A 121896-nucleotide genomic window follows, 5' to 3' on the forward strand; every position below is an offset into this window, starting at 1 on the left:
TTCTTGTATAAATAAAAAATCTTTTAAAAAATGTGCACTTTATTGACCTGGTCTCAAGTCAGTGTACAGGTAAGGTGGGGCTGCCTCAGCACCTCAATCCTTCCTACATCTCAAGTTGGGAGCACAAAAGGGGCCAAGGTGGTTGACCATCCAAAATAAAACAAAGCAAGTTTTAAGGCAAAAGATTTTAAAAATTGTATTACATAATTTACACCAAAGCAGTGCTGTCACCCTCCCCTGTGTGGACTTGGGTGAGGACTGGCCCTTTTTAGGAGCAAGTGGGGAGGCTCTGGAGAATGCAAGGAACTTCCTGTAACAATGCATCAAGGATATTTGGAATGACTATTAGAAAAACACCACACAAAGTCCTCAGCCACATTATAGAACTTGGGGGATCCTCACTCCAACCGACTGCTGTCACCTTCACTGTTCGAGTCAATCCCAGAACAAAATCATTCCATTGATCAATACCCTCAAGCAAATAAAGCCATTCCAACTCCATTTCTTATTTTCTGTGCAAGTTTGGTTTTCTCAAGAAGAGGTATAACGCAACTAAGAAACAGTCTGTCTGGAAGCATTGCAAGGATGATGGGAGGGCGGGACTCATTGTACTCCTGCTTGCTGGTCTACAACTGTGGGAATGTGGACAGCGAGGCTAGGGTGGAGCCACCTATCCACACAGAATGTTTGCACTTAAGGGGTGATCAATGATCTTGCTCTTCATCATGCAGGATGTCAGGGAAGTGATCTACTGCACCTGACAGCACTGTGTTGGCATAGGGGTCCTTATGGATGCCAATATCACTCTTCATCATCAAGTTGAAGGTACTTTTGTGGATGCCACAGGATTCAAGCCCAGGAAGGAGCACTGGAAGAGGTGATGGTAATGACCTGCCCATTGGGCAGCTCATAGCTCTTTTCCAGGGAGGCACTAGAGGCCACAGTGGCTACCTTTTGCTGGAAGTCCAGGGCAATGTAACAGAGCTTCTCCTTGATGTCACGTACAATTTCCCACTCAGCTGTGGTGGTCAAGCTGTGGTCACACTCAGTGAGAATCTTCATGAGGTAGTCCTTCAGGACAAGGCCAGCCAGGTCTAGATGCAGGATGGCGTGAAGGAGGGCATGCCCCTCATAAATGAGCACAGTGTGGGTGACCCCATCACTCGAGTCCATCGCAATGCCAGTGGTACGGCCAGAAGCATAAAGGGACAGCACAACCTGGGTGGCCACACACGTGGCTGGGTGCTGAAGGTCTCGAACATGATCTGGGTCATCTTCTCACTGTTGGCCTTGGGATTCAGGGGGCCTCTGTCAGTGGCAAGAGGTGCTCATGTGAGGCTACACATAGCTCGTTGTAGAAGGTGTGGTGCCAGATCTACACATCATCCCAATTGGTGATAAAGCTGTGTTCAATGAGATACTTCTAGGTCATGACACCACTCATGCTCTGGGCCTCATTGCCCCTGTGGGCAACCTTCTAGTCCACGCCCACCATCATACCTTGGTGTTGGAGGTGCTCCATGATAGAAGGGAAGGGGCCAAAGGTGACTCATCCACCAAGAAGTGGGCCTTGCATGTGCCTGGACCCTTGTGGTCCACAGTGATATCATCACCTGTGGTGAGCTGGTGGTGGTGGTGGAGAGTGGTGGACATGTGAGAGTGAGGGCCCTGTGCTCATGGGGTGGACTCAATTTCAGCAAGTGACAAAATTTTAGTCAGATTCTTCTCAACTCTCTTCTCAACTAGGCCTTGATTTTTGAGTTTCTGTGTTCCCCTCTACCTCTGATGAGCTTCCTTATCCTCCACCATCTTCTAGGTGATGTCTGATCATGCTGGGCTGCCTTCAGCAAGATTCCTGTTAGATCAATTTAGCCAGAATCCCCTTTTATTCCTAATGCTTCCTCTTAGTAATTTTCCATCCTCTAATCCCCTGCTCCCAAACCTTTTCCTTATAAATCTCCAGTTTTCCTCGTTGTATTCCAAATGGAGCCAAATCTCTCTCCACTAGTACAAAATCCCATTGCAGTAGATAACTCCCCTCCAAAATTTATCTTATTATCCTTAACAAGTGTCATAAATGATTTTTTCTCTAATGCTGGCACAATTTTCTTTAATGCTGGCACATACAAGAGGAGGAACTGAGACTAACAAGCACAGAGTTGGGTTTATCTCAGAAAGAGCACCATTTAATAAAGTTTGTATATGGTTAAATCATTTTTAATAACTATTTGCAGTAGTATTGCTAGGCATCTAGCTAGATGCAGAGAGATCCTCTTGGCCTGGGAAGCCCACTAAGGACCACCAGACTTCTTGAAAATCCGGAAGCCAGCGTGGGTCCTTTCTCCACAGGCCTAACTCTTTTTATTGAGACTCTTTCTTACCATATCAGATATATACCTCAGCAAAGTAATTAAAAAAAAGAATATGGAAAAAAATCTTACAACTCAATAATAAAAAGATAAATTTCCCATTAAAACATGGGCAAAAATTTGATAAAGGAGATATACAAATGGCCAAAAAGTAAATAAAAGATGATCAGACATCATTAATTACCAAGGATATGTTGCAAACCAGAATCAGAATGACATGCCAATTCACATTTGCTGGAATGGTTAGTACCAAAATCAGATAACACATGTTGACATGGAGGATGTAGTGAAATTGAAACTCTCATACACTGCAGGTGGGAACATAAAATGGTGAAGGCACTTTGGAAAGTAGTCAGGTGCTCCTCAAACAATTAAACCTAAAGTTACCATATAACCTGACAGTTCCACTCCTGGGAATATTCCCAGAAGAAATGAAAGCATATGCTACACTGAAACTTATACATGAATATTTATAATAGTGTATTAACAGTAGCCAAAAGATGGAAACAACCAAATGCCCATCAACAGATGAATGGATAGCAAAAGTTGACACATTGCTACATCGGATAAAAAGGTCCAAAAAGGAATGAAGCACTGATACTTGGATGAACCTTGAAAACATTATGCTAAGTCAAGTAAGTTAGTCACAAAAGACCATATTATATGATACCATTCATATGAAAGTTCAGAATATGGAAAGACAGAAAGATAGAAAGTAGCTTAGTAGTTTCTTAGGGTTTAGAGGAGGGGATGAGGTAATAGAGGGGTGACAGCTCAATGGTTTCTTCATTGGTGATGAAAATGTTCTAAAATTGACTATGGTGATGATTACATAAATCTATGAATACACTGAAAACTGTTGCACTTCTACATGTACTCTTTAAATGGGCAAATGAAATTATGGTTGAATAGATTGCATCACAATCTATATTGAAATATGAACTACACTTTTGAAAAAAACCAATGTTCTTTTTCTCTTCCAGGATTCAATCCAGAATACACTTATTCATAGTGACTCCTTGGTCTCCTTTGATTGAGCCTCCTTAGTCTCCTCTGCTCTGTCTGTTTCTTAGCCTTTCCTTGCTTCTCACAACCTTGGCAGCTTTGTAAAGTACCAGCCAGCTGTTTGGTAGAAAGTGTCTCATTTTGGGTTTGTGTGATATTTTCCTCTTAACTAGGCTAGGTTTAAAAGTTTTGGGGAAGAATACCACAGAGGTGACGTGCCCTTCTCATCACATGGCATCAGGGAGCACATGACTGCCATGTGATGTCACTAGGATGTGATACTTCCTCATTTCCCTAAGGGAGTGTTTGACAGGTTTCCCCATCATAAAGTTTCCATCCATACACATATAGTTAGAAGTGAATTATTAAGTTGAACCATATTCGAGGTGGAGATTTTTTTTCATTTTTATTGATATTTTCAACATCATTGTTCATTTATGTACAATGTTTGATTTCTCTTTTAGCTCTTGCCCCCATAAAATGACCACCCCCAAGACACCCGTGAACCATCACCATAGAATTTTGTGCTCTTCCCTCACATTTTGATCCCTCTCTGTCCTCCTGAGTTGGAGGAGATTAAAGTACCACCTCCTGGAAGAAGGAAGTGTCTCTATATACTATTTGAAATCATTCTGTAAGGAAGATTCCCCCCCCTTCTACTTATTTGTTCATTTGTTTATTTAATATCAGTATGGGTCATATATTTTATACTTTGTGTTGTAAGCCAATATTAGTTTTTTATTATAGACAATTTTTTTTAAACCCATAACCTTCCTATACCTTTGAAAGGTTATTGGTTTATAAACCCAGAATCCCCTGTTGTGGGTTGCTTTAAAGTAGAGATTATCTGAATTTAGTTCTGGTAGAAAAGTTGAGAAAGATGGGTATGTTCATCCACTTTATAGTTGAGCAAACTGAAATTTAGTGATGCTAATTGAGTTGATCATTTTAATACAGTATATGAGAGAATTTTATACAGAAATGGTCTCTACAAAACACCAAGTGTAACTATTCATCCTCTGCTTACACATCTCTTAAGATATGAAGATCAATTTTACACTAGGGACCCTTTGCGTTCATCATCCAGAACATATCTAGACTGCATGGAGCTGGGAAAGTGCTGCCCCTACTGCCAGAGGTAAGCTGAAAATCCCCCACAAGCAAGGCCCCATGTAGCCGCCAGTCAAAGCCCAGAGGGGGATCCAGTGATTTGGAGCTCAGTGGGCAATCCTACCACCACAGGGCAGTCTGTAGGACCACAAGACCCACCTTGGAATTAAATACAGAAGGAGGAGATTCTCTGTGACAGTGACCACTAACATTTTCATAGTTCCACTGCCCTAAGGAATTCTGGCCTAACAGTTTTTGACTCGATTGGACTACCAGTTTCCAACATCCCAGAAAGAGCACACCAAAAAGATGCCAGCCAGTACCAGCGAAACAGTGTCCCAACACACAGGACAAATGAGAAAACAAGCTGCAGGGAGAGGAAAATCTACAAGCAACCAAGCAAATCCTCAGGGAAATGACACAACACAAAAAGAAAATCAACCACCAGAATGCAAAAACAGTGACTTGTGGGCCTCCCTGGTGGCACAGCGGTTGAGCGCTGGGTTGTGAAGCTGCCCGCAGCCTCTGCAGTACCAGTTTGATCCCCAGCTGCCGAGCAAGGGTCCCACATGGCACGCAGACCTCTCTTGCCACCTGCTGCTCCCCTCAGCAGTGTACTTCGGTCCTTCTGCCTGTTCTGCTCCCTGCTCTGGCTCTGGTGAATTCTCTCACCCTCCTGCGCTTCTGACTGTACCCAGTGCTTGTATAAACAAATAAATAAATAAATAAATAAATAAATAAATAAATAAATAAATAAATAAATAAAATAAATAAATCTTAAAAAAAATACAAAATATTGACTTGGAAGAACTTCTAAGCCTTCCAGAAAGAGAATTATAATTGCCATGATTAAAAAACTGAAAGAAGTCATAAAGGAAAACAATGATAAGGGGAAAATAATCAAGGACCAGAAGAATGAGATTGAGTCCCTAAACAGGGAAGTGAAAGAAATGCAGGAGATCAAAGGATTAATGGAGGAGCTAAAGAACTCTGGAAAAGCAGTGTAAGCACAATAGATGAAATGGAAGAACGAATAAGTACTCTTGAAGACACAGAAATAAAAAGAACCAAAATACAAAAAGAAAGAGAAGTATGAAGGAAAAAAAAATGAAGAAAGACTTTGGGAAATATCTGACTCCATGAGGAAAGCAAATATAAGAGTTACAGGTATCCCAGAAGGAGAGGAGAGAGACCTAGGAACAGAGAAAATATTCAAGGAAATAATTGAAGAGAACTTCCCAAAATGAAGAAGGAGCTGAAAATAGACATACAAGAAGCGAGAAGAACACCAAACTTCCATGATGAAAGGAAAAATACACCAAGACACATAATAGTAAAGCTCTCAAGAATGCAAGACAAGGAAAAAATAATGAAGCTGACAAGAGGGAAGAAACTGATAACATAAAAAGGAAAACCAATCAGGCTGACATAAGACTTCTCCAAAGAAATACTATGGGCAAGGAGAGAGTGGAGGGACATAGTCAACAGACTCCAAGACAACAAATGCCAACCAAGAATACTCTATCCCGCAAAGCTCTCCTTCCTCTATGAAGAAAGAATAAGGACCTTTCCAGACAAACAGAAACTCTGGGATTTCATTAGAACTAAACCCCCACTCCAAAAAATACTACAAGGAGTCCTAAAGCCAGAACCAACAGAGGGATGAATAACAACAAAACAAGGCCCCAAAAAATATGAAAAAAATAAACAAAACCAGAGAAAGACAAACAAAATAGCAAATACAGATGCTAACATATCAATATTAACTCTAAAGGTAAATGGACTAAACTCTTTAATACAAAGACACAGAGTTGCAGGCTGGATTAAGAAACAAAACCCAACCTTTTGCTGTCTCCAGGAAACACATTTAGCTACAAAAGATAAAAATAGACTCAAAGTAAAAGGATGGAAAACAACCCTACAAGAAAATAGACCAAAAAAGAAGGGAAGGCAGGAATGGGTATACTTATATCAGATAAAACAGATTTCAAACTCAAAAAGGTAGAAAGAGACCCCAACAGTCACTACATTATGATCAAAGGGACAATACTTCAAGAAGAAATAACACTCATTAACATATACTCACCAAATGAAGGAGCACCAAAATACATCAAACAACTATTATCATCTCTGAAAACAGACATCAGATAACACATATTTAGTAGGAGACTTCCAACACACCACTATCAACAATGGATAGATCAACGAGACAAAAATTAAGTAAGGACACTAAAGCTCTAAATAAGGATCTAGAGCTCGTGGGCTTAACAGACATCTATAGAACACTAAATCCAAAAAAAAAAAATCTGAGTACACATATTTCTCAAGTGCACATGGATTATTCTCCAGGATCAATCAAATACTGGGACACAAGACAAATGTCAACAGGTATACCAAGACTGAAATTATACCAACCATCTTCTCTGACCATGAAGGCATCAAACTAGAAATAAACCATAAAAAGAAGGCAAGGAGGGCCTCCCCTGGTGGCGCAGTGGTTGAGCGCTGGGCTGCAAGGCTGCCTGCAGCCTCTGCAGCGCCAGTTCATTCCCCGGCCGCCAGCGAGGGTACCACAAAAAAAAAAAAAAAAAAAAGAAGAAGGCAAGGAACTCTCCTACCTCATGGAGATTGAAACCCACACTACTGGAAGACCACTAGGCTAATGAGAAGATCAAAAAAGAAATTAAAAAAAAACACTTTGAGTTGAATGACAAGGAAGATACCAATTTCCTAAATGTATGGGATGTAGTAAAAGCAGTAATAAGAGGAAAATATATAGCAATACAGGCTCACATCAAGAAACAAGAAAAACTCAAAGAAACAACCTAATCTCACAGCTCAAAGCACTAGAAAAAGAAAAAGAAAAAGACCCCAAACCAGTAGAAGAAAAGAAATAATAAAAATCAAAGCAGAAAAAAATGAAATCAAAATTTAAAAAATCCAAAAGATCAACAAAACCAAAAGTTGGTTCTTCAAAAAAATAAATAAAATAGACAAACCCTTAGCCAGACTCACAAAGGAAAAATGGGAGAAAGCACAAAGCACAAATAAATAGGATCACAAATGAAAGAGGAGAAATCACAATGGATACAGCAGAAATCAAAAGAATAATCAAACTACTATGAACAGTTATATGCAAACAAGTTCAACAATCTAGAGGAGATGGACAAATTCCTAGAACTCTACAATCACCCAAAGCTAGATAAAGAAGAAATAGAACACCTAAACAGACCAATTACAAGCAGTGAAATTGAAAGGGTACTCAAAACCCTCCCCAAAAACAAAAGTCCAGGACCAGATGGATTTACAAATGAATTCTACCACACATTCAGAAACGAATTAGTGCCTATCCTTCACAAACTCTTCCAAAAAATTGAAAAGGAGGGACTAATACCAAACATGTTCTATGAAGCCAACATTACACTAATACCAAAACCGAACAAGGACAACACAAAAAAACGAAAACTAAAAGTCAATCTCTCTAATGAACACTGATGCAAAAATCATCAATAAAATTTTAGCTATCAGAATCCAACAATGTATCCATAAGATAATTCACCACGACCAAGTAGGATTTGTTCCAGGGACACAGGATGGTTCAACATCCGAAAATCAATCAACATTATCCAACACATCAACAAAAGGAAATATAAAAAACATATGAAAATAACAATAAATGCTAAGAAAGCTTTCGACAAAGTACAACACCCATTCATGATAAAGGCCCTTGAAATTCTAGGGATACAAGGAACATACCTCAACATGATAAAGGCCATATATGACAAGCCCATAGCCAGTATCATTGTCAATGGTGAAAAGCTGAAAGCATTTCCATTAAGATCTGGAACAAGACAAGGATGTCCACTCTCACCCACTGCTTTTCAACATAATACTGGAAGTCCTAGCCAGAGCAATAAGACAAGAGAAAGACATAGAAGGAATCCAAATAGGGAAGGAAGAAGTTAAACTCACTATTCGCAGATGATATGATAATATACATAGAGAACCCCAAAAACTCCTCAGAAAAATGAATCAAACTAATCAATCAGTTTAGTAAAGTGGTAGGCTACAAGATCAACATGCAAAAATCACTAGCCTTCCTATACACAAACAATAAATCTGAAGAAGAAGAAATAAAAAAAAAATCCCTTTTATTATCAAAACAAAAAAAAAATCAAATACTTAGGAATCAACCTAACAAAAGAGGTAAAGGACCTATACAAAGAAAACTGTTAAAAGAAATAGAAGAAGACACAAAGAAATGGAAATACATCCCCTGCTCATGGATTGGAAGAACTAACATTATCAAAATGGCCATCCTACCAAAAACAATTTACAAATTCAATGCTATTCCAATAAAAATTTCAATGACATTCTTCAAAGAAATAGAACAAAGATTGATGAAATTCATATGGAGCCACCAAAAACTCCAAATAGCCAAAGCTCTTCTGGAAAAAAAAGAAGGGAATGGAAGCATCATACTCCCAGATTTCAATCTATACTACAAAGCCATAATAATCAAAACTGCATGGTATTGGAACAAGAACAGACACATGGACCAATGGTATTGAATAGAAAATCCAGAAATAAACCCACAGATTTACAGTCAACTAATCTTTGACAAAGGAGCAAAGAATATGCACTGGAGCAAAGAAAGTTTGTTCAATAAATGGTGCTGGGAAAACTGGGTCGCTACTTGCAAAAGAATGAAGCTTGACTACCACCTCACACCATGCACAAAACCCAACTCAAAATGGATTAAAGAACTAGACATAAGACCTGGAACCACAAAATATATAGAAGGAAATATAGGCAAAACACTATGTGGCATGCACCTCAAAAACATCTTTACAGACACATCACCCAAAGCAGCGATAGTGAAAGCAAAGATAAACAGCTGGGACTACATCAAATTAAAGAGCATCTGTACAGCAAAAGAGACAATAACCAAAACAAAGAGACACCCCACCAACTGGGAGAAAATTTTTGCACACAATACTAATGATAAAGGACTGATCACAAAAATCTACTAAGAGTTGAAGAGACTCAACAAAAACAAAGTAAATAATCCAGTCAAAAAATGGGCAAAAGAATTAACATGAAACTTCTCCAAAGAGGAAATGCAAATGGCCAAGAGGCATATGAAAAAATGTTCAACATCTCTTGTAATCAGGGAAATGCAAATCAAAACTACCATGAGATACCATCTTACACCAGTGAGAATGGCACACATTCAAAAATCTAGCAACCAGATCAATAAAAATTTTTCCCTGATCTAGATCATAGCCTTTTGTCTTGGTGTAGCAAAGAAAGGGGACCTGCACGCCCAGATCCCATACCCCAGACAATCTTGGGAAAGCTGAACCCCAAGGCAAAGAGTGAAGGCTGACTGCCCTTGTTTGTTGAAGAATCCAAAGTAGGGAGCCTAGAAGGTTGGAGACATGACAGGGAATTGAAGGCAGTCAAGGGCCTTAACTGTTTGTCAGAAGGCTATCAGAGAGGTTATCTTGCTCAAAGTCACAGAACAAAGCCAGAAATGGAGCCTAGTTCTTGTAAATTCCATAGATTTTCTACTAAATCACCTAAGATATCACCCTTCCCTAATATTGCTGTCATGCTTTTAGAATGATTTTTAAAGATTTCTTTATTTATTTTATGCATAGAAGAACTGGAGTGCAGGCTAGAGTTGGGTGGGGGGAGGTGAGAGGACTCACCAGAGAGAGAGTGGGGAGCAGAACAGGTGGATCTACTGAAATACACTGCTGAGGGAAGCAGCAGGGGAGACAGGAGAGGTCTGCTGTGTCTTATGTGGGTTAGCTCTCTGGCCAGGGATCAAACTCAGGCCATAGTGGATAGTGCTGAAACTTAACCCCTAGGCCACCAGGGAGACCCCATTTTTAGAATGATTTTTAAAAAGTGTGAGTGTGTGTGAGAAGAGTGTGAGGGTACTGAGGAGAGACTTAATCATTCATGGATATGCTTCTGGTCTTTTATTTGCATATTTCCTCCATATTTACTGGTGGCTTAGTGGGATTATTAAACTAATGTATCTCTTGCTGGTGAGGCAACCTGATTATAGAAAATTCTGGCAAATCCATAAACCTGAGAAGGGTCTGAGGAAGAGTGAGGATCCCCTTCTGGCCAGGACCCTTTGAACGCTTGGGAGAGTTGAACAAGAGTGAAGAGGAAGTGTCTGGTGGTGTCCACAGGTGGCTGTCCAGAGCTGTAGTCTGAGCCTCCATGATTAAACTTTTATGGGAATATAAACATGGAAGGAAGCTCAGATGGAGACACCTGTCTGCCAGTGACAGGGAGAGGAAAGACAGCTGAATGTTAAAAGAGCAAGAACAGGATAAGAGGCCTGGGCAACTTGCCATCTTTTCCTGACTCATTGTGAGGATTCCTTCAACTTCTCAAACACTTTGTAGGATGTTAAGGGCAGGAATTCTGAAGTTTAGTAAACTTGGCAAATCACTTAACCTCTCTGATCCTGGGTTTCCCCTCTGTAAAACAGGGATAGTGATAGTATTTATTTCATAGGACTGTTAAGGTGATTAAGTGGTGTGGAAAACTATTGGAACAGAGCCCGACACACAGTATGCCACCAGTGTAGAGTATCTGTTATTCTTGTTATTTTTGCTGAATGCAAGTGAAGCTGACTAATGGATTATCAATGCCTCTGTATACTTCTCTGAGGTCAAATTATAGAACCACTGGCTCAAAGGGACTCCGGAGGTTATCTAATGCTGTTCTTAAGTTGACACATGAGGAATCTTACCCAAGGGAGACAAGAGCACTTCAGGAAAAGGAAAGAGCTTTGGGCAAAATCAAAAGATTTGAAAAAAATAATGATAAGGGATTTAAAATGCCTGCGATCCCAGATGAATGAGTGTGTGATGCATGTGCTGAAGGAGTGGAGGGAAAGGTGGAAGACTGGAGGGTGGAAGTGGTTATAGAAGAAGCAAAGACAAGAATACAATGTGTTTTTGCGTGAAAGTGTTACAGGCCAGGGAGAGGGGCACCCCAGACCCCACAAACCTGCCTGCTCTAAATAGGTTCTGCCAGCCACCACATCAACACAAAACATATGAGTCTTTTTTTTTTTTTGTGGGACCCTTGCCGGTGGCCTGGGACCAAACTGGCGCTGCAGAGGCTGCAGGCAGCCTCGCAACCCAGCGCTCAACCGCTGCGCCACCATGGGAGGCCCAAAACATATGAGTCTTTAATGAAAAGGAACTTTAATACAATTAGTAAACAATACAGGAAAGGCAAAGAAAATAGTTTCTAAACTCAGCACCCAAAGTTACCCATCCCCTTGTGGGTCGAAAGCCTGCTGCAAGCCTACAGCATCTTCCAGTGGAGACCCACAGAAAAAGATCAGAAACAGCCAGACAAGTCTGGGAGGAAAAGAGCAAAATCAAAATCAAGATAAAAGTTGCCATTGTCACCTCCCCATGGGTCTTTCACCCACATCTGTGTCAACCTGTCCACGACCAAAAAGCAAACGCAAGCGCAGTTTCTTCATGTGTCTCTCTGCTCCATGTGCCTCCTTCAGGTCTCCTTCTGGCTCTCCATCCTGCCTCCTCCCTTCTCAGTCTCCTCTGCAGCTGCTGAGCAACACCCTCCCTTGGGTGGGGTAGGGAACCTGGAACCTTCCCTTTTCCTGGAGACCACCCTGTTACAATAGGAGTTTAGATTTCACCTAGGCCAGCACTGACCACTAAAAATATGTGAACCATGCATGCATTTTTAAATTGTCTAGTAGCAACATTAAGAAAAGAAAAAATAGCGGTCAAATAAACTTTAATATTATAGTCTATTTAACACAATATGTAGAAAATATTATCATTATTTTAGCATACAATTGATATAAACAAGTACTAATGGTATTTTTTTTACATTCTTTCTTGAATATGAAGTCATTGAAATCTGGTCTTATTTTACATTTACAGTGCATCTCAGTTCAAACCAGTCACATTGTAGACTAAGTGTACAGTCTCTGTCAGTGCAGATCTAGGCAGTGGGGAGCCACAGAAGGATTTTAAACAGGGGAGCACCATAGTGTGATGTGTACTTCAGAGCAATAACTGTGGTGATGATGGGAAGGGTGGATGGGGACAGGGGCCACTTGGGGTTGCCACGCATAGTTGTGTAGGCTGTGAGGTAAAAGGAGCAACAGTGGGGGCTGGAGTCCAGTCCATATTCCACTTGTCAGGCCAAGCATCCTGACTCAACACTGCCAGTTCAGAGGAAAGTAAGCCTCTCCCTAATGGGTCAGCTCAGAGGCAACGCACAAAGATGTCAGATGTGCTAGCAGTAGCCCGGGGATACCAGACTAGTGTAAGAGGCAAGAACCTGAGTGCACAACTCAGATGGAGTAGAAATATCACATCTCTTTGTAAACCAGAGTTAATTCCACTTTGAGCTCCCAATTCCCTAAGTCTGGAGGGAAACTCAGCTATAGTTCTTCTTGGGATGCCTCTTTCAGAGTTGTTCTTGAGGTTCTGGACTTTTAGATGTATCAGGGCAGAGGGAGAGCCTCCCCTGGTGGCACAGGCAGTTGAGCGCAGCGCTGTGTAGCTGTCCGCAGCCTCTGCAGCATGGGTTCGATCCTGGGCAGCCAGCAAGAATCCCACGTGGTGCAACAGACCTCTCCTGTCTCACCCGCTGCTCCCCTCAGCAGTGTATTTCAGTCAGTCTGCCTGTTCTGCTCCCCACTCTGTTTCTGGTGAATCCTCTCACCCTCCCGCACATCTGACCTGTACCCTGGTTCTTGTATGTATGAATAAATAAATCTTTAAAAAAAAAAACAGGGCAGAGGGATAAGATTCCCTAGCCACAAAGTGACCTGCTCTTGCTAGTTAATGCTAAGATAGCCATTGGCCCCTGTGCCTGGCCCTCAGGCCCAGCAGCACTCTGATGCTTTCATGAAAAACTTTGGCTTGTGGTACCAACTTCCTAGAGTCCCCATTTCACCAATTATCTTGGGGCCTTCCTCACATCCTGCCTATAAGCCAGGACAGGCTCTACCTCTCTGGAATCCACAGAGCTCTTTCTCTCCTCCACATGTCAGGGACTCTCTTTTTTCCATCTGGGAAAATCCTTCTTCCTTTGTGTTTTTCCCAAGATATTTTCTCTTTAATGGCAACTGTTTCCCTCCCTCTGGGGTTCAAGGCTGTTGTGAACAAAAGTTAGGCAGTGTTGTGGAAATACCAGTCTTTTGCCCTGCTACAAATCATCTGGTGGCCAAGGGGGCCAGGACTAGTTACTTGCTTGAGAGAAGAAAAAGAGGATGTATAGGAAGAAAAATCTTATATTAATTTCTTAAAATATTTTTCAGCTAACACACAACAGGAACTCTCATGTATCATGGGTGGAAATACAAATTGGTCTACCCATTCTGGTAAAGAGTTTTTAGTAGGATCAAAGTCGAACACCCACTTGTCAGAAATATAACCTGTAGGTATAAATCTAGTATAAATGAGTGTTATGACCACCAAAAGAAATGTATAGAAGCATTCAGAGCAGCTCTCTTTTTAACAGACCCAAACAGGAAGTAACTTAATGTCCATCAACCATAAAATGAATGATTTCACATGTAACGGGATATTATACAGCAGAGAAAAAAACCACACACAACATGATTGAATCTCATGAGTGCAATGCTGAGCTACAGAAATGAAGCACAAAAAAACATACAGTATGATTCTATTTGTACATAAAGTGTTTCAAATGGCAGACCCAAGCTGTGGTATTGAAAGGCAGCATACTGGTCACCTATAGGGAGAAAAGCATGCTATTTGGGAAGAAGCATAAGAGGGGCTTTTAGATGCTGGAAGGTTTTGTTTCTTGACTGTAGGTAGGTTCAGTTTGTGATCATTTACTGATAGTATATCCAACTTATAACTTTTCATGCTTTTGTGTATGTCTCCATTAAGTTTAAAAAGTAGGCAGTTGAAAAAAGAAAATAAAAAAAAATATATTAGCCAGTCACACTACATAGCTGACTGTAACAGTAACCCAGGTGATTACTGCTGAATAAAAGACCAAATAATTCAAGATAGTAGAAATGAGGAGGGAGAAACAAGGATCAATGAAAGACTGGATGAGGGCCTTACAGAGAGGGAGGAGTCAAAGACAGCACCCAGGATTCAGGCCTGGATAACTGGATAAATGATGATGGGATTGGTTGAGGTAGAGATTGTTGGTAAGACTAGGTCAATGGGTAATGAAATCAGATCGGCCCATGGTAAGCTCATAGTGTCTTTGGGATATTTATGTGGAAAAGCACTATGGCATGGGGTTTTAAAGTGTGGGCTGATTTTTGATTCCAGATAAGACACTCTCCTGCCTCCCTTGGTCTCCAGCTGAGCTAACTATAGAGCCTGTACAAAATGCAGGAGCAACTATTTGAGAACTCTGACAAGAAAATATCAGCAGCCAGATCAGAGAAGAACACTAGAAATAAAAGTAGCAGCAAAATGGTGGTAAGTTTAACCACTTTTGTTGCTCTGGCATCCCCCAGCACAAGTAACCATATTCTGGAAACCAGAAGGGAGCTCTGTAGTCTGGAGGTCCAGAAGGAAGCGTTTGGTTCTAGAAATCTAGCAATAGAAAAGGGAAATCCTAATTTTCAGAGACAATGGAAGATATATGTTGGTGCTCCTCCCTTTTTTTCTGTTCCCTTAAACCCATCAACAGGTAGTCCCACAGGGGGGTGGAGGCTTAACAGCAGCCTGAAATGGGAAATGGGGGAAGCCAAAACTGAAGAACCTTCCTCTGTTCAAAGGTTGCGGTAGAGATTGTTAAGACAAGATCTGACAGGGAGGGGCCCAAACCCACAGAGTTCTTATATATCTCTGTCGCCAGCCTTGTCACCTCCCACTTGGCCTCTTTCGTAGCTCAATCCCAGCTGTGGGCCATTTCTAATCCATTTCTAAGTATGGTGGCCCACGGAGCCAGAAATATAACGGAAAATGAGCAGCTCAGGAAAGAGGTCCCGTAAACCAGTTTGTGAACGCCTGACTCCTGTGTGCAGTTAAAATGATATCAATTAGCATAAGACAGAGAACTGAGTTAACCTGTCTCCCGCTAGACCTGAAGACTGCTGGTTGGACTCCTGGTAGGAAAGACTCGTTAATGCTGCGAAAATTAAAAACAAACAAAGAAAAACCTGAAGTGACAAAGGAAATAGCCTGCTGAGGGAACAAAACAAAAATAACACACTATAAAAGAATAGCAGGAGGGAGATTTTTTAGGTGATGGGGCTGTTCTGTATGCTGATGGTTACACAAATCTATACCTGTGTTAAAATTAATATACTTGTTTACCTCCCTGTCAATTTTATTGAATAGTAATTAAAAAGTTACCCCACTTACTAGCTGTGTGACCCTGAACAAGTTCCCACTTCTCTGTGCTTCAGTTACCTCAGATTGTACCTCAAAACAGGGACAATCACATTCCTGAGGTAGTCCAGGTAAGGTGCTCAGGACAGTGCCTTCCACATGGCATATGCTGGGTAAATGCCTATGTCCAGGACGTGGTTCAATATAAGGGCCTGGGGCACAGGGGGCTGCTGAGAGGACTGAAGGAAATCACCCTGTGAACACTGCTGGGTCTCTTCGTATTTGCAACTAGAGGAAGAATAGCTGCCTTGACCTTATATTTTTAAGCAATCCAACCTGCCCAGCCCCACTCTTCCTCCTTTCACTCCTGACCTCCTTCCAGTTTTTACACGGTTCCTTCTTCTCCATCATGGCCTTGGCCTCCCTTTCAGTTCCTTGACTGGTTATAATTTCTCCAAGCTAAAGTGCTCTGTAAGCTGTTCTGAACCTTGGCCATGGATCAAAATCTCTGTCAGTCTGCAAAATTCCTGGCCTGGACTCTTTAAAAATGTCCATGTCAGGAAATACCACCAAAAAGAATGGGGCCTGTTTTAGATTAAAGGAGACTAAAAGATAACTAAATGCGATGTATGGATTTTGCATGGGGGAGAGGTGAGTGGCTGTAGAGGTCATTACTGAGATATTTAAGGAAATTGAATGTGAATTATAGGGGAAGAATATCCTTGTTCCCAGGAGATGTACACTGAAGTATTTAGGGCTGACTAGCATGATATCTGTAACTGATATTCAAATGGCTCAGGAAAAATAATTATCATTTTATAGTAGTTTTATATATATATATATGTATGTATGTATTTTTACTGAGTTCTTTGTTAGATCTTAGAGAAAGCAAATAGCAAAATATTAATAATTGATAAAACTTGATACAGGGCATATTGTCTGAATCTTTTTTTTTAAAGATTTATTTATTTGTACAAGCACTGGGTACAGTCAGAAGCACGGGAGGGTGAGAGAATTCACCAGAGCCAGAGCGGGGAGCAGAACAGGCAGACTGATGAAGTACACTGCTGAGGGGAGCAGCGGGTGGCAGGAGAGGTCTGCACGCCATGTTGGACACTCGCCGGTGGCCGGGGATTGAACCGGTGCTGCAGCAGCTGCGGGCAGCTTCTCAGCCCTGCGCTCAACTGTTGCGCCACTGGGAGGCCCTCATTGTTTGAATCTTATAAATTTCTGTGGGTTTTAATTTTTTCAGAATAAAAAGGGATAATAGAATGTCACTTGGAGAAGCATTTTTTTTTGAAACACAATTGCCTCTGTTATAGCCCAAAACTAAGGAATCAAGACTTTCCCAGGTTGGAACCTGGGAAATCAGCATTAAAAAGTTCTAGGATCTCAATAAGGAAACATCACAATGAAAACTTCCTCCTTGAGACACTTTTACCTTCTCTTGATCCCAGATGTGGGTGAGTTTCTTATCTGTCGGCCTTCATTTCTTGAAAAAATGGGCCCTGTTCTGTTCCCCGCTCTGTCTCTGGTGAATCCTCTCACCCTCCCGCACATCTGGCCTGTACCCTGGTTCTTGTATAAATAAATAAATCTTTAGAAAAAGAAAAATACCGATGGTCTCACTCATAGCAGGTATTTAGAAAACCTAAATAAGAGACCAGGAAAAAGACTAATGGGGAGGGGGTGGAGGGAGGGGCAGGGAGAGGAAGGACTAGAGTCAAAATAAGGGGGGTGCAATTGTATGGGGAATATAACCATAATGAAAATGCATACATTGTGCAAAGATGAAAATGATGTAAGAATTATATAAAATAAAATATTTTTTAAAAACATTGGCCTACAACAGATGTGTGGTGAGCACCAGAGGAGAGGCCTGGCACAAAGTCAGCACACTGTACATATCAGCTGTTACTCAACAAACCTTGATTGACTGGCTGGCCTTCAAGTTCGTTGTTGCATGCCACTCACAATCGAGAAGAAAGACAGACGTGTAAATGGGACATCAAAGCAAGCACAGAGCTGTGTAAGCCCGAAGGAGTAACTCGTGTGTTCCCTCCCTTCCACCTCTTTCTCAGCTGGACTTACCTCAGCTGTTACCTGGAGTTCAATTTTCTGCCAGGCCCTGAGGCCTGAGAAAGATAGAACAAGTAAGGTATTTCCAACCTAGGGCTGACATTCAGACTTTAGGCACCGCCTTAGCCCTATTGGTTGTTAAAATATCAAAATACTGTCCAAAAATTAACTATAATGTAAGAAAATGAATATAAAAATAAAAAATTAATTAAAAATTAAAATTAAAACTAAAAAATTAAAATACATTAACAATGAATATAAAATAAAATAGCAAAATATTTTTGTTCTGATTGGCAAACGCTTGCATTCCACAACTGCTCATAACTGCTCCTCTTCCTCTTCTTCTTTTTCCTCATGTACTCTGGCTCTCAGGGGCACCGATTGGATACCCTTGTTCCCCCAGGGTGCATAATGTCAGCTTGTCTAGCATCCCTTTCATGTTAGTGTTCTCCCCTTACCATCCCCCTTACAATGGGAGTGGCCTGGGCACTGTGTGCAAATGTGAATTGCCAGGTTGTTCTTAGAGGATGAACTTTGACATCCCCCCTGCATGTACTTAGAGAGATTTCCTGCTTCCCGAGTCCTGGGAACTCTTTCTGCTTGCTTGTGGAGATGCCTTGGGGGTAGCTTTCAGCCTCTTTCTGTGCCATGGCCTATGCCTGCAGTACCTTTTGGAAACTTGTGCTTATCTACCAGCTTGGATTCCTTCCAACCAAACATCTACCCCACTCCAGAGGTTCTGGTTATTTCCTAGATATACCTTCTCCATTCTGTCATTATTACCCACACTATGTCAAGACTTATCCTGACACGTGACATTGTGGACAAGGTCCTGCTATTCTATGATGCAGTATAAAGTGGGAGCTTTGGAGCCAGGAATACCAGCTGTACCTCTTCTTAACTACATGAACTTGGGCGAGTTACTCAGCCTCTCTGGGTCTCAGTTGCTTCATCTGCAAAATGAGATAATAGTACTTACCTCATAGGGTTGTTGGGAGGATTAAAGGACACACAGTGGAAAACACTTTAAAGAATGTTCGCATATAGTAAAGGGTCAGTAAATATTATTATTATTATTATATTATTAATTTAATGGACATATGTAGGCATATTTTTAAACAGGTCACCTTGCTTGCCTCTTTGACATGCATGATACCTCCAGAGAGGAAGATAAGAAAGGCATTGATTAGCATATTGATTTTTGATGTGAGGAAACTGACTCCTGGCTATGGTAAGTGACATCGAGTGAGTATGGTCAATGACCACTTTCCTGATTCCCCATTTAATGTTATTTTCCCCCCTCCAGGGAATATTGAAACATTAAATTATTCAAGAAACATTTATTGAATGACTACTATGCCTCAGGCACTGTTCTGGGCACATAGGATACAGCGGTGAGTGTGACAGATCCCCTGTGCTCCTGGAGTTACCATTCTGGTAGGAGGAGGAGGTCAATAAGCAAGAAAATAATAAGAAAACAAATATATCAACTAGTGTGGTGAAAATAGAAAACAGAGTGATGTAATAAAGAGCAACTGTGGGAGATAAAGTTTTACTGAGAAGACCTCCATGACAAGAAGGAGTAGAGCTGAAAACCTTCTCACCTCGGATATTTAACTGGGATCTTGCAGGGAAATTGTCAGAAAGGAGATGCTTCCAAGGTCCTGCTCTGGGCCACCACAAAAGGAAGGAGTAGGAGGGAGGGCTACTTCCTAGTTGAGGGTAGCTCAGAGCTCAATCAAAAAGACTTACTAAATTGGAAGCTTTCTGGAAAGAGGGAAAAGAGCAAAGAAACCTTTGGACAGTGGAAGGGGAATTTTTTCCTACAGATATTTCTTAAGCTTAGATGTATTTAAAAATCAATTTTATTGAGAACTAACTTAGGATAATGTTCAGTAATTTTCAGGACACTGTTTGAGGAGTCATGAGAAATGTATACACCTGTGTTAAATGCCTCCTCTGGGGTTGTGGGTTTTGGCAAGAATGCCACCAAGCTGATGTGAGCTTCTCGGACATCACACTAGGAGGTCCCTGATGTCACTGTGCCTTTACTAATGATGTTGTCCTTGTTTATCTAATTGAAGTGTGGCAAATGTGCTTCTCTCTTGGAAAGTTACTGCCTTTCCCTTTGCAATTAATACCTTGAGAAAGATACTTTGTCCCATAAAGATTCTAATTGGTATTTATGGAGCTTATATATTGAATTACAGGGTGTTGTTTATTCAGTTTTACTAGTTGGGAGCATAGCCTGTTGGTGAATGTATGTTTTTTCCCTGTTTTCCTTGTTCTTGTCTCACAGGTTAGAATTTAATGAACATTGGCTCTGAATAGGGCAGTGTGATAAGATGGAAAGAACACAGTATCTGTCATGAGGCCAACCTGGATTTGAATGCTAACTTTGCCAAGGTCATCTGATCTTGAAAAAGGCCTTTAAACCCATGCCACTAATTTCTTATCTGTAAACAACAGTTCCTAGCCATCTCACAAGGTTTTTCAAAGAATTAAACACTGGAGCCTGGCACTCAGTAAGTGTTCTGGAAACGTCTTTGCTTGTCTTCCTCAATACCCAAGTGCTTAATAACATTGTCTCCTTTTTCTGACTGTATGGCTCCAGGATATAGAAATTCAAAAGACTTTTTTTCTTGTTGTGACACCATACTTTAGTGTAGGGGGACTGCTGAAATTTCTTCATGTCTCTGAGTCTCTGGGGAGATAACTAGAATTTTAGTTGATGTTAAATTCTTACAGTCCACAAGCATGTTCTGTCTTAGACCTTTGAAACCTCAGGACCTCTGGTCCTGGGCATTTGATTTTCATGGATGTTCAAATATATTATTTGCAAAATTGGTATTTTAATCTCCACTTATCCTATACATCTATTTTCCACTTTTCTTCCTTCATTATAAGAACTATTTTAAAGTGGAATTTTAACAGGGGCAACCCTGTGGGGTTTCTATTTTAAAACCAGAATTAATCTGAGATTTTGTTTGGAAAGTTGTATGCCTAAGTTAAACAAAAGAAAAATACTACAACATCCCTCTTCTCACCCTTGATTTTTTTAAAGGTTTAAGTGGAATTACTTTCTCTTTATTTCCCTTGTTCCAATTTTTTTTCTTTTTTCCTAAACTTGTTTGATTTTTTATTTCTTCCCTTCCTAAGTTATTTAGGCAGGAACTTAATTCATTGCTGCTTTTTGGTATTGGTTCAGCCTTTCAGGGTAATAATATGTTTCCTAAATACTTTCTTGTCAATTTCTTATAAAGTGTTACTCCAATAAAATTCAGTGTTATCACTTTCCTTTTGCCTCATGTTCCATTATGGTTTGGCAAGGCACCATTACTGATGTTATATATTATAATTTTTTATTATCATGTATCTTTGGCATTCCTTTTTTTAATAGCATATTAAAATATGATTTATCTTGATTGATGCATTGTTTTGGTGACTTCTTTAGCTTTGCTTCTGAGGCTAGTGCCTCTGTTGTCTCAAATGGCCCTGCAGTAACCTCCCAGAGATCTTCTTACGAACTTCTTTTAAAATGGCAGCCTCATACTCAGACTAAAACTGTCAGAGATAGCCAACCAATTACCCCACCTGTCAGGACATGATCATATTTCCCTTCTCCTTCTGCTCCTGTTGCCCTTTCCTGTTATTAGCAGGGCTCTCAGCCCAACAGAAGTCCTTGCCCAATTGCTGGCACTGAACATGGTCACACCACTAATAGGATGCCTGGGATCACATCCCCTTCCATTTAGAGAGCTGAAAGGCCAAGGCCTCATCCTCCAGGGATAAACTGTAAGAACTGTTGAGCTCCTCCAGACTCCTGTCAGGGCCCTTTGTGGTCCAGAGCATTCCTTTCTCTGCTGGAATCTGTCAGTTAGCTCTGGCACCTTACCCCAATCTTACCTCACTCACACAAGTTTTCTTGAGAAATTATGAAAAAGAAACTTAGAATCATCAAATGTCAGAACTGGAAGGACGTTAGAGACCATTTTGCCCCCGCCTCCCCTAGTTTAACAGAACATATAACTTCCTTTGCTCCATTTCCACGTTCCAAGGAATTCCCAAGGACACCTCAAAATAAAAATCAGAGCAAATCAAGAGCGAAGTTAATCAAGGAAGTAAACTACTAGGGGACCCAGCTGTATTCAGGGAAGACTGAGTCATCAGAAATATAGCCTTATTCCTGGGGTTTGTTTATTAAGGCGCTTCAAGGACAAAGAGAAGGATTTGTGTTGGCTCAACTCCAAAGCTTCTCATGGGTGTGGTGTGACTGGAATAGGTTTGATTAGCTTTCATCTGGGATGGGGAGGATTACAGCTCCTGCTTGGAGGGCCCAAAGATGCCTCTGTGGGTCTGATAATCAAGGAATTTTGCTTTCAGTTTGTGGCGGGGGGGGGGGGTAGGGGGCAATATCAGCAGCACCCACAGCTACATTAGGATGGACTTTGAGAGTTATGGCTTCCTTCACGTGTCTACAAAAATATTCACCTGTGCAAAACATTTCCCATTCATTCCCCTAGCTTAACTTTTATAAATAGTGAGGGTAATTTTTAGCTACATTTTACTGATAAAGAAACAGTCTCAGAGTCCAGATGACTTAAAAGCTATGCAGTAGTAAGAGACAAAACCTTTGACTTTTGGGTCAAGGATGCCATACCTTGTATTTGTTCTACACTAAGCACAGGCACCTTAAAGTGTACTTCACATAGGGGGACTTTGAGGAATTTACCATCCCGTAGTATTGTTCTTGGAAAGTTTATCTCTCAGGCTGAGGAAACTAGGAAATCTCATTGTCTCAAGGGAAATCACTTAAAAGGAAACTATATTAACACCTGGGGGAATTATCAGTTTCCATTGTAGTTGTGGTTTAGTGGTTCTGATTCATAGTACGTAAGCTCTATGTAGGGAATACTGTGTGTGTATGTGTGTGTGTGTGTGTGTGTGTGGTGGGGGGTAATGTCTGTTCAGTGAACACTGGCTGTATGTGGTGGGGGACAATGTCTCTGAACACTGGGTTTGTGCATGTGGTGGGGGTAATGTCTATGCAGTGAAGACTGGATTTGTGTGAGGTGGGGGTAATGTCAGTGCACTGAATACTGGGACTGTGTGTGTGTTGGGGGATGTTGGTGCAGTGAACACTGGATATGTGTGTGTGGATGGGAAATATCTGTGCAGTAAACATTGGTTGTGTGTGTGGGTAGTAATGTCTGTGCAGGTAATACTGTGTGTGTGTGTGTGTGTGTGTGTGGTGGGGTAATTTCTGTGCAGTAAACAGTGGGAGTGTGTGGTATAGGGTAACGTCTATGAATACTGGGTTAAATGTGTGGTGGAAGGTAATGTCTGTGCAATGAAAACTGGGTGTGTGGGGTGGGGAGTATGTGCAGTGAACACTGGGAGTGTAAGTAGGGGGTAATGTCTGTAAACATTGGGTATGTGTGTGGGGGGCATGTTTGTGCAGTGAACACTGGGTGTGTAAGTGGGGGTTAATGTCTGTGAACATTGGGTATATGTGTGTGGTGGGGGTATTGTCTGTGTAATGAACACTGAGTGTGTTTGTATTGTGGGAATTAATGTCTGTGAACAGTGGGTGTGTGTGTCTGGTGGGTGTAATGTGTGTGCACACTGGGGGTGTGTGTAGTGGGGGCTAATGTCTATGCAGGAACACTGGGTGGGTGTGTTGTGGGGGGCAATGTCTATCAACACTGGGTGTGGGTATGTGTGGTCAGGGGTAATGTCTGGGTACAAAGAACACTGGGTATGTGTGTGGTGGGGTAGTGTCTGAGCAGTGAACGCTGGGTGTGTGTGTGGTGGGGCTAATGTCTGTGCATTCAACACTGTGTCTGTGTGTGTGTGGTGGGGGTTATGTCTGTGCTGTGATCACTGGGGATGCGTGTGAGGTGGGGGTAATGGTCTGTGCAGTGAACACTGAGTGTGAAAGTGATTGGAGTGTAATGTCTGTGAACACTGGGTGTGTGTGGGTGTGGTAGGTGGTAATATCTGTGCAGGAACACTGGGTGTGGGTGATGGGGGTAATGTCTGTGCAGTGAACTTGGGGTATTGTATGTGGTGGGGGTAATATCTGTGCAGTGAACTTGGGGCATTGTGTTGGTGGGGGTGCAATGTCTGTGAAGTGAAAACTGTGTGTGATGTGGGGTAATGTCATACAGGAACACTAGGTGTGTATGTAGTGGGGGGCAATGTCTTTGAACACTGGGGGTGTGTTTGTGGTGGTGGGTAATGTTTGTGTAGTGAATTTGGGGCATGTATGTGGTGGGTGGAGATGTCTGTGACACTAGATGTAGGTGTGTGGTTGTGGGTAACATCTGTGTCATGAATACTGGGGGGTGTTTGTGGTGTTGGGTAATGTCTGTGTAGTAACACAGGGTGTGCATGTTGTATGGGGCAATGTGTAGTAACACTGGGGGTGTGTGTGGTGGTGGTAATGTCTGTCTAGTGAACACTGGGTATAGTGTGGGGGCAGTGTCTGTGAACATTGGGTGTGTGTTTGTGGTTGGGGGGATTGTCTGTGCAAATAAACTGGCTGTATGTGTGTGGAGAGGGGTTAATATCTGTGCAGTGATCACTGTGTGTGTTTGTGTGGTGGTGGGTAGTATCCATGAAGTGAACATTGGGTGTGTGTGTATGGTGTTGGTAGTGTCTGTGAACACTGGGTGGGTGTTTGTGGTGGGGGCTAATGTCTGTGCATAAACACTGGCTGTGTGTGTTGTCAGGGTCAATGTGTAAAAACTGAGTGTGTGTGTGTGGTGGGGGATATTGTCTGTGCAATCAACTCTGGGTGTGAGTGTGTGGTGGGGGGTAATGTCTCTGCAGTGAAAATTGGGTTTGTGTATGTGGTCATAGTGTATTGTTTGTGTATACTGTGTGTGTGTGGTGGGGGGTATGTCTGTGCAATGATCACTGGCCTTTATTTATGTCTAAGGGATAACTTAGGTGTAGTGAACACGGGTATGTGTGTGTTGTGGGAAATATCTATGCAGTAAAAACTGGGGGTGTGTGTGTGGTAAAGTCAGTGCAGTGAACAGTGTGTGTTTTTTTGTGGCGGGGGAATGTCTATGCAGTGAATGCTGGGTGCATGTGCTTGGTGGGAGGCTATTGTTTATGCAATGAACGCTGTGAGTATTGGGGGTAATATCTATGCAGGGTACACTGGTGTGTGTATGGGTAATATCTGAATGCTGGGTGTGGTGCGTGGTGGAGGGTAATGTCTGTGCAATGAAAATTACTTGTGTGTGTTGTGGGGGATAATGTTTGTGCAGTGAACACTGAGTGTATGTGTGCTGGATGGCATGTCTGTGAACACTGGGTGTTTGTGTGTATGGTGGGGAAAAATGTCTGTGCACTGAACACTGTGTGTGTATGTGATAGGGGTAAAGTCTGTGCAGTGAACACTGGGTAGGTGTGTGTTGTTGGGGGTATTGTCTGTGAACACTGTATGTGTGGTGGATAATGTCTCTGAACACTGGGTGTGTGTTTGTGGTGGAAAGTGTGTCTTTGCAGTGAACATTGTTTGTGTGGCGGTAATGTCTGTGAACACTTGGTGTGTGTGTGTGTGTGTGTGTGTGGTGTGGGTATTGTCTGTGCAATGAACACTAGGAGCACCTGTTGGTGGGTGTTAATGTCTCTGTGGTGAACAGCAGATATGTTGTAGCAGAGGCTAATGTCTGTGCAGTGAATACTGGTGTGTGTGTGTGTGTGTGTGTGTGGTTTTGGGTAATGTTTGTGCAATGAACAATGTGTGTGTGTGTGTGTGTTGTGGGGGTTAATGTTCTGAATATTGGGTGTGTGTGTCTGGTGGTGGTTAATGTCTGTGAACACTGGGTGTGAGTGTGGTGGGGCTAATGTCTGTGCAATGAACACTGGCTGTGTGTGTGTGGTGGAGGGTAATGTCTGTACAGTGAACACTGCATGTGTGTATGTGTGTGTGTTTGCAGTAATATCTGTGAACAAGGTGCGTGTCTGTGATGGGCAGTATTGTCTGTGTAATGATCACTGGTGTAGGTGTGCGGAGGGGTTAATGTCTATACAATGAACACTGGGCATGTGTGTGTGGTGGGGTATAATTACTTGCAATGAACACCTGGTGCGCGGGCATAGTGATGGGAATGTCTGTGCAGTGAGCACTGTGCATGTGTGGTGGGGTTAATATCTGTGCAGTGAACACTGGGTGTATGTGTGTGGTGGGGGTAATGTGTGTATAGTGAAATTTGGGCATGTGTGTATGGTGGGTGGTAATGCCTGTGACACTTAATGTGTGTGTGTGTTTAGGTGATATCTGTGCCACGAACACTGTGTGTGTGTTGTGGTATTGGGTAATGTCTGTGCAGCACCACTGGGTGTGTGTGTTATATGGAAAATGTGTGGTAACACTAGGTGTCTGTGTGTGTGGTGGGGGTAATGTTTGCGCAATAAACACTGGGTGATGTGTGGTAAGGGGGTAATGTGTGTGTAGTGAAATTTGCACATATGTGTTGTTGATAGTAATGTCTGTGATGCTGGATTTGTGTGTTTGTGGATCGTATCTGTGCCATGAACTCTGGGTATGTGTGTGGGGCAGTAGTGTCTGTGAACACTGGGTGTGTGTTTGTGGTAGGGGGTATTGTCTGTGCAATGAACACTGGGAGTATGTGTGTGGAGGGGGTTAAAGTATTTGTAATGAACGCTGGGTATATATGTGTGGTGGGGTTAAATAGTGCAGTGAATACTGGGTTTGTGTTTGTGGTGGGCCTTGCTGTCTGCAGTGGACACTGGGTGTGTATTTGTTTGGGGGGCATTGTCTGTACAGTGAAGACTTGGTGAATGTTTGAGGAGGTGGATAATGTCTAAGCAATGAACACTGGGTGTGTGTTGGGAGGGTTATGCTATGTTGTTGAGCGTGTGTTGTTGGGGGTAATGTCTGTGAACACTGGGTGTTTGTGTGTGGTGGGGGGTAATATATATGCAGTGAAGTTTGAGGGGTATGTTGCTGTGGGAGGTATAATGTGAACACTGTGTGTGCTTGTGGTTGGGTAAATGTCTATGAACACTTGGGGGTGTGGAAATGTGCAGGAACACTGGTTGTGTATGTTGTGGGCGGCAATGTCTGTGAACACCGGTTGTGTTTGTGGGTGGTGGGGAGTAATGTCTGTGTATTGAACACTGACTGTATGTGGGTTCTGGGGGTAACATCTCTGAACAGTGGGTGTGTATTTGTGGAGTGGGGCAATGTCTCTACAGTGAAAACTGTGTGTGTGTGGGGATAATGTCTGTGAACACTGTGTGTGTAGGGTATAATGTCTGTGCAATGAGCACTGGGTGTGTTTCTGTTGTGAGGAGTAATGCTGTGAACACTGGGTGTGTTGTCTGGTGGTGGTTAATGCCTGTGAGTGCTGGTTGTGTGTCTGTGGTGGGATAGTGGGATACTGTGTGTGTGTGTTGGGGGTAATGTCTGTAAACAGGGGGTGTGTGTGTGTGGTGGAGGGTAATGTCTGTGCAGTGAACACTAGGACTGTGTGTGTGGTTGGAGGTAAAGTCTGTGCAATGAACATTGGATATGTGTATAGGAGTAATGTCTGAGTAGTGAACTCTGACTCATTGTGTGGTGGGGGGCAATGTCTGTGAACATGGGTTTGTGTGTGTGGTGGGTAAGTAATGTCTGTGCAGTGAAAACTGTGTGTATGTGTTTGAGTGTAATGCCTGTGAACACTGAATGTGTGTTTGTGGTGAGGGGATAATATCTGTGCAGTGAACACTGGATGTGTGTATGTGGTGGAGAGTAATGACAGTGCAATGAACTCTGTGTGTGTGTGTGTGGTCAGGGAAAATGTGTGTATAGTGAACCTTGGGTGTGGGGGTGTGTGGGTTGTGTCTGTAAACACTGGGCATGCATGTATGTGTTGTGGGCTAATGTCTGTAAACATTGGCTGTGTTTGGGGGGTAATGTTTGTAAATTGTGTGTGTGTGTGTGTTGGGGGTTAATGTCTATGAACACTGGGGTGTGGGGGGATTAATGTCTCAGCATTGCACACTGGGTGTGTGTGAGTGGTGGGGGTTAATGTCTCTGAGCAATGAGTATATGTGTGTGTTGGGGCTAATTTCTGTGCAGTGAATACTTGTATGTGTGGTGGGGTATGTCTGTGAATACTGGATGCGGTGTGTGGTGGAGGGTAATGTCTGTGCAATGAACACTTGGTGTGTTTGTGTGGTGGGTGGTAATGTCTATGCATGAACACTGGGTATGTGGGTGTGATGGGGGTAATGTTTGTGCACTGAATGCTGGGTGTGTTTGTGGTTTGGGTAATGTCTGTGAATGCTGTGTGTGTGTATGGAGGATAATGTGTGTGCAGTGAACACTGAGTGTATTTGTGTGGTAGGGGGTAATATCTGTGCATGAAAACTACACTTGGGGTGTGTGTGTGTGTGGTGGGGGTAATGTCTGTGCAGGAACACTTAGTGTGTGTGTTGTAGGGGGCAATGTGTATTAACACTGGGTGTGTGTGTATGTGTGTGGAGTGGTTATGAACACTGGGCATGTGTGTGTGGTGGGGTGTTATTACTTGCAGTGAACACCTGGTGCGTGGGCATAGTGATGGGAATGTCTGTGCAGTGAGCACAGTGTGTATGTGGTGGGGTTAATGTCTGTGCAGTGAACACTGGGTGGATGTGTGTGGTGGGGGTTAATGTGTGTGTAGTGAAATTTGGGCATGTGTGTGTGGTAGATGGTAATGCCCGTGACACTTGATGTGTGTGTTTATTTGGGTAATACCTGTGCCATAAACACTGTGTGTGGTGGTGGTTGTGGGTTATGTCTGTGCAACACCACTGGGTATGTGTGTTGTGTGGGAATGTGTGGTAACACTGGGTTTTTGTGTATGTGGTGGGGATGTTTGTGCAATAAACACTGGGTGATGTGTGGTAGGGGGTAATGTGTGTGTCATGAAATTTGTGCGTGTGTGTGGTCGATGGTAATGTCTAATGCTGGATTTGTGTGTGTGTGTGTTTGTGGATCATATCTGTGCCATTAACTCTGGGTATGTGTGTGGGGCTATAGTGTCTGTGAACACTGGGTGTGTGTTTGTGGTGGGGGGTATTATCTGTGCAATGAACATGGAGTATGTGTCTGAAGGGAGTTAAAATCTGTTCAATGAACACTGGGTGTGTTTATGTGGTGGGGTTAAATCTGAGCAGTGAATACTGGGTGTGTGTTTATTTTGGGCTGTATTGCCTGTGCAGTGAAGATTCAGTGTATGTTTGCGGAGGTGGATAATGTCTGAGTAATGAACACTGGGTGTGTGAGTGTGTGTGTATGTGTGTGTGTGTGTGTGTGTGTGTAGGGTTGTGCTGTGCAGTTAATTTTGGGCATGTGTTGTTGGGGATAATGTCTGAACACTGGGTGTTTGTGTGTGGTGGGGGGTAATATCTATGCAGTGAAGTTTGGGGGTATGTTGTTGTGGGAGGTATAATGTGAACACTGTGTTTGGGTTGGGGTAAAAGTCTATGAACACTGGGGGTGTGTGTGTGGTGAGTGGAAATGTCTGTGCAGGAACACTGGTTGTGTATGTTGTGGGCGGCAATGTCTGTGAACACTGGGTGTGTTTCTGGGTGATGGGGAGCAATGACTGTGCATTGAACACTGCCTGTGTGTGTGTTCTGGGAGTAATGTCTCTGAACAGTGGGTGTGTGTTTCTGTAGTGGGGCAATGTCTCTGCAGTGAAAACTGGATGTGTGTGAGGTGGTAATGTCTTTGAACACTGTGTGTGGGTGTAGGATGTAATGTCTTTGCAATGAGCACAGGGTGTGTTTCTGTGTGGGGAGTAAGGTCTATGAACACTGGGTGTGTTGTCTGGCGGGGGTTAACATCTATGAATGCTGGTCATGTGTGTGGTGTGGGCTATTGTCTGTGAACACTGTGTGTGTGTTTGGGGGTAATGTCTGTAAACAGTGGGTATGTGTGTGGTGAAGGGTAATGTCTGTGCAGTGAACACTGGGCATGTGTGTGTGGTTGGAGGTAAAGTCTGTGCAATGAACATTGGATATGTGTATAGGAGTAATATCTGAGTAGTGAACACTGGCTCTGTGTGTGGTCGGGGGCAATGTCTGTGAACATGGGTTTGTGTGTGTGCTAGGTAGGAAATGTCTATGCAGTGAACACTGAGTGTGTTTAGGCATAATGTCTGTGAACACAGAATGTGTGTTTGTGGTGAGATGGTAATATCTGTGCAGTGAACACTGGGTGTGTGTGTGGTGGAGGGTAATGACAGTGCAATGAACACTGGGTGTGTGTGTGGTCAGGGATAATTTCTGTGCAATGAACACTGGGTGTGTGTGTGGGGGGTTGTGTCTGTGAACACTGGGCATGTGTGTGTGCGTAGGGGGTGACTAATGTCTGTAAACACTGGCTGTGTTGGGGGTTAATGTCTATAAACAGTTTGTGTGTGTGTGTGTGTGGTGGGAGGTTAATGTCTGTTGAACACTGAGTGTGTGTTTCTGGTGGGGGTATGTAGGTACAATGAACACTGAGTGTATGTATGTGGAGAAAGTTAATGTCTGTCCTGTGAACACTGGCTGCATGTCTGATGAGGAGTCATGTCTGTGCAGTGAACTTTGGGTGTGTTGAAGTAGAAAGTAATGTCTGCTCAGTGAATACTCGGTTGTGTGTTTCGGTGGGTAATTTCTGTGCAAGAACACTGTGTGTATGTGTGTTGTCGGGTTAATGTCTGTGAACACTGGGTATATGGGTCTAGTGGGGCTTAATGTCTGTTATACTGGGTGTGTGTGTGGTGGGTGGTTATGTCTGTGTAATGAACACTGGGTGTGTGTGTGGTGGGGATAATGTCTGTGTAGTGAACACTGGATATTTGTGTGTGGGTTGTGGTAATGTCTATGAACACTGTGCATGTCTGTTAACACTGTGTGTGTGTGTGTTTATGTGGTGGGATGTAATGCCTGTGCCATTAACACTGGGTGCATGTATGGTTGAGGGTAATGTCTGTGAACATTGGTGTTTGTGTGTGTTGGGGGTAATGTCTCTTCAGGAACTCTGTTATATGTGTGTGGTGGGGGGAAATGTCTCTGCAGTAAACTTTGGGGTGTGTCTGTGGTGGTGGTAATATCTGTGAAAACTGTGTGTGTGTGTGTGTGTGTGGTGGGGGTAATGTCAGTGCAGGAACACTGATTATGTGTTTTGTGGGTGGCAATGTATGTGAACACAGCTGTGTGTGTGGTGGGGAGTAATGTCTCTCCAGTGAACATTGGGTTGTATGTGTGTGGTGGGTAATGTCTGTGCTTTGAATACTGGCTATGTGTGTCTTCTGGGGTTAATGTTTGTGAACACTGAATTTCTGGTGGGATAATGCTTATGCAATGAACACTGGTTGTTTGTGTGTTGTGGGGGGTAATGTGTGAACATTGGTTGTGTGTTTGCGTGTGGGGTAATATCTCTGCAGTGAACACAGGGTGTGTGTGTGGTGGGGGTAATATCTTGAATACCGTGTGTGTGTTTAGTGGGGGTTAATATCTGTGAACATTGGGTGTGTATTTGCGGTTGTGAGTAATGTCTCTGCATTGCACACTGGGTGTGTGTTTCTGGTTGGTGTTAATATCTGTGAACACTAGGTGCATGAGTGGTGGGGGCTAATTTCTGTGCAGGAATACTGTGTGTGTGTGTGTGTGTGTAGTGGGGGCTAATGTCTGTGCAGGGAACACCTGGTGTGTGGGTATGGTGTTGGATAATATCTGTGTAGTGAACACTGGGTGTTTGTGTGTTGTGAGGGGGTAATGACTTTGCAGTGAACACTGGTGTGTTTATCTTGTGGGTGGTAATGTCTGTGTAGTAACTTTGGGTATGTGTATGTTTCAGGGGAGTAATGTCTGTGCAGGAACACTGGTTGGGTCTGCTTTGGGGAGCAAGGTATGTCTGTGTGGGTGTGGGTTATATCTTTGCAGTGAACGCTGGGTCAGTGTGTGGTGGGGGTAATGTCAGTGCAGTGAACTTTGGTGGTGTGTGTGTGGTGGGAAGTAAAATCTGTGAACACTGAATGTGTGTGTAGTTGTGGGTAATACTGTACAATGAACAGTGTTGTATGTGTGGTCAGAGTGTAATGTCTGTGAACACTATGCGTGTGTGTATGAGGTGAGGTGTCATGTCTGTGCAGGATACTGGGTATGTGTGTTGTGAGGAGCAATGTCTATTAATACTAGGTGTGTGTGTGTTGGGGGTAATGTCTATTCAATGAAACCCGGGTGTGTGTTTTGTGGGTATGTGTATGCAGTGAACACTGAGTGTGCGTGTATGGTGGGGCCTGATGTCTGTGAACACTCAGTGTGTGTGTTTGGGGGTAATGTGTGTAAACAGTGGGCATTTTTGTTGGAGGGTAATGTCTGTGCATTAAACACTGGGTGTTTGTGTGGTGGGAGGTAATGTCTTGAACATGGGTTTGTATGTGTGGTGGGTGGGTAATATCTGTGCATTGAATCCTGGTGTGTGTGTGTTTGAAGGTAATATCTGTGAACACTGGCTGTGTGTGTGGTGGGGTGAATTGTCTGTGCAATGAACTTGGGTATGTATGGTGGGGGGAAATGTCTGTGCAGTGACCCTGGGTAAGTGTGTGTGATGTGGGGGTAATATCTGTTCCATTAACACTGGGTGTGTGTGTGAGGTGGGGCATAATGTCTTTGTAGGAAAACTTGGTGTTTGTGATATGGGGCTAATATCTGTGCAGTGAACTCTGTGTGTGTGTGTGTGTGTGTGTGTGGTGGGGGTAAAGTCTGTGCAGTGAACTTGTGGTGTTGTTTGTGGTGGGGGATAATGTCTGTGAACACTGCATGTGTGTGTGGTTGTGGTAATATCAGTGCCATTAACACTGGGTTTGTGTTTGTGTGCTGGGGGTTAATGTCTTTGCAGGAACACTTGGTGTGTGTCTTATGGGGACAATGTTTGCTAACACTGGGTGGGTGTGCATTGGGGTAATATCTGTGTAATGAAAACTGGGTGTGTATGTGTGAGAGAAGTAATGTCTGTGCAGGAACATTGGGTATGTGTGTTTGGGGGGAATGTCTGTGATCACTGTATGTGTGTAATGGGTAGTGGGTGTGTGTAATGTGTGTGTGTGTAGTAGGTACAGTAAACACTGTAATATGCAGTGGGTAGTGTATGTGTATAGTGGGTACAGTGAAAACTGGGTGTGTGTGTGTTTTGTGGGATTAATGTCTGTCAACACTGGGTGCATGTGTATGTTGGGGCTTAATGTCGTGTACAGTGGGTGTGTGTTTGTGGTTTGCTGCAATGTCTCTGCAGAACATTGGGTATGTGTGTGTGTGTTGGGGGGTAATGTCTCTGATCACTGGGTGTGTGTGCTGTGAGAAGAAGTAATGTGATACTGGATGTGTGTGTTTGTGCATAATGTCTGTGCAATGAACACTGGGGTGTGTGTGTAATGTCTGTGTAGAAACACTGGGTGTGCTTGTTTGGGGGACAATGTCTGGTAACACTGGGTGTGTGAGTGTGATGGGGGTAATGTCTGTGCAGGAACACTGGGTGCTTCTACTTTGGGGGAAGTGTCTGACAACACTGTGTCTGTGTGTGTATTGTGGTGGGGAAATGTCTGTGCAATGAGCACTGTGTGTGTGTGTCGTGTAATGTCTGTGTTGTACACACTGGGTGTGTGTTTCATGTGTTTCATGTGGGTAGAACACTGGGTGTATTTGTGGTATGGGTATGTAGGTGCAATGACACTGGGTATATGTGTGTGGAGGGGGTAATGTCTCTTCAGTGAACACTGGGTGCATGTGTGTGGTGGAGGGTCATGTCTGTGCAGTGAACACTGGGTATGTGTGTATGGTTGGGTCTAATGTCTGTGAACACTAGGTGCTTGTGTGTGGTAAGGAGTATTTGTGCAATGAACACTGGTTTTTTGGTTTGTGGTTATGTGTATGCAGTGAATACTGTGCTTGTATGTGGCTGTGAGAAATATCTGTACAGTGAACATTGGGTATGTGTATGTGTGTAGGTGGAATTGTCTGTGCCGTGAACTCTAGGTGTGTGTGTGTGTGTTTTGGGCGTTCATGTCTGTGCAGTGAACATGGGGTTTGTTGTAGAGCGTATTGTCTGTGCAGTGAATATTGTGTGTGTGTTTTGGCTGGTTAATGTTTGTGCAATGAATGCTCTGTATGTGTTGTGGGGGTTAATGATGTCTGTGAACACTGGGTGTATGTCTGATGGGAGTTAATGTCTGTGAACACAGGGTGTGTGTGTGTGGGGGGTCTACTCTCTGACTAGGAACCTTGGTGGGTGTGTTGCGGGGGTAATGTCTGTTATAACTGGGTGTGTATTTGTGTGGTGGGGGTAATGTCTGTGCAATGAACACTGTGTGTGTGTGTAGTGGAGTAATAGCTATGATTCTGAGTGTGTTTTTGGTGGATGGTATTGTCTGTGCAATGAACAAGGGTGTTTTTGTGTGGAGGGGGTAATATCTGTGCAATGAATACTGGCTGTGTATTGGGGGGCCATATCTTGAACATGGGTTTGTGTATGGTGGGTGGGTAATGTCTGTGCAGTGCACCCTGGTGTGTATATTTGAGGGTAATATCTGTGAACACTGGCTGTGTGTGTGGTGGACTGTACTGTCTGTACAATGAACAATGGGTGTGTGTGATGCAGGGATATGTCTGTGCAGTGACACTGGGTGTGTGTGTGTGTGCTGTGGGGGTAATATCTGTGCACTGAACACTGTGTGTGTGTGTGTGTGTGTGTGGTTGTGGGTAATATCTACGCCATTAACACTGGGAGTGTGTGAGAGGTGGATTATAAGGTCTGTGTAGGAAAACTTGATATTTGTAATGTGGGAGTAATATTGGTGCAGTGAACTGTGTGTGTGTGTGTGTTGGGGGTAATGTCTATGCAATGAACTTATGGTGTTATTTGTGGTGGGGGATAATGTCTGTGAACACTGCATGTGTGTGTGTAGTTGTGGTAATATTGGTGCCATTAATACTGGGTTTGTGTGGTGAGAATTAATGTCTGTATGTATAGGAACACTTGGTGTGTGTCTTGTGAGGACAATGTCTGTTAACACTGGGTATGTGTCTGTGGTGGGGGGTTATGCCTTTGCAATGAACACTAGGTGAGTGTGTGGTTGGGGTACTGTCTGTGAAATGAAAACTGGGTGTGATTGTGTGGTAGGGGATAATGTCTATGCAGGCATACTGGGTGTGTGTGTTTTTGGGGGTAATATCTGTGAACACTGTGTGTGTGTAGTGGGTAGTAATGTCTATGCAGTGAACACTGGGTATGTGTGTTTTGTGGGGTTAATGTCTGTGAACACTGGGTGTGTGTGTGTGTGGTGGGGGTTAATATCTGTGTAACTGGGTGTGTGTAACTGGGTGTGTGTAACTGTATCTGTGTAACTGGTTTGTGGTATGCAGTGACGTCTCTGCAGTGAACATTGGGTATATGTGTGTTGGGGGTAATGTCTGTGAACACTGGGTGTGTGTGTTGGGAGTATATCTGTGCAATGAGTACTGAGTGTGTGTGTGTTGTAGGAAGTAATACCTGTGACTGCAAGTGTGTGTTTTAAGTAATGTCTGTGCCATGAACACTGGTGTTTGTGTGTGTGTGTGTGTGTGTGTGAGATAGGGGTAATCTCTGTGTAGGAACACTGGGCGTTTCTGCTTTTGGAGGAAGTCTCTGGTAACACTGGGTGTGTGTGTGTGTGTATTCGGTGGGGGTAATGTCTGTGCAATGAACACTGTGTGTGTTTGTGTGGTGTGGGGTAATGTGTGTGCAGTAAACACTAGGTGTGTGTGTTGTGGGTAGTGTCTATGAACACTGGATGTGCTTGTGTTGCGGGTATGTAGGTGTAATGATCATTGAGTGTATGTTTGTGGAGAGGGGTTAATGTCTTTAGTGAACACTGAGTACATGTGTGATGGGGGTCATGTCTGTGCAGTGAACACTGGGGGTGTGTGTGTGGTCTGGTGTAACGTCTGAACACTGAGTGTGTGTGTGGTGGGGGTAATGTCGTTTAGTGAACTTTTGTCATGTGTGTTTGTGGGTGGCAATGTCTGTGACACTGGGTGTGTGTGTGTGTTTGGGTCATATCTATGCCATGAACTGGGTGTGTGTTTGTGTGGTGGGGAGTAATTTCTGTGCAGGAACACTGAGTGTGTGTTGTGTGGGGCAATGTGTGGTAACAGTGTGTGTGTATGTGTGCATGTGTTTGGTAGCTAGTAATATCTCTGCATTGCACTCTGGGTGTGTGTCCCTGATGGCGGTTCATTTCTGTGAACAGTGTGTGCTTGGTGAGGCTAATGTTGTTAAGGAACACTGTGTGTGTGTGTGTGTGTGTGTGTTGTGGTGGATCAATGTCTTTGAACATGGGGTATGTGTTTGTGGTGGGGGTAATTGTCTGTGCAAAGAACAATGGGTATATGTGTGTGGAGGGGGGTAATGTCTGTGCATTGAACACTGGCCCTGTGCATGTGGTGGTGGGTAATGTCTGCAGTGAATGCTGGGTGTGTTTGTGTGCTGGTGGGTAATGTCTATAGAGGGAACACTGGGTTTATGTGTGTGGTGGGGGCAATATCTCTGCAATGAACACTGGGTGTCTGTGGTGTGGGATAATGTCTGTGCTGTGAACACTGGGAATGTGGGTGTTTTTGTGTGGGTAATGTCTGTTAATAGTGGGTGTGTGTTCACGGTGGGGTTATGGCTGTGCAATGAAAAATGGGTTTGTGTGTGGTGGGTGGTAATGTCTATGACACTGGGTGTGTATGTGGTTGCAGATAATATCTGTGCCATGAACACTGTGTGTGTATTTTGTGGGGCAATGTCTGGTAACACTGGGTGTGTGGTGGATGTAATGTCTGTGCAGTGAACACTGTGTGTGTGTGTGTTGTGGGGTTTCAAATCTGTGTAGGAACACTGGTGTGTGCATTATCTAGGGCAACGTCAATAAATACCGTGTGTGTGTGTGTGTCTGTGTTGGTGGTTAGTGTTTGTGCAGTGAACACTGGGTGTATGTGTGTGGTCAAAGTGTAATGTCTGTGGACAGTGGGTGTGTCTGTATGCTGAGGGGTATTTTTTTGTGCAATGAATACTGTGCTTTGTGTGTGTGGTCGGGGGTAATGGCTGTTTAGTGAATACTGTGTATGTGAGTGTATGAGAAATATCTGGGCAGTGAACACTGGCTGTGTATTTGTGGGTGGTAATGTCTGTGCAGTGAACACTAACTATATTTGTTTGGTGTTTGTAGGGGACTATTGTCTGTGCAATGAACTTGTGAGCATGGGGGATAATGTCTATGCAGTGACACTGGTATATGTGTGGTTGGGGTAATGTTTTTGAATACTGGGTATGTGTGTGGTAGAGTGTAATATCCGTGCAATGAGTACTGGGCATGTGTGTGTTTTGGGGGTAATGTCTGTGAAAACTGGGTGTGTTGAGTGGTGAGGGTTAATGTGTGTGAACACTGGGTTTATTTTACTGTGGGTGTTAATATGTGTGCAGTGAACACTGTGTGTGTGTGTGCTGGGGGTAATGTCTTGAACACGGAGTGTGCGTGTGTGGTGGGGTTAATGTCTGTGCAGTGAACTTGGGGTGTTGTGTATGTTGGGTGTTAATGTCTGTGAACACTGGATGTGTGTGTGTTTGTGGGTAATATCTATGCCATTAACACTGAGTGTGTTTGTATGTGTGTAGTGGGGTATAATATCTGTGCAGGAACACATGGGGTGTGTGTTGTGTTAACAATGTGTGTGTGTGTGTATAGTGGGGGTAATGCCTATGCAATGAACACTTGTGTATGTGTGTGTGTGTGTGTCTGTCTGTCTGTCTATGGCATGGGCTAATTTCTGTGGAGGAATACTGGGTGTATGTGTTTGGGGGCAATGTCTGTGAACACTGGGTGTATGTGTATGTATGGCGGGGAATAATGTCTGTGCAGTGAATACTGTGTGTGTGGTGGGGGCTAATAACGTTCAGGAACACTGGGTGTGTGTGTTATGTGGGGCAATGTTTGGTAACACTGGATGTGTGTGTGGTGAGGGGCAATCTGTTCAGTGAACAATGGGTGTGTGTGTGGGTGTTGGTAGTATCTGTGAACACTGTGTGTGTGTTTGTGGTGGGTGTTACTATTTATGCAATGAACACTTGCTGTATGTGTGTGGAGGGGGTAATGTCTGTGCAATGAACACTTGCTATGTGTGTGTGGAGGGAGTAATGCCTGTGCAATGAACTCTGTATTTATATGGTGGTGGGTAATAACTTCAGTGAATACTTGGAGTGTGGGTTGGGTGTGGGTAGTGTTCGTGAACACCGGGTATGTGTTTGTCTTGAGGGCTAATATTTGTGCAGGAACACTTGTGTGTGTGTTTTGTTGGGGCCAATCTGTGTGAACACTGATTTATGTGTGTTGTGGGGAGTATTGTCTGTGCAATGAACACTTGGTGTGTGTGTCGTAAGCAGTAATGCCTTTGCAAGGAGCATTGGTTTTGTGTGTGTGGTTAGAGTGTAATGTCTGTGTATATTGGGTGTATGTGTGTGGTGAGGGATAGTGTCTGTGCAATGTACATTGTGTTTTGTGTATGTAGTAGGGTGTGATTTCTCTGCAGTGTACACAGTTATGTTTGTGTGGGAAATACCTGTGCAGTGAACACTGGGGGTGTGTGTGTGGGAGTGACAAAGTAGTGCAGTCAACCTTGTGTGTTTGTGTTGGGATGGTAATGTCTGTGCATTGAACACTGGTTATGTGCATTTGGTGGTGGGGTATTATCTGTGCAAAGAACTCTGTGAGTATAGGAGGGGTAATGTCTACACAGGGAACATTGGTGTGTTGTGGTTTGGGATAATGTGTGAATTCTGTGTTTGTGGTGAAATGAATGTGTAGTGGAAGGTAATGTGTGTGCACTGAACACTGAGTGTGTGTGTATGTTTGGGTGATAATGTCTACAAACACTGTGCATGTGTGTGGGGGAACTAATGTCTGTTAAAACTAGGTGTGTGTGATTGGGGGTAATGTCTGTAAATAATGGTTGTTTGTGTGTTGGGAGTAATGTCTCTGCATTGAACACTGGGTGTGTTTGTGGTTAGAGGGGTAAGTTTTTGAATGCTGGGTGTGTGTGTAGGTGGTGGATGTCTTTGCAGTGAATACTGAATGTGTGTTTGTGGTGGGTTGTAATGTCTGTGTGGGAAAATTGGGTGTGAATTTGGCAGAATAATATCTGTGTAGTGAAATCTGGGGGGGTGGTGTGTTGGTGGTAATGCCTGTGCAGTGAACACTGGGTGTATTGTGTTGTGGGGGTTAATGTCTGTGAATACTGGGTGTGTGTCTTGGTGGGAGTTAATGTTTATGATCACTGGGTGTGTGTGAGGGGATTAATGTTTCTGCATTGCACACTGGGTGTGTGTGAGTGGTGGGGGTTAATGTCTGTGAGCACTGAGTGTGTGTTGGGAGTAATGTCTGTGCAGTGAATATGTGTATGTGGTGGGGTATGTCCGTGAATACTGGGTGTGGTGTGTGGTGGAGGGTAATGTCTGTGCAATGAAAAGTGGGTGTGCATAGTGGGAGGAAATATCTGTGCAGTAACAACTAGGGTGTGTTTGTGTGTGTGTGGTGGTAGGGTAATGTCTGTGTAGCAAAGACTGTGTGTGTGGGTGTCTGTGAAATGAACACTGTGTGTGTGTAGTGGGGCTAATGTCTGTGTAGGAACACTGGGTGTGTGTATTGTGGGGGACAAAGTCTGTTAACATTGTGTGTGCGTATTCAGGGGTGTAATGTCTGTGCAATGAACACTGTGTGTTGGGGGTAATGTCTGCACAGTGAACATTAATTGTGTGTGTGTTTGGGGTAAGTTCTGTGAACTTGTGTGTGTTTGTAGTAGGCAGTATTGTCTCTGCAATGAACAGTGGGTGTATGTGTGTTAAGGGGTTAATATCTGGGCAATGAACACTGGGTGCATGTGTGGTGGGTGTAATGATTTTGCAGTGAACTCCTGGTGTGTGGGTATGGTGGTGGGATGTCTGTGCAGTGCACACTGGGTGTGTGGGTGTATAGCAGGGGGTAATGTCTGTGTTGTGAACACTGGTGTGTGTGTGTGGTAGAGGTAATGTGTTTGTAGGAACTTTGGGCATGTCTGTGTGGTGTGTGGTAATATCCTGTGAATGGTGTTGGGTTTTGTCTGTACAGAAATACTGGGGGTATGTGTGATTTTGGGCAATGTGTGGCAACACAGGCTGTGTGTGTGTGTGTGTGTGTATGTGGTGGGGGTAATGTCTGTGCACGAAACACTGTGTATGTGTGGTGACAGGTAATGTCTGTTCACTGAACACTTTGTGTGTGTGTGTGTGTGTAGTTCCTGTGGATACTGGGTGTGTTTTTGTGGTAGGGATATTGTCTGTGCAATGAACATGGGAGTATGTGTGCAGAGGGGGTTAATGTCTGTGCAATGAACACTGGGTATGTGTGAGTGGTGGTTGGATGTCTGTGCAGCGAACACTGGGTGTGTGGCTGTGGTGGGGGTTAATGTCTGTGCAGTGAACACTGGGTGTGTGGGTATGGTGGGGGTATATTTCTGTATACTGAACATGGGGTGTATGTGTGGTGGTTGTTCATGTATGTGCAGTAGACACTGAGTAATGTCTGTGAACACTGGGTGTGTATTTGTGGTGGGTGGTATTGTCTCTGCACTGAACACTCAGTGTGTGTTTGTGGAGGGTGATAATGTGTGAGCAATGAACGCTGGGTGTGTGTGTTGTAGAGGGGAATGTCTGTGAACACTGTTATGTGTTTGTGGTGGGGGGTAATGTCTGCAGTGAACACTGGCTCTATGTGTGGGGTAATATCTTGAACATTGTGTGTGTGTGTGTGTATAGTGGATTTAATGTTTGTGAATACTGGGTGAGTGTGTGTGGCGGCAAGTAATATCTCTATTGCACTCTGGGTGTGTTCGATGGGGGTTAAAATTTGTGGTATGTTTTGTGTGTGATGGGAGTTAATGTCTGTGCAGAACTGGGGCAATGTCTTTCAACACTGGGTATGTTTGTGGTGGGAGGTATTGTTTGTGCAATGTACAATGGGTATATGTATGTGGAGGGGTAATATCTGTGCAGTTTTCTTTGGGCGTGTGTGTGGTGGGGGGTAATGTCTGTGAACAGTGGATGTGTGTGTGTGTGTGGTTTTGGGTAATGTCTGTGCCACTAACTGTGTGTGTGTGTGTGTGTGTGTGTAGTAGGGGTAATGTCTGTGAAGGAACACTTCTGTGTCTCGTAGGGAAAATGTCTATTGACACTGGGTGTGTGTGTTGGGGTAATATCTGTGAAGTGAACACTGGGTGTGTGGTTGGGGGTTTTATCTGTGAACACTGGTTGTGTGTGTGTTGTTTTGGGTAATATCTGTGCCATTAACATTGTGTGTGTGTGTGTGTGTGTGTGTGTGGTGGGGGTAAGTTGCAAGAATACTTGTGTGTCTTGTGGGGGGCATTCTCTGTGCAGGAATAGCGTGTGTATGTGTGTTGTGGGGAGCAATGTCTTTGAACACTGGCTGTGTGTTTATGGTGGGGAGTACTGTCTGTGCAATGAACACTGGGTGTGTGTATGTGGTGGGGGGTAATGTCTGTGCAGTTAACTTTGGTGGGGGGTGTGTTGTGGGGTTTAATGTCTGTGAACAGTGGATGTGTGTGTGGTTGTGGGTAATATCTGTGCCATTTACACTAGGTGTGTGTGTCTTTTCAGGAACACTTGTTTTTTGTGGTGTGGGGGCAATGTCTGTTAACACTGCATGAGTGTGGGGGGCTAGGGGGTAATGCCTGTGCAATGAACACTGGGTGTGTGTTTGTAGTGGGGAGTAATGTCTGTGCAGGAACACTGTGTGTGTGTGGTTGGGGTAATATCTGTGAGTGAACACTGGGTGTGTGTGTGGGGGGCGTGGGCTAATGTCTGTGTAGGAACAGTGTGTGTGTGTGTGTGTGTTGTGAGGGGCATTATCTGTGAACACTGGGTGTGTGTGGTAGGGATGGTAATGTCTGTGAACACTAGGTGTGTTGTGTTGTGTGGGTTAATGTGTCTGAAGTCAACAGTGGGGGTGTGTGTGTTTGGGGTAATGCCTGTGCAATGAACACTGTGTGTGTGTTGTGGGGTGTAATGTCTATGAACACTGTGTGTGTGTTTTGAGGGGTGATATCTCTGCAGTTAACACTGGCTGTGTGTGTGGGTGGTAGAGGGTAATATCTTAAACACTGGTTGTGTGTGTCTAGTGGGGTTTTTGTCTGTGAACACTGTATGTGTGGTGGGGGGTTAATGTCTGTACAGGAACTCTGGGTGTTTGTGTTATGTGGGGCAATGTCAACACTGTGTGTGTATGTGTTGTGGGCAATATCTGTGCAATGAACACTGGTTGTGTGTGTGGTGTGGGGTAATGTTTGTGCACCGAACACTGAGTGTGTGTGTGGGTGGTCAGAGGGTAATGTCTGTGGACACTAAGTGTGTATATGTATGTGTGTTGGGATGTTATGTCTGTGCAGTGAACACTGGGATACTTACCTTGAATAACATACTGTCTTCAGTTCATTTTTTGTCTAAACTTTCCGGAAACCCTTAACAAAGACCAAGAAGGCTGCATCTTTGGGATTGGAAAAGTTTTTCTTTACATCAAGTTAGTTGTGCTGTTTCAGGAGAAAGGATGTGGTCACAGGTGGTAAAACTAGATTTTAACTAGTATTTGTAAAAAGTAGATAACTTTGGGTTAGGTCCCTGTGTCTTGCGTTTTAGAATATAACCCGGTGTGGGATCTGGATACAACCAACACTATCACCAGTCCAGGTAATTGGACCCCTCCCCTTACTTGCCTCAGATGTATGTTTAAGAAAACAATGACACGTGTTTTGTTTTTTTATTCATGGTGTTGCCCAGCTTACTGGACACCCTGGGTTTGCACAGTCCAACTGCTTGTGTATTGGGAAATACAAAGGTGTAGTGTTCAGTTGACTGGTTTCATGATTGGGGTGTACAGACTGGGATGGAAGGCTGCTTGGGGAGTATGATGCAGGGGGAGTCAAAGGAGCTCACAGGTTAGCAAGCAGCCAGTCTAGCAGTTGCTTCCTTGCCATGTTTCCCACGGCTTCATCCAGCTGACGCTCCTTGGCAAACTTCATGACTTCTTGCAGGAGATCACCTACGCTGTATCCCTTTTCTGCTGCCTTAGCTGAAACCTCGGGAAGCTGTGGAGAGAGAAGTTAGCTTGAGTCACGTGATGCTTTGGGAGACAGGACCCAGCTGGATAAAGTGAACTAACCCCTACCCACTTTCCTGCCCATGATTCTGAGATTAAAGCTTGCCACAGAGCCAGGGCTGGAAGCACTAGGTACAATGGAGCTCCCTCCCCCTTCGCCTCCCTGCCCTGCCCTTGCCCATTCCAACCCTCTTTTTTTGTGCCCGGTTGCATCGCTTACCTTCTCCAGTTGTCCATCATCATCCCCCATGAAGTAGAGCATGGGCACATTAAACTGGGAGGCCGCAATCCACTGCAGGACAGCCTGGAGCTGCTTCTGCAAGTTACTTGTTGAGCACTGATTATTCACAATGACTTCTGGTCCAGATGAATCATGAGAATTATGGGACATTTCACCCTCGTGATTGCATTTAGAGCTACTGGCTTGGTAACTGGTGTTGTTTGCTAAGGCTTGTTCTTCTAGCTCGGCAAGGGCTGCTCCGTTGTTGCTGTACTTAGCCATGATAAGGCACAGCTTCATCACAGATTCTACGAGTTGATCTATAAATTGTCGGTTCACTTGCTTCATCCCACTGCTAAAATCAATTTCTTGATGGTCCTGGAAGTGTTCATCCATTTTTTCGGGTCTCTTGGTCATGGAAGTTGATTTGTTTGCCTTGGTCTCAGAAAGACTGCTTTCACCTTCAGATATTTCATCGCTGCTGAAGGGGCTCTCACTGAGCAGTTTCTGAATCAGCGTTAGAACTATGTTTGACATATCCAGTTTCTGGGAGTCGAGCTGTTGCGTATCCTTGAGAGAAGTGGATGGTTTGGGAGCTCCATGAGATTCCAGATGTTTCATTGAAAGTGCCTTGGTATTTTGGCCACTTCCAGACTTTTCGTATTGGGCACCCTGAGACATATAGCTCATGGAAGAACTAGAACATTCATCTTCACATTCATCTTTGCCCTTGGCCTGTTGGGTCAGATGGTATTGGATCAGCATAAGGGCAGAGACAATTAAGTCCTTTGCCAAAGAATCAGTGGAAGAGGTGATTTTTTCTCTTTTTTCCTCTTTATTGGTGCATGATTTGCCAGCTGCCTTGCCTGAGTTTGCTTGCTTTTCATTCCACATGGTCAGGCTTTCCTTGAGGATATGTTCACCGACTCTTTCTGCACTGGTTAATGATTTGCATTGATCTGGTTTCATTTTGCCTTTGTCCTTCCCTTTCATTTCAGCTTTCATGGCCGAAAATTCAAGGCTTTGGTTCTTGCACTTGGGATCATGGGATCCAGTTTTCAAAGATGCGTATGATAAGCTCTGTGATTTCATCTCCCTCTTCTCCCCAAGAAGAGCACAGACCAGACGTTTCAGCATCGCCTCCATGATCCCTGCAGCATTTTGTTTCCCATGATTGAACAGATTACTCTTGACAGCTGACACAAAATCTGAGTCGGTCATCAGGACCCCGGTGATATTATGCAAGTTCTTCATGCAAGAATCAATCAAATCAGAGACAATGTCCTTGGTATGTTTTAATAGTACCCTCTTCAGGACCACGCAGGCTGGAACTGGTTTCCCAGAACTATGTACTTTCAAGGTCTTCATAACAGAGACCATCATGTCAGATGCCACCTGATTTGCATACACCATGAGCCCTTTGCTGATGGAATCTGCAAATTCCTTGCTATCTTTTTGACACATCTGTTTTTCGCCAGTCTTGTTCTTGTTGGACAATTCACTATACAGAAAGGTTTTTCGGCCACTATCTCTACCCTCCTCACCACTATCCTGCATTTCTGCAGAAGTTACCTCTACAGCATCGTGGACCATTTCAGAAGCTATCTTACTCACAGCAGTGCGGGGGCTATTTTTCCCTTTGTCCCCAGAGGTTGAATAGAATGAGTGGTGAAGGCATTTGCTTCCACCTTCCAATTTCTCTTTGATTTCCTTCCGTGCCATCTGGATAACCAAAGATGAGAGTCGGTTCACGTAGAAAGAAAGGTCATCCATAGAGCATTCGCCATCAGGTGAAATAACTGCCCTTGGGGAACTAGGAGATTTGGCTGGAGGAGTGGATGGGCTCTGATTATTATTGGTGTTTTTAGCTGCTGTCACTTCTAGGTGTAAGTTGTGTGGTCCGTTGTTCGTGTAGTCCATGTTCAGTTGATCAGCATAGACACTGAGGCAGTTCTCAAATTTTTGATACTCACTAGTTTCTCCTACTTTATGTTTACAGCTAGAGGCTGAGGGACTTAGCGCATGCTGGAAACCCAAGGCATACTTTTGAAGATCGTTGAGAAGCCAATTAAGGACACTTATAGGGTCAGAGGGAGTTTGTTTGAAAAGACATACAGATCCCTCCATCTAAAAAAAAAGAAGAATACCTATCTATAAGAGTGTGGGTAAGCTACTTCTTTCCCTTATTTTATTTAGAAAATATATTTCTAAAGGTCAAAGAGATTTGACCTTTAGAATTTGCATGGAGACATAATTATTTCCATTGATATGCACACAAGCACAAGTGGTGGCAACAACAGTTTATAGACAGACATATAGAGTATAGACATTTGTACACTGGACCATATATAAGCATTATTAAAGTTTATTAATAAATCTGAATGTGACACATATCTCATTCACCAAAAAGATTTCAAAGTGGAAAAAATTTCAATGTGCCTGTTGTTATTCAATATAGTAATTCATGAGTGTGAACATCTCAACAGATGTGAGAATGTGCCAGTCTGTATTATTAGTGTATGAAAGTGTGCTATTGTGTGTATGTGCATGTCAGTGCATTTGTATGATTGGCTACATGTGATGCAGACACATGTCATAATGTGCTGACATCAATACCCATCTTTTCTGTCACTGTATAAGCCAACATATGTACATTAATGTGTACACTTTGTATGTGTGTGAGTGTGAAAATATTGTGTATGTTAATATATATCTGAATATGTAAATGAGGAATTGATGAGTGCTCTGCATGTTTTGATATGAATTCAATAACATGTATAATGCAGCTAAAAGGAACTTACATTAAAGCATAAATTCACTTAATGACATACCTATTAAACTATACAACATATTAATAAATGTATAAAGTATGAATATGTGAATAGTGATTGAATAGACTATGTATGTCAATGAATGGGTATTAATTTATGTTATATATATATTCTATGCCAATGCCTGAGAATGTGTGTGGGTTTTGCATATACCTGGCATTTGATATGTGCCTGAATACATGAATTCAGATGGCATTGTATGTTGTGTTCATGTGTGTATTCATGTATGCAAACTTGGGTATTAGTGAATATGTATCATTTTGTTTAAGTTTATGGATGTTGTTCTGTGTGACATGACGATACAGCTGACCCATGAACTGCCTATCTTTTTAAATGTGTGAAAGTCATTTGATATGTGCCTGAAAACATGAGTTCAGGTGTCATTGTATGTTGTGTCCATGTGTGTATTAATGTATATTAGTGACTATGTATCATCTTAAGTTCACGTGTATCAACATGAGGTATATTCATAAGTGTGTGTGGCTTGTGTGTGTTGACATGTGTACGTTTACTCATGGTGTAGATGGATATTTATGGATGTTGTTCTGTGTGACATGACAGTGCAGCTGACCCAAGAACTGCCTATCTTTGTAAATGTGTGAAAGTCATTTGATATGTACCTGAATACATGAGTTATGCAAACTTGGGTATTAGTGAATATGTATCATCTTGTTTAAGTTCACGTGTGTGCATCAACATGAGGTATATTCATAAGTGTGTGTGTGTATATCTGAGTCTGTATGGTGTTTTGATCAAGGCTTGTGTGCGTTGACATGTGTGAGTTTATGTTTACTCTTGTTGTAGGTGGATATTTATGGATGTTGTTCTGTGTGAAATGACAATGCAGCTGACCCTAGAACTGCCTATATTTATAAATGTGTGTAAGTCATTTTATATGTGCCTGAACACATGAGTTCAGATGTCATTGTATGTTTTGTCCATGTGTGTATTAATGTATGCAAACTTGGTTATTAGTGAATATGTATCATTTTGTTTAAGTTCCCATAAGTGTTATCAACATGAGGTATATTTGTGTGTGTGTGTATATCTGAATCTGTATGGTGTTTTGATCAAGGCTTGTGTGTTGATGTGTGTGAGTGTACATTTACTCATGGTGTATATTTACACAATGCAGATGACCCTAGAACTTTCTATCTTTGTAAATGTGTGTAAGTCATGATATGTGCCTGATACATGAGTTCGGATGTCATTGTATGTTGTGTTCATGTGTATGTTGTCCATAATACAAACATGGGTATTAGTGAATATGTATCATTTTGCTTAAGTTCACATGTGTGTTATCACAGGAGGTATATTCATAAGTGTGTGTGTATATGGGTCTGTATGGGGTTTTGATCAAGGCTTGTGTGTGTGTTGACGTGTGTGAGTGTATGTATTTTCATGGTGTACATGGCTATTTATGGTGTTGTTCAGTGTGACATGACAATGCAGCTGACCCTAGAACTGCCTATCTTTGTATGTCATTTGATATGTGCCTGAATACATGAGTTCGCATATTACTGTATGTTGTGTCCATGTGTGTATCAATGTATGCAACGTGAACTTAAACAAGATGATACATATTCACTAATACCCAAGTTCACATGTGTGTATTTACATGAGGTATATTCGTGAGTGTGTGTGTATATTTGAGATTGTATGGTGTTTTGATCAAGGCTTGTGTGTGTTGATGTGTTGAATGTATGTTTACTCATGGTGTAGATGGATATTTATGGATGTTGTTCTGTGTGACATGACAGTGCAGTTGACCCTAGAACTGCCTATATTTGTAAATGTGTGTAAGTCATTTGATGTGCCTGAATATGTGATTTTGGATGTCATTGTATGTTGTGTCCATGTGTGTATTAATATATGCAAACTTGGGTATTAGTGAATCTGTATCATCTTGTTTAAGTTCACATGTGTGTATCAACATGGGGTATATTCGTAAGTGTGTGTATGTCTGAGTCTGTATGGTGTTTTGATCAAGGCTTGTGTGTGTTGATGTGTGTGAGTTTATGTTTACTCATGGTGTAGATGGATCAAGGTTTGTGTGTGTTGACATGTGTGAGTGTATGTTTACTCATGGTGTAGATGGATATTTATGGATATTGTTCTGTGTGACATGACAATGCAGCTGACCCATGCACTGCCTATCTTTTTAAATGTGTGAAAGTCATTTGATATGTGCCTGAATACATGAGTTAGGATATCATTGTATATTGTGTCCATGTGTGTATTAATGTATGTAAACTTGGGTATCAGTGACTATGTATCATTTTGTTTAAGTTCCCATGTATGTTATCAACATGAAGTATATTCGTAAGTATGTGTGTGTATATCTGAGTCTGCATGGTGTTTTGATCAAGGCTTGTGTTGATGTGTGTGAGTGTATGTTTATTCATGGTGTACATGGATAATTATGGATGTTGTTCTGTGTGCCATGACAATGCAGCTGACCCATGAACTGCCTATCTTTGTAAATGTGTGTTGACGTGTGTGAGTGTATGTATACTCATGGTGAACATGGATAATTATGGATGTTGTTCTGTGTGCCATGACAATGCAGCTGACCCATGAACTGCCTATCTTTGTAAATGTGTGTAAGTCACTGTCAATATATGCTGTAGCAATGTTTGTGTGTGCTATCACTTGTAGTTATACATGTGTGTCTTTGCTTGTGTAAATTTTGTGTTACTGTATATAAATGTATAAATTTATGTGTGTCACTGTGTAAATTTGTATATGTGTGTTTATGCTTGTGACTGTATGCCCATGTCAGGGTATGTGCATAAGAACTACATACTCCATTGTTTCCTCTCACTCTTTTCACTGAATTCCTAGAAACATGACATCGTAAGAAGATTGACTTTTTGCAAATAGATTTGTAATCAAGGGAATCTCCATTGTGCAGAGGAAATACAGGCTACTCTTTTATAAATAAACACCACACATAATTTGTCGCTTTATTAAGACTACAAAGTAGTGTTGGTCATCTCTGACTGAACCCAAAACTCTCTTTTGGAATAGTGAATTGTTTTTCCTTTCTTAGAGGCCACTCTCATCACTCTTAAGGTATTTGGGAACAGAAATGTTTCTGGTTATAACAACATCTGTGTTAGTACAAGGACTACTTGATTTTTTTTTGCATTAAAGTCAAATATCTTGTTCAAATATCAGCCACTCTAGGCTTGGGGGACTGTGGGAATGATTTGTTGTGTGCTCTAATGCCCACCCCAAACCAAGAGCCTAACAGGTATAATTTAGAATACACATTTCCCTGCTATCTGAAAGTAGAAGTTACCTATTAGGATTTGGTAGGTTATTTTTTGAGTCTCGTGGGACACACAGCTTGGTAGAGAACATTGAACTTACTGTGTCTCTGAACTTAAGCCTGTGTTCTCTACAATGTCACAGTGTTCAAATTTAGGGCCTGTTTGACAAGTTCTCATATTATCTCTGGACTTAGTACTGGGCTCTGGGGATTAGAAAGGGTGGACTCAGAGGCTAAGCATACCTTAGACTGATCTTGTTTTTCAGTGTCCTTGATCACGATAATTTCTTTTTCTTCCAGATTCTCTAGGTTTAAGTCACTGTCCGAGCTGGAACAAGCAGTATCCTATGGAATGAACAGTTAGATTTAGAGACTTTTTCAATCTGCCCCCAACCCTTTTACCTCTTCAAAGCATGAATCTCATGTCTTCTATTGTCCCTTTTCTTTCTGAAGGAAAGACAGTCTGCCACAAACTTTCCCTTCCCTCCTGTTATCACTGGTAATTCTTCTCAGTAGTTACCCACCCTTTATAACTCTGAGAGGAACAGAAAACACTCACCTTGGAATCTTTATCTTCCACATTCAAGGTGGACACATCGACAAAGCATATCTGCAACAAATTAGGGGGATGGATTTAGAAAAATGTTAGAGAAAAGGTCACAATTTCTCTTTCTGGGAGATGGTAATAGCACCTACCTTATAGGGTTCTTGTAAGGATTGACTGAGACAGTGCATCTACATATTTTAGCACTGTACCTGTATTAGGTGCTCAGTAAATGTTATTAAGATTACTGCTAGGCAGACAGAATTTTAGGATTATTATATTTCCTAAAGGAGACCACTTACCTGTCAGAGAGCGAGCCCCAAAATACAACATCCACATTTAAGAAAACTGAGAAGAGAAGTAGCCTGCCTGACACAATTTGAAAGGTAGAGCATGACTTAGAACTCGATGTGTGGGCCCTCCCAGGTTAGGACACATTTTACTCCACTAGAGTTCTCAAATGTGGTATTTTTACTACTGATGATATAGACCATAGGGGGTATGTGGATGAACACTTGTGATTAATAGAGGCATTTTTGTTGTTTATTAGAAAAAAATAGAAAAAACACATAATAAAATATGAAACCTGTAATATCATGGGTAATAGTGCTCACAGTGATGGTAATCTTTTAATAGAAGTGCATTTTAAAAACATTGTTCATTTTAAAGACATATTAAGTAGCCAATAGTATGAGTGGGTATTTGAATACGATTTAAAAAGGTGAAGTACTGTGAAAGTCACTTGATATTTGTGAATGGAGCATGAAATATTTGTCCTCCTATAGGACTCCCACTTGAGTGCAGCTTGCTGATAGCTAGGCAACTTTATTATGACCTAGGAGGTGTCAGATAATAGGGCTGGTAACTAGGCAACCACTAATCCTCCCACCCCTCAGACCAGACCCTCTCCTCCCACCCCTCCCTCTGACCCACTTCCCAGCCCCGCCCCCCAGCCCCCACCCCACCTCAATCCTTCTCTGCCCCCTTCCTCCACTCCCCCTTCACCCCAACTCTCTCCCCTTCCCCCTCCCTCCCCCCACCTCCGCCCCCCCCAAACCCCTCTACACCCCTACCCCTTTCCTCCACCCCTCCCACCCCCATTCACCCCCCACCCCCCTGCCCCTTCTCCCTCCCTCCCCCTCCCTCCCCCGCCTCCCCCTCCCTTCCCTACTTCCCCCCTCCACAACCGCCACCCCTCCCACCACACTCCCACCCCTTCACCCCAACCCCTTCTCCACCCCTCCCACCCACTTCACCCCTGCCCCACTCCTCTGCCCCCAACCCTCCCACCCACCCTTACCCACGCCCCCTTCTCCGCCCCTCCCACCCTCCTTCACCCCCACCCACCACCCCTCCCACCCACTTCACCATGCCCCCTCCTCTGCCCCCCACCCTTAACCCCGCCCCCTCCTCCACCCCTCCCACCCCTTGACCCCACCCTTTCCTCTGCCCCTCCCACCCCTTCACCCCTCCCACCTCCTCCACCCAGCCCCTCCCACCCCCTTGACCTTCACCCCACTCCTCCACCCCTCCCACTCCCTTCGCCCCTGACCACTCCTCTGCCCCACCCCCTTAACCCCCCACCCCCACCGCCCCACCCCCTCTCACCCCCCACCCCCCTCCCACCCTCCCACCCCTCCCACCCCCTTCACCTCCACCCCCTCCTCTGCCCCTCCCACACCCTAGACCCCTGCCCCTCCCACCCCATCACCCCTCCCCCACCCCCACCCCCTTCACCACGCCCCCTCCTCTGCCCCCCACCCCTTGACCCCGCCCCTTCCTCTGCCCCTCCCACCCCTTCACCCCTCCCGCCTCCTCCACCCTGCCCCTCCCACCCCCTTGATCCCCACCCCCCTCCTCCACCCCTCCCACCCCCCTTCACCCCCGCCCCCCCTCTGCCCCCACCCCTCCCACCCCTGACCCCCGCCCCCCTCCTCCGCCCCCACCCCTTCACCCCCCTTCACCTCCACCCCCCTCCTCTGCCCCTCCCACACCCCTTCACCCCTGCACCTCCCACCCCTATCACCCCCTCCTCCACCCCTCCCACCAACCTTCACCCCCACCCACCTCCTCCAACCGCGCCCCTCCCACCCCCGCCCCCTCTTCTGCCCCTCCCATCCCCCTTCCCCCCTTCCCCCCGCCCCTGCCCCTCCCACCCCCTTCACCCCTGCCCCCTCCTCCGCCCCTCCCACCGCAGTCACGCTGCCCCCTCCTCCGCCCCTCCCATCCCCCTTTAACCCCGCCCCCTCCTCCACCCACGACCCTCCCACCCATTTCCACCCCGCCCTCCCTCCCCCACCCCCTGGCCCCCCTCTGTCCCCCTCCTCCGCCCTGCCCCTCCCCCTCCCCTGCTTTCCTCCCCAATTCCTTGACATCACTTATCCTGAACCTCCCATTTGCCACTGTGTGATGTAAAGAGCACTGGCGCCCCATAGGCATTATTGAGTGCTTGGTTGCTTAGAAACCTGTAGTATCACCGTCCATTAGTTTATCCTGGGCTCTAGGATAGCTAATAAAACTGCATGCCAATCCTTTCCACTTCTTGGAACAAGTTATTTTGTATCTTACCACTTTTCGGTCCTGATCTTGTTTTCCTCTGGGACTGTACAGATCTACCTTGCACACTCCTCTGTGGCTGTGTAACCAATCAATGCTATCAGACATCTGGAAAGAGAAATTGGAAAGGTTAATATGTGGTTCTTAGATCCCTCTGAAATGTCTGAACTTGATGATTGGCATCAATACCTTTTAGCACAAGCCATAGTCTCCTTTAATTTAGATGCCTCACATCAGGTATTTGAAACTATAGGCATATCATATTAACTTTGGAAGCAAATTTGAAAGGAGATTTGGAGACTGTGGGAATTAAATTTAGTGATTTACTTCTACCCAATTTCCTTAACTCCACTCAATGTCCCGTCTCCACTTTAGATACCTTCAATCAAGCTCACCTCATCACCTCATCTCCTAAAAATTAACTGAATTTTAGCTAACTCCAGTTCACCCAGAGTCTTTCTCATTAAAGGAAGTTTAATTAGGGAATTAGTAATAACACATAGGGCCATGAGAAAAGACAAAGGTTAATCCTGGCAACCCTTTTTATTAAACATACTGAATCTGCCTCCCTCCCCCTTCCCCACACTCCCTCCCTGCCTTCCCTCTCCTTTCCACCATTTTCTTCCTCCCTCCTCCTATTTCTCCTTTTCTTCCCTCTCTCCTCCCCTCCACTTTCTCCCTCCCTCCCCCTCTTTTCCTTCTGTCTTCCAACAGTTACCCTTCATGGCTAACATTCCCATCCTTTACCATTCCCCCAAGATATTTTTGGGCTTTCCATTCAAGAATCTCTACAAATCCATGAAAAAAAATTAATAAAAGGCTCCCACACTGTTATTTTTCAAGAGCTAGATATCACTAGCCTAGAAAAAAGAGGAGAAGGCATAGAGGTCCCTTGTGTGTTTTGGATATAGCCAAAGTCCAAATCCTAAAAAAACTGTAAAAAATTAAAATTTAAGAACTCATTACCTTGATATTGAAGTTATTTTTGGCTTTTGGCTGAAAATGTACCGCCCAGAAGGGAGAGTTGCCCCTGTAGATGGAACTAGGCAGTGCCAAGTTCTTGGGCACCTGCAATTTGCTGCCAACCCCGTCAGCTGCTGGGATGAGACTGAAGGGCCAGGCCCAGCCCGGCTGCCTGTAACCCCCCGGGTATGACAGTGGGCTTTGTTGTGTCATAGTGCCCGAAACTATAGCAACCTCAGCAAGGCGGGGCTTGCTGGCCAACTCAGCTGCCCCCTCACATCATCACCACATCAGATGTAAAAACATATAAATACAAAAGGCATAAATAAAATAAAATTCAAAGCCAGTGTTTAAATAAAACACACACATCAAATTGTCTGCCATAGGACACACGCTTCCTGTTCTTTCTAGGAGGGTACATACATTTCTTTTTAAAAGTTGATTTACCAATGGTTAAAATTTACATAAGTTACAGCAGTATCATTTCACACCTCAATAAATATATATCCCACACTGTAGCCATCAACAAATGTCTAACATCCTTTGCTACCATCAAAGTGACCCCCTTACCCACTCCTCCCACCCCCTTTACACATTTTGTGTACCTCAAAGCACCCTGAGACCTCTCTTTCTCTTCCCTCTTCTAGCTAGACTTACAAAACACTCTAATCATATTAGTTACCCATTTGGTAGAGATCTGTGTTTTTCACATACAGAATGATTACCAGCCTTGGTGAACAAAAAGGTATTTTCACTTCTTTTTCTTTGGATTTCCAACTAGAGATTCAGAGTTATGTGCCAAGAGATCTTTGGATTTATGTATAAACAGATAGATGTTAGTCAAAGTCCTTTCTGGGCATCCTGAATAAAAGTATGAATAAACAAACCTGGAGGCTACCTTAGCAGTTTCTGTGGCTTTACCTCCCCACCAAGACACCCCCTTAGCTAGTTAAAAAAAGAAAGTCAGAAGATGTCCTTACCTTTGCGGTAGTAGAGTAGGCTTCTATCTGCAACCCTCGAATAATTTTTCTTGTCAATTCGGATGCTGTGATGACCTTCTAGTCTGACTTGGGATGTTACTTCTTTCTTCAACCCTTCATACTCTCCTAAAGCCTTGCCTGCCAGCTGGCACCTGAATTTATACTGTGGGACATCACTGTTTCTATGGTGAACAGTGACAGCATAAAGGTGAGGTAACAAAGGATTATGGGTATCTAACTAGTCCAGCAAACTGATCTCCAACATGAGACATAATTATTCTAGAAATAAAGTCAATACACTTGGGGCAAGTTCAGCCTTTCATGGGCTCCTCCAACCATGAAAGGCCTGAGCGCCACTTCTTTCCCATTCTGGCCAGTGCTTATTGTCCATTACACTTTGAGATGCCTTCAGTTTAGCCTCAGTTTAGAGCCCATAACCAGATGTACCCATGTCTCATCTTGCCTTGTCCTTTCTCCACATGTTTCCACTTTAACCTCAGGCATGAGAATAAATACCTCTGAGTTAAAAATCACTTGAGATGACCCCCTACATAGTTTCTTGGTTCTACATTCATGTCCCTTTTCCCTGGTATTGCATGTCTTAACCTTGCTGTACAATTGTTATCTTATTAGTTCATGGTATCAAAGATAAATACCCAGACATTTGGTAAAGGTGGCAAGACAGATTTTATTCATGGCATGAACTCTATTTGGATGAATAGAGTTCAACTTGATGAAACAAAAGGCAAAAAGTAGCTTTTTAAAGGAGGGGTGTGTAAAAGGAAAATGACTGAGGGAAATTTGTGTCAGTGGGGAAGTTGATCCATGTGATCAGGGAGTCTGTGTTTGCTAATTGATATTTATCAAAGTTAGGCTCCTTTCTTTTATAGACACTGAGGGACAGGAACCCTATCTTTCTTTATGATTGTATTTCAAAGGGATGACTCCCAAGTTCTTGAGTAAGACATTCCTGGGGTCTAGAAGATATATCCCAACGGAACAGAGAAAGGATTTACAATCATAAGTTTTCTAAAGTAAATTTTGCTCTAAAAATTGGGAGGCCAAGACACTATGGTTAGTTTTTGACTAGAACAAACAGTTCATTCTTTTGGCAGTGTTGAACTTTCTCAGGTCATCATCCAAGGGGCATGGCCTTGAACTGATAGAAAATTCTGCTGGTGTTTGTTGAAGTTTATTAACATGGAGATAGACTAAATTGTGTTAAAAGTTGAAGTTCATATAGGCCAGAGTTGAGACTTAGTCTAGAAAAGGGCTCAGAGGAGCCTGGTTGTAGGGTAAGGTAAAAAGTATCAGTCTTTTCTGCCCTCCCGCCATTAGGAAAGTTGACGGAACCCTGCGGTCCTGTATTCATGCCTGATGGTAGGCACCTGGTTTAGGGTTTGGGCATATGTAGATGGGATTCACCTGGGCTAAGACTGGGCTTTTAAGGGCAGCGTCACAGGGACACCACCAGAAGAGAACCAGCAGAGGCAGAGAACCAGTAGAAGCGTAGAAGCCGAGAAGCCAAACCACCAGAGAATGCCAGAGAGACCAGACAGAGTGAAGACTTGCTGGGGGCTAGGAGGCCTGCCAGCCTCTTGGCCTCCCAGCACCCCTGCCTGCCATGTACCTGGTAAATTCCAATAAAAGCCTACAAAAGCCACCAAGGGCTCCAGGACTCCTCCTTTACCCGATCTGCTGGATTGGAAAACCTGTTCAGTGGCCTTCTGCCCTTACACTGGTACATCAAATCATCATTTGTATACTCTAAATATATACCTTTTTTTTTTTATTAATTCTGGTGAAGAAATAGTCATTGTCAGTGGTAACTGCAGAGGCAGAAATGAACACTGAGCAGGTTTTCTGATCCCATGCAGACCGGGTGAAGGAAGAGTCAGAGTCCTTAGTGGTTTTTGCAGGTCTTTTATTGGGATTTACCCTGTACACAGCAGGCAGAGGTGCTGGGAGGCTGGCAGTCCTCCCAGCCAATCCTTACTCTATCTGGGCTCTCCGGTGATTTCTGCTTCTCTTTGGGCTTCTTCTGGTGTCCCAGTGACGCCGCCCTTAAAAGCCCAGTCTTGGCCCAGGTGAATCCCATCTACCTATGCCCACACCCTACTCCAGGTGCCCGCCATCAGGCATGCATTCAGGACCACAAGGATCCATCATCTATCCTGATGGCGGGAGGACAGAAAAGCCTGACATTTTTCCTTACCCTACAGTCCACCCCCTCAGGGATTTCTGCCATATAAACTACATATATACAATTTTCTTAGCAAACTTAAACAATGCAGCCATGGCCCACAAAAGCAAATATATCACAATATAACAACAAAAACACAACAGCACACAAATAAGTCCAGGCAGGGGACCAACCTAGTGGCAAAAGACAATTATTGGTACCAGCAGATGAGCCACCACATCTGCTGCCGAAGGCACTGCTCATACGAGGGAGGGGAACCATTCACGGCATCTGCTGTAACACATCAGGAGCCATCAGGCTTCCTGGCCTTTTCTGACTGTAGTCTCGGTTACAAGCCACACACAGCATCTACCCCCAGGATGCACTCATTCTGGGACTGGCGATTCTATACTATTGGGGGTAATCGCCAACCCTCAGGGTTTCTGTCTGTGTCGCTCCAACATTCGGCTTTCATAGCCACCCATGCGACTCGCAGGCCCCTGCACTCAGGCCAACCCACTGCACAAGCACATGGGTTGGGGATCCAAACTCTACATTCGGCTTAGGCTCCACCCCAAGCCACGTTCCCCACCCGTCCCCCAAGGACGGGTTCCTCCGTTCCTCACTCGCACTCGACAACGAGCAGGGCATCACCCACAGGTGATTTTATGAGACTCACAGGTCTTCAGCATACTCAGGCTGCTTAACAGCCACTCAGGGCTTCTCAACTTAGCATCAGCACCAGCTTTTGCCTTCTCAGTTGGCTTTTCTCCTCCACCTAGCTGCTGGGTATACACAGGTTGCTTTTGGCCATCCCACTGGCCACCCCCAGATTCCCAAAAGACATAACCTGCCAAGGTCCTCCGCCTTCTAGCGGGATTGTCAGTCCAAGTCCATCAGTCCAAGTCCATTAGGCCTCTCCCTGCCATCAGCACCGGCGAGCTCCAAATCGTGGCCCTCTCTTCCTGTCGATTCTTGCTGCCTCATGGGTCTTTGGCTGGTCCTCTCGGGCGTGTCCTCCTCCAGCTGAGGTCTTGTCCCGCAGCTCCCGGACGGTGTCCACCTTCTGTGCCGCCATGGCGCCTCCACTGTTGTCAAAGGCAAACACAGTCTGTTACGCCTTAGTCCCTCCAGGTGTTTGGAGGGCTCCAATACCCATCTGCATGGATCATCTTGCCGACTTATGCCAATTGTAGAGGCAGGAATGACCACTGAGCAGGTTTTCTGATCCCATGCAGACCGGGTGAAGGAGGAGTCAGAGACCTTAGTGGTTTTTGCAGATCTTTTATTGGGATTTACCTGGTACACAGCAGGCAGGGGTGCTGGGAGGCTGGCAGTCCTCCCAGTCCCCAGCAAATCCTCACTCTATCTGGGCTCTCCGGTGATCTCTGCTTCTGCTTCTCTCTAGGCTTCTCTTTCAGCTTCTTCTGGTGTCCCCGTGATGCCACCCTTAAAAGCCCAGTCTTAGCCCAGGTGAATCCCATCTACCTATGCCCACACCCTACTCCAGGTGTCCGCCATCAGGCATGCATTCAGGACCGCAAGGATCCATCATCTATCCTGATGGTGGGAGGGCAGAAAAGCCTGACATTTTTCCTTACCCTACAGTAACAATCTAAAACTCACAGTATAGGGCCTGTTTTTCCTATACAACCCTTTTGTCAACGGGCTCTTTTAATTTAAAGGAAAAGTTAGAACTCCTGTGTCTGGCTCTTGTCTGTGAAATAAGAAGCAAATAAAGAAAATGTTTATCCTCCAAGCACAAGAATGTATATTATATCCCTAATATTAAAACAAAACAAAACAGATTAGAAATCCCTACGTCTCCCAGCCCAGAAAGGAACAACTGTGATCTAGGCCTGGAAAATGTTTTACCAAATTCCCTAAATTACAAAGAGACAACTGTAATGGATGTTTGGAGCCCTGTCCCCTGGCAACCCAATCTTGTCATCCTGGAGGCTAACCAGGAGTAAACTAGAGCAGTATTTGGAGCGGGAACCACTAACAAAAATGTAAGGAGGCTCAGGTGTAGGTTACAGTGTATTCTCCCCCTCTTCTTTCTCTTAAGCTCCTGACATTCTCAAACTGGCTTCTACTGGGTAGAGGTGGGGATACATGGGTGGGGGGAGGGAAGTTCAAATTGTCAAAAGAAGGAATGCCACTTACTGAGTTAACAAGTGTGAAGTAGTATACACTGAGGTTAGCTTTTAAAAGTCAAACATAAAGATGTTAAACACAGAAGCTTTGGTCATCATTTCCCCCCTAAATACCATCATTCATTTTCTAGCCTCATTTATTCTACCCAAACATCTCATCCACACAAACTTCTGAATAATTATAAGATCACCTCTTTAAATATGCCTTCAGCTTCTATTTGGCTTGAAAGAGCGACTAAGATAAATGGGACCTCTGTCTGTAACGTAATTATTACGAATAATGGCAAAAATGAAGTTTAAATGAACTTCATGAGATGACTATCTGCCTGTTAGCCCCACTAGCGGTCTTCTAGTCTCAGATTTAGCTGCCTAATTTAGTTTGTGTGATGACATTGTGACCACTTGGAAAATGGGCAGTGATGCCAATGATTATCAGACATCATTTACTGTGGAGCAATAAAATCACTTCTTTCCCCCTGAATTGTTTTCCAGCCATGAGAATCCACAATGTCATTTAGAGCAACTTCACACAACCATACTACGGTGAAAAATTCGATAGCTCTTTTGAATATCTCAGTTATGGTGCTGCATAATTACTTCTGTCAAGTATTTATGTTATGTCTGTATTGTTCGTATCTGTTTGCCTTTTCCCATAACTGATCGAAGCAGAGGCTATAAGGACTTTTCACAGCTATAAACCTTCCCATTTTTTAAATTTCAGAGTACAGCTGAATTGTTGGGAGTGCCTGTTAGGCAGGAGCTTACTTTCGCAGTTCTCTTGCCTTGCAGAGAATGGCTTTTAACTATTTTTGAGGGGTGGACTTGGCTCGGCAGCGGCCAATTCTGCTCAGGCTCTTCTCCCCCACTTAAAGTCCTGGAATTTCTCTCTTCTGATTTTCCAGAACATTTGTTGGTTGTCTTTATAATTCACCTGACATTTACTAGATCTGGCCTCATAGAGTTATTAAGTTTTCCTATTCGTGGATTATCTACATTGAAAGTTTATGGGGGCAGCTTCTTGTTTTGTTTTGTTTTGTATTCACAATACTGGGCGCACAAATGAGCTCAAGACACAAATTATGGTTTCGACATTTCAGGTAGGAAACACAATTCATGGAATTATGAACTGCAGTTCAAGAATCACAGTCATGGAATCTGTAATCATGATGAAAAACTTGGTCAGTGATTTAAATGGGCAGACATTTTAGAGCAAGCGATAATTCTCCCACATTAGCTAGCCTTAGAATCGCCTAGAAAGCTAGATGAAAGAGATAGTTGGGTTGCATACCATTCTGCAGGTTTGGAGTGGGGCTTGAAATTTTGCTGGTACTGTTTTACACCCATCATCTCATTTAATTCTCACAGACCTATGAAAATGGACACTACTTTAACCCACAAACTTGTCAAAGGGTAGCTAGCAGAGGGGAAGCCATTTTGACTGCTAGTCAAGGTCTGGCACCAGCCACTTCCATCTTCTTGGAGGTGGGTGTAAGTATGTGTGTGTAGAGACGAGTATGCCTTTCTTCCTTTTTTGGACTGAAGATGCAGAATACAAGTTCCCCAAGAAAAGGAAAAGTATAAGGGGTACCCTTTTGCTATCTTTTGGCCCCACCTGGTGGTTTTAAGTCTGACTGAACCAAGTGCCGACTCCTATCTCCCCCTGCTGGTGAGAATGGTGTGGTCGGTCTGGCCTCCTCACCCGCACTTTGCCTGAGGCGCTATTTGCTGGCGGCGATTTCCCTGAGGCGGTCAGTTTTCTCTCCCTCTCCCATCATCCATGCTTCGTTTTGTGTCCTTCCTTTTTGTTTGGTTTGCTTAGTTTTGCTCTGTCTTGTCTAGTCTGGTTTCCTTTTCCGATCCGTGGCGAGTTCCTGCGGACTGCTTGGCCTTTGTTCTGAGCTCTGTGTGGCTGGTTATAGCCACACCTTATTTTCCTAGATCCTCAAAGAGCCTTTCCTTTATGTGACTAGATCCAGGGCCAGGGCTGGGATGGGACTGAGGGAAAGGCTGTTAGTTGGTTTTTGTTTTTGTTTTATTTTTCCCCTGTCAAACCAACAAACTTGTGTGGAACAGCTGACAAAAAGCCTTTAAGTATACTTTTAGTTGGCGACAGTTTTTATCACTTACTCAGAGAGTGTATCAGTGACTGACTGAAAGGAAGACCTTGGAGGAGAGGCAAGGGGTGTGAGAGCGCGAAGTCTGTCACGTTCCCTCGGTGCCCTCCCCCAGACACCCTGAAGGAACCTCCCTTTTAGGGACCATAAAATGGGGTGAAGACCACCCAGTTTTTAGCTTTATCATGTAGTTTCCTCGCGGGAATGGCAGACTTGGTCCTACTGAGCCTCTTCCCTCAAGTGAGGTGCTAAATGGGGATGAGGCGCTCACGTGGCCACCGGGAGGGCGCGACCGCCTGAGGAAGCCGCGGTTCACATGGTGGGGGGCGCCCTGTGTGGAGGCGTTCCTCAAAAGTAGAGGGAAACTGGCCGTTCCTCCCTCAGAGGCTTGCCCCCCCCATCCTTGCATGGGCATTCGGGTGTGTATTTCTGGGTTCGTTTCCTGAACAGCCCCATTATAAAGACGTGTGCCGGAAAGCGGTGCTTGCGCAGCTCTGCGAGGAAGCCCACAGCGGCTGCGCTCAGTGGCTCGGCTGGTCGGGTGGTTGTGACTGTAGTGATTGTGTTCGCCCCTGGGGTGCTCAACACCTTGTGTCCTCTAAACTCCTTGGTTTTATATTTGCGTTCTTTGGCACTTTCCAAGTTCTACCTTCTTTGTAGGTGTTTCGGTATGAACTTTATTTTCCCAAATACCAGAAATGTTTGAGGAGAATGACTATGTTTTATTCATTTTCATTTAACTCTGCAAGGGATAGTGCTGGGTTTATATGTGTTTATATAATTGTAACTTAATGTGTGCACGTAAAACGAATATAGTGTTATATATTATAGAGCTATATAATTGTATCTCAATTATTAAAAAGAAAATTGTGATAATGGTTGTTCAAGAACTGCTATTCTCAGAACCATATAGAAGTGGTTGGCCGTGACCACGAATATTGGGTCACCCTGGTCCAAACTGCCTGACTTTTAGCAATAACTTCCTAATTAAACCGGGTTTTACTGAATGTTCCCTTGCCACCCTTTAACAGAATTTTTTAAGGAAACTATATTTTATTAGCTACTATTATTTTTATAACAGCTGTATTGAAATTAATTCAAATGCCATATAATTCTTCCATTTAAAGTGTACAATTCAATTATTTCAGTGTATTAAGAGAACTGTACAATCATCAGCACTGTAATGGATTTTTGAACATTTTCATTTTAGAACATTTTCATCCCCTCCAAAAGAAACTGCATACCTTTTAGCCATTACACCCCAGCTCCCCCACTTTTATACCTCCCTAGCCTTAGGCAACCACTAATATACTTTCTGTCTATGTAGAGTTGGCTATTCTGGACATTTAATATAAATGGAATCATACAATGAGTGGTCTTTTGTGACCAACTTCTTTCACTTAGCATGACTTTTCCCAGTAAAGGGAAGCTCATTAGAGACTCGCTGTCAAAGGTTTCTTTTTTATTTTTAAATGGATTTATTTATTTTTAAAATATTTATTTATTTATTTATACAAGCACTGGGTACAGTCAGAAGTGCAGGAGGGTGAGGGAAGTCACCAGAGCCAGAACAGGGAGCAGAACAGGCAGAAGGACCAAAGTACACTGCTGAGGGGAGCAGCATGCAGCAGGAGAGGTCTGCGGGCCATATGGGACCCTCACCTGGCGGCCAGGGATCGAACCGGAGCTGCAGAGGCTGCAGGCAGCCTCGCAACCCAGCGCTCAACCGCTGCGCCACGAGGGAGGCCCCTCACTGTCCAGGGTTTCTATTGCCCGCTGGGCATGCAGGTACCCTCTGCCTAGCACGTACCAAAGCTCCAGTGTTTTTGGGGGAAAAAACTGGCATTTTTCCTTAAAGCATATGTTTTATACAAACACTTAAGGTACAGTGAGCTACTCTTATTAATTAGGGTGGTGGGAACCTTCCCCAAATCCCCACATCCTGGCCAACAGCCAACCTTGCTAGCAGAATTTTCAAATGATAGCATTCTCAGACCTGTTGTGTAACACTTTTCTACACAGATTTTGACAGGGATTGTATAGATGGCTATAGATGAATTTGGAAAGGATTGCCATCTTAGCAATATTAAATGTTCCGGGCCTCCCCTGGTGGCAGAGGCGGTTCAGCGCAGTGCTGTGAAGCTGTCTGCAGCCTCTGCAGCGGGAGTTTGATCCCGGCCTGCGAGAATCCCACATGGCTCAGCAGACCTCTCCTGGCTCGCCCCACTGCTCCCCTCAGCGGTGTATTTCAGTCAATCTGCCTGTTCCCCACTTTGTCTCTGGTGAATCCTCTCGCCCTCCTGTGCCTCTGGCCTGTACCCCGGTTCTTGTATGCATGAATAAATAAAATCTTAAAAAAAAACTCCATAAAAAAATATTAAGTGTTCCAATTGATGAACGTGGGATGTCTTTACATTTATTTAGGTCATTAATTTCTCTCAATGATGTTTCGTGGTTTTTAGTGTATAGGTCTTATACTTTTTTGGTTAAATTTATTTCCAAGTATTTTATTCTTTTTTATGCTATTGTAAGTGGAATTCTTTCTTTTCTTTTTTTTTAAAGATTTATTTATTTTATACAAGCACTGGGTACAGTCAGAAGTGCGGGAGGGTGAGAGAATTCACCAGAGCCAGAGCGGGGAACAGAACAGGCAGACCGACGAAACACACTGCTGAGGGGAGCAGTGGGTGTAGCAGGAGAGGTCTGTGCACCATGTGGGACCCTCACCGGCAGCCGGGGATCAAACCCGTGCTGCAGAGGCTGCGGGCAGCTTAGCAGCCCAACGCTCAACCACTGTGCCACCAGGGGAGGCCCAGAATTATTTCTTTAATCTCATTTTTAGATTGTCCCTTACAAGTGTGTCGAAGTAAAATTGAGTTTTTAAATCAATTTTGTACCCTGTAACCTTGAAGTTGTTTATTAGCTCTAATAATTTTCTTTCCTTTTTATTTGGTGAATGACAGCCTATTGCTATGGTAGGGTATGTGCATTAATTTTTTGAACCTGCCTTGCATCCCTGGAATAAACAGTATATAATACTTTATGTATTGCTAAATTCTGTTTGCTAATATCTTGCTATTGATTTTGCATCTATTTTAGTGAGGGATACTGATCTGTAGTTTTATTTTTTGTACTGTCTTTGGGTGGTTGTGATGTTAATGGTAATAATGTTTTTATATGCGTTGAGACATGTTCCCTCTTCTGTTTTTTGGAAGAGATGATGTAAAATTGGTGCTAATTATTCTTTAGATATTTGGTTTAATTCTTCAGTGAAATCATCTGGGCCTGAAAACTTTTTTAATTTAAAGATTACAAATTGAATTTCTTTAAAAACATGGAACCATTCGATGATACATTTCATATTGGATGTATTGTGGTATTTTGTGATAGCCAAGGAATTTGTTCATTTCCATTAAATTGTCAAATTTATAGTTAATAGTATTCCCTTATCCTTTTGAAGTCAGTAGAGTTTGTAGTGATATCCTGTTTTATTTCTGATAGTGCTAATTTGTATCTTTTTTCTTTATCAGTTTTGCTAGTGGTTTCTCAATTTAATTGATGTTTTCAAGGTACCCAACTTTTTGTTTCATTGATTTTCACTAATGGTTTTTCTGTTTTCAATTTCATCAGTTCTTGCTTTTATCTTTATCATCTCCTACTTTATGCCTGCTTTGGATTTATTTTGCTCTTTTTTGGAGATGGAGTTTAGATTACTGGCTTTTAGACTTTTCCTCCTTTTTTATATAGTCATAAGCAGTTAGTGCTATACATTTCCCTTTCGGCACTGCTTTAGCTATGTCCTACTCATTTTGAAATACTGTATTTTCATTCTCATTCACATCAATGTATATTTTGATTTGTGTTAAGTCTTCTCTTTCGTCCATGAGGTATATCGTTTAGTTTCCAAACCTTTAAGATTTTCCAGTTATTTTTGTTATTGATCACATTTTGGTCAGAGAACATACTCAGTTATTATTTCAATCCTTTTTTATTTACTGAGGTTTGTTTTAAGATTGAAGTATGGTCTATTTTGGTGAATGTTCCATGAGAGTTTGAAAGGAGTGTGTATTCTGCTGTCATTGGATGGGGTGCCTTAAAAATGTCTTGATGATATTGTTGAGTTCTTCTGTATGCTTGCCGACTTTTTATCTACTTGTTCTATCAGTTATTGAGATGAGAAACTGAAGTGTTCAACTATAAATATAGATTTGTCTATTTCTCTTTTCAGTTCTTTGAGATTTTGCTTCATGTATTTTGCAGCTCTGTTGGTTGGTGTATAACACATTTCTTCTTGGTGATTTAAACCTATTTTATCATTATATAACCTCTCTATCCCTGGTAATTTGCTGTGCTGTGATGTTAACTTTATTTGGTGTTAATATTGGTACTTCTGCTTTTTAAAAATCAGTGTATGTATGTATGGTTTCCACTTTATTTTTTTAAACTACCTATATCATTATACTTGAAGTAGGTTTCTTGTGACAGCATATCCTTTGGTCATGTTTTTAATTCCTCGACCAATCTCTGTCTTTTAATTTCTGTACTTAAATAATTTACATTTAATGTGATAATTAATTGGTATGTTAGGATTTAAGTTCACTATTTTTGTTTTCTGATCATCATCTGTTACTCATTTATGTCTTTTTCTGCCTTCAAGTCAGTTACATGAACATTCTTTTGAATTTCATTTTAATTTTCCTGTAGTGTTTTTGAGTATATCTCCTTGTATAGTATTTTTAGGGCATATTTGAGGTGTTACATTATACGTACATAATTTATCACAGTCTACTGGAGTTAACATTTTACCAGCTTTAGGAAGGTGTAAATATCTTTCCTTCCTTTACCCTTCTTCATCTGTTTTATTGTTTTAAACATTTCTTCTACAGACATTGAGAACTACATCCAACAGGGTAAAAACGTTTGCTATAACTGTCAAACATAATTGAGAAAACAGCATCAGAAGGAAAATTTATTGTATTTACCTACACTTTTTCTCTTTCTACTGTTCTTTCTTCTTGATGTTACAATGTTCCTTCATTTCCTTTTTTATTTTGTGAACTTTCTATTCTGGTAGAGTCAACAGATGAGAATGACTTAATTTCCCCTTCACTTCTGAAGGATCTTTTCCTTGGATATAGGATCCTTAGTTGACAATTTGTCACCTCCTGGTTTGCATGGTTTCTGATGAGAAATCCGTTGTCATTCAAAAATAATTTACTGTATTGGAAAGTTGTCATTCTCTTTTGCTGCTCTCAAGGTTTTTTCTTTGTGTTTAGTTTTCAGAAGTTTAATTATGATATGACTTTATTTGAATTTCTTTGGGTTTATCCTGTTAAAGGTTTGCTTTGCTTCTTGAAACTTGTTGGTTTATGTCTCTCTCAAATTTGGGGAAAATTTCAGCCTTATTTTTTAGAATAATTATTTTTGTAGGAAAGATGACCAGAAGTAGAATCTCTGAGTAAAAGAGTCCAAATGTTTAAAATCCCATAGGTATTTTCAAATAACCCTCTCAGAGTTAGTGGCAATTTTTACTGCCAAACAATGAATAGAAGTGCCTGTTTACCCAGAAGGTGTTCTTAATCTGTTAACAATAAACTTCTAATGTCCTGAACAAAAACAATGCATTACTGTTTTAACCTGCATTTGCTTTTAGTGAGATTGAGCATCTTTTCATACTTATTAACCATTTATACTTCTTCTCTAATGATTTGTTCATTTTTTGTCATTTTTTGATGAATAGTTCATATTTTTCTTGTTTTTTGTTTATCATAAAGTTTGCTTTTGCATTTTGGAAAACATGTCTCTTGCGGTTATGTTGCCAATGTTTTTTTGTCAGTTTGTTCTAAGGATTTTTAACCTTGTTTTGGTTTTCTGTTTGCTAAATGAAATTTAAATTTAGCTACTAAAATTTATAGGGCCTTATGCTGTCTCTAGATTTTTTGGACCTGTTTAGAATTGTTTTTCCTTCTGTAAGATTATAAAAATATTCTTTCATATTTTGCCTAGTATTTCCATGATTTTATTTTCAAAATTAAGCCTTGTATCCACAATGAATATATTTTCAGGTAAATGTGAGATGATAGCAGATCTTTTCTATCAGATTTTCATGCAGGGATGTAGTATGGGGAGGAGAAAGGCGAGTATGAGAATGCTGTACGCCTGGGAGGAAGAAAGCATTGGACAATGGTATTGGACAAAAGTATTGGACAATCAGAGAGATGTCTCCTCTTTTCTTAGAGATCTCTCTATATGCTACCCAAAGGAAAGGGTAAGTCAAATGGAGGTGTTAAAAATGAGAAAAAACACATTTAAATGGGGGGGGATTATAGCTGTTTACTAAATAACTTTTGTTTTGTGAAATGCTGGAAAGAAATAAGAAAAATGAAATTGTTTTGTGATTTTTGTGTTGCTGTTGTTTTGGACTTATGCCTCCTTGACTAAAATAAAGACCTATAGTGACTTGTGTCAATATTATATTTCCTTTATAGTGCAGACACTTGTTCACAGCAATTACCCTTAAAGGAAGATACTCATTTACTTAGTTAAAAATAAATATTTTTTTAATTTTCTGTCAAGGAGACAGGTGTGGGTTAATGCTTATGTGTTTGGTCTCTGGAATCAGACTGCTTGGGTTTAACTCTCAGTCCAGTAACTTACTAGCTGTGTTATCTTGGGATGTCACTATACTTTCTCCTCTGCAAAATGGGGATATTAACACCTCATAGTATTGTTGTGTTAGAACAGTGTGAAACATATAGTAAGGAAATGGTAAATGTGAACTATAATTAATGCTAATCACTGGAACTAGAGCATGATGGACTTGGTCCTTGCAGTTATGGACTTTGTATTCTTGAATCAGGAGGTAGTTAAAAAAATTAAAAAGTAATACTCTGTAAGAAATATAAGGGACAGGGCCTCCCCGGTGGTGCAGTGGTTGAGCGCTGGGTTGCGAAGCTGCCCGAGGCCTCTGCTGCGCCAGTTCGATCCCCGGCTGCTCCCCGGCCACTGGAGGAGGGTCCCACATGGCGCGCAGACCTCTCCTGCCGCCCGCTGCTCCCCTCAGCAGTGTACTTAGGTCCTTCTGCCTGCTCTGCTCCCCGCTCTGGCTCTGGTGAATTCTGTCACCCTCCCGCGCTTCTGACTGTACCCAGTGCATGTATAAACAAACAAACAAACAAATAAATAAATAAAAACATGCCTCTATTTTAAAAAAAAAGAAATATAAGGGACTGAGAGAGTATTTTCGGGAGTAGGAGGAGAACCCCACTTTAGACAACACTGTTGGTCAGGGAAAGGCGTCTCTGAAGAGGGGACATTTAAGCTGAGACTTGAAGCATGATTAAAAAAAAGAGCAAGTAATTTAAAGAATGGTGAGAATAATGTTCCAGACAGTGGAAGCATTATGTGTGAAGATCCCAAGGAGAGGGATCTTAAATGCTCTGAAGACTGGAATGGAGTGAAAGAGAGTGAGTGGTGTGAAACAAAGTCAATTAGATAGATAAGACCTTGTAGACTGGAGTAGTTTGGATTTTAAGTTCTCTAGGAAACCATTGAAGCAGTGGTTTAAGAAACCACTTAAGAAAGATTGAAATTAGGCTTTTGGTGGTGATTATAATGTAGTATATGTAGATGTCAAAGTGTGAATGCTGTACTCCTAAAACTTATATGATGTTATAAACCAATATTACTTCCATAAAAGTTTCATTTATTTATTTATATTTAAATTTTTCTTTTGCGTAGAAGACAGGGTATAGGCCAGGGGTGCGGGGGATGAGAGGATTCAGCAGAGACAGAGCGGGGAAGCAGAACAGGTGGACTATATTTAAAATGGCAATACACTGCTAAGGGGAGCAGCGTACAAGAGGTCTGCCGTGCTATGTGGATGAGCTCCCTGGTCGTGGATCAAACTCAGGCCACAGCAGTGAGAGCAAAGACACTTAACCCCTAGGCCTGCAGGGAGGCTCATGTAAAATCATTTTGTTGTACACCTTAAACTCATACAATGTTACATCAATTCTATCTGTAAAAAGCTGAGATTTAAAAAAAAAAAAACACTCCTTATTGTTTGCATTCGAAAAGGGCAAGATTTTTTTAAGATTTACTTATCTATGCATACAAGAACTGTGGTACAGGCCAGAGGTGTGGGGGGTGATAGGATTCACCAGAGACAGAGTCGGGGACAGAACAGGTGGATTGACCAAAGTACACTGCTGAGGGGAGCAGCGGCCGAGTCAGGAGAGGTCTGCTGCGCCATGTGTGTTGCTCCCTGGCCAGCCGGGTATCGAACTTGTGCTGCAGTGGCTGTGGATCATTTCATAGGTTGCCTGTTAACCCCTTGAGCCACCAGGGAGGCTCCCTCAAAAGGGCAAGATCTTAAAGGGCAAAAGCAGCTTGGAGGCTCTTTACAGTGGTCCAAACAAGAGACTATGGTGGCAGTGGAGATGGAGAGAAGTGAATGGGTATATTTTATTTTTTAAGGTAGAATCCACAGGACTTGCTGAAGGATAAGGGAGGGTAACGTGATTGAAAAGAATTTCAATCAAGAATGATACCCAGATTTATGGCTTGAGTAACTGGTTTGATGTGGTACCAATTTCGGAAATGGGAGACAGTTGAGGAAGGATAGGTTTGTGAATATGTTAAGTTCGAGATGTCTATTAGACACTGGAGTGAAGATGTGGAGTAGTTGGTTGGATTTATGAATCTGGAGTTCAGGGTCAGCTTTTACATGATATTTAAAGTCATGAACCTGGATGAAAAAAAAGAGAGGGCCTGGGATTATGTGTGATTATTTTACCTTTAATGTAGAAGCTATGCGATATTAAAGGGAGAAGGAGCTGATAATAAAGGTAGGGCTGTAGTTCAGTGCTATATTTGCAAAAAGTTCTAGATTTTATCCCTGGTGCCTCCATTTTCTCTTTGCATCCTCAGAGGACAGGACAGGGCTATAAATTCTTCAAATCTTTGTCAATTATGTGTGTGTGTGTGTGTGTGTGTGTGTGTGTGTGTGTGTATAAATTCTTCAAATCTTTGTCAATTCTCTCTCTATATATATATGTATACAAAATTTAGTTCATAAAACAAAGCAGACATACTCAGTTAATACTTGTTGAATAAATGAATTAATGTATGAGTTAAATGAATGAGAATAGCAGCTTTATGATGTCAGGCAACTAGCAAGCTACAGTTTTGTTATATTTAAAATGGCAATAATAAAAGTACCTGTCTAGACAAGATTTCCAGCAAAAGAAATTATAGCGACTAGTACAGAGGCAGTGCTGGATTAATATTAGATACTATCAACTCTGCACTTCATGTGCTTATCCATAAAATAGGGGCAATAATTTCTGCCCTTTCCTCACTAGGCCGTTTGTGATGCCCGCGTAGTTATCGTTTGCCTCTACAACGTGTTATTAATATTAATATTTTAATTGGTCTATACCCACTTTATAGAGTCACTCTCCCCATCCTCCAGCAGGATTATTTAAACGAAAACGCGTCTTTTAAGAGACCCAGCCCGTGGTCAGCTCGTCAGCTTGTCAACCCAGCCTCAGCCAACCAATTGTACTGAAAACCACACCCCGAAGGGAAGCTCATTAGCTGCAGTGTGCAATTTCAAAATACTCAGCCCGCCCCTCCTTGCTGGGCAAGCCCTCGCAGCAGCTGTGCACGCTGATTGGCTCCTGCCAGCCAATCATCACTGACTTCCTCCTGGGGCTGTACTTTTCAAAAATTCTCTAGTGTGCGAATAAGACGGAGCGCAGAGCAGGTTGAGACAGACACGGTCGCTACGACATGTAACTCCGGTCATTTCCCGGGCCTCTCTTGGTCTAGGAGTGCATCCATGGTCTTCCCTGTTCTGCTCTCAATCTGAGGTAGGCTACTTTGGGCTTGTACCGCCCCTTTGAATATCCGGCTCTGTCCCACGTTGGTCAGTCCTTGGGCGTCACACCAGCCCAGGTAACAAACCGCCTGTCTTTCCTTGCCAGGGCGCAGGGCGTCTTGTTTCACTCTGTCAGCCATTAGTCTGCGCAGTGAGCCCTGTACGAGGTTGGGCAGGCAGTGTGTGTTAGAGGGTGAGATGGCAAAGCAAAGGGGACTGGATACCAGCTTTTGGATGGAGCAACCGGTGCACATCCCCGAATCAGAGTACGTTTACAAAACGTCTTTTACAAGTGGATGACATTTATCCTGCATAATTTCACAGGATTGCTGTTTGAAGGATTTCTACGGAACCCTTCCATAAGGAATATGAAGGAGGATGGAAATGTGTTATATGAAGGAGGATGGAAATGTGTTGCACTGTCTCCCTTGTTATCTTTTGTCTCCACTCGCCCTTCTGTCCCCACTTCCAACTCCTACAGCTCTGACTTTCCCACTGTTATCTGTTATGGTCGTCAGAGAATCCTACCATGTCATAGGTGGAGGGGACCCTAGAACAGTGCTTCTTAAACTTAAAGTGCATGTGAATCACCTGGGCATATTGTTAACTTGCAGTTCTGATTTGATAGGCCTAGCTTGGGGCCTTGAAGTTCTAATTTGCTGACAGTTTCCCAGCTGATGCTAATGTTGATCACACTGATCACAGTTTGAATAGCCTGGAAGCTCTGGTCCCATTGCCTCATTTTATTGGTGGGGAAAGGAGGCCTAGCAAAGGCAAAGGGACTTGCTTAGTGTCCCCCAGCTAGCTAGGGGCAGGGCCAGAGCTAGACCTCAGGCATCCTTCCCACATCAGTGGTGCTTTCATTGACACCATGCTGCCTTCTCACCCCAGGGTTTTGCTGTCTGTAACCTGCCTTTATATATGTAAAATGAAGTTGCTACAGTTCCCTCTAGACTGTCTTGAGCCACAGTTTTGGAATTTGAGCCAACTCGCCCCTCTGTGAGTTTCAGCACCAGTTCTTGGATGCCCAGTGGGATCTCTGACACTTACCAAATTGTATCAGTGAAAAGTCTGTAAACCAGAAAGGATTCTAATTTTCTAGTCTAAGTGAGATTCAGGGTTCTGGAGGTGGTAGAAAGTGAGTGTTCTGCACAGAGTCTTTTTATGAAAAGCATGGCTTTGGTGGTGTCAATCCCCTTTCCCCTCCTAGTGGCAGGGGAATTAGTTACTTAAATCAGCGTGTTTCCTAAAGCAAGTGATTAATGTTCAGGTTAATGAATTCATGTAATTCGTCCTCTGTATTTCTAGGTCTAACCTAGGGACTAGGCCACAGTTCCAGTGCCCACAGAGAATTGCAGGCAAGGGGCTAGGCTTTCTACATAATGTATCTCATTTAATTTGAAGAATGTCCTGCACAGGTAGGTGTGTTTATCTCTATTTTACAGATGAGATAACTGAGTTTAAGTTACTTGCCAAGGTAAATTGTGGTAGAACCAAGATGTGAACCAAGATCTGCCTAACTCAAAGTCTTTTTTCTTCTAGGGATGCTATGGAAAGACTGGGTTTTTCTGAAGTTTCCAGAGAATTCTCTGATGTTTCTGGTGAATAGTGTTTTAAAGAATACCTTTCTGATTGCAGCCTTGCCTTGGAGAGACACTGCTGGATCTGTAAGAGATGCCGTTGCCACTACCACCCCAAAGCACCAAATCTGAGACTAAGAAATCTCAGTCTACCAAAATTAGGCCCAGTGATCATGGCCACACTGAAAAGGTTAGAATAAGCAGTCTCTCCCTACAGTGTCTCGAGTAGCTGCTATAAATCTTATGGACCATTTGTGGTTTAATCTGAGAAAGTGGGACGGGGTGACATCCTAACACCCCTTCTTTCCCATGGTGCATGACAGAAATTAAGGCCATTCTTCACAACCTTCAGAGGCAAATCACTCAACTCCCATTACTGCTCACATCTATACTCTAACTTTCTCTGAGATGCTCAAAGCACCTTGCCAGAAGGCTGCTTACTGCAACCTGGGAAGAGTTTGAAGATTAGGTAAACAAATGTATTATACTTTTTATAGCAGTTAAATTTGAAGATTAGGTACATTTTGACTCTGTTGTTATGACCTTGTGGTTAGTTTGACATTGTCATCCTCACTCTGGGATGTTCTGTTTGTCATCATATAAATTTTAATTATAATTTTACAAACACTAATGAATTATCATTAGGAGAGTATTTCCTGGAACAAACATCATTAAGCCAATTTAATTTCCTTGAGTGGTTTTCTCTCGGCACAGATAAAAATTTTCTAATCATTTTCATTTTTGTTTTACTCAAATGATTTTCATTGAGGGGTCAAATGTTTTCTTCCTGTGTAAATCTGGAGCGAAAAATTTGATACATTGATCAGATTTTTGTCCATATTAAATTATCTGATTAGCGTCCTGCCATTGAAAGTTTTCTCTTGTGGCAGTTATTTTTCCAAATCTAGCTTCCTTGGGGGCGTATTTTACAAACCTAAATTTTATTGAGTTTAGTTTTATCTGTTAATTTTATTTGGGACTGGTTATTTCTACCAGTGATATCAAGTAAAAATTGGATAATAGACCAACAGTTAATTTCTTAGCCAATTTGTGAGAAAGTAATACTCAATTTTTGCTAATTATTTCCAATAGGATTATTTATCACAAACTATTGGGTTGTCAAACAAGTCATGATGCATTTTCACTTGAAAAACAGAAAAAAATATGTCCTCACTTTTCCGACAACCCAGTAGCTAAAAGACTCATAGTTTACTTGTTTCTAAGCTTCATCCATTAGAAAATAGAATTAATTCTTCCCAGCTCTTTCAGGATTGCTCTACTGTGCTAGATTGGTTTATTGTATTATAAATCCAATTCTCTAAATGTCTTATCACTACTATGTCCAGGGTTAACTGTTCCAGGGTATAGATGGAAGATGGAACAAATAAATGCTCTAACCTCAGTGCTTTGCTTCACATAACAAGTCTCCGATATGGGCAGGGCAGGGTTTGTTCTCATTTCATCAAAGAAATCTGATGCTTAGGAGACTTCCACCAAATAAAAACCGTCAGGGAGTAGAAGAGCCCTGTAGTGTGAATTACCTTAACCTCTAGCCACACAGAGATGGTCTTACACATTTGGGAGTGGGGTAAGATGTACAGATATACAATACCTAGAAAGAAATGGCCCTTGCTCCAAGGCATTTCCTTCCCTTCCCTTTTGTCCTTCCTTTGTATTCACTAGCAAGTAGGGATTCATTTGGGCTACCAAACTCCGTTCTTAAAATACAAAAATTCCCTTTAACATACAGAATCATATTGGACTATGATTTATTGGAAATCATATCCCAATATGATTTCTGTCCATTTATAGTTTATACAGACCTTTTTTGCATGTATCCTTTTATTTGATTCTCAAATAAAGTAGGTTATATCTCAAAATAGAGCCTTAGCAGTTAAGTGACTTGTTCAATGTTAAGAGCTAATTCTGGAACAGTGTTTATGTATGTGTGTTATTGTTCTTACTGTGAATGTATTGAATCAACTACTTAATATAAGAGATGCTTAACTTAAATTATTAATCTAATTTACCCAATAGCATCTGTATTAAAGGAATGAAAGGAGTGGCAGGGTGGTGTTTGTAATGGTTAATCTTAGAGAAGATAACTATAAATAGAGGAATAAGAGGGAAAATTAGCTTCACCAACCTATTTTGCTCATTCTGAGAGTTAGACTGAAGGTTATCTTGTCTCTTCATAGTTTTGTCCCCAATATCAATGATATACCTCCTTCAGGGACTCTTTAAGCAGCAGTGAGTGCTGAAATTTCCTTTTGTTGTAATTTATTGGTGTTTGTTATATGTGTTCTCAGTTGCTTGGAAATTTTTGCACTTCCCCTGAGCTCCAAAGATGATTCAAAGTCCCTGAAAAGACTTTACAATTGGATTTCCTAACTTAACTCTTTTTTTTTTTTTTTTTTTTTTTAGAAAGGGGAGAATTACCAAGCAAAGATATCTCCACGTTCACCACATGGAGCCCTCAAAAAGAGATCAGCCTTTGAAGATCTCACCAATGTGAGTATGCTAGTCCAATTCCCTGATAAGGTCTTGCATAGGGCTTAAACAATCTTTTCCTTGAGGAAACTTTCCTATTCACCTTCTCTAAAATATTGAATGCCAATTTTATTTTTTATTGTTTTCAGAAGTATCCTTACTATTTTTTTTATTGAATCATTGACCCAGTTTGAGAAACTGTATGGACTCTTCTGCTGGCATGTACTGTCTGGATTAATTGGTAGACCGCTCTATGCATAGCAGTAATTACCAGATATGAAGTTGTAGATAAATATGGAGAATTTCATTTAGATAAAGTATTACAGAGGTGGCTCAGCTGGCTCCATGGAGGTAGTACTTTAATGGATTCATTGCAGTCTAGGAAGTGTTTGTCAAACAATTTTGTTGGGTAGGGCTGATCTCAGCATCCCTAGCCCCCACACATTAAAGTCCAGCAACATCCCAGTTGTAGTGACAATCAAAAATGTCTCCATATATAGAGCTATTGAGTACCAGTTTCATGATCTGGTCTTCAATTATAAAGATCCAGAAACTGAATTTTGACTAGAATTCTTGAATTCACTTCCAAGTTACCTCTATTCTGATATTATTAAGGTAGCAGAAAAATCAGAATAGAGAGTTAGAATGATGTTAATTGACTATAGTATCAGGTCAAAGGTGATCTTTGGTCTTGGCAAATAACAGCTGATGCCTACTAAATGCTTACCATGTGTTAGGCAATATTCTAAGCACCTTTTCCCATGTCTAGTCACTTAGTCCTCATATAATCCTGTGAGGTAGATACTATGATTGTCTCCACTTTACATGATGAAGACTTGCCTAATTTGGTTTTGAAGTCTGTTTCATCTAGGAGGAGCCTAGTGAACTATTTCTGCCCTCCATAATAGAGTGTCTTTTGTATGGCTGCCGGATACTTGTAGCTGCTCATGTTTTACCACCTCGGCAGGATTGGATAAGCTTTGGCAAAGATTTTGCCTTTGGATCCCTGCTATTTAGATGCTTTGTGACCATCCTTCTGCTAACAGTCTTTTCCCCATGCATATTATAACATATATGATTAAGTTGTAGCTTTCTGCAGTATTTCAGATTAACTATAGATTGGTTGAAAGAGACCTCTCCTACACAAACCCGTAAGGTTAGGTTAATTTCCTGTTTAACCATGGACCTAGAAACTTGGCTGAAATAAGATAGCCACACAAACCAGGAGTACATGCAACCCATTTTAATGAGATTCCCTTGGCCCCCAGAATCCCTTGATGGTGACACTTGGCAAATTAAGTTCTTGTAGCATATGAGAAACTTTATGCTATATCCCAGTCCTTTTTTCAAGAAGTTTGTATAATTATTTATAAAGAATAGACACAAATAAACTAATAAGAAATGCAAATAGATATCCAGGACCCTTCTGCTTCTCCAGCTGAATATAACATCCTTATCCAGGATAAGGGTGGGGAAGCAAGGTATCCCTGAGCAGTGTCTCTGCCCCAGCTTTCCCTTCTGCATTCAAGTTCTAAAGATTCACTTTTGTTGTCTGGAATTGTCTTTGGTGTTTTCCAGAGAAAGTTCTGTCACTACAGAGTGTCTAAGTCATTCCTAGGCTACATTTCTATAGATATCTGAGCCCATCTATTTGAGGATTGAAGGTTCCTTTCTCTATAAATTTTGGGAATTGCTTATATGATGATTTTGTTCTTCCTGTCAGTATTAGTAGGTCTTCATGTCCCTGTATCTATTTTCTGTCTTCTCACCATTCACCACAATGAGATGCTGACCTTATTGATTTCTTTTTTTTTTAAGATTTTATTTTTTTATACAAGAACCAGGGTACAGGGCAGATCCGTGGGAGGGTGAGAGAATTCACCAGAGACAGAGCGGGGAACAGAACAGGCAGATTGACTGAAATACACTGCTGAGGGGAGCAGCAGGCGAGACAGGAGAGGTCTGTCGCGCCATGTGGGACCCTCGCTGGCCGGCAGGGGTCAAACCGGCGCTGTAGAAGCTGCGGACAGTTTCACAGCGTGGCATTCAACCACCTGCGCCACCAGGGGAGGCCCCTTATTGATTTCTTTTAATTAGTTAATTTGCTATGAGTGCTTTTTTTTTTCTTTCCCTTCCTTTTAGCACTCCAACATGGGAAGGAGTTTTGATATATAAGATCTGGTCTGAAGCCAGTAGATCAGGAGATAGGGCCTATATCTACATTACCTAAGTAATTTTGTGTCAGTATGGTTTTTGACGCTGCTTTCCTATTTTGTGGTGAAAGAATTATGGAGAAGTACAGGTAAAGGTCCCCTTGAGCTTAGATCTGAAAATATTTATGGCTTTGAACTTTACACACAGCAGGTAGATTCACTCTCTTGGGGCTTCTACCTTTCTCCTGGCAAGAATGCACTTTCCACTTCTGAGTCTCACTTGCACATATAGGGAGTTTGTAAAACTTTAGGTGAAGTTAAAAAAAAAAACAAAAAACTGTGCCAAACTCTTTGAAGAGCAGACGTGGGTGACTTGAAGTCCTAAGAAAGAACTCCCAATTGGAATGTAGGTGCTTATTGTGATCTAATAATACAAAGGCATAATTTTTTCTTATATTTCTTTTGGAAATAACTTTAACATTTCAAAAAGATGCAAATATGAAAAATAACAAATAAAAGCCTGAAGAACACACATATGTCCTTCATCTAGATTCACCTATTATTAGCATTTTATCCTATTTGCCTTATTATTTGCATACATACATCGTGGCCTTTTCTCTCTTAAGTACTACAGTGTATATTTATTTCCTTAGAGAAATTATTGTATATAACCACAGTACAGTTGTCAGCTTTATAAATTTACATTGATACAATATTTTATGTAATCTGTCAATTCAAATTCCATTTTTTTCAGTTATAAGGCCTATGTTATAAACATTTTTCCCCCTTCAGTAGAAGATCCAGTCCAGGGTCACATATTTTCTTGTCACATATCATATTTAGCTTTTAATTGAGAACATTTCCATAGCCTTTCTTTCTTTTTACGACATTACCAATTTTGAAGAACACAGTCCCATCCAACCTCCTCTTTTAAAAATAGAACATTCCTCATTTTGTTGTTTCTATGTGATTAGATTGATGTAATACATTCTCCACTGGAAACCTGTGTAAGTGATGTTCTGTCCTTAGGGTATCACATTTGAAGACACATGATGTCTATCTGTCCCTCACTGCTGGTAATTTTGATCACCAGTCAAGATGTTGTCTGGTTTCTCTACTGCATACTTACCTTTCCCCCACTCCTTTGCAACTAATAAGCAGTTGGTGTGACACACTCTTAGGAGCCTGTAAATAATCTGCTCTTTATTAAAATGTCCCTTAGATCTAGCATTCTTTGATGATTTTTGCCTAAACCAGTCTTCAAGATGATTTTGTTTCCAATTTGAGCGCTCACTCACCATTTACCAGTCTGCCCTTGAGGTTCCCTGTTTATTATTGATATGGATTAATTAATTTCTATTTTTCAGTGGTTTATTATATAGTATTAAATTATTTTGGTGCTCAAATTTTCCCAGATTTGGCCAATAGAGTCCCTTTCAATCTGACAACTGTGTCCTTGTATAACATATTTCAGGTGTATCTTGTACCTATTTTATCTCAGCCCTGTAATCAACCATTTCTCCTGAGATTTCTGGTTTCTTTTAGAGACCAAGATGTCAATGCTAGGTGTGCTACTGTGGTGTCTGCTTTTTCCTATCCTTCAGCAGGCAGAACTAGGAAATATCTACATGTAAAAATGCATATCCACACATACATATATATATTTAAACATACACACATGTACCTATATACTTAGATATACACATACATGTATACATACATACACGTGTGTAATGATTTAAGAAATCATGAATTTATGCAACTACTTTTCCAGTACACATGGTTCCTTCTTGCATTCCCCAGTCCATATTCATATGTTCCTTCTTCTACAATGAGAACCCTCATTCCCAAGAACATCCTCACATTTACTCAATAATATATGTAAAAGTTTTGACATTACTTTGTCTATACCATCATAATAAGCAAATCTTCTATAAAAAAATCCAGATTTTCAATTTTCTTTGCTACCCCTGCCCCCACCATATCCATCCTGACTAAGGATGGCTATTTTAGTGTATATAGTCAAATATTGTGTTTACTTGGATTAGTTGTTTCTGGCATTTTATTTTCTTCTGTGCTTTTAAAAAAAAACTTTAGTGTGGCTATAGTATTTATTTGGAATATAATTAGCTTCAGTTTGTTTCATTTTAAAGGCATAACTTTTTTTTTAATAAATTTTATTTTTATATTCCCCATACAAATGCAACCCCCTTATTTTGACTCAATCCCTCCCCTCCCCGCCCTCTACCCCCCATAGAATGTCTCTGGTTCATAGTTTTTTGTTGATTTTGATTTTCACTTTCTTACAGTTATTCATTTTCCTGGTCCCTTATTTAAGTTTTCTAGATTCCTGCTATGAGTGAGACCATCCGGCATTTTTCTTTTTCTTTCTGGCTTATTTCACTGAGCATGATCCCTTCCAGCGCCATCCATGTTGCTGCAAATTGCATGTGTTTATCTTTTTTGAATGCTGAGTAATATTCCATGGTGTATATGTACCACATCTCCTTGATCCAGTCATCTATTTTTGGGCATTTGGGTTGTTTCCAAAGCTTAGCTATTGTGAACAGTGCTGCTATAAACATAGGGGTGCAGGTGCTCTTTGAAATTGATGTTTCTGTGTCCTTTGTGTAAATACCTAGGAGTGGAATTGCTGGATCATATGAAAGCTCTATGTTTAATAGGTCCAGAAAAAGGAACTCTCCTGCACTGTTGGCATAACTTTTTTTTTAAAGATTTATTTATTTATACAAGCACTGGGTACAGTCAGAAGCGTGGGAGGGTGAGCGAGTTCACCAGAGCCAGAGCGGGTAACAGAACAGGCAGACTGGCGAAATACACTGCTGAGGGGAGCAGTGGGCGAGGAAGGAGAGATCTGTGCCACATGTGGGACCCTTGCCGGCGGCCAGGGATCGAACCTGCGCTGCAGAGGCTGCGGGAAGCTTCGCAGCCCAGCGCTCAACCCCTGCGCCACCAGGGGAGGCCCTAAAGGCATAACTTTCAAGTTTATTTTTACTGACATTATTCACAGTCCTATGATCTCTCCTACTGTTTAATAGATTTAGTCATGATTAGAGTTTGTGGTGTTCACTAGAACCATATGTTTAATAAATATCCCCTGACTGAGATGCAGTAGATATAGTAGTGTTGTGTTAGAGGTCTACCTTGAAAAGCTAGTTGATTGTGGTGTCCCCAGCTAGCACAGGCAGTTATTTTGTTTTCTCCCTTCTGAACATCTTATGATGTCAAAGTGGAATGCGATGTTTTAAAAAAAAATTGCAACTTCTTGGGAATTTGCCAGACAGTGTGCCTGACATAGAGATCAGAGCTGCATTCTATGTATCTCGGACACATGTACAATTGTTATTTAGCCAATATGCACAAGTGCTGCTGTACTTGCTTTGGCTGTTAGCTTCCATTGTGATTAGTCAACACCAGTGCCATACTGGTTGTGAGATGGTTTGATTATCATTCCTGGGAACACCCAAACAAAGAGGGGATATGGCTCAGAACTTTCCTCTAAGAGCCACCTACTAGGTAATTTGTTGTTCTTTTCATTTCCTTACTCCTTCACCACCCCCTTTTTTTTTGGCAGGCTGCTCAAAGTCACTCTGTCCAGCCCAAGAAGGAAGCCAATAAGGAGTTTGTTAAAGGTGTTTCCAAGAAGATAAATAGGAACTCACTTGCTCTTGGGCTTGCCAAAAACAATGAGATGAGTATGAAAAGGTGAGTAGGAGGAGACTGACTCAGATGGCATTGTTTTATATGGTAGAGGAGAGTGTGTGACATCCTTTTGACATCCTCTTTTGTCCACATTGAGAGCATGTGTAGTAAGCCATATTAGTGATAACTATGTTTTTTTTTTTTTTTTTTCAGGGCACAAACAGATTTGATTTTTAAAATATATTTATTACATCATTTTTCATATTTGTACAATGTATGATTTCCCTGTGAAATTTCCACCACCATTTCTTTTTTTTTTTCTTTAAAGATTTATTTATTTATACAAGCACTGGGTACAGTCAGAAGTGCAGGAGGGTGAGAGAATTCACTAGAGCCTGAGGGGAGAGCAGAGCAGGTGGGCTGATAAAGTACACTGCTGAGGGGAGCAGCAGGCGTCAGGAGAGGTCTGCATGCCATATGGGACCCTCACCCAGTGGCTGGGGATCAAACTGGCTCTGCAGAGGCTGCAGGCAGCTTTGCAATGTGGCACTCAACCGCTGCGCCACCGGGGAGGCCCTCCACTACCATTTCACCTGTGCACCATTACTATAGTCCCTTGTGCTCTTTCCACCCTGTCCCGATCCTTCTCCCACCTCCTACATAATGTCTCTGATCGATAGTTGCCTGTTAACTTTGATTTTAACTTTATTATAGTTACTTTTTTTCCCCTGATATTTTATATTTTTCTTTTTTCTTTCTGGCTTATTTCACTGACCATAATCCCTTCCAGCTCCATTCATGTTGCTGTGAATGGCATAAGTTTATCCTTTTTGATTGCTGAATAATATTCCATTGTGCATATATACACCACATCTTCTTGATTCATCAACACATATTTGGGTTGTTTCCAAAGCTTACCTATTGTCAACCGTACTACAATAAACATAGGGGTGCAGGTATCCTTTTGAATTAAAGTTTTTCATCCTTTGGATAGATACCTAGGAGCGGAATTGCTGGATCATATGGAAACTCCATTTTCAGTAGTTTAAGGAACCTCCACAAAGCTTTCCATAGTGGTTGGACCAGTTTGCATGCCCACCAGCACTGTAGGAGAGTTCCTTTTTCTCCACAAGTGATTACTAGTTAATCCTTGGTGCTAAGGGAGACCCAACTGTGGTAGCTTAAGCCCTATAGGTTTCCCCTTTTTCTTTTCCCATAATGTGTGTACATATTAAAAGAGTTGTTCTCATTCGGGAATTTTCCAAAGAAACTTGTGCTCATCTTTCCTGTCTTTTAGGAATTCAGTCCCTGTTTCAACTAACCTGTGATTGAGAGTGTGGTGCAATGTAACTTTGTAAGGGTCATCAGCAGCTGACTGATAGCTTGCCAGTTTGCTTATCCCATTAGACACTCTAGAGGGTTTGTCCCTCATTACTGGAGAGAAATTTCTATCTCCCTAGGCCAAAAAGGTGTTTTCCATCTGTTACAGGGAACTGTTTATAGGTTGTATGAGTAGATATAAATATTCTTATCTAGGGCTGAAAAAAGAATTTACACCTAGAAAAATTTTTATTGGAAAAACAATTAGAAAGTAGAGTTAGACATTTCTATATCCTCATCTCATTCCAATGGGAATTACTTCTTTTTTTTTTTTTTAATAGAGGCATGTTTTATTTATTTATTTATTTGTTTGTTTGGTTTATACATGCACTGGGTACAGTCAGAAGCGCGGGAGGGTGAGAGAATTCACCAGAGCCAGAGCGGGGAGCAGAGCAGGCAGAAGGACCGAAGTACACTGCTGAGGGGAGCAGCGGGCGGCAGGAGAGGTCTGCGCACCATGTGGGACCCTCCTCCGGTGGCCGGGGAGCAGCCGGGGATCGAACCGGTGCCGCAGAGGCCGCGGGCAGCTTCGCAACCCAGCGCTCAACCGCCGCGCCACCGGGGAGGCCCGGGAATTACTTCTTTAGGGAATACAGTAGATTAGATAAATAGCTACAATAGGAGTAAGCATGGGTTCCAAAGGGCAAGGAAGAAGGGTTGGAGAACTCCAGAAAATTAGCATGCTAGATCCACAGAACATTTTGCTAATTATCTAGCAGAAAAAAATAAAATTAGAATATTAATGTTTGGCCGTACTTGATTTCTTTCTGAAAGGGAATTTCTGGAATTTACATGCATATATTAACCTTAATTTTCTTTTGTACTTCTTTCAACATGCTGACTTTAGTGGGGAAAACCTTGCAAAATGCCATAAACATTCATTCAGTCTTCAGTGGAATGAACCCTAATAATAGCACTAGAATTAATAACTAACATTTATTAAGAACTCACTATAATCGCATATTCTAAGTGGGCTTTCACACAGCTTTACTGAAATGTAATTCATATGTACAATTCACTCAATTAAATGTAACAAGCAGCAGCATGGTGAATGCAGGTAATAATATGATATGACATATTGGAAAGTTTCTGAGAGAGTAGATCTTAAAAGTTTCATCACAAGAAAATGAATTTTGCATGGCAATGGATATTAACTAAGCCTGTTGTAGTAATTATTTCACAATGTATGCAAATATTGAATCATCCATCATGTTACACACCTGAAATTAATGTTATCTGCCAATTATATTTCAATGTAAAAAAGAATATTCACACATGAAAAAAAGGACAACTAAAATTAAAAAAACTTGGGCCTCTCTAGTGGCACAAGGGGTTAAGTCTCAGCTCTATCAAGCTATTTGCAACCTGGCCAGGGAGCTGCCCACATGGCACAGCAGACCTCTTCTATCTTGTCTGCTGCTGCCCTCAGCAGTGTATTTCAGTCAGTCTGCCTGTTCTGCTCCCCACTGTATCTCCAGTGAAGCCCTTACCTCCCACACCTCTGGCCTACACCCCAGCTGTTGTATACACAAATAAATAAAATAAATCTTTTTTTAAAGATTTATTTTATTTATTTATACAAGCACTGGGTACAGTCAGAAGTGCAGGAGGGTGAGGGAAATCACCAGAGCCAGAGGGGAGAGCAGAGCAGGCAGACTGAGGAAGTACACTGCTGAGGGGAGCAGCGGGCACGGCAGGAGAGGTCTGCGCGCCATGTGGGACCCTTGCCCAGCGGCCAGGGATTGAACTGGCACTGCAGAGGCTGTGGGCAGCTTTGCAGCCCAGTGCTCAACCACTGTGCCATCAGGGAGGCCCTAAATAAAATAAATCTTTAAAAAAATAAATAAAATAAATAAAAAACTTACTTGAGGCAGTGAACAGATTGGATACTGCAACAAAACAAATAATTTGTTCAGAAACGAATCATCAGGGCCTCTCAGGTGGCGCAGCGGTTGAGCGCTGGGTTGCGAAGCTGCCCGCAGCCTCTGCAGCGTCGGTTCAATCCCCGGCTGCTCCCCGGCCACCGGAGGAGGGTCCCACATGGTGCGCAGACCTCTCCTGCCGCCCGCTGCTCCCCTCAGCAGTGTACTTCGGTCCTTCTGCCTGCTCTGCTCCCCGCTCTGGCTCTGGTGAATTCTCTCACCCTCCCGCACTTCTGACTGTACCCAGTGCTTGTATAAATAAATAAATAAACCTTTAAAAAAAAAAAAAAGACTGAAAAAAAAAATAAACCAATGTTACCTCAATAAAAAAAAAAAAAACGAATCATCAAACTTTGTCTATAAAAAGTAAGAAAATAAATATTTTAGGTTGTGGATTCCATATATAGTTGCTGCTATTTCTGTTCTGCTTCTTGTTATTATTTCTTAGTAGCCACCCTTTAAAAATGTGAAAGCCATTTTTAGTTTATAGGTCATACAAAAACAGGTCATGCTTCATAGTTTGCCAATCTCTAATTTAGATTAGCTTATTTATTTAACAGCATATTAGAAAATTACAAAAAACTTTTTGTTGTAGATCTAGGAAAATTCCCAAAAGCAAGAGAGCAAGTAGAAGAAAGACAAAACTATAATTTGTCAAATGACAAGGAATATTTTCCTGAGCTGAAGATTTAACTCTTCTGATTAAATGAGCCCAGAAAGATAATGAAAATGATTGTAAAGAGAACTATGTATAGATGTATTTTAGTTGGTTTTGTTAAAGATTTATTTAATTATGCATACAAGAACTGGGGTACAGGCCAGAGGTATGGTGGTTGAGAGGATTCACCGGAGACAGAGTGGGGAACAGAACAGGCAGACTGACTGAAACACACTGCTGAGGGGAGCAATGGGCGAGACAGGAGAGGTCTGCTGTGCCATGTGGGTAGCTCCCTGGCTGGGGATCGAACTTGTGCTGCAGTGGCTGCAGACAGCTTCATAGTGCTGTGTCTTAACCCCTTGTACCACCAGAGAGGCCCCAGTTGATTTCTAATTCTAAGAAAATTTTTAAATCTTCAAGCATTCAGGCAGAGAAAAAATGTTTACATACAAATGAAAAATAAAAGTTATGTTCACATCAACATCTTTTCTGTTTTATTAATCACCAGAGGAGAGTAGAGCAGTGTTGACAGTTTGACAAGTTTGGAGTATAGCCAAGTCATGTCATTCCAGTGCCGAGGCAAAAGAAAGAGTTTCCAATGTCAGTGATCCAATAGTACACTCATTATTCCCCCCTTCTGGATAAAAGTATCTGGACATTTACTCTAGATAACAGCAAAATTTGTACTAAAATGTAGTTCAAGAGGAAATTTGAGCCATAAAATCTGGTGACAAAAACTGAGAAAATTAAAATAAATTTTTGATTGAGGTAACATTGAATTACAACATTGTGATTTAGAGGTATAGGATTTCCCCCTTCAGGTATTATTACTACATCACACCCACCACCAAAGCCCCCATGGTCCTCCACCTTAGTCCATCGTGCTCCCTCCCAACTTTGTTCTTTGTACTCCCTCCTCTCTTCTGGTAGCCTCAGTTCTGCAGTCAGATTTCTAGGGTTTGTTAATTTGGTTTGGCTCCACTGACCCTTTGTTTTGTTGGTCTATATTCCACATGTAAGGAAGCCACCCAGTATTTATCTTTCTCTTTCTTTTTTTTAAATTAATTTATTTATACAAGCACTGGGTACAGTCAGAAGCGCGGGAGGGTGAGAGAATTCACCAGAGTCAGAGTGTAAAGCAGAGCAGGTGCACTGTCGAAGTACACCAGACCCTCACCTGGTGGCCGGGGATCAAACCAGCGCTGCGGAGGCTGCGGGCAGCTTCACAACCCAGCGCTCAACCACTGCGCCACTGGGGAAGCCCATCTTTTTCTTTCTGACTTACTTCGCTTAGCATAATTGCCTCCAGTTGCATCCAATTGTCACAATTTGCACATATTTTTATCAATTCTGTGGCTTTTCACTTTCTTGGTGGTGTCCTTTGAGACATAAAAGTTTTAGTTTTGATGAAGTCCAATTTATTTTTCTTTTTTAATCAAATTTTGTTGAATTGCCATTCGTTTGCAGAACTATATAATTTTGGGAATAAATTTTCACTTTTAGTATCATAGCTAAGAAATCATTGCTAAATACAAGGTTACAAAAATTTACTTTTAAGTTTAAAATTTTGAGCTCTTAAGTTAGGTTTTTGATCATTTTGAGTTAATTTTTGTTGGTGGTAGGTATTAGGAGTCTAACTTCTCTATTTTGCATGTGGATACAGTTGTTCTGACACTGTTGAAAAGACTAATTTTTCTCCATTCAATTAATTGTCTTGGCATCCTTGTCAAAAATCAATTCACTGTAAATATGCTTATTTTGTAAGTCAATTTGGGGAGTTTTGTCATTTTAACAATCCATGAACATGGGACATCTTTCCATTTATTTAGACCTTTAATTTCAAAATGTTTTGTCCTTCTTGATACTGTTGTAAAAAAATTGTTTTCTTAATTTCATTTTCATATTGTTTATTGTGAGGATATAGAAATACATTTGATTTTTGTATATTGATCTTATTCATAGGACCTTGCTGAACTTGTATATAGTTCTAGTAGTTGTCATGTGGATTGCTTAGTATTTTCTGTGTTTTGGATCTTGTTACCTGCTAATACAGATAGTTTTACTTCTTTCCTCCCAATCTGAATGCCTTTTATTTTATTTTGTTGCCTAATTGCCCTGGGTAGAACCTTCAGTACTTTGTTGAATAGAAGAGTTAAGAGTTACACATCTTGGACCTCCCCGGTGGTGCAGGCGGTTGAGCGCAGCACTGTGAAGCTGTCTGTAGCCTCTGCAGAGTAGGTTCAATCCCAGCCAGCTGGGAAGATGCCCACATGGTGTGGCAGACCTCTCCTGTCTTGTCCGCTGCTCCCCTCAGCAGTGTTATTTGGGTCAATCTACCCGTTCTGTTCCCTGCTCTCTCTCTGGTGAATCCTCTCACCTTCCCACAATTCTGGCCTGTACCCCGGTTCTTGTATGCATGAATAAATAAACATTTTTTTTTAAAAAAGAGTTACACATCTTTGTCTTCTCCCTGATCTTAGAGAGACATCATCAGTCTTTTACCATTAATTATAGTGTCAGCTTTAGTTTTTTTTGGTATATGCCCTTTATCAAGTTGAGGAATCTATTCCTAGTTTGTTGAGTGCTTTTTGTCATGATATTCTACTTTGTCAGATGCTTTTTCTGGATCTACTGAGATGATCATGTGGCTTTTGGGTTTTATTCCATTAATGTGCTGTGGTACATGGTTTGGTTTTTGAATGTTAACTATCCTTGCACTTCTGGGATGAGTCCCACTTGGTCATGTTGTATAGTCCTTTTATACGTTGCCGGATTTGGTTCACCAGTATTTTGTGGAAGATTTTTGCATCTGTATTCATAAGAGTTTTCAGACTGAACTTTTCTTGTTAGGTTTTTGTTTTTGGTAAGAGATAATGTTGGCCTCAGAATGAGTAGGGAACTATTCTTACCTTTTCTATTTCTTGAGAGAGTTCATGAAAAACTATTATTAATTCTTCTTTAAATGTTTTGGTAGAATTCAGCAATGAAGCCATTGGGTCTGAACTTTTCTTTGTAGGTAGTTTTGGATTATTAATTCATTGCCTTTGCTTGTTATAGTTTACTCAGATTTTCTGTTTTCTTTTTGAGTAAGTTGTGGTAGTTTGTGTCTTTATTGGAAATTGTCTATTTCAGTTAAATGATCTGATTTATTGGCATGTAATTGTTTCAAACAACTATTTCTTTTAAGTGTTTCATAAAGAATCTTTGCACAAAGTCCACTGTATAAAATATATATATATTTTATAATACAAAGAGTCTATTGTATAAAATATTTACCTATTTTATAGATAAAAAAGCTTAAGCACAGAGAGTTAACATGCCCAAGGTCACTCAGCCAGTAAGTGTAGTAGCCAGGATTTGAATCTAGGTAGTCTAGCTTCAGAATGCATATTTTTTATCATAACTAAACTATCTGAAAACCACCTCTCTAAGTTGTAATCAGGAGGGACCTGCAACTGTTCTGGTAAGGTAGAATCTTTTTTTTTTTAAATAATAAATTTTATTTTTATATTCCCCATACAATTGCAACCCCCCCATTCTGACCCCAATCTCTCCCCTCCCGCCCCCCACCCCCCAAAAAGTGTCTCTGGTTCATAGTTTTTGTTGATTTTGATTTTCACTTTCTTATATTCATTTTCCTGGTCCCTTATTTAAGTATTCTAGATTCCTGCTATGAGTGAGACCATCCGGTATTTTTCTTTTTAAGGTAGAATCTTTTGAGGCATTCACTCTTTTTATTTTATTTTTTTTACAGTTCAGGTTTTAAAAATTATAGCCATACAGTTGTATAGCCATTAGAACTTTTTTAACATCCCCCAAAGAAAATTGTACCCATTGGCAATCCCTTCTCCTTCCCAGCCAACTACCAATCTGCTTTCTGTTTTGGATATACCTTTGTGGTTATGTTTATTCAGCACACTTTATATTAGCACAAAAATGATATCTAGCTCTTTGGAGGCATTTAATTTTAGTTTAGACCTATGATTGTATTTGATTTCATTCCCCTCTCTTATTTGTGATCATATTTGATGGATTGGATACATATGAACACATTTCTATTTTGATAGCTTTATTACCTTCACTGGGAAATCATGTCATGAATAGCCTAGGGTGAAGGGAATGTGGTTAGACACCATCAATATTAAGTGCCAGTCCACCTTTCTCTTATAAACTTTCATAATCTGCTGATAAGTTGCTCTTATAAGCTTTTAAACAACATTAAATTCAACCTACATTTTACCACATGCTTAGGGCTAATAGGCAAAGATGAATAAATGCAGCTAGTGAGGGAGACTGATATATGTACATATGAGAAAGCATAACATGGGTTTCAAGGGGGAAATTTTCAGGAAAGTGTGGGGACCTAAGTCATAGGAACTATATAATGAACTAATTATTTGGTTCACTATTCATTGACTTTTACCATCTAACCTCTTTCCTGGAGTTGAAGCCCTTTCCCTGTCTTTTGTAGCAACAAATTAAAATGGCAATTAAGGACTCTAGGAATTACATTATACGTATTCAGGCATTTTTTTTTTTAACAGGTGTAAGCTGGAACCCTCACCAGAATCAATTACTACCACCACTATGGTACCAAGCAAAGAGAAGTCACTCACTCCAGCAATATCTGCCATCTCTGAAACTCCCATGACTGAGGAGTTATCTTTTTCCAAAAAGCCATTAGTTTCAAAAGAGGAATTCACTGCTGAGGAGACAGCTCTCATCAAGAGGTTGTTGTCCTTAAAGAAGTGTGTAAATCCAGGGGAGGTCCCCCTCTCAGAGAAGCCACTATCCTTGCTGAAAGAGACTGACCATGTTGGTACATCTGTTTTAGATTCAATGACCTTTGGGAAGAAGCATAAAACTGAGGAAGCAGCCATGACCAAGAGCACATTACCCTTAAATAAGGTGTGCACGTATCAGGGGAAGCAGTCCTGCCAGGGTGAGGAGTTGGCCTTGCAGGACATCAGTGTTCAAGAGGATCCTGTCTTTATGGAGCCAGTGACCTTTAGGAAGAAACCTAAAATGGAGAAAACAAGCCCCACCAAGACACTTTTATCTTTAAAGAAACCTAAAATGAAGAAAATAAGCCCCATCAAGACGTTTTTATCTTTAAAGAAGTGTGTCACTCAGGGGAAGATGATCTATGTGAAGAAGCCACTAGTATTGCAGAAGGCCACCTCTAAAGACAAGTCACTCATTAAGGAACCATTGTCCTTTGAGAGAAAGCCTACCACTGAGAAGTCTCTTTCCCAAGAACCACCGATGGTGCAAGAGATGCACACCAACCAGGGGGAGGTGCCCCTCTTAAAGAAGCCAGGGGCATTGCAGGGGATGAGTATTGACACTGAAGATGAATCTCCTGTGGTTCCTGTTTCCTTTGAAGAGAAACATACCACAAGTGAGTCAGTCTCCACCAAGGAACAGTTATCTTTAAAGAAAAAGTGTGCCACTCAAATGATGATGTCTGTTTGCCAGGAACTGTCAGATAGATTTGGCAAAGATAAGGATTCCCTCTTTGTGGAGCCAGCATCATTTAGGAAGAAGTCTTCAACTGAGGAGGCAGCCCTTACCAAGGCATTATCTTTAAAGAAGGAAATCACTCAGGGGAAGATTTTCTACTTAGAGAAGACTGCCTCTGAAGAGAAGTCACTTTGTGACAAGCTGTTGCACTTTAAGAAAAAGCCTACAACTGAAGAGGAGTTTGTCCTTCAGGATCTGTCTGTGTTGAAGGAGGAGCACACCACTCTGCAGGAGGTATCCCTCTTAAAAAAGCCTTTGATCTTGCAGGAGGAGACCACCACTAAAGAAGAATCATTTATTAAGGAACCGTTGACCTTGGAGGAGAAGCCTACCACCAAGGAGGATATCCATTTTCAGGAGTCATTTTCATTGCCAGTAAAACCTGCTAATGAAGACAAGTCCCTTTTCTGGATGGGTTTGGGCTTGCAGAAGATTGATACTGAAGAGGTCTCTGTGGAGAAGCTATTGGCTTTGCAGGAGAAAAGCACCACTGAAGAGGAATCCCTCTGTAAGAAACTACTGGTTCTGAAGGAGGAGCTTTCTGCTGAGGAGGCAGAAAACAGAGAGAGGCAATTATCTTTTGAAAAGAAGCCTACTTCTCCGGAGGAGGAGAAAAGAGAGGCCTTACAAGAGATCATCGCCAATGAAGAGGAGTCCCATATTAAGCACCCCCTGACCTTACAGGAGAAGCCAGGCCCTGAGAAGGGTGCCCTCTTCAAGGAGTCCTTGGCCTTGAAGGTGAAGCCTAGCATCAAACAGAAGACTGATCTGAAGGAACCCTTGGGTAGGCAGAAGGAGGTCAGCAGTGAGAAGGAGACCTTCAGAGAGCCCTGGGCTTTGCAGGAGAAACTCACAATTGAAGAGGAGGTTAAACTGAAGGAGTCATTGGCCTTGCAGGAGAAGCCCAGCAGTGAAAAGAAAGCCCTTTTCAAGGTGCCAGATACCTTTCTGAAAGGTTTATTGAGCCACCAACTTGAGACTGGCCTACATGTCCCTAGCACTACCCTTCAACCAGGAACAAGCAAATACAGTGCTGCCATCATATCCAGTGTAGGCAAGTTCAGCACTGCCAACAAGACCAGTGCTTGTGAATCCAGTTCCAATAAACCTTTCTCATCTCAGGGCGAGAAATCACGGGAAGAGGTATTCTGCTCTTTCCTCTTAAAGTAGATGAAGTGTTCTTTGTTATATTGGGGGTAGTTGTTAGCACAAAGTTTTTGTTGGGCCTTATATGAGGAACTGTAATAAATCAAGTTGTCTTTATAGACTCTCTTGACTAATTTCTGGTTGGAATAATGATAAAACCAATCAATTAGAAAGTATTTCAAGAATACTCACAAGGGTCTGGAATGCTGGGTATATGTATTTGGACTTTGTGATACTGATTAGATAATTTCTCTGGGGAAATTGCCTTAGTATTTGTATCTGCATTACAGGGGACTTTGGTCAAAGGTGGGTAAAATTCACAGAGGCATGCTCTAAAGAATTTGCTCTTTAAATTGTAAATTGGAAGAATGTAGGGATATGATTGGAAAACAGAAGGAGAAATCCTCTTGTAGGCAAAGCAACCTGGGTAAAGGAATAGAAGGGAGGAAAAGGCTACCAAGAACCAAATCAAAGCATTGGGAAATAACAAGGCATCATAGAAGACAGGTGAAATAGTGATAATACAAGCTGAAATAGTATAAGAGTGTCTTTCTTGGAGTCTTCAACCTACCTGTAAAAATGGTGCCTGGTTCCTAGGGCAGAACAGGCAGCTATGAAGGAGGACTAAGCATTTCTTGGTCACTTGGCAGTATGAGGATTATAGGGCCAAGGAGTGCTCCATAATGGCCCAGGATATCATGCCATATCCTGCTTTATGAATGCCCAGGCTTTGAGGAATCTTAACAGAAGAGGAACATGGGAAGAAATGAGTCATCTGATACGTCTTTTTGTTGATTTCCAAGCAGATGACTCAACTGGTGGATATTGACGTGGAGGACCGCAATAATCCACTTTTCAGCTCAGTATATGCCAAAGATATCTTCAGTTACATGAAGGAGAGAGAGGTGTGTAGTGTGTTGGTGATTGGGGGCTGGGGGAGTGATGTCCAATTCTTATTTCTCTATCCTTCAAAAGCAAATTGAAAGGGGAGGTAATAAGATGATGAAAATAGCAATAATAGCATAACCACTGACATCTACTGATAGGTTATGATGACTTAGACATTGTGCTAAGGCCTTTTAGACATTATCTTGCTTAATTCGCCAAATAACTTCATGGTGGTAGATACTGTTGTCTCTCTTTATTGGACTGGGGAAATTGTCCAGAGTCAAAGAGCTTGTGTGTGGTAGAGTTGGGATTTGTATTCATGTCTGATTAACTTGAAAACCATTAACCTGAACTTCTAATTGCTGAGGAGACAGTCTTAGACACAGAAATGGTCAAGTAGTCTTTCTCAGTGACTGCTCTTAGAGATCTTTTCCGTTCTCTTTGCATGTTTCTGTTATGTAAAATCAAACCTTTGTTTTAGCTCTAACCTGGCGAAATTTTCTTTCTTTGAAATCTTCCAGTCTTATTTACCACTAATACTCTCTCCAAATTTTCTTCCTGTGTCTCTGAATAGAACACATGGGACCAAGATTATCTTCTAACTAGAATTTTAGCAGGCTCTGCAGAAGATGGGAGATGAATATCTCATCTTTGCTATAGAGACATAGTTATTGATAACTGCAGGGTCACATTTTTTTTTTTCCTAGTATGCCTTGGAAGAAGTAAGAGATAATTTTGTTATACTAAACTTATAGCAGTTTCACTTTGGATTGCTTTAGAAAGCAGAAACATTGCCCCACCCCAGACCTTCCTAATTAAAATGTGAATTTAAAAGATTCCTAGGTGGTACACATGCATGCTAAAGTTTGAAAAGCCCCACTATGTGTTGCCTGGGATTGTGCTTTAGATTGAATTGCAAAGAAGGGACAGGACCTCTTTGGTATTCATATATAAGCCTTAAATATTTTCCTGCCTATATTCCATATTCCCCCTGGATTCCTCATTATCCACCCTGACACTCAAATCACATGTCTATCCATTTCCCGGAAACTTATCTGAAAAGGAGACTTTGATCTGCCCCTGTTTGATACCAGCTGAAAATAGTATGAACTATGAAGAACTATGAACTATGAAAAAGTTAATTATGTTAAATTACATTTTTTCCCTGAGATATCAGCTGTAAACTTTTCTCCCAAGTTACACTTTTTTAACTACAATAAGAGTGTACTTTAACATTTTTTTCTTAATCTCTGACAGGAGGAGTTCATACTTACAAAATACATGACCAGGCAGACTGACATCAGCAGTGACATGAGGGCCATTCTTGTGGACTGGTTGGTGGAGGTGCAGGTAAGGGGGACAGTTGCTTCCCTAGGAGCTGCTGTTCTTTTTATTGGTTATTCATTTAGCATTTCCAGGTGCAAATTTGGTAAAAATCTACTGAGCATACAGAGATGAATGAACCATAGTTCCTCCTCTCAACAAGCTTATGACCTAGGGGGCAACTTAAGACATGCAGACAGATAAGTATAATACAAAGTAGAATATACTTAATACTGTAAGAATGTTATAAATAAGATACTGTGCAAACCTAGTGGAAGGAGAGGTTATTTCTAGAAAAGGGAATGATGCTATTGTAGTTTAATTATTCTTAACATCTTGTAATCGTTTATTTAGTGATTTGGATAAGAGTGAGTGACAAAGTCTTTCAAGCTTTCGATGGGATTGGTATAGAAAGATAGTATGGCACCACATAAGGCAGGTAGCTCTTTATGCATGGTTGGATACTGAGGAATTACTGTTGTGAATATTTAATTGTCACTTTACACTAAGAAAGATAGCCCAGAATAGTAGCTGGCACATAGTAGGGTATCAATAAATATTTGCTGTGGAATGAATGGAATTGAATAAATTGCTGTGAACTTTGTAAGAAAATATCAGGCATGGTCTATGTCTACCAAAGTCCTAAACAGTGTAATTGGAAAGAATAAGCCATATAGTTTATTATCTTTTATTAAGTACCAGAGAAGAGGTTCAGAATCATTTTAGATCGATAGACCAGAGAAATGTGGTAGATGTGGTATGTCTGGACTTCAGCAAAGCATGAAAGTGTCTCTTATGGAAATGATGAAGGATAGTAAAAATTAGATAAGAGTAGAATTTTGGTAGTTATTATTTATTATGTATTTGTTTTTTGACCCATAAGAATGTTTATCATTTGCAATTGTATACAAAGAACAAACAGCTCAGAAATCAGTATCAGAAACTTACTGAGAGGTGGTGTATTGACAACCTGAAAGGAAAAATTACTTATTGGGGGTGAAGTTAGCAGAGATCAATGGAAATTAAATAACATGAATGGAAAAAATGCAATGTACAATAACAAGAGGTCAGAAAATTGAATACTGTGAGATTTATTAGCCTATACGAGTTGCTTTTGCTAAACTATTGGCTACTTGTTACAGTGAATTATCAAGATTTTTATTGCACCACTGTTTTCCCCACATACATTAAAATGTGGAAGCAATATGCCTTTTTCAAACTGTCATTTACTGTTTTTTTTCCCCAACCCTCCAAACAAATAGTTTTTTTTATTATCAACTAGCCATTCATGGAAGTTACAAGATAACAGATATTCGTAAATGTCTCACAAACTACAATTGACATACCTGGAAAAACACCACCAACATTTATAGGAAAAGGTATTACTTTTAAAAGTGGTAAGTGCAACATGAGTTACATAAACACACTTTTCATGTCCTTCTGAAACCAAAATGGGGGGAGGGGCGGACCTTACTGCTATTCTGCCAAACACCACATTAAAAAAAATGTTGCACAAGAGGTCATGAATTCAATATATATATCACAGGATTAAAACTCCAGTTAGGCAACTCAGCTATCATTAAAACAAATTAAAAGAGTAGAATTATTGGAGTTTGGGTGATAGGCACCATGCGGTAACACCACTTGAAGGGGGAGATCCTATGCTTGTAAAACACAAACAGTGGCATAAACCAATGTTACCTCAAAAGACAAAACTTCTTTAACATGCAAATGATACTTTAGAAATGTCATCAGAACAAATACAGATTTAATTACAAATTGGCATGGACTACATTCTATAATGAGAATTTTGCTTAGTTATTGAAAGAGAATGCCAGCAAACATCCTAGAAAAGCTGTGGAATATCATGCTTTTTGTTATTCCTGCAAGGAAATTTGCCAAGTTTGATGACACCTGTATATTTGCAGTGGTTCTAGGAGTTCTACGTACCAGTTAATTCAGTAATTGATAGGAGCATTTAAAACGAAATGGAGATCAAAAGTAGATAGTGTCTCAATATATACTGGAAAAGTGTTTTTTTATTTTATTTTTTAAATAAAATTTATTTATGCATACATGAACTGGGGTACATGCCAGAGGTGCAGGGGGATGAGAGGATTCACCAGAGACAGAGTGGGGAACAGAATAGGCAGACCGACTGAAATACACTGCCGAGGGGAGCAGTGAGCGAGTCGGGAGAGGTCTGCTGCGCCAGGTGGGTCACCTCTCTGGCTGGCCGGGGATCGAACTCATGCTGCAGAGGCTGTGGATAGATTCACAGTACTATGCTTAACTCCTTGTGCCACCTGGGAAGCCCCAAGAAGTGTTTTTATTTTTTATTTATTTATTTTATTTTTTGTGTTTTTATTTTTTAAGAAATCACTAGATAAATGTAAATCATAAAATCAAATGTACCAAAAAAGGTACACCTATTTTCTGTTATGTGAAAAACTGTGGACGGCAAACTGCATGCTTACTGTAAAGTTTTACCTAGGAAAGCCCATGAGTGGGATTTCTTGCAAATATGTAATGTCATGATACAAAACAAATTTGTGCAATGTGCAAAGTCCCTAAAATAGCAGTTAAAGAACTTATGTACGGAAAGATGTCACTAACTGATGAAATATGCAAGAGGTGGAGTTTCTTAGTGTTTATAACAGAAAAATAACCATGACAGGCTTTTCCATGACTTCCTTGTGTGACAGTTTGACTTCTTTATTCTGGCTCTCACTTATCCTCAGTCCAGGAGTCTGAATGATCTTTTCAATAAGCTCCACAAAAGGCAACCTGTATATCATACAGGTTTTTGCACTTGCCTCTGTAAATAAAACTGCAAAGCTTTTGAGCAAATTCAAGGCCTCCATTTCTATCAACTTTACGAGTTTCCATATCCACTTTGTTTCCTACTAACATGTTTACTCTGTCATTTCTCATGCAAGTATATTTTGAATATATCTAGCCAGTAATCTGGTATAACTCTTGTGACATCATTAACTAATATAACATCCTATGCACCTCTCTAGTAGCTGGTAGTTAATATTCTGAACATCTCTTGGCCAGCAGTATTCCATATTTCAAGTTTAGCCTGATTTCCATCCACTGAAATTGTTTTTACCTTAAAGGCAACACCTTTTGTTGCTGCAAGTTCTGGATCAAAGTATCATCTGTGAGCCTAAAGAGCAGCTTGGCTTGCCTACTTGTGGATGATGAGAATCTTCAGGGTGGTCAGTGCATCCTTGTCCATCCTGACCCTGTCTGACTTTGGGAGCCCAGGATGCCCCGGTTCCACCTTGAGGAAGCTCTGTGTTTGTGCAAACCCAGGGTCCCAGGCATTTTTCTAGAGAACTCTTCCTCCCACGCACAAACATAGATGGGAAGAATCATGTCTAGAAGATCTTAAATAAGTAAAATTGATCCCAAAGATTTTTAATCATTACCAAATTAGAATGAGGTTTCTAGTGGACTGCCAGGGGACTTTGTTCTAATCAGTATTCTCATTGGCAATGTAGAAGAACAAGAAAATCACATCAGATTCACAGATGGAATGAAATCGGGAATAAGGATAGGAAATCAGTGGGTAACAGATTAAATATCTTCACTAGCTAGAATGATGAACTGAGTATTTTTTAACTCTTTTCTTGTAATTTTTATTGCATAAAAATTGACATTTATTACAGCAAAGTAAGAAATTAAAATAACCTGTGATCCCAAAACCCACAACTACTGTTAACATTCATGTGTATTTTATTAGAATAAAATCAATTTTTAAAAATAAAATAAAATTTAATAAATTTTTTCTTCAGGGTGGTTAGTTTTTAAAATAAAAGTGTACCAGTAGGTATGTTCTAGTGCACAGATCATAGATTCACAGATGCCAAGGTCCCATCTCACACTTACCAAATTAGAAATGTGGGTGTGTGGCCCAGGCTCACATTTTTTTTTTAGATAGTATTTTTTTAATTTAAATTGTATTTTTTATGTTTCCCATACAATTACCCCTTATTTTGACCCCAAGCCCTCCTTTCCCCGCCCCCCAGCCCCATAGAGTGTCTCTGATTCATAGTTGTTTGTTGACTTTGGTTATTTCTTTCGTATAGTTATTCTTTTTTCCTGGTCCCTTATTTAAGTATTCTAGATTCCTGCTATGAGTGAGACCATCCAGTATTTTTCTTTTTCTTTCTGGCTTATTTCGCTGAGCATGATCCCTTCCAGCTCCATCCATGTTGCTGCAAATTGCATGTGTTTATCTTTTTTGAATGCTGAGTAATATTCCATGGAGTATATGTACCACATCTTCTTGATCCAGTCATCTATTTTTGGGCATTTGGGTTGTTTCCAAAGCTTAGCTATTGTAAACAGTGCTGCTATAAACATAGGGGTGTAGATGCTCTTTGGAATTGATGTTTCTGTGTCCTTTGGGTAAATACCTAGGAGTGGAATTGCTGGATCATATGGAAGCTCTATGTTTAGTAGGTCCAGAAATCTCCACACAGCTCTCCATAGTGGTTGGACCAGTTTGCACTCCCACCAACAGTGCAGGAGAGTTCCTTTTTCTCCACAACCTCGCCAACATTTGTTGTTGCTAGTTTTTTTTAATATGTGCCATTCTCACTGGTGTAAGATGGTATCTCATGGTAGTTTTGATTTGCATTTCCCTGAGTACAAGTGATGTTGAACATTTTTTCATATGCCTGTTGGCCATTTGCATTTCCTCTTCAGAGAAGTTTCTTTTTAGCTCTTCTGCCCATTTTTTGACAGGATTATTTTCTTTGCTTTTGTTGAGTCTCATCGGCTCTTTGCAGATTTTTGTGATCAGTCCTTTATCATTAGTGTTGTGTGCAAAAATGTTCTCCCAGTCGGTGGGGTTTCTCTTTGTTTTCGTTATTGTCTCTTTTGCTGTGCAGAAGCTCTTTAAGTTGATGTAGTCCCAGCTGTTTATCTTTGCCTTCACTATCACTGCTTTGGGTGATGTGACTCTAAAGATGTCTTTGATATGCATATCATAGTGTTTCACCTGTATTTCCTTCTATGTATTTTATGGTTTCCGGTCTTATGTCTAGTTCTTTAATCCATTTTGAGTTGGTTTTTGTGCATGGTGTGAGATAGTGGTCAAGCTTCATTCTTTTGTATGTAGCGACCCAGTTTTCCCAGCACCATTTATTGAACAAACTTTCTTTGCTCCAATGCATAGTCTTTGCTCCTTTTTCAAAGATTAGTTCACTATAATTCTGTGGGTTTATTTCTGGATTTTCTATTCGATTCCATTGGGCTGTGTGTCTGTTCTTGTTCCAATACCATGCAGTTTTGATAATTATGGCTTTGTAGTATAGTTTGAAGTCTGGGAGTGTGATGCCTCCATTCCCTTCTCTCTCTTTTTTTTTCAGGAGAGCTTTGGCTATTCGGGGTTTTTGGTGATTCCATATGAATTTCATCAATAATTGTTCTATTTCTTTGAAGAATGACATTGAAATTTTGATTGGAATAGCATTGAATCTGTATATTGCTTTTGGTAGGATGGCCATTTTAATAATGTTTATTCTTCCAATCCATGAGCAGGGGACGTCTTTCCATTTCTTTGTGTCTTCTTCTATTTCTTTTAACAGTGTTTTATAGTTTTCTTTGTATAGGTCCTTTACCTCTTTTGTTAGATTTATTCTCAAGTATTTGATTTTTTTTTTGTTTTGATACTAAAAGTGATGTTTTTTTTAATTTCTTCTTCTTCAGATTTATTGTTTGTCTATAGGAAGGCTACTGACTTTTGCGTGTTGATTTTGTATCCTGCCACTTTACTGAATTGATTGATGAGTTGAATTAGTTTTTCTGTGGAGTTTTTGGGGTTCTCTATGTATATTATCATATCATCTGCAAATAGTGATAGTTTAACTTCTTTTTCTATTTGGATTCCTTGTATGTCTTTCTCTTGTCTTATTGCTCTGGCTAGGACTTCCAGTATTATATTGAAAAGCAGTGGTGAGAGTAGACATCCTTGTCTTGTTCCAGATCTTAATGGAAATGCTTTCAGCTTTTCACCATTAGGAATGATACTAGCTGTTGGCTTGTCATATATGGCCTTTATGAGGTTGAGGTATGTTCCTTGTATCCCAAGAATTTCAAGGGCTTTTATCATGAATGGGTGTTGCACTTTGTCGAAAGCTTTCTCAGCATGTACTGATATTATCGTATGGTTTTTATATTTCTTTTTGTTGATGTGATGGATAACGTTGATTGATTTTCGGATGTTGAACCATCCTTGTGTCCCTGCAGTGAATCCTACTTGGTCGTGGTGAATTATCTTATGGATACATTGTTGGATTCTGATAGGTAAAATTTTATTGAGGAGTTTTTGCATCCGTGTTCATTAGGGAAATTGGCTGTAGTTTTCCTTTTTTTGTGTTGTCCTTGTTCGGTTTTGGTATTAGTGTATTGTTGGCTTCATAGAATGTGTTTGGTATTGTCCCTTCCTTCTCAATTTTTTGGAAGAGTTTGTGAAGGATAGGCACTAATTCATCTCTGAATGTTTGGTAGAATTCATTTGTAAATCCATCAGGTCCTTGGCTTTTGTTTTTGGGGAGGTTTTTGATTACCATTTCAATTTCGCTGCTTGTAATTGGTCTGTTTAGGTGTTCTATTTCTTCTTTATCTAGCTTTGGGTGATTGTAGAGTTGTAGGAGTTTGTCCATCTCCTCTAGATTATTGAACTTGTTTCCATATAACTGTTCATAGTAGTTACTGATTATTCTTTTGATTTCTGCTGTGTCCATTGTGATTTCTTCTCTTTCATTTATGATCCTGTTTATTTGTGCTTTCTCCTTTTTTTCCTTTGTGAGCCTGGCTAGGTTTTTGTCTATTTTATTGATTTTTTTTTTTTGAAGAACCAGCTCTTGGTTTCATTGATCTTTTGGATTGTTTTTTTAGTTTCAATTTCATTTATTTCTGCTTTGGTTTTTATTATTTCTTTTCTTCTACTGGTTTTGGGGTTTTTTGTTCTTTTTCTAGATCTTTGACCTTTGAGATTAGGTTTTTTCTTTGAGTTCTTTCTTGTTTCTTGATGTGAGCATCTATTGCTATATATTTTCCTCTTACTGCTTTTGCTGCATCCCATACATTTAGGAAATTGGTGTCCTCCTTGTCATTCAATTCAAAGAATTTTTTAATTTCTTCATTGATCTCCTCATTAGTCCAGTGGTCTTCCAGTAGTGTGGGTTTCAATCTCTATTAGGTAGGATAGTTTCTTGCCTTCTTTTTGTGGTTTACTTCTAGTTTGATGCCTTCATGGTCAGAAAAGATGCTTGGTATGATTTCAATCTTGGTGTATCTGTTGATGTTTGTCTTGTGTTCCAGTATGTGTTCGATCCTGGAGAATGATCCGTGTGTGCTTGAGAAAAATGTGTACTCATATTTTTTTGGGTTTAGTGTTCTATTGATGTCTGTTAAGCCCAAGCCCTCTAGATCCTTATTTAGAGCTTTAGTGTCTTTACTTATTTTTTGTCTTGTTGATCTATCCATTGTTGATAGTGGTGTGTTGAAGTCTCCCACTACATATGTGTTTTCTCTGATGTCTGTTTTCAAAGATGATAATAGTTGTCTGATATATTTTGGTGCTCCTTCGTTTGGTGAATATATGTTAAAGAGTGTTATTTCTCCTTGAAGTATTGTCTCCTTGATCATAATGTAGGGACCGTTGGGGTCTCTTTTTCCCTTTTTGAGTTTGAAATCTGTTTTATCTGATATAAGTATAGCTGTTCCTGCTTTCTTTTTTGATCCATTTGCTTGTAGGATTGTTTTCCATCCTTTAACTTTGAGTCATTTTTATTTTTTGTAGCTAAATGTGTTTCCTGGAGACAGCAAAATTTGGGTTTTGTTTCTTAATCCAGGCTGCAACTCTCTGTCTTTTTATTGAAGTGTTTAGTCCTTTTACATTTAGAGTTAATATTGATATGTTAGCATCTGTATTTGCCATTGTGTTTGTTTTTCCTTTGATTTTATTTATTATTTTAATAACTTTTTTTTGGCCTCCTTTTTTTGTTATTTGTCCCTCTGAGGTTCTGGCTTTAGGACTCCTTGTATTTTTTGGAGTGGGGGGTTTAGTTGTTATGATATTCCAGAGTTTCTGTTTGTCTGGGAAGGTCCTTATTCTTTATTCATAGAGGAAGGAGAGCTTTGTGGGATAGAGTATTCTTGGTTGGCATCTGTTTTCTTGTAGTCTGTTGACTATGTCCCTCCACTCTCTCCTTGCCCGTAGTGTTTCTTCGGAGAAGTCTGATGTCAGCCTGATTGGTTTTCCTTTGAATGTTATCTGTTTCTTCCCTCTTGTCAGTTTCATTATTTTTTCCTTGTCTTGGATTCTTGGGAGCTTTACTGTTATGTGTCTTGCTGTATTTTTCCTTTCATCATGGAAGTTGAGTGTTCTTCTTGCTTCTTGTATATCTATTCTCAGCTCCTTCTTCACGTTTGGGAAGTTCTCTTCAATTATTTCCTTGAATATTTTCTCTGTTCCTATCTCTCTTTCCTCTCCTTCTCGGATTCCTGTAACTTTTATATTTCCTTTCCTCCTTGAGTCAGATAGTTCCCAAAGTCTTTCTTCATTGTTTTTCCTTCATACTTCTCTTTCCTTTTCTGTTTTGGTTCTTTTTATTTCTGTGTTTTCAAGAGTACTTATTTGTTCTTCCATTTCATCTATTGTGCTTTCATTGGTTTTCCCAGAGTTCTTTTGCGCTGCCATTAATTCTTTGATCTCCTGCATTTCTTTTGCTTCCCTCTTCAGGTACTCAATTTCATTCTTCTGAGCATTGTTTTCCTTAATGACTTCCATCAGTTTTTTCCTCACGGCAATTTTAAATTCTTTTTCTGGAAGACTCAGAAGTTCTTCCAGGTCACTGTAGTTGTAAGCTGGTGGGTGTTTTTTTTTTTTTTTTGTCTTTTTTTTTTGTTGTTATTGTGTCTTTTTTCTGAGGCTTTGCTACTTTCCTTGTAGTTTTCCTTTTCCCTGCTGCCTGTCTTCTAATTTGCCATATGTGTTGGGACATTGTGCCCTTCGTACTGGCTGGCATCTTTTTTGTGTGTTCTTTCGGGAGTTTCAGAAACTGGCAATCCAAACGAGTCAAAAACTGTTATGCCAGAAGTCTAGTGAGGCAGTGGTACTTTGGTATGTTAATGGTCACTGTCACAGAATCTCTCCTCCTTCTGTGTTTCGTTACAAATGTGTGTCTTGAAGTTCCACAGACTTCCCTGGAGGTTGGGCAGCTGGATTGCACTCTGGGTTCCAAATCTCTGGATCCTCCTCTGCGCTCCGACTTCCTGCCAGGTGGGACCAGGCTTGTAGGGGCCTTCAGCTCATCTCTGACTGCACAGGAAACCTTCTTCCTCTGGTTCCATGGGGAGCCTTCTGCCAAATTCAAACAGTCTTTATTGAAGAAAGGCCTTTGTTCTAAAATGGCGCTTTGGAGACAGGCACACTCTTCCGTGTGCCTGGTCTGCCCTGGCTGTGGGTGCCCGCTCCCCCTCTGGGTTCGGACTGCTGGACTGAAGGGACTGGCATGGGCAAACTTCCCAGCTCACCTCTGGCTCCTCCGGGAGCCTTCTGCCGGTTTCAAACAGTCTTTATTGAAGAAAGGTCCCTATTTTAAAATGGCGATTCGGATACCAGCACACTCTTCCGCACACCCGGTCTGCCCCAGACCTGGGTGCCCACTCCCCCTCTGGGTTCGGACTGCTGGCCAGAAGGGGCCTGGCTTGGGTGAACTTCCCAGCTCATCTCTGACTCCTCAGGGAGCCTTCTGCTGGTTTCAAGCAGTCTTTACTGAAGAAAGGTTCCTATTCTATGGGGTATTGGTGATTTTTTTTTTTTTTCTGGTGGCTAGGTGGTGCCAGAGATCTTGCCTAGTGTCCTTGGGGAGCTGTTTTTTTTCCCCCGTGGGACAGGGGAACAGAGTGGGAGTGGTGGGGAAAGCCTCAACGGCTTTGGGGTGCTGTGTCTGCCTTGTGCGCCACCGTCGTGGGGATCCCACGCCCCGAATTTCGTGCCCCGGGTCTCAGTTCCAAAGCCCTCAGGTTCAGGACGTGGGCTGTAGCCCGGTTCAGTGTCTGCAGAAATGGCTCCTTTTGCACCCCTCTCCCGTGTCCGGGCGCCTGGTTTCTGATTACTCAGTGAGGGACGTTCACCTCAGTGAGGGCCCCTGTGTGTCTCCCCACAAGCCTAGGTCGCAGGCTCGGGGACCTGGGCAGCCTCGATCTGTATCCTTTTCAAGTGCGCCACTTTTCCGCACAAGCTTACCGCCTGGCCCGGGCCATTTGTAGGTCTCCGGGAGTCTTTGTTTTTCTCTAATGGAGCCTGGAGCTGTTTGCTCACCTCTGCAGGAATCCTGCAGGGTTCTCCACAGCTCCACTTCACGGGGTGTGGTGGCTGAAATTGTTCCTTTCCACTCACAGTCCTGCTTGATGCAGTAGTTTGTTCTTGTTGGTTGTTTTAGTTTTTTTTGTTTTTTCCTCCTTTCTGTTGGTCGGAGAGTGCCGACTTTGTGGGTGGGAGAGGGTAGTAGGGTTCTGAGCTTTCCTCCCTTCTAGTCCTCTTTTATGGCAACTTTCTTCTTCGGGTAGTTTGCTGGAGTCGCCCATTTATCTTCCGTGTCCCAGTTCTCACTGGGACCTGCCGCTTTTCCTCCCTATTAACTTTTTTTTTTTTTTTAATACAGGCTAAAGCTCTTTTAAGTTCTCAGTAGCAAATTCTATTTCCTTGTGCTGATGTAATAATAATGCAATTTCCTAGTCTATTTACTACCACTTTTTTTTTTAATAAATTTTATTGTTATATTCCCCATACAATTGCAGCCCCCCCATTCTGACCCCAATCCCTCCCCTCCCGCTCCCGCCCCCCTAAAAGTGTCTCTGGTTCATAGTTTTTTGTTGATTTTGATTTTCACTTTCTTATAGTTATTCATTTTCCTGGTCCCTTATTTAAGTTTTCTAGATTCCTGCTATGAGTGAGACCATCCGGTATTTTTCTTTTTCTTTTTGACTTTTTTTTAATGGGATATCTTACTTGCAGTGTTTCCCCGCCACCATGTTGATCCACATACATCCAGACTAAGACTTTTGTTAAAGGAGATGTGAAGCACAGGCCTCCAAAGGCAGAAAGACACCGTGCGTTTTATGAAAGCAAGGATAATTGATTTTTCCTGCTGTGCAGGAGACACGGACTGCGTCCTCCAGACTATTAGAATGATGTCTCTGCAGACTGTGGGGCCTCTAGCTGTTGTGATCAGGGAAGGTTTTGCTCAGGGATATGGATAGAAGATAATTCTAGGCAGTAGCTCTTCCTTATTGGAGACCTGTCTTCTAAGGCTGGAAACATCATTTTAACAAAAGATGTTTTTCATAATGCTGGAAATCTTTTGGCCTAAGTTCCATGTCATCTTCCAGGAAGAGGGACAAACAAGTAAGCCAAGTTGCTTCTCCTCATGTCCTCACTGTGTCACATGTTTTTATAAAGCTCCGTAAGTGATGCTAATGTGTACTTGAGAAGAAAGCATGTATATTCTGCGATTTGGGTGGTATGTTCTATAAATGTCAATTGATTGAGTTGGTTGATATTATTACTAATATTTTCATTAACCATTCTGATTTTCGTGAAGTATTAATTCTGTATCTGAGAGAGGAAAACTGAAGTTTTCAAGTATAACTGTATTTGTCTTTCTTTTTTTCAGTTTTGTCATTTTTTTGCTCTGTGTATTTTGAAATATTCTTAGGAACATAATCATCTGGAATTGTTATGTTCTCTTTATATTGTTTTATAATTTGTTTTTTTTTCTCATGTAACAATCTTCATATGCTTTTGAACAGCTTTCCAGTTAAATTGACATGTTTCTACATCAGTTTTGTTGATTGTATAGTATGCTGTTCTTCAACAGCATTTAGTCAAACCCCTATTAATGAACATTCCGGGTTTTTCCAAATTTTACTCTTAGAAATAACCCTGTAGTGAATATGCGTACACTTGTGCTGTTCATTATTGTACTATTTTTTTTTGAATAAATTACTAGTAATAGAAATATATCAAAACAATCCATATTTAAATTTTTTGTACACACAAACTATTCTTTGAAGTTTCATGCCCACTTGTACTTTTTACCACTACTGAATAAAGGGATTATTTTCTCATAATGTCACCAACATAGTGAGTTATAGTTTTTGCCATCTGATAAGTAAAAACTTTTTTTTTTATTTTATAAATTTTTACATCATTTTTCATATTTGCACAATGTATGGTTTTTAATCTTGGTTATAGTCTCCATACAATTCCCATCCCTCTTATTTTGATGCTAATCCCTCCTCTCCCCACCCCAGTAGCGTGTCTCTGGTTTATAGTTGCTTGTTGATTTTGATTTTTACTTTATTATAATTAGTCTTTTTCCTGGTCCCTTATTTAGGTTTTCTAAATTCCTGCTATGAGTGAGACCATCTGGTATTTTTCTTTTTCTTTCTGGCTTATTTCGCTGAGCATGATCCCTTCCAGCTCCATCCATGTTGCTGCAAATGGCATGAGTTTATCTTTTTTGATTGCTGAGTAATATTCCATTGTGTATATGTACCACATTTTCTTGATCCAGTCATCTATTTTTGGGCATTTAGGTTGTTTCCATTGCTTAGCTATTGTAAATAGTACTGCTATAAACATAGGGGTGCAGGTGCCCTTTGGAATTAATGATTGTGTGTCCTCTGGGTAAATACCTAGGAGTGGAATTGCTGGATCTTATGGAAGCTCCATCTTTAGCAGATTGAGGAATCTCCACACAGCTTTCCATAGTGGTTGGACCAGTTTGCACTCCCACCAGCAGTGCAGGAGAATTCCTTTTTCTCTACATCCTCGCCAACATTTGTTGTTGCTAGTTTTTTGAATTTGTGCCATTCTCACTGCTGTAAGATGGTATCTCATTGTAGTTTTGATTTGCATTTCCCTGATTACAAGTGATGTTGAACAGTTTTTCATATGCCTGTTGGTCATTCACATTTCCTCTTTGGAGAAGTTCCTTTTTAGCTCTTCTGCTCATTTTTTGACTGGATTATTTACTTTGTTTTTGTTGAGACTCTTCCGCTCTTTGTAGATTTTTGTGATCAGTTCTTTATCATTAGTGTTGGGTGCAAAAATTTTCTCCCAAATTGGTGTGGTGTCTCTTTGTTTTGGTTACTGTCTCTTGCTGTACAGAAGCTCTTTAATTTGATGTAATCCCAGCTGTTTATATTTGCCTTCACTATCACTGCTTAGGGTGATGTGTCTTTAAAGATGTTACTGAGTTATATGTCATGTAGTGTTTCACCTGTATTTCCTTCTATATATTTTATGGTTTCAGGTCTTATGTCTAGTTCTTTAATCCATTTTGAGTTGGTTTTTGTGCATGGTGTGAGGTAGTAGTCAAGCTTCATTCTTTTGCATGTAGCGACCCAGTTTTCCCAGCACCATTTGTTGAATAAACTTCCTTTGCTCCATTGAGTATTCTTTGCTCCTTTGTCAAAGATTAGTTGACCGTAAATCTGTGGGTTTATTTCTGGATTTTCTATTTGGTTCCATAAATGCAAACTTTTAATGTGTTTTTTTTATTTTTGGTTGATATCCAGGAGAATTGACACTTTAAATAGCCATGCCTATCAGTTCTTACCTTTGAGGTTTTCAGATGTTTCTTGCTTAGAAAGATCTTCTCCAGTTATAATAATATAAATATTTCTCTGAATTCTTTCTCGAACATTTATAGTTTCATGTTCAATTCAGATCTTTATCTGAAATTTAATTTTGATGTCATCTTATTGTTTTGAAATGACATCTTCAGTTACACACTTGTATTTTTTATGGTCTTTTCAGCTCTATTCACTGGTATGATTGTCTAACACCTGTTTTTATTATTGTACCTTCTTATTCATCTATTATAAAAGATTCATGGTTGTTCTTAGATATTCTTTCAGGTGAGCTATAGGCTCATCTTGTCCAATTTTCAAAAATAGCCTGTTGGGATTAATTCAGTGAGAATTAAAACTATTTCACAATATTAAACTGTCCAAGTCACTATATTGTGTCTGTTTAGTTGGCAGGACTTTTACAATTTTGAGTTTTAAAAGATTCTCTTTCTATTGGCCTCACAGACTTAAAAACATTTTCTTTGAGTAAGAGAAATGTTTTTTAATATTATGGCTGTTATCTTATCTCCTTAAATTTCAAAATTTATTGCTAGTGTATTGGGAAAACAATTAATACTTTTTTCTGTATTTATTTTGTATTAATCTATTTTGATGAACTTATAGTTTAATTTACTCTTGGGTTTAATATGCTTATACTTTATTTAGAATTTTTGTTTCTATATTCAAAAATACTATTCCGTAATAAGTTTTGGTGAAGAGTGCTGTGTTAAGTTGTGGTAGCAGGTTTACTTTAGCTTATTTACATAATTAGGAATTTTTTCTTAAAGTATTAGATTTAACACAGGAATTATGTTTTTCTTGAAGAACTTGTCCATGAACCTGTTGATGCATGGTACCATGTAGGTGTGTCATTTCTGAATAACTGTTTCTAATAACAGTGATGGTTATTGGCTTACTAAAGTATTACAACTTTTCTTGAGTTTTTGTAGTGTATATTTGCCTAAAAAAATCATACATTTTGGGAACATTTTTGCTTATTGTAATAGGTTGTACATGCTTTTTAATAATCCTTTGTAATTATTTTTTCTCATTCAAAATGTATGTGTGATGTGTTACCTTGATTCTGTGTGTCTGCATGTATGTGCACACTTTATTTCCCTGAATCTTCCTCACAAAGGATTCTTTCAGTCTTCTGGTCAACAAACAACTCATGGATAAACATATAATTTTTTCCTTTTTTAAAAAAATCATTAATATCTGCTCTTATCTTTGTTGTGTTATTCTTATTTTAAAGTTTATTTTGTTGCTTTTCCCTAGCTTCTTGAAACGAATAGTCTACTTTAATTACTTTTGACTTTATAAGAAAAGCTTCAAATCTATACATTTTCTTCTAAGTAATAGTTTTGACTACATCTCATTAGTTTTGAAAGATAGTGTTGTTGCTATCTTGTTTTTTTTCCCTCTGTAATGTGCAGTTGCAATTTTTATTTCCTCTTTGACCCAGATTCTATTTGTCATTGTTGCTTTTAGAATAGTGCTTACCATTTTTTATCAAATGCACTCCTTTACTTTCTTCAGTTTATGCTTTTATTGCCAATTTCTAGATTCATTCTGTATAGAAAATGTGACCTGAAGGATAATTTCTGCTTTTGAGTTAATGAGATTTTCTTCATGGCTTCAGATATAATGGATCTTTATAAATGATACACTGATATTTGAAGGAAATATGTATTCTCCAAAGATTATATCAATTATTTTTGGTTTAATGATTACTACATAATTTATATGCTTATTTTTTTTGTTTAACTTATAAAACTCTTGAGAATAATGTGTAAAACACCCATAATCATTGTCGTTTGGTTAATTTCTCCTGGCATTCCTTCACCCTCTCTATCTCACCCTAACCCCTCTGCACCATACAATATTTTTATACTGCAAAATTACATGTTTATAATATGCACGTTCATATATATTTGTGCATGTGTGTTTGTGTGTGTATGTATAAAACCAAGAACCCTCTTGCTCTTTTCTTAATCCTCAGAGGTAATAATTATAGAGTGCATTCTTCCAGATACTTCCATGTGTTTATCAATTTTATTGCATTTTTGACTATCTTTAAAAATCTTAAATTGTATGAATAATACCTGAACACACACACACACATACATACATGTATGTACACGTGTATAGCACAGCTTTTTAATAAGTGTGGGTTTTACAAATTTGTTATATGAAGAGGTCATACTATACACATTGCTTTACAACTTGATCATTTCTCTCAAGAATAAGGCTTGGTAATTTTTCCTTATAAATATAAATCTACTTCATTTCTTTAAACTGCTGTATACTATCCTATATATATAGTCACTATTTAGTTAAACAATCCCTTTGGTGGACCTGCCCCTCAAGTAAGATGAGATAATGTGCATACTTTTAGTTCATTTGTTCTTCTTTTAGATGTAGATTATTATTGATTTATGCATTGCCTTTCTTACGAATAATTATTTTTGACATTTCTAGATGTAAGTCTGTTTTCCTTAATTTTGTCCAGTATATTGTACAATGGGTTCTTTCAATCTAAATGTTGAATCTTTCTTGGCTCAGAGAAATTTTCACATATTATTTGTTATTTCTCTTCTACCTTTTCTGTCATTTTTGAGTGTGTGTGTGTATCTCCAGAATCTGGTCTCCTTATGTCTCAAGTTTTCATTCATTATCTTCAACTTATTTTACCTCTTAGTTCTGGGAGAATTTCTTAGTTGCCTTTGGAAGCATTGATTGGGTTTTTGTCATAATCTAGTGTATTGTTCACTGACTGTTACATTTTTTAATTGAGTATTTTTTTTCCTCACCAGAAGCCAATTTTTCTGAATCCTAGAGTGTTCTCTTTTCATAGATTCAAGTGTCCTGTTGAGAGTATACTTTTTTCATTTCCAAATTATGTTTATTGAGGTAAAGTAGGTTTACGTTTTTATATCTGCTGTAGGAGTTGTAGGTTCAAACCTTTACAAATACATACTTTCACACTCTTCCCATCAACAGTGGCCCAATAATCCTCCAACATGTTCCACTGGGCCCCTTCCAGTTCTCTGGAGTGAAAGATTTCATAAGTAGACTCTTGTTCTGATTCCTTAGAATATTTTTCATTGAAAAATTACTTGTTACTTTTCATATATCTGGTTGTTTTTTTCTGTTTATTTATCTTTGTGAAAGATGGTCTTCGAGTTTTGGAGTTTAAGATGAATTTCATCAGATTTGTCTTCTAGTTTGAGACTAAGACTAATCTTTGTATTTTCCATAGTTTTAATATACTTACCATTTTCCTTTTATTTCTTCTTATCTATCTCCAGATATAGAGAATAGTTGTTTGTGAACGATTGGAAGGATTTGCTAGCCAAGGACAATTGTGAGGGAGAGAAACTTGCTACTATGCTAAAACACTTTTTTACATATGTTGTAGATGCTTGACATTACCCAGAGCATTGCTACTCTTCTCTAACTGGCACAAAATTAGTCTCCTCATTTGAAACCCAGTGTCAAGGAAACAGAAAACCATATCATGTGAAAAAGTTATTTGGTCCAGAGTGGAGATTTATGGAAGACATAATAACTGTCTTTGATAGCTGAAGAGGCAGTCACAAAAAGGATTGGACTTGTTATAGAGTCTTGAGTGGTAGAATTATGTAAGAAGAACATTGTCTTATATTAAAGGAAAGGGGAATGCTAAAACTGATGGAACTGCTGGTTTAAATCTTCATTGACTAGCAATTTCAATCATCCATTCAGATATTACCCACTTTTAGATGTTACCATTTGATATCAACATGCTGCATGGGTGGCAAGTGCGAATGTGAGGTACCAGGAGGAGGCTATACAAATGCTGGCTTTGTCATTTGCTCATTGAAACATCATCCTCAGAGAATTGCAGTTTTCCATCCCTACTTCCTTTATTGTAATTATTTTACTTCAATTTATTGATACCTAACATGGTAATCCTTACCTTTCATCTCTATGAACTCTCTCCATCCCTTATTATTATTATTATTTCTTATTTTCCTTTGGAATATAGTAGGCAGAATAATATATCAACAGCTTAATCCATTCCCTCCCCCCAAAACCTGTAAATATATTATCTTTCATGGCAAAGGGAAATTAAGGTAGATTATGCAATTTAAGTGGTAATCAGAAAAACTTAATATAAGGTGATTATCCTGGTTATCTGAGTGGGCCCAATGTAGTTACGGGGTTCCTTAGATGTAGAAGAGGGAGACAGAGAAGAGTGCAATGTGGGAAAGACTCTGCTAGTGATTGGTGGCATTAAAGATGGAAGGGTCCACAGAACAAGGAATGAGGCAGCTTCTAGAAGCTAGAAAAAGGAATCTCCACTAGAACGTCCAGAAACTCAGTCCTGCTAACACCTTAATTTTATTTTAGTCCAGCAAGTACCAGTTTGGAGTTCTGACTTCCAGATCTGTAGCATAAGGAATTTGTGTTGTTTTTGAGCCAGTAATTATAATTTATTACAGAGCAATAGGAAACTAATAAAGGCAAATTTCGGAGAAGATCCAAGGCTCTATCCCAGGAACAGTAAGAACAGTTTCTTGTATTTCTGTTATTCAGAAATGTAATATACCTATTGGTAAACCATTATATTCAACTGTCTTCTGATAATCATTTGCCTATGCAAATATACATCCACATTTCCAATGGTTTTACTGACTGACATTTTGGTTATCTAGCTCCACTCAATTAGAGTAACTTATATAACAGGAGTCCCATTGAAGTAAATAAAACTTAAAGGGAGAGTGATTTATACTCAATGAAAGGAAGAATTTTCTGTTAAAGCCTTTCAAAGAGAGATTGGACTATATTTGGTAGTTTAATGGAAACATTAAAGAGGATTCATGTTTTGGTTGAGTTATTAGACAAGTATGGGTTATATTATTTTATTTATTTATTTTTAAGATTTATTTATTTTTATACAAGAACCGGAGTACAGGCCAGATGCGTGGGAGGGTAAGAGGATTCACCAGAAACAGAGCAGGGAACAGAACAGGCAGAATGACTGAAATAAACTGCTGAGGGGAGCAGCAGGTGAGACAGGAGAGGTCTGCTTCGCCATGTGGGATTCTCGCTGGCCGGCCGGGATAGAACCCGCGCTGCAGAGGCTGTGGACAGCTTCACAGTGTGGCGCTCAACTGCCTGCACCACCAGGGGAGGCCCTATATTCTTTTTTAAAAGATTTATTTATTTATGCATACAAGAGCTGGGGTACAGGCCAGAGGTGCTGGGGGCAGGGTGAGAGGATTCACCAGAGACAAGAGTGGAGAACAGAACAGGCAGATTGACAGAAGTACACTGCTGAGGGGAGCAGAGGGCTAGTCAGGAGAGGTCTGCTGCACCATGTGGGTTGCTCTCTGGCCTGCTGGGGATCGAACTTGTGCTGCAGAGGTTGCGGATCGCTTCACAGGTTGCGTCTTAACCCCTTGCTCCACCAGGGAGGCCCAAGTATGGGTTATATTCTCATTGAATCACAATAACCTAAGAGGTGGTGAGGAAGAAACATCGCTAAAGATTGGGTAGGACCACTGTGGGAGGGAGTGCAAATTGTGCCTGTAACATGGCCTTCTGCTAAGGCGAAAGTGAGCAATGGAATTCTGCCATATTCTGTTTGCCATGCTGTGCATTCTGGCCATGGCACTACTATGCCCTGAGGCAGGGACATCTTTTGCTAATTCATGCAAAGGTATTGCCAACTTGATAGATGTGTGCCTGCAGGGCTGCATTCATCCAAACAAGGCACTTCTTTTCTAAGTTGATAAACATGTCATGTGGGCCAGCACTAGCTGGGACTGGGGCTATAGTAGTTTTTTTGAGTTGTTGAAGGCAAGACAAGGAAAATAGGAGAAAGAAGGGGGGAAGGGGGCCGGTTATACTATTAATGCTCTAATCTCATTCTGGTTTATCTAGCTCAGCTTCTTTCCAAATGGTGCTGTTGGTACTTGTTTCCAATCCATAGATTCGAATAGCATATGCAGTTGAGAGGATAAACTAGTAAATAAGTAAACTAATAAACAAGTCTCTGTATTTCAGAGCTAAATAAACCTGATCTCCTTGGGGGTGTATTATATAAGATAGTAGAAAGTGGAAACAAGAAATGTAAGTATTGAAGATCAAGGGGAGAGGGTGTATTCACTCAATCTCTCTCTCTCTCTCTCTCTCTCTCTCTCTCTCTCTCTCTCTCTCTCTCTCTCTCTCTCTCTCTCTCTTTCCTCAATCTGATTTTTTAAGACTGGCCACCTACCTAAGTGTTGTAGGGACAGATAATGTCAGGGTCCTCAAAGCCAGGAGATATAGGCAAGACCTAGTTGAAGTAGTTCTCACATTCCTAGCAGTCTCAACCAGCCAGGTCTGGTAGTTCCACTGTCCTCAATGCTGTATACCAGATAGCTCCATCTATCTGGATGTGGCTTTGTACCTGGACAGATTCCTGCCCTGCGTGTGTATTTATCCCCAGATGACCTTCGAAGTGAGTCATGAGACCCTATACTTGGCAGTGAAGCTGGTGGATCACTATCTTATGGGGGCAATATGCAGGAAGGAAAAGCTACAACTCCTTGGTTCCACTGCTTTTCTGATTGCAGCGAAATTTGAGGTAAGTCTGAATTCACAGGACCTGGACACAACCAATCAGGTTTCTATCCAAGCCAGAAATATATATTTGTGTGTGTGTGTGTCTATAATATGTATGTATATATTATATACATGCACACACATCTATGTTTGGATATAGTGTACCTGTGTGTGTGTATGATTACATACATAAATACACACAAATAATTTTTCCGATCAATTTTTTGTTTGACCATCAGGGACCTCGTGTTGCGTGTCAGTGTTGTGTATTTGTTTCCTAGCGTCAGCAGGTTTTTCCATTTCCTCTTTGAAGATGTATGTATCTGAGCATGTGTCAAATCTAACGGGTCATTCTTTTTAATGCTTCATGATTCTCTATTCCCCTCCCCTGTTCTTCTTCCACCAACTCCATTTTCATCTAGTGGAGTGTTGAACTGAATTTATAAGAAAGTATTTCCAAATCTGGGTGCTGGAGTCATTGAAGGGAACATGTCCCAGTCTAGATGGTATGGTAGTGAGTCTAAGGGAAATCGTTATTTTTGAAGTAACAGTAGAAAAGTGAGGCCTTTCTTCATAATTCCTCTTATTTTTCTGATTCTTCTCTCTTCCTTAGATGTTAACTGATCTTGTTCAGTTCTCATGTCACCTTCAGATAGGCCAGGGCTTAGGAGGCACCTTCTACTGAGTTCAGGGTGGGTTTCTTTTCTCTTCCCCCTCTTTCCCATTCCTCCCTCCCTTTACTTACTCCTCCTGAAATAAGCAACTGTTCCTCCACACCTTGGGGTCTGGTCATATGCTGATCTTTCTGTCTTGCACGTTTTCTTTTAAAAAAGGTGTATTTGTTTTAATTGAGGTAATGTTGAAACAGTGACTTTCTTTTAGTTTTCCCTCACTAGCTCTTTTCACAGCTCTATTCCTAGTTCTCTTCCTCCCTCCCTGCTTCTGCCTTCACTTGTCCCTTCCTAACCCCTTCATTTGATCACGTGATGCACCCACTCTCCCTCCTTCACCCGTTACTCCTCACTTTAGTCTGTATCTCCTTCCCTAACTCCAGGCCTTCCTCCTTTGCTCCTTACTTACCATCCCCCCTTTCTCACTCTTGCTGGCTTCACTTCCGCCAGCCCCTTCAGTTTCCATTCTTTACTTCTGCCCTCACCTTATTTCCCCCATGCTTCACCCCTGTCCCCACTCTGTCCACTGCTGCCCTCACTTTACTACTGCCCATGTAGCTCCCTTCCTTCTCTTGGGCCTTCTCGAAACTCCTATGTCTCTACTTTGCCCCCTTCCCTCACTCTTTACCCCCTTTGTTCCTTCCTTTGCTCACTCCCTCCCCTCCCCACTTGCTCCCTCCTTTCTACCCTGTTTCCTCCCTCCTGGGCTGACTAACTTCCTGCCTTCTGGGCTCTCACCCTCCCTCCCAGCTGCCTCCCTCACTCTCTTCTACCCTTACCCATTCCTCCAACACTCTGTGCCTCCCCACCTGCCACCCTCACTCCCTGTCCCTTCCACCCAGCTCCCGGTTCTTTCCCTCCCTTATTTCTTCCTTTCCTTGCTCCCTACTTCCCCCCACATCCCCTCTATCCCATTCTTTCCCTCTTGGCCTTGCTGGTTCCTTCCCACCCACTCTTGCTTGTTTTCTTCCATCTTCCTTCCCTCTCTCTCTCCCTCAGTCTATCTTTCCCTCCTTACTCTACTCCCTCACTCCTTTCTTCCCTTGTTCTCTGGCCTCCTTCTCTCTTTTCTCTCTCCCTTCCCACTCCTTTGCTCCTTCCCTGGCAATTTCCCTCTCTGGCTTCCTTACTTCCCTGATCACTCACTGCCTGGTTCCCTTGCTCCCCCTTCCTTGCTTTTCTTCTTTTCCCTCTCCCCATCTTTGTGGCTTGGGCAAATATTTTATGCCTCAGCTTCTGGGGAGGAAGGGTTGAAAAGCAGCTGGGATGTCCCTGGCTAACAGAGAGCAAGAGGGGGGAGGCAGGAGGGAGGGATCCTTCTTAACACATCTTGGAGTCAGGTGCACCCCTATTCTGATTATCAGGACAAAGGGCTCCCACTAAAGTTTTTAGAGAAGGGATGTTTTCCTCTTACAGGATTGAGAATTATAGACAGACTTTTACAAGGGAGGTATGGAGATGGTGTAAGAAGAGAAGAAAGGAAGGAGCCACTGGTGAGTAGAGCAGTGGAAGGGAGAGTTGCTTGCCCTGCTTTTATCACTAGGTTGTTGTAGGAACTAAAACAAATCCTTTCCTCCTCTGGGCCTTAATTCCCTTGTTTGCAAAATTGGAGAGTTGGTTCAGTCTGTGATCTGGAGATAGAGAAGATATGGTAAGAATCTGGGGTGGGCAGTTAGCTATAGTTTGGGAAAAGATTTAGGAGTTTTCCTGCCTCTTAGTCATCGCTCCGAAACCAGAGCTCAACTTGCAGAGGGTGGAAGATGAGCAGGTGCTTCGGGATTGGGCTTCTTCTCACCCTTGGCCTGGCCTGGATCATGCCAGTGTAGCTCCCATGCATGTCCTCCCAGCCCTGTAGTCCTTAGTCTCTGTTTCAGCTCTCTCTGTGTCTGACTTTCTCTCACTGTCCAGTACCCTGGTGGCATCCTACTCCTTCTAAATACTGTTGCTCATTTCTTAGACTAGGACACAAAGTACAGGTTTATTTGCCATCTCTGTCTCCCCCTTTCTGTGACTTCCTTCCCTCACTTCCCCCACAATAGGCCTTTCTTAGATTTCCCTTTCCTGGATCTTGAGATCTCTGTCCCCCCTCTGTGTGCCATATTATGCCTCTTCCAATGCCTCGGGAATCTACCCCAAGAGGCCCTTATTCTCTCTCTGGTGATACGGTTTTGGGCAGATCTTGCCTGTCTGTGATTTTGTTTTTTGGTAGACCACTCAAACCAGCCAGAAACTGGCTTTTAGAACTACCTGAAGGTTTGTGCCAGGGAATGTCATTGCCTCCATCACCCTTCTCTCCATCTGCCTTTCATCCCTGGGCAAGAGGAGTGTGCTGTCTGTGGCTGTGACTGCCTCTCCTCTGTATCTGCAGGAGCCCATCCCCCCTTGTTTGGATGACTTCCTGTACATCTGCAATGATATTTATCAGCGAGACGAGATGCTGTCCATGGAAATGAGGATCCTGAAAGCCCTCAATTTTGATATCAATATTCCTACCGCCTATCATTTTCTGCGCAGATATGCCAGGGTAAGAGGGAGGAGGTTCATTGTCATGCTCCCACTGCTGGGGTAATCCTCTCAACCCAACCCCCAGAGTGGCTGCCGAAGTGGTAGGAGAGGGAAAGGTACAACTAATGGCAGAGCAATTTTCTTTTTCTTTTCTTTTTTAAATTAATTATTTTTTAGAGGCATGTTTTATTTATTTATTTGTTTGTTTCTTTGTTTATACAAGCACTGGGTACAGTCAGAAGCGCGGGAGGGTGAGAGAATTCACCAGAGCCAGAGCAGGGAGCAGAGCAGGCAGAAGGACCGAAGTACACTGCTGAGGGGAGCAGCGGGCGGCAGGAGAGGTCTGCGCGCCATGTGGGACCCTCCTCCGGTGGCCGGGGATCAGCCGGGATCGAACCTGCGCAAAGATTGACAATCTTTATGAAGTGGGTGGTTGGGGAGAAAATTGCATATTTTCATGATGTGCCTATGAAGTTTTGAGGTAAGAGCAGAGGGGAAGAAGATTATTTGATCAGGACAGGGCCCCTGGGAAGTTTGGACAAGATGCTGGCAAAGTTACCTTCATTCGCATATTGGCTAACGGGGAGGTCGTTTTGTAATTATTATAATCTACAGGTGTGTGTTGTATACTGTTCTGTATGTGTGTATAGGTTATAATTTTTAATAAATAGAAAATGATTGAAACAAGAAAGGGAAGGAGTACTTTTACAGCATGAAACACCTCCTTGGCAGAACCAGTGCCAAGTTACAGCTGGAGGACTTGGACTCTTCAAAGGGTGACTCCTAAAGAAAGGGGAGGTGGGAAGGCACCACATGCACACTTGATTATTTGGTTAAAAGCCCTAATGGTGGCAAAGCCCACAGCCATATCAGGATCCTGCTTGTGCTGTGGGCCAGGGTCCTTAGTGTGATTCATGGTAGTGGAAGGGATACAATTCTCAGGCAGATGATTTAGATGTGAGGTGAGATAACTGGAGAGAGTGAATTCAGGGAGTCTTACCTGGTGCTGATTTTCTGAATTGATCACTGAGCCCTTCTTTCTGCCTTTAGTGTGTTCATGCTAGCATGCAGACACTGACCTTGGCCCGCTTCATCTGCGAGATGACCCTGCAGGAATATGACTATGTCCAGGAAAGGGCTTCCAGGCTCGCTGCTGGCTGCCTCTTTCTGGCTCTCCACATGAGGAAGCTTGGAAAATGGGTAAACATTTGCTGGGGGCAAGCATGAAGGATTCAGAAGCACAGGGTGGCTCGGGAGGAAGGTATAAATTAAGGCTGTGGGACACTTGGTAACAAAACCCACTGTGTACCCACACTTAGGAGTGCTTTGACATCCCGTCACCTTAGGGGCTTGACTGCTTAGTAGATTTCTGCAGCAATGGTTTTGAAGTATTTTCTTTCATTAGTCTCAGTACTTTTCTCAGTTTCTTTTCTTAGTCTCAGTACTCTTTGTTCCAAAGAAAGCTTATCTGAAAGCCCAATACTGCAAAATAGACTAATATGGGGTTATTCCCGTGAGTGGTCCTCTTCTTACCTGATTCCATTCCACCCCTGCCCCTTGCAGCCCCCTCAGCAAGTTTGCACCTCCCTCATGTCCCCCAGGAGTTCATTGGTATGGGTTTTGAAATGTACTGACCCAGACAGAGTAGTGAAAGCAAATGTCCATGTGTATAAGGGAGACCAGAGCTAAACCATAGTGCCCTTCTCTGAAGAGGAAGGCCCCTAGAACTTCCTTCCTGTATACAAATAAAACTCATATTTGATGCTCTCTTGGTTTTATGGGAAAAGGTACTATAAGCTTTAGAGAACTATAATTTTTACTGATGTGTAATATGCAATCTGAATAGTCCTAAGCCCCTACAACCTGGAGCGCCTAGAGGCACTACTGATGAGAAAATCCTTGTGTGCTAAAAACGAACATTGTAAACAGCTGTGTGAACTTCACAAGTCATGAAATTTCTTGGGACAGCATTTAATAAATGGGAGTGACAATGATCAAAGAATGAATAATAATGACTTGTATTTATGAGTGCTTACACAGTGATCTAAGCAATTTGTGTTAATTCATGTAATCTTCACAATAATCCCATGAGGCCAGTACTATTATCCCTATTTTATAACTAAGAAACTATTTCCCATATTTACACAGCTAATGAGCTGCAGGGCAAGGCTTTGGGAACTAAGAACGGTGTCCTCAGAATATACCTACCGTGTAATCAGAACAGATGAAGCCATAGCTGTGGAGCCAGGCCCAGGGAGGCCCCATGCTGAGCCAGGTTTTGACCTTTGGATCATGGGAAAGTCTGCTGGGTCCTCAGGTGGACAAGAGAGTAACTCAGGGCAGCAAACTGCTTGTCAACCAGTATAGAAATATGTCAGTGCATTGTCTGGGTATGCCAGTGAGTGTTCATTAAATGCCAGCTCTGACCTGGACTCAGGTAGTCCGGCTCCATAGTCCTCTGTGTTACTGCCTCTGCAGATAAGAAAGGCTGCACAGAGGTTACTTTTGTGATGGGTCTTGAAAGATGAGTAGGAATCTGTGAGAGGAGACATTCTAGGTAGAGGGAAAATAATTGAAAAGTCATGAGGAAATAAGGAAAATGTGATGTATTTGGGCAGAACAGGATATTTCCTATGGCTGGAGCAGAAGATAGGTTAGTAGAGAATGGTCAGAGATGAGATGAGATGGTAGAGTTTGTTCAGATTGTGAGAGAGCTTTGGTGTTATGCAGAGACCCACCTTATACTAAGACGTACATTTTTTAAGACAGGGAGTGACATGCCCCTATTTGTGTGTTTTAGAAACAGTACTGGTGTAGCAAAATAGAAGGTATATTAGATAAGAGAACATAAAATCGGAACACTAGCAAGTAGATTTTCATAATAGTGAAGGTGAAACATTGCGTTAAAGCAATGTAGTGACAACTGGGCTGTTAATTTTATATGATACACCCATGTAGTTTGTCACCACACATGCTGCACTCCTGCCTCAGCATGCCGATGACTGCCCTTCATGGCAGTGGTTTCCAAACAGTGTTCAGTGGCACCCTGGGATTCTTGAGGAAGAATCTCATGGGTCTTGTGACAGGTAAAGTGATACATATTGGTGGACTTCTTAGGCCCCACTCCCACTTCAGGTAAGATATTTGGCCTTCCAGATAAGATATTTGAAAAAGAGTTCAGGGAAAATAATTAGGACCTTTTTAGAAAACCCCTGCCTTATAGACTAAACCTTCCTTTCTCTGCCTGTGGAGCTCCCACTTGACTTTCAGCACCCATGGCAGAGGTGCACTCTGTGATGCTTTCTGTGACGCCGGTCAAAGTTCATCAGTCCTGCTGCTCTCTTCCTCCAGTGTTCCATGCTCACCTCCATCATAGCATTTCCCACACATGTTGTAATTCTCTGTGTGCTTGCCTGACTCCCTCCTACGCTCTCTTTCAAGGGCAGGAACTTTAGTCATCTTTGTATTGCCAGCATCCTGCAAAGGGCTTGGTAACATTAATTCTAGCCAGCATTGTTTGGGCACCTACTACATGCGAGACCCTGTTCTCTGTGCTTTTACGTATTAACTCATTTAATCCTATGATGTAATTACTATGTTGTTTCCCATTTGGCAGATTGGGAAGCTGAGGCACCAAGAGGTTAAATAACTGGTGCAGGGCCATGCTGATAGTGGAGCTGGAGTTTAGGCCCAAACTGTTTGCGTGCAGTACCTTTGATCTTAAACATTCTCATATATTCATTCTGCCACATGGTAGGCATCCTTAAAGTTGAAGGAGAAAATGAACGCATGGATTGATAGCTGTTAGAGCAAGAGAGGAAGAACAGCCTTAAGTTCCTTAAGTTGGCTGTTGAGACCTCAAGTTTATTCTGAGCTTTGCCTGGCTCTTAACCCAAGAATGAGGACATTCCTGTTCCTTGGATTTTTTTTGGTGTGTTTCAGATTACATTACTACCTACTGCCAGGGCTAAGGTCCATCTAATGCATATGGATATGGAGCCTAGAACTAGTTTGCAGCTGGAACCTAGTATTCTAAGTAGTACCCTATTATTGGTCAATGTCTGTGCCATATGAGTCTTTGAAATACTTAACTATCTTCCCTGATTCCTGTCATGAAAGTCACTGTTCATGTTGCTTCTTCCAGGTCCCTATCCTGGAGTATTACAGCGGCTACAAGACCTCTGATCTTCGCCTGTTAGTCAGGCACCTGAACATCCTGTTGACTTGGCGTTGTGGGAGTAGACTCAATACTGTGCGTACCAAGTATTCTCACCAGTGAGTATTGAACTCCAATTGAAGTTGGGTATATGCTTGTGGGGAGGCCAAGACTAGCCTCATGTAAGGGAAAAGAAAGATTCAGGTATCTTTCACCTTACTTTTTGCTCCAGACTCAAGGTAAGATAAGGAATCAAGGGTTTTATGTCTCAGTTATTCAATGAAGTCTGCTTGCTGGCTTGCCTTAATTTATACTAAGCAGACCACTGTTCCTTTTGCAGGGTCTTCTTTGAAGTCACCAAAATCCCTCCACTGGACATATTGAAGCTAGAGGAGATTATGAACAACGGCTGATTTTGAGGCGAGGGGCTTGGCACTCTGGCAGCAACCACGAGAGAGAGGCAGGAGGGCAGTAGATAGGTTCTATTTATTCTGTACTTGTATTTGTCTTTTGGTCATTTTTCTTCAGTTATACTCTGTTTGTTTGTCTTTTCCAAAATTGATGTTGTAAATATTTAAGTTTTTATGAAAGAGAAGAAATTATTATGTTTGGAAAATTAATAAAACATTAATGGTTGTTGTTAAAATGGCTGCCCTCCCTTCTTACTGCTCAGGAACCGAACACACACATAGCCCGAAGATCTTTTTTTCCTGCCTTGTAGAAGCTGTGCCTCAGGTCTATCTTGTCT

General features: G+C 41.5%; 2 protein-coding genes and 2 pseudogenes across 4 annotated transcripts; 1 reads left to right on the forward strand and 3 right to left on the reverse strand.

Annotated features, from left to right (window-relative positions):
- Nucleotides 1-473: 473 nt before the first annotated feature.
- On the reverse strand, nt 474-1653 carry LOC311187518 (actin, cytoplasmic 1-like; annotated as a pseudogene). Its single transcript has 2 exons — nt 1501-1653; nt 474-1423 (listed from the first exon to the last, which is right to left on the reverse strand). The product of its transcript is annotated as an actin, cytoplasmic 1-like (transcript).
- Nucleotides 1654-42961: 41308 nt separating this feature from the next.
- On the reverse strand, nt 42962-52803 carry AKAP4 (A-kinase anchoring protein 4; the record flags this gene model as incomplete). Its single annotated transcript, XM_084258103.1, has 5 exons — nt 52566-52803; nt 50013-50063; nt 49697-49798; nt 43349-45475; nt 42962-43117 (listed from the first exon to the last, which is right to left on the reverse strand). Exons 1-5 carry the CDS (start codon nt 52659-52661, stop codon nt 42962-42964), a joined length of 2532 nt encoding a protein of 843 aa, XP_084114229.1. The 5' UTR covers nt 52662-52803.
- A 19702-nt stretch (nt 52804-72505) lies between these two features.
- CCNB3 (cyclin B3) lies at nt 72506-121561 on the forward strand (the record flags this gene model as incomplete). Its single annotated transcript, XM_084258913.1, has 11 exons — nt 72506-72601; nt 74836-74922; nt 80650-80780; nt 89222-91343; nt 92153-92251; nt 93492-93584; nt 113701-113838; nt 116856-117011; nt 118043-118192; nt 121137-121267; nt 121489-121561. The coding sequence occupies 11 exons, from the start codon at nt 72506-72508 to the stop codon at nt 121559-121561; spliced, it is 3276 nt and encodes a 1091-aa protein (XP_084115039.1).
- On the reverse strand, nt 96090-96801 carry LOC311186931 (ras-related protein Rab-18-like; annotated as a pseudogene). The gene has a single exon. The product of its transcript is annotated as a ras-related protein Rab-18-like (transcript).
- Nucleotides 121562-121896: the final 335 nt, after the last annotated feature.

The sequence above is a fragment of the Talpa europaea genome, assembly GCF_964194135.1.
Source record: "Talpa europaea genome assembly, chromosome: X".
NCBI lineage: Eukaryota > Metazoa > Chordata > Mammalia > Eulipotyphla > Talpidae > Talpa > Talpa europaea.